Source organism: Bos mutus, chromosome 2 (assembly GCF_027580195.1).
Source record: "Bos mutus isolate GX-2022 chromosome 2, NWIPB_WYAK_1.1, whole genome shotgun sequence".
Taxonomy (NCBI): Eukaryota; Metazoa; Chordata; class Mammalia; order Artiodactyla; family Bovidae; genus Bos; species Bos mutus.
In genome coordinates, this window is record NC_091618.1 from 131712734 (window position 1) to 131856912 (window position 144179).

Here is a 144179-nt window from a genome sequence, read left to right on the forward strand (position 1 = left end):
GTCACTCAGCTATGCATATATATGTATATATTCTTTTTAATATTGTCTTCCTTTATGCTTTATCTCAGAATATTGAATATAGTTCCCTGTGTCTTTGTACTTTTTTAATGTGGCTACTAGAAAATTTAAAATTACATATGTGGTTCACATTTTATTTCTATCAGACACCATTGATCTAGAGATCTGGGCTCTGTCAACAGCTTCTCTTAGGCAGGGTGTCTGAACTTCTGGTTTCTACTCTATGAGTAGTGTTTGGAAGTCATCTTTCCTATCCTCACAACAAGAAAAAACTGAGTGAACTGAAAGTCAACAGAGAATTGAGTCGGAAGACAAACTGCCAACCCCAAAACTGGAGAGATGGGTAAACACAGAGAATAAAGATCATCCTACCTGAAGTAGAAGCTGCTGGAACTACTAAGTGATAGGAACTCTGAACAGGTAATTTGGACAATTTTCTAGAGGCTGAGTCTACACTAGTTTGAGAGATACCCCTGAGGGCCCAGAGTAAGGTGAGATGGGTCTTACAGTTTTGTGGGGTCTGTCTCCAGGAGCCTTCCCAGATACACAGTGAGTACCTTAGAAAAATCCGTTCATGTTTGGCCTGGTGGAAGGGAAATGCAATGATTTTGAAACAAGCCCGGAGAATTCCCAGAACAAAGGCTTACCCAGTGAGGAGAAAGCCATTACAGCAGCTTTCTGACTTGGAGGGAAGGAAATCCCTGAAGTCCAGCCCCCTCTGAATATCCTGTCTCATACAATGTAAAAAGCACTTGTGGAGGTCACAGCCCTGGGAGACAGGCCTACAGAAACTAAGACCTAGTCGTAGAATTGCTCAGTTTTCCCTCCCATCAACCTTACCACCACATCAACAGGACTCTTGTGATAAGGTGGGGTATACAGCTGAAAGGACTAACAGTGCCCAGGCTCTACTTAAGAAGTCGTTTCTAGGGAAACCCAAATATAAGAAAGGAAAGAAAAACAAGAGGACAACAGAGTAAATGTAGGTCTCTGATATATACAGCTTCAGCAACAATAAACACAGCCCAACTCCTAGACGGAAAAATATAAAGGCTCACACCAAGGTCTATTTATCTCAGTTCCTCTTACCTAGTACATCATGTCTGGGCTTCAAGCAAAAATTACAGGCATCCTTAAAGTCAACAAAAAATATAGCCTGACAAGATAAAGCATCAGATCAGGCTCTGATACGGAGAGATTTTGGAATTATCAGACTAGAATCTGAGTAACTTTGTGTAACACGCTAAAAGCTTAAGTGAAAAATGTGGGCAACATGCAAGAATTTCTCTTTGTATCTTCAGATGACAAAAAGGCAAGGGAGCCTTTTTTTTTTTAAGGGAACTAACCCCATACATGAGGGTTCCACCCTCATGATCTAGCCCCTTCCAAAGACCCTGTCTACAAATATTACCACGTAAGGTTTCAACATATGAATTTAGGTGGTGGTGGTGGTTTGGTCGCGAAGTCTTGTCTGGCTCTTGCGCCCCATAAACTGTAGCTTGCCAGGTTCCATAGGATTTTCCAGGCAAGGATACTGGATTGGGTTGCCAGTTCCTTTTCCAGGGGATCTTCCCAACCCAGGAATCGAATCTGAGTCTCCTGCATTGCAGGCAGATTCTTTACCAACTAAGCTATGAGAATTTAGGGGTGTGACACAGACATTCAGTTATAGTTCTCAGTCACTCAGTCGTGTCTGACTCTTTGTGACACCATGGACTGCAGCATGCCAAGACTCCCTGTCCATCACCAACTCCCAGAGTTTACTCAAACTCATGTCCATTGAGTTGGTGATGCTATTCAACTATCTCATTCTCTGTCACCCCTTCTGCTCCTGCCTTCAGTCTTTTGCTGCATCAGTCTTTTCAAATAAGTCAGTTCCTCCCATCAGGTGGCAAAAGTATTGGAGTTTCAGCTTCAGCATCAGTCCTCCAATGAATATTCAGGACTGAGTTCCTTTAGGATAGACTGGTTGGATCTCCTTGGTGTCCAAGGGACTCTCAAGAGTCTTCTCCAACATCACAGTTCAAAGGCATCAATTCTTTAGCACTCAGCTTTCTTTACAATCCAACTCTCACATCCATACATGACCACTGGAAAAACCATAGCCTTAACTAGACAGACTTTTGTTGGCAAATTAAAGTCTCTGCTTTTTAATAAGCTATCTAGGTTGGTCATAACTTTTCTTCCAAGGAGCAAGCGTCTTTTAATTTCATGGCTGCAGTCACCATCTGCAGTGATTTTGGAGCCCTCCAAAATAAAGTCTGTCATTGTTTCCAATGTTTCCCCATCTATTTGCCATGAAGTGATGGGACCGGATGCCATGATCTTATTTTTCTGAATGTTGAGCTTGAAGCCAACTTTTTCACTCTCTTCTTTTACTTTCATCAAGTGGCTCTTTAGTTCTTTGCTTTCTGCCATAAGGGTGGTGTCATCTGCATATCTGAGGTTATTGTTATTTCTCCTGGCAATCTTGTGCTTCACCCAGTCCATCATTCCTCATTATATACTCTGCATGTAAGTTAAATCAGTAGGGTGACAATATACAGCCTTGACACACTCCATCCTGGTTTAGAACCAGTCTGTTGTTCCATGTCCAGTTACAACTGTTGCTTCTTGACCAGCATACAGATTTCTCAGGAGGCAGGTCAGGTGGTCTGGTATTCCCATCTCTTGAAGAATTTTCCACAGTTTCTTGTGATCCACACAGTCAAAGGCTTTGGTGTAGTCAGTAAAGCAGAAGTAGATGTTTTTCTGGAACTCTCTTGCTTTTTCCATGATCCAATGGATGTTGGCAATTTGATCTCTGGTTCTTTTGCCTTTTCTAAATCCAGCTTGAACATCTGGAAGTTCGCAATTCACGTATTGCTGAAGCCTGGCTTGGAGAATCTTGAGTAATGCTTTACTAGCGTGTGAGATGAATGCAATTGTGCGGTGGTTTGAACGTTCTTCATTGCCTTTCTTTGAGATTGGAATGAAAACTGACCTTTTCCAGTCCTGTGGCCACTGCTGAGTTTCCCAAATTTGCTGGCATACTGAGTCCAGCACTTTCACGGCATCATCTTTCAGGATTTGAAAGAGCTCAACTGGAATTTCATCACCTCCACTAGCTTTGTTTGTAGTGATGCTTCCTAAGGCCCACTTGACTTTGCATTCCAGGATGTCTGGCTCTAGGTGAGTTATCACACCATCGTGATTATCTGGGTCATGAAGATCTTTTTTGTATAGTTCTTCTGTGTATTCCCACTACCTCTTCTTAATCTCGTCTGCTTCTGCTAGGTCCATACTATTTCTGTCCTTTATTGTGCCCATCTTTGCATGAAATATTCCCTTGGTATCTCTAATTTTCTTGAAGAGATCTCTAGTCTTTCCCATTCTATTGTTTTCCTTTATTTCTTTGCACTGGTCACTGAGGAAGGCTTTGTTTTCTCATCTTGCTATTCTTTGGAACTCTGCATTCAAATAGGTATCTCTTTTCTTTTCTCCTTTGCCTTTCACTTCTCTTCTTTTCTCAGCTATTTGTTAGGACTTCTCAGACAATTATTTTGTCTTTTTGCATTTCTTTTTCTTAGGGATGGTCTTGATCACTGACTCCTGTACAATGTCACAAACCTCCATTCGTAGTTCTTCAGGCACTCTGTTTTTCAGATCTAATCCCTTGGATCTATTTGTCACTTCCACTGTATAGTCTTAAGGGATTTGAGTTAGGTCGTACCTGAATGGTCTAGTGATTGTCCCTACTTTCTTCAATGTAAGTCTGAATTTGGCAATAGAAGTTCATGATCTGAGCCACAGTCAGCTCCCGGTCTTGTTTTTGCTGACTGTATAGAGCTTCTCCATCTTTGGTTACAAAGAATATAATTAATCTGATTTTGATATTGACTATCTGGTGATCTCCATGTGTAGAGTTGTCTCTTGTGTTGTTGGAAGAGGGTGTTTGCTATGACCAGTGCGTTCTCTTAGCAAAACTCTATTAGCCTTTGCCCTGCTTCATTCTGTATTCCAAGGCCAAATTTGCCTGTTACCCCAGGTATTTCTTGACTTCCTACTTTTGTATTCCAGTCCCCTATAATGAAAAGGACATCTTTTTTTGGTTTAAGTTCTAGAAGGTATTGTAGGTGCTCATAGAACCGTTTTACTTCAGCTTCTTCAGTATTATTGATCGGGGCATAGATTTGGATTACTGTGATATTGAATGGTTTGCATTGGAAACAAACAGAGATCATTCTGTCATTTTTGAGATTGCATCCATGTACTGCATTTTGGACTCTTTTGTTGACTATGATGGCTCCTCCATTTCTTCTAAGGGATTCTTGCCCACAGTAGTAGATATAACGGTCATCTGAGTTAAATTCACCCATTCTAGTTCATTTTAGTTGCTGATTCCTAAAATGTCGATGTTCACTCTTGCCATCTCCTGTTTGACCACTTCCACTTTGGCTTGATTCATGGACCTAACATTTCAGGTTCCTATGCAATATTCCTCTTTACAGCATCAGACTTTACCTCCATCAGCAGTCACATCCACAACTGGGTGTTGTTTTTGCTTTGGCTCCATCTCTTCATTCCTTCTGGAGTTAGTTCTCCACTGATCTCTAGTAGCATATAGGGCACCTACCGACTTGGGGAGTTCATCTTTCAGTGTCCTATCTTTTTGCCTTTTCATACTGTTCAGTTATAGTAGATGCTGATAAGATCAGTGTTTGCCAGGATTTCAGGGGAGAGGTGAATAGGTGAAGCACAGGGGATTATTAGAGGGATGAAACTATTCTGCGTGAAACTGTAATGATGATTATGTGCACATTTGTGAAAACACATAAGATAGTACAACAAGAGTGAACTGTGATGTAAACTATGTACTTTAGTAATAATGTATTTGTATTATTTCCACAAATAATACTAACAATCAGTTAGTTGTATGCTATAACTAAGCAAGTATTGGTGTTATTCATGCATCAATAGCAGACAACCAAGTTAAAACAGAGTGAAAAACTAACTCTGTATTGTGGTTAAACAATTCATTTTTAATGAAATTATCACTTGAAATGACTTTAAAAGGCATACAAAATACACAATGGAAAACTTCTAACACAAAATCTCTCTGAAGAAATATATTTTGAAACAATCATTTTCATTCCTTAAATTTTTTTGAAATTTAGTCTAGCAAGGAACAGAAAACCCAACAGTCAGCTACAGTTCTTAAGCACAGTACAAACATATAGGTATCAGACTAAGACAAGTGTTTTTTACTACTTGTTCTGCCACTCTCAAGGGACGGACTGTTTGCACCATATAACCATAAGTCAGTTAATATTTTACACTTTTTATTTAGGTACGTACAAAAATATGTTTGGCTTTTTAGCTCACTTTATTAGTTACAATATATCGCCCAAAGACTTATTCATTTCTGGGTGGCTAAAATGACCTGCCCAGTGTCATAATTCTAAAAGTATTTTACATAGTAATTTATATTTGCCAAAAAGTAATTCAAAGGACAAAGTAACCCTTGCAGATTAAGCTGTCACTTCCTATACAAAATAAGCAAAAACATCTCATGAAATTAAAAAAAAAAATTCTTTTCTCTGCTGCCTGGAACGGAAGCTATCCAAGAGTTTGAGATAAAGTCTAAGAAACTCAGAAACATTAAGTCGTTTGGTCCTTTACGATTCAACAGTGCTTTTAACGGACGAGTTTAAGGAAGTGGATTCTATCCAGTCTCTTCATGTGGTAAAGCTTTTGTGTCTCAGTTGTCCCCTTGCTGCTGCTGCCGCTAAGTCGCTTCAGTCGTGTCCGACTCGGTGCGACCCCATGGACGGCAGCCCACCAGGCTCCCCCGTCCCTGGGATTCTCCAGGCAAGAACACTGGAGTGGGCTGCCATTTCCATCTCCAATGCATGAAAGTGAAAACTGCAAGTGAAGTCGCTCAGTCGTGTACGACTCTTAGTGACCCCATGGACCGCAGCCTACCAGGCTCCTCCGTCCATGGGATTTTCCAGGCAAGAGCACTGGAGTGGCTTGCCATTGCCTTCTCCCAGTTCCCTTACACGTTCACACAACCTCAAAGAACAGCGCCTCCCAAACCAAACGGAACCTCCGGAAGCAAGGAGAGAGGCGGAACCTCTTCGGAAGTAAGATGGCAGTAGCGTGGCGCTCTGGGCGGCCCTGGCCACGACTCTGTAGCCGGAAGTCCTCCGGCGCTAGCCAGTAGGAAGCGGAAGTAAAGGGCGGTCGGCAGCTGGTCTCTCCTTTGCGAGGCCGGCTTGTGAGCAGAGCCGCGGGAAAGGCGCGTGTCGGCCGCTCACTGGCGCAGCTGCTGCCGCCTGCGCCGCTGTCCTGCCCCGCCCCGGCGTTGTCGCAGGTGCCGTCGCGGACAGAGCGCGGCCCCTGGCATGGGCTGGCAAGGGGATGAGAGCGGCGCGTGTGCTGCAGCTGCAAGACCAGTGACAGGTACCCCTGGGGTTGGAGTGGGGAGGTCTCGCCGGCGGAGAGAGGGTCTGGGGAGCGAGGCCACCGTGTGTCTCGGTCACCTTGATCTTCCAATTCTTTCCTGACTCAGTTTCCCCTCCTGTGTCTCAGCCCTTCCTCTCTGTTCGAGTCCCTTTAGAAGTCCTTCAGTGTTTTCTGGGGAAATCCGGTTTCTGCGAGGTTGGCCGCGGACTCTTTTCATCGGTTTTGCGCCTTCATTGGAGAGCTTTGAAACCCGTGTGCCCAAGTGCAGACGGAGGTGGGGGACGTGTCCTAACACGAATTCAGACCAAGCTTGACCCCAAGGAGGTTGAGAGCCAGCGGTTTGCAGGACTCCGGTGGGAAAAAGATGGATCTTTTTATAGATTTCTGTTTTCCCTAAAATGAATTCGGGTGGTGAATTTTGTTTACCGTTTTCGTTTGTTTCAAGGATCTGTTGACTGGAAATTGGATGATCCGGTTTCACTTTTAGCCTGGGACCTGCCAGAAGAATAAGATCCGCGTACATCGCCAATGAGTTATGGGCGTGAGCTCTTCAGTGTTCCTTGGCCAGAATCTAGATTGTTTTGCATTTTTTGCCAGATTTGAAAACTAGCATAGTTTGTTCATTTGAAGTCTTGGGGTCTTATGCCTTACTGTGTGCTAACTATTTTGAAAACATTCATCATACACTTGGCCAGACAATTTTAGTGTGATATTTGAAGACGTTTTAAATAGCTATATGATAGCAACATAAAGGAAAAGGCAATGGCACCCTACTCCAGTACTCTTACCTGGAAAATCCCGTGGATGGAGGAGCCTGGTAGGCTGTAGTCCATGGGGTCGCTGAGAGTGGGGCACGACTGAGCGACCTCTCTTTCACTTTTCACTTTCATGCATTGGAGAAGGAAATGGCAACCCACTCCAGTGTTCTTGCCTGGAGAATCCCAGGGACGGGGGAGTCTGGTGGGCTGCCCTCTATGGGATCGCAGAGTCGGACACGACTGAAGTTACTTAGCAGCAGCAGCAGCATAAAAGTTGGGTTGATTGTAGCCTTTCCGTTTGACTTGCTTTTGATATACTTAGCTGGAACTTATTTTTAATAAGGGAAATAAGCATTGCTTTCTACAGTACTATAACTCCCTTCACAGTGTGTGTTCAACTTGAGGGGACTAGATTGAACTATGGAGAAAATTCTAGGTATAAATGTATATTAATTTAATTATTTCAGAAGTAAATTTATTTCTCAAGAAAGGTAACTTCCTAATATTTTTCCTTGCTGTTGTCATATATGTTGAAACTCATCTATTAACCTGAACCTTTAAGTGTTTTTTTGAGTTCATTAGCTATTTTCTTCAGTTTAAAAATGGAAAAAGTTGGTGATGACTTAGAACTTTATGCCTTTTCTATTTTTCAAAAGTGATAAACACTTGCCAGAATATAACTGATGAATACTTTAAATAAACGAGCAAGAGATAGTGTCTTTAATTTAAAGAAGCCAGGCCACACGTTAGATCTTATAGATGAATCATTTGGGCCTGGAACTTACTAAAGACTTTTTAATTTATGCATCATGCCATAAGCGTGATGCCTGTAATCATGCAGTGCCACACTGAAGATTCTGCCAACCGTTAGTTTGCAGACTACTCCTCTTAATAAGCAACCCTGAAGGACTACTAGGGTCAGAGTGATATGGGATCTCGGCAAATGAAGGTATCCTCAAATAAATGACCACTCAGAAAGGTTCTTATTTTGACTTCTGTGAACAGTCTTTTCCTCTGGTGTTACCTGTGGTATCAAGGATGTGGGGTTTGGGTATGGGAAAGCTGTTCATTAATGTATGGCTTTCCTCCCTTTTCCATCTCTAATGATGCTCTGCGGCACCCCAAGAACTCTCTCTGTGTCTTTAAAACAGGTCTAGGGGATCTCGGGGTGAGTCATGATGCGTAGTTTTCATTTTCACCCTTGTTAAGTCCTAGGCTTTCTGAGCGCCTTTGCGTTTGGTGCCACATCCCTTTTTCTCCCAGATCTTTTCATTCATCTGTTAATGAACAGAGTCTGTTTGTTTATGTTGAGGGCCTCCTGTGTTCCAGGCATTATGCTAGGCATGTGATTGTGACAAACAAAACTCCCTGCTCTTGAGGAGCTCACATTCTGTCCCCAAAGTCAGTCCCAGTATGGACCTGTCAGGCTGGTTGCTTGATTGCTCCCTTGGTTCCTTGGTTTTAAGGTGAAACTGTACCTCTCTTGGCCATTTGGGACCCAAAGACTCTGCCCTAGAAATCCTTGAACTTGTCTTGGGTCTCGTAATAAAGTTGTATGCTCAGTCTAGGTCTGGATGTTAAGAACCCCTTCTTAAAGCCAGGGCAGAGAGCATGGTATTGTAGAACTTTTAAAAACAGGCATGTGTAGGTTCTAAGTATTGCTATTTATTAGGCAAGTTACTTAGCCTCTCTGAATTCCCATTTTCCTATTTTTAAAGTGGGGGTGATAGTGTTTCACCCATCATGCAGCGTATTTATGGACTCTCTGCCATTTGCCAGCCACTGCTGTTTACTGAGGTGAGCTGGGGAACGTGCTGTTTGCAGAGCTCTTGGCAGTGGCGCAGTCAGAGTGATCCCGCCTCTAGTAATTGCTCAGTAAATGTGGGTGTCTGCTCGGGTGAGTGGGGAGGAGCCTCCTCCTCACTCTCTGCATGCGGTCCATCTGGGAGTACTGTTAAGTGGCATCCAGTTTCTCATCTGGAATCATCACTGCTGGGGGTAACATGTCTAGGTCCCTGCAGGAAAAATTGTGAACACAGCTGGAGCATTATTGCTGCTTGAACATAGTTCATATGCGCTGCCTCTGGTTTAGAAACTTACTGATTTGGGGTAGGATTTTAAAAAATTTTTGTTGGCGCAGTGGTAAAGAACCTGCTTGCACATGCAGGAGACACGGGTTCAGTCCCTGGGTTGCGAAGATCCCCTTGAGGAGGAAATGGCAACCTGCTCCAGTATTCTTGCCTGGAAAATTCCATGGACAGAGGAGCCTGGTGGGCTACAGTCCATGGGGTCACCGAGATGGACACAACTGAGCAGGCAGGCACTATGGCTGATCTACAATGTTGTGTTAGTCGTTGCTGTACAGCAAAGTGTTTTTTCCCCCCCAGCCACAGAGGATACGTTTCCAAGGAATGTTTTTGGGGCCTTGTGATAGTGATGAGCTGTTATTCTATAGTTTAGAACATAGTTTCTAGCTTCTCTTCCTTATGACATATTTTGCTAGAGCAGTTTAGTTTTTGTGTAGTACTTGGCACATGCTTGGCACAGTACAAAAAGTAACTTTCAGCTGCAAAGTGACTTTTGTTACAAAGTGATTTCATGTTGCCTTCTCATTCTCCCCCATGGCAGTTACTGTTATTCTTATTTTAGAGAGTGGGAGACTAAAGGTAAGGGCGGAGGAGTTATTAGGTAACATGCTTGGGGTTAAACTGTTGGTAACTAGCAAACTCAGGAATTGATCATAGGTCTCTATTACTAACTGATGTTCTATCATGAGGAGCATGTTTCTGAGGCTGCAGTCCATGAACCTCCAGGGGAGGGTGTCTGAGAGAGTTCTTGAGTGGTCTTAAATTGTATGTAACAGTTTGGGTCCTTGCTTGCCCCTCTGCAGGAAATGTCAATAACTTTTGCTACTTCGGGAGAGGAGCCTACATCATTTCCAGTTTCCTGTCCGTGCCCCCCACCCCCCCACCCCCAACCCCCCACACACCCTCCCAAGCTAGGACTTACCTGCTAGCAGGTTTCATTGTCAGAGGTCTGGTTTGGTTAGTCCTAGTCTTTATTAATGTTGATTTTTAAAAAAATATCTGTTTATAAATGAGGCTTCCCTAGTGGCTGAGGGTAAAGAATCCACCTATAATGCAGAAGACGGGGGTTTGATCTGTGGGTCAGGAAGATTCTCTGGAGAAGGACATAGCAACCCACTTCAATATTCTTGCCTGGGAAATACTATGGATAGAGAGCCTGGCGGACTCCACGGGGTCGCAAGAGACAGACACAACTTAGCGACTGAACAACTACACATTTATAAATGGAACGTTCATATTAATTTTTTTGTTTCCCAAGAAGCCAACAGTACCTGAACTTCACACTCTTTTAAAAGCAACTTTTTGGGCTTCCCTGGTTGCTCAGTGGTGAAGAATTCACCTGCCAATGTAGAAGACATGGGTTTGATCCCTGGTCTGGAGGATCCCACATGCCATGGAGCAACTTAGCTGGCGCACCACAGCTGTTGAGTCTGTGCTTTAGAGCCTGGGAACCACAGCCACAGAGCCCCCATGCTGCAACTGCTGAGGCCCACACACCCTCGAGCCCTTGTTCCACAGCAAGAGAAGCCTATGAAATGAGAGGCTAACATCTCTGTATGGTATAGGCACCCAGGAGATGAAGTGCAGCCTTTGTAGAAAAGAGTGTAATGAACGACACACCTTTAGTTGTGTGTCAGTAATCAACTAACACCTATCGACTATCTATAGATAGTATGTGCTGTTATATTTTGGAAACATTTTTATTTCTGTCACAATCATGTTCTTTTGTGTCTCTAAGTATTAAGATTCAGGTTTAAACATCGCCTTGTAGAAAAATCTTTTTTTTTTCCTTTCTAGGACTTTGCTGTAAAATGGGCCTTCTGACTATGCTTACTGGACTATGGCTGTTTTCCTCAGTTAAGGCAGATTCAAAAGCCATTACGACCTCTCTTACAACAAAATGGTTTTCCACTCCGTTGTTATTAGAAGCCAGGTAAGAAGACATGTTTTTTCCTTTCACGTGTTTAATTGAAAATGTGGGCTCTGCCAGTGAATATTTGGGAGCTTTTAGGGAGTGGGATTCTCATTATGCATTTAGTAGGAGCCCCACTCACGTGCACCGTGCTGAGTCCCTTCACAGATTATGCTGCAGGCTAGGACTGCACTGATGGCAGATCCTGAGGGACTTCTTTAGACAGGTATACTGAATTGGTTAAGTTATTATGGTGTCTTCCAGGAAGAGTGTAAATATGCTAATAAGGGAAGAGAGTGTTGTACTTAAAGGAAAATTTCTGTTTATTTGAACAGGGTGCTAAGGGGTGTTTAATACAAGAAAGAGAAGAGATCTTGTTGAGATGCAGGTGGAGGACATACCCCTCCTGAGAACTCGGAAGGAGACAGACCCCAGATAAAAGAGTGCAGGGGGAAGCTGAGAAAGTGTCCACATCTTATCTGATGTTAGCTTCTCCAAAATCCGAATGCAGCCAAGTTGTTATCTCACAATTAAAATTGGTAGCATCTTTCACTCTTAGCATTTTCTAAAACAATGATATGTCTTAAAATCGACAGTTGTCTTTGGGCAGCATTTCCTGAAACATACTGGACCCTAGTCTCCTACCCCATCTACCTCAGTACCATCTGGGGCTTCAAGAAACTGCAAGACTGGTTCTTGCCTGTTTGCCTTCTGCCCCATGCAGCCATTTCTACTTCTGCTGTGTTCCGGGGTCTTGGTGCAGAAAATGAGTTTCAAAGGCCTAGGCTTCGAAGGGATTTAGAGTGTAGTGAATATGCAGTAAGTCACACCAAGTTTCCCACTGTTACCTCTCAAACGAGAAGAGATTCTCTGGTCTGGGGAGTATGGAAGAAAATGAAAGTTGAAGGAAACTTGACAATCCTTCAATGAACCGCAAGAAGGAGTTAGTAGACAGATTGTAGAAACCAGACGTGTGTTTTTAGGGGAAAAAAGAAAACATGCATCTCAATTTCTCAGTAAAGAAGATTGCCCAAACTTGGGGGAAAAAAAAATGTCTTAAAATTGATAAAGTAAAATATAGTCAATGATTTCTTGGAAGATTTTATAAACCAAATATACTTTTTAGTAAATGGTTGTTATATAAGTATAATCAGATACCTGTCTTTTAGTCAGTTTTTTTGTTTATAGAGGGAAGCTTATTTTTATTGTATCTCAAATAACATATAGCTAGGACCTATAGCGAATCTTTCTAAAGCATACACTTAGGTAGATGAACGATAAACATTTAGTAATTTCAGAATTTGATAGAGCTGGAAATTTGAACTGTTCATCAGTTAACTTTGTGGTCTATCTTTGTGACCTTCAACTTAGAATTTCATCTTCTCACATCTTTCCTTAATCTCTAGAAAGATGGGAGCAAAGTGTTTGTTGTGTTGATGGTGTACCTCCTAAGGAAGAGCCTCCTTTGTATTGAGGAGAGGCCGGTAGGAACATGGGACATGCGGGAGCTGGTCTTGACTTGCTGAGGAGCCTTCCAACTTTCTGCCAACAGGCTTTCTGCCGTCACTTCTCCGTGCCTCCCTCTCCTCAGCAATTAAAGGGCAGCAGAAACAAACCCCAGGCCCTGACAAACCCCTGCCTGCCCCACCAGACCCCACTCTTATATGTCATGGTGATGTTACAATAACTAGTTAGATAAATAGGCCAAGCCCCTTGTTAGATCTTGGGTGTTTATAGCAGTGAAGTGTGCAGGCATGTGAGGTCCGCGACTGCCTGGGCTAGCACTCTTATAACTAACTGAATGTTTTTTTCTTCCTTTCTGCTCATCTTATTTTGGATGATTTGCCTGGTGTCAGTCTAAGTCACTGAAATTTACTACTACTTTACAAATAAGTTTGTGCAGCTGTCTGTAATAGATGTTTTAAGATATTCTGCTTAATATTCATAACTAGGTTACATCCCATTACTCTCACTTATACTAACAAACTTACTGGCGTTTGGATATTTTCTTAGAAGAGTCTTATGGCATATACTTATGGACTTTTGAGAAAGTATGCTCAAGTTGTCAGCCTTAATTGATCAATTTTTTTCAGTTCTTTGATCTCAGTGAAGTGAGTATTATAAACTATTTCTTTCACCCCAGTTTACCCATAACAAACATAGCCCCTTTTCATGATATCCTGGCCATTTGCCATTTGGGTTCACTATTTTAGTTTTCCTTTGTAGCTATTTACAGATAGTTTGCTAGGGTAAAGGGTTGGGTAGACAACTCAAAAACATGCTGTGCTTGTTTGAAACCACTCCATATTCACCTCAGAGCTGGCTGAGGCCACCATCCTTCCCTCCCGCATCCACGGCAGACACTGATGGTGGGTCACAGCACGTCTGTGGTGGGAGGCTGAAGGGTCAGATACTTCTCCACACATCGAGGCATGCAGTTAACACAGACATTTTGCTTTCTTTGCTTCTGGCCCTTAGGGACTGAAAATATTCCCATGTGTATTCTTAGATTGGAACTGATGCTAATGAAGGGTTTGTAGCTTCTGTTTGTCCATCAATACTTAATTGAAGTAGAGCCCTGAATATGTTTTGTGCAGCTATAGTTACTAACAAAAACGTTGTATAAATAAAGTTCTGTTATTAAAATTGAAGCAATCATTTATTGAATGCATAAATATTACAATGGCCTGAGAATGCAGCTTGAAAGATTTGAGTGATAGAGACTGGAATGTAAATTCCAGATTTTTCTTTTACTACCTCTATGCCCTTAAGAAAGTTAATATATTTATAAATGGAGAAAATGTTCTATATGATATGCTCTCTCTCTGCCTGTCGCCCAGTTTTAGCAATTGTCAGCTCAAGTCCAATAACCGTCACTGTCACCACCCTCCTGCCTTCTCCCACTAAGACATTGTAAAGCAAGTCGCAGACACCGTAGAATTTCATCTGTAAAACTTGATTTTTTACTCAGTGGAATAGATATCAGAAGCTAAAAAACAATTTAGAGCAAAAAGCAAACAAATTGAAGCACACTGTAAGCAAATGGCAGCATTCCTTTTAATAGTGTCTTGTACTGTTCTTATCTTCCATGGCTTAGTTCAGTGGATCTGGTAATTAATTTTCTTGAGACTGTTTGACACTTAGACATTGTAAGACTTATTTATACATTGGGGTGAGAAAGAATGGATGTTTATGTTTTCCTGTAATTATATGAAAATTATATATTTATGTGCATATGGCCTTTGAAGGAGGGTCTTAGCTTAAGTGAACCCTTGTCTCAGAACTAATGTGTATTACTTTTCCCCCTTCTGCTCACTTATCTTGTGAATGCTGCTTTAATTCATGAATTTAGCATTTATTTACACATCATAATCTGTCTTAATACCTGTAAGACATTAATAGACTGTAAGCTATTATAAGATGTGTGTGATGTCTGTGTCAGTTGCTCGAAAGCCTAGAAAAATGCCACACTCAAGGAGGCACTAAATAATTTAATACATTATTATAATGGGTATTTTCAGAAACCTATTTTTAGAGAAGCTGTGTATTACCAGGAAATGTTTCTTATTTTTCCCATATTTCTGTGTCTAGCTGTGGAGTAGAGTGAGAGTTGTACACCCCAGTGTTGACAAGTAATGGGAAAATCTTCCTTTGGCTAGGTAAGCTGAGATCCAGATCTGTAGTTTGCTCTAAGACAGGGAAAGACCACCACTACATTGGTATGGCTTGGAGGAGAAGATAACCGATTTACATGAATCATTCAATGAGTACCTGCTTCTTCTTCTCGGGATTTTAAAGGCCCTGAATGAGGGGAAGTGTAGAATAGCCTTTATTTTATTTTAGGTCGGTACAGTAAAGTCAAGGAAAAAATTAAGATGGCATTAAGTTCTGAGACCTGATTTTATTAAATCAGTGCTAACTTTAAAATTTGATGGCCTTTAAAGTTTGGATTTATGGATGTAAAAAGATTGCAGCATGCTGCCTTCAGTCTCCTAGAGATGTTTCTAGGATTCATGTTTTCCTCAGGAGAACCTTAGGCGAAACATGTTTTGTTCTTTGTAAGTCTTTCAGAAAATGAGTGAGCAGAACTAGTACTAGAATTAGAAATTCCTAATTCTGCTTCCACTACTGACAGCATTTTCACAAATGAGATTTCATAACCTTTCTTTGTATTGGGACTTCTCTGTTGTTACAACATTTCTATTATTCTAGGCTGCTTAAGGAATACCTAAGAAGTTATTAAGTGAATAAATTATGAAGCTAATTATTAATAGCTAATTAGTAAGATGTGCCCAAATTAGAAAATATTTTATTGAAATATATTACATGTATTCATATATAATATATATTATCACAACTAAGCTTTGGACATTTGGAAACTTAAAGCTTATTTTTACTCTCCTTAGTAATATAACTTATATTGGAAGATTTTTATTAAGTTGTTTTATTTCTGATATTTCCCCCTTTTCTCTCAGTGAGTTTTTAGCAGAAGACAGTCAAGAGAAATTTTGGGATTTTGTAGAAGCCAGTCAAAATATCGGATCATCAGATCATCACGGTAAAATAGAAGCAGATGCTTCTTTGACTTTGGTGTCTGGGAATGTATTAGAAATTTGGTCTCTTTCAGAGTATGGTGGCATGGCAATTAATGAAAAACATTTTTATCTTTAGTGAGTAGAATTGTCATGGCAGCCAGCAGAGCCAACACAAACTAGTAATTATTTTTGAAAAAGTTTACAACTTTGGCAATAAGAATTGCCTTTGATTCCCACCCCCGCCCCCGCTTTGTGTTTTGTTCTTTTATGTTCTTTTATTGAAAGTGCTATGTGAATATTTTGCAGAAGTCAGATTCATTTAGAATCATTTAGCATCGACATAATAACCATCAGATTTGATTCGCTTTCTTTTGTTATGAACTTATTACTCAACTGATCTGTTATCTGTTGAGTTTCTTCTCACTGAGTGCCATCCAAAATGTTTTCCATTACGCATGCCAACCACTCACAACTAGAGTGTCAGGTGTCAAATTAATGTAAACTGTATACTGGTTTAGTTTTTGATGAGCTTTCACAAACGTTTTCTAATTCAATGTAAACTATATAGAATATGGACATTAATAGTCAAAGATGCTGATACATGAGTAGTTAAAACCTTGAATATTGCATTGACAGGCATAAGTCCTTGTGGAAGTGGAAGTGTGTAAAAATTATAAATATGTGACTGCTGTTAATGTTTGAATTGATTTTTAACTTTATGATTTAAAAAATTAGAGCATATTTAAAAAGTGAAGTCTAAATCTTTTTTGCAGTTTAAATATGTAAAAGTTTTGAACAAGCATCTGTAAGTTTTAGTTAAGTAATTTAGAGTCAACTAGAATTGTTCAGGTAACCAAAAAAATCATTTTAGTTTACAGTTTCATAAAACAAACTTATCAAAGTGGTTTTTATAGTGAAATTTGAACTCTGATATTTAAAATGAAATTTCTTCAGTATAAATGCTAGTGTGTTTTTGGTTGAAGTTAGGAGAGTATGAATTCTTGAAAGTGACCATAAAAGTATATTAAACACTTTATTTGAAATATTCATACTCCTACTACCCAAAGATAGTCACTTTTAACACTCTGGCAACATTCCCTTGTGGCTGAGACGATAAAGCATCTGCCTGCAATGCAGAAGACCTGGGTTCAATCCCTGGGTTGGGAAGGTCTCCTGGAGAAGGAAATGGCAATCCACTCCAGTATTCTTGCTTGGAAAATCCCATGGACGGAGGAGCCTGGTAGGCTACAGTCCATGGGGTCACAAAGAGTCAGACACGACTGAGTGACTTCACAAAACATTTTAAGCCATTTCTTTCTGATCTCTTTTTCTACTTTGAAGGTGCTAATGTCATACAGAACCTTTTACATTTTGCTTTTTAAAATGTTAAATATTTTTCTTGAATTTTTCAAAAATATATAATAGTTTAAAAGTCAAAGCTTCACATACCTGAAACTATCGTAATATTGTTAATCAACTATACTTCATTATAAAGTAAAATTTTAGAAGAAAAACCAAAGCCATATAAAAGGCTGTACACAGAAAAATCTTGTTCCTTCTGTTTCTCTTGGCTTTTTAATAACTATTTAAAATTAATTTGTTTAGCCTTCAGTATTTTTTTCATTCTTCTTCTTTTTTTTTTTTTTTACAACTATTGAGTTGACCAAAAATTTGTTCAGGTTTTTCCATTCTATTTTACAGAAAAACCTGAATAAACTTTTTGGCCAATCCAATACATAAGTATGTATTCTTATTTCTTATTCTTTCTAACAGTACGAAAAAATAGTGTACTAAATATATTGTTTTGTACCTTGTGATTTTCATTTAATATATCCTTGGGATTTTTTTATACTGCTACATGTATTTTTCCCCCAGATAATTTGTTTCAATGCCTCTCCCCAAACCATAGTTTCATTAGCATCTTTTAATATCTTGTACTTCCTCATTACATTGCTCAGTCTTGTTGGGTTATTTGAATAGATAACATGTGCCAGGGGACACAAAGACACATCATAGTTTCTGTGTGCAGGGGCTCAAAGACTATTGCGGGGGGGTAGTTAGTGATTAAGTAAACGAGTGAACAATATGCTAAGTGAGAGAGGTGAGCAAAGAAGAGAGGAACATGATTGATTGAGGTGTGGGAGTAGGGGCTGGGAATGCCTCCGTGGGATAGGTGCTCTCATAAACTGAGTTCTTCCTGAGGAAGAAGGTGGGAGTTAGTCATCCAGGTAAGTGGGAAAATCTCAGTCCAGGGAGAGGGAATAGTGAAGAAAGGATTGAAGATTGAAGAGAGGAAGAGTCCAATTGCACAGCATACTCTAAATAATTCTAAGCATTTGACAACAGCTCAAGACAGTATGCTTTGCTTCCCTGGTGGCTCAGGAGGTTAAAGAGTTCCCCTGCAGTGTAGTAGACCCGAGTTTGATCCCTGGGTCGGAAAGATTCCCTGGAGAAGGGGATGGTTACCCACTCCAGTATTCTTGCCTGGAGAATTCCATGGATAGAGGAACCTCAAGGACTGCAGTCCATGGGGTTGCAAAAGAGTCAGACAGGACTGAGCAACTAACACTTTCACTTTGCAAGACAGTATAGTGGTAACATTTTGCAATTATTTGCTTTTGTAAACATTTTGCAAACATTTGCTTTTGTAACACATAGCTTTATACTTTATGAGCTACCTTATTTGGATACCTGTAGTTATATAGAACTATTTTGGTTGATATTCTTCCTGACAGGTACTGATTACTCCTATTATCATGCAATATTGAAAGCTGCATTTCAGTTTCTGTCACCACTACAGCAGAATCTGTTGAAATTTTGTCTGTCTCTTCGCTCCTACTCAGCTACAATACAAGCCTTCCAGCAGGTGAGTTCAGTGCTTCCCTGTGACAGTACTTTTTTTAGGGGTTGTATAACATGATTGGATATATTGCAGCTGTCCTGTCATTGTGTTACAGCACTGTACCTTTTCTACCTGAAATTTTCTAGAATTTATGATTTGTTTGTAAATAATGAGCAAAACTGATTATGTTCAACCTTCAAATAACATATAAAAAAGGTCCATCTAGTCAAGGCTATGGTTTTCCCAGTGGTCATGTATGGATGTGAGAGTTGGACTATAAAGAAAGCTGAGCGCCGAGGAATTGATGCTTTTGAACTGTGGGGTTGGAGAAGACTCTTGAGAGTTCCTTGGACAGCACGGAGATCCAACCAGTCTATCCTAAAGGAGATCAGTCCTGGTTGTTCATTGGAAGGACTGATGTTGAAGCTGAAACTCCAATACTTTGGCCACCTGATGTAAAGAGCTGACTCATTTGAAACGACCCTGATGCTGGGAAAGATTGAGGGCAGGAGGAGAAGGGGACGACAGAGGATGAGATGGTTGGATGGCATCACCGACTCGATGGATATGAGTTTGGGTGGATTCCAGGAGTTGGTGATGGACAGGGAGGCCTGGCGTGCTGCGGTTCATGGGGTCGCAAAGAGTCGGACACGACTGAGTGACTGAACTGAACTGAACTGAATGTGCACTTATTGTCATTTAAGGAAAAAAAAATGCCTGTGCAAAAACCCTGAAACTACAGACTTCATTTATATAGCACAGCTGAAGAGAGAGATACAGTTTTGCTAAACCAGTTAACCCCGAAGGTGATCACAGTCTGTAGATCACAGGAGAACAGCAGATAGGAAATTTGAAGAAATATTACAGGGCTATAGTCAGGAAAAGCTAGAATGTGAAAGACTTTATGGCAAAATGATCTGATTTTATCAACAAATACATTGAAAAGAAAAGAGGGAAGGAGGAATTTCAAGAGAAACTTAAAAATGTGTCACCTTAATGTAATGTGTGGATCTTACTGGATTTTGAGTTGAACAAACTTGTAAAAAAAATAGAGAGCAAGAGAATCAAAGCTGTTTGTACACTGGTTGTATGTTTGATATAAAAGAAATGCTAATTTTAAAACCATTTTTTAATTCTGAAGTGAAACTGGTATAGACAGCAACTCACAAGAAATGTATAGTGTGATGCATTATGATGAAGGGAACACTTTGGTGATTTTCACCCAGGTCAAGAAATTGAACTTGGCTTGGCACCATGGAAGCCCTGCATGTGCTGTGTGCCCACCACAGCTGACTTTTGCCCTTCAAAAGGAGTCTCTTTCTTCTTTTGGAATCATTTGCTGTTTTCTTTTAAAAAAAACCATTTCATTGCCCAAGAGTGCCTCTCCATACAATAGTTTAGTTTTCTCGTTTTTTTTACAAATTTATTAATTTTTGGCGGGAGTGTGTTCTCTTAGTTTATAGGTCTCCCTCCGTCCCTTTCTTTTCTGTTGAGTAACTTACGCAGTTTGCCCTGTACATTTCTTTTTGGCCACACCAGGTGGCTTACAGGGGATCTTTGTTCCCCAACCAGGGATTGTACCTGGGCCCTAGCAGTGAAACTGTTGAGTCCTAACCACTGGATTCCCATGGAATTCCCAGTATATTGTTATCACTGCAGAATTTTTCTTGTAAGGCTAAGAGTGTTATTCTGTTCTTTCCCCTCCTCTTTTCTTAAAGCAGCTCTGTATGGCATTTGACACTGAGACTTTCTCTGCTCAATTTCATGTGAAATTTGTTTTCTTTAACTTCCCTGGTTCCCTATCCTGTTGATTTTATGTTTTGTTAAAATATGGTGACTTTAAGAAAAAGGTAGCTTGCTTTTTGAAATTTCCTGACTCTGTTCCCTTCTTCAGATTTTATTTGGACTTTTTCTTTTATTGTCTATTTCTGTCCTACTCAAGTATTATTCTGCCCTCAAAAGTTTCTCCTTTGCGTGGAGCCCTTCCCTGGAAGGGAGTCCTAGCTTGTGAGTTCCACATTCTCAGAGGTCAGACTGCCGTGTGCTTACCTAATATTAGGCTGAACAAAACCAGTTGGTCCATCATACTTGGCCATACATCATCTCAGATTCTGGGGTTTTCTTATTCTCAGAATCATTAGAATCTCTGCAGTTTCCCTCTGCTTCCATGACCTCTGATAACTGCAGGTCTTTTTGCATTTTATGTCATGGAGATTTCCTTCCCCCTGGTTTTGTCATAGTTGTGGTCCATTGGTTTCTGTTTTTATTTTTGCTCTAATGAGGGCATTTGAGAAGACAGAAAAACTATGCTGCCAATGGCCATCAACATGGAACTGTGTGACTTTTTTTTTTTAGTTGTTTATTTTAAAGCTTGAGATTTTATTTGTTTATTTATTTTTAGTTTTGGCTGTGGTGGGTCTTCCTTGCTGCATGACAGCTTTCTCTAGTTGTGGCAAGCAGGGGCTACTGTTAGCTGCGGAGCCTGGGCTTCTCACTACAGTGGCCTCTTTTGTGGAGCACGGCCTCTAGGGTGCGTGGGCTAAAGTAGTTGCGGCTCACGGGCTCTAGAGCACTGGATGAGTAGTTGTGGTGCCTGGGCTTAGTTGCTCCGTGGCATGTGGGATTGTCCTGGACCAGGGATTGAACTGGTGTCCCTTGCATTGCAAGGCAGATTCTTAACCACTGGACCACCAGAGAAACCCTGGATTACTTGTTAAAAGTGATAATGGTGGTATGTTTTTAAAAGAAGTCTCTGTGTTTTGGGAGTTCCTTGATGGTCTAGAGGTTAGGTCTTTGGGCTTTCACTGCCATGGCCCAGGTTTAATCTCTGTTACGTGAACTGAGATTCTGCAAGCCACGTGGTGTGGCCAAAAAAACTAAATGAATAATTTTTATGTTTTATTGAAAGATACTGAAACATGCATGAAATGTTATTTGGAGTGCATATCAAAATGATCCAATAAAGTGTGGTAGGAAAATGGAGGAAATAAGATTTGGCCATAAATTGATAATTACCGAAATACTCATCATGGGTACATGGGATTTTATTGTACTATTCTTTCTTTTTATAAATAGAAGTTTGGAAGTTTTGTAGTAACTTAAAAAAGAGACAAAGAATGTAATGAAAAGTTTTAATGTTAATTTTTCATAGCAAGCTTTCCATTTTCTTCCCCTCTTTTCTTAATTATTTGTATTCCAGCCATAGAAAAGAACATTTAGTATGAATATATTACATAAATGACATCAGTGCGTATAGCAGTGCTTGTCATCATGTCTTTTCTTTTTCCTTTCTTTACACTCGTGCATGTCGGTGAGCCTCTCATTAAGGTTGCGGGTGGACTTGCGTTGTCATGCCTGGGCGTTAGTACATTTTCCTCTGAACATACCCCGTAACTCATTCAGCCTTTCTTTTAAATATCTTACTGCGCTCCTTGCGTGATTTTGCCTTTCCATATATACTCTTCTTTTCGGTCCTGTTGGTTTTTTAGATGCAGTGTCATTCTTCCTGTTTCAGGGAGGGGCTTTGCATTAATCTGCATATTACACTCAAGACTGCATTGTTGCACTTTGACACCTACGGCTGCCATTTGTAAGCTTAGTTTTCTGCAAGGTACATATTCTATTCCCTGGATAGCTTTTGATGTCTTCTAAGATAGATTTTTAAAGTTCTGTTTTCGGAATAATAATAACATCTACTTCATGGAGTGATACTGGGAGGAGCTAGGTGAACTGGTGAAATAAGGAAGGTAGTGAAGCAGAGAGCTCTTACTCCTGTCACGTAATGAATGTTCAGTAGGTGTTGCCTTTGTTTTCACTGATGTCTTATTATCATTTTATTACCTATTTAGAATATTTATTTTTTCTCTTGTCTTTGGTTAGAAATTATTTTTAAAAATGTCTTGTATCTTAAATGACAGATAGCAGCTGATGAACCGCCACCAGAAGGATGTAATTCATTTTTTTCAGTGCATGGAAAGAAGACTTGTGATTTTGATACCCTTGAGACTCTTCTGCTAACAGCCTCTGAAAGGTACATCTGTGTTTATTTAAGTGTCATGCATTCATTGTGCTTTCTTCTGATTTTTCTTCTGGGTTTTGTAGTTCGTAAATATAGTGGTTTAGAATATGGATTCTGGAACCAGACTGACTAGATTTAAATCCCAACTCCATCACTTAAGATAGTTTTGCCTACTTAAGCAAATTATATAACCTTTCTTTCCTCATCTTGTTTTGAAATAGAGATAATAAGAGAACTTTACTATTATTTAGTAATGACTATATCAAAGAGCTTACATAGGCTTTTTCATCAGCTTAGTAAAGAATATTCTGTGTATTTAAACCAGTACCTGGAGTAATGATATTAATGGTAATGATCTCTAGGGATAATATTACTTTCAGACAAAGGAGATTATTTAAGATAATTGCAAGCTTAGTTTGAATATTAAGTTGGTAATGGCTGACTTTTTTACTTAAAGGTAGGTTTCCTGTGATGGACAAATAATAGGTCCTTCTTGCTATCTGGCTAGGGCAGTAACCCCTCTGTATATCCTCTCATACTTTTGTAAATAGGATAATAGCGATCTGTCTCTTTGATGTTGCTCTGTGCCAGAAGTGCCAAGGGTGTTTTAGGTGAGGAAATTCTTCTTTAGTGAAATTACCTACTCAGCATCTGTCCTGTGCCCACCAGATGACATGAGTGCTTTTCCTCAGGGTGATAACCAGAAACAGTGAGCAGCATTCAGCCATCTCAGTGGGGAGGTGTGCACTTTTGAAATTGGCTGCATGGCACAGTGCTGTTCACTGGGGAAAGCAAGTTGACTGACTTGAAAAATTCTGTGTTTCATTTGTTAGAATAATGCACACCTTTATAAAGAAAAGAGTGATAATGTTTCCTCTTCTGAGATGTGGTAACTTTTTAATGGATTGGCATATATCCTCTTATACTTTTTTCCTGTGGTTATACATTTATGCAGGTAGGTGGGTTTATTTTTATAAGAGGCATCTTCCACTTAGTACATGTAAGTGTACCTCCTTGAGAGGGGTTGGTCGGTCATAACGTCTGTGCATTATGATCTGTTAATACCTTGATGCCATTCTTAAAGGAGTTTTCTTGAGGGCAGAGTTTCAAAATTTATGACGAAAACCTAAATAAATGTTAGATCCAGTAGTAGGATGATCATAATGGTAAAAATGATAGAGAAGGGAGATGCTGTGATGGGGCAGTTATATGCTTAAAATAATCCCCGCTCTTTTGCATTACTCACACTTAGGTTTTCAGATAAAAAGATAATTATATGCTATTTATATAGTAGAATAATTTACTAAAGTTTTAGTACTATGAGGTCTGGATATGTATTTGTTTCCTGGCTCCCCCCTCCTGTAGGAATTGATAACAATTTCTAGTCAAAGTCTACATTTTATAATTTATATAATTTACATTTGTTATTTTTAATTATGGACCAATAAGACTTACACCTGACAGTATTCTTACTAACTAAAAGCTATTTAAGATTGTGATACTCAATTTTCTATTAAGATGCGTATAATCTTTACTTAAATTATCCTTGCTGTAGCTTCATTTTGTACTGTTTTTAACGTTTAAAAACTTTTTTAAAGTTAACAGTCTTAAGCTTTTAATATTTATTTTCAGACCAAAACCTTTATTGTTCAAAGGAGATCACAGATACCCCTCATCTAATCCTGAAAGCTCAGTGGTTATTTTCTACTCTGAGATTGGCTCTGAGGAGTTTTATGCTTTCCACCGACAACTTATTTCAAAAAGCAATGCAGGCAAAATAAATTACATATTCAGACATTATGTATCAGTAAGTATTGACTTGTTTTATAACTGTTTTAAATGTTAATTTGCCCATGAAAACCTTAGCCCTTAAGCTAATAATTTTCCCCTTTATAAAATGACTTGAACTACTTCTTTGGAAACTGTGGTACTTTCATCAGATCTGTTATTTATACTTTGCTTGCCTTACTGAAGAAGTATAAATAATTATGCTTTAAAAATGACTATATAAAGTTATGCTTTAAAATTTTAAAATAAAATTATGCTTTAAAAATAGCTTCCCAGGTGGTTCAGTGCTAAAGAATCCGTTTGCCAAGCAGGAGATGCAGGTTTGATCCCTGGATCAGGAAGATCCCCCGGAGAAGCAAATGGCAACCCACTCCAGTATTCTTGCCTGGAAAATCCTATGGGCAGAGAAGCCTGGTGGGCTACAGTCCACGGGGTCACAAAGAGTCAGACACAACTTAGCAATTAAACAACACCAGTATAAAATTTACATTCTATTTCAAAATGAACCATGCAAATTATATTTAATTTCATCCAGATTTAATATGGGCATCATACCATGAAACTGATTCTTGAATTCAGCTCCTTTCTAAACCCTTTTTTTTCCTCCTTTTGGAATTTTTCATTTGATAGAAGGAGGAGAATGTCTAAAGAGATAAAATCTAGCTGAATGGGTTTGAAATTAAGGTTTTCAAACTTTGTGTAGCTTTTAGCATTTAAAATATTTATATGTAAAGATCATTAGCCTTTAAAGTCTCTTTGTCATATTGAGCTCAGTAAATACTGTTAAGTACATGTGGAATAAAAATTTTAAAGGAAAACTTACATGAGCAGAAGCAGATTTGTCAGTATCCAGTTTTTGACCCTGTCCCACTATGCTCTATTGCTGGTATTAAAAGGCCATCCTCATTTAGGATGATGGTAAGCCTGTGACATTTGGTCAGCCCAAACCCTACCTGAAGACATTTAAATTCATTAAAAAATGTACACACACATTTACACACATGGTCTCAACAAAGCACTTCAAGGTTTGAAACCTTACCAGTTTTCAACCCTATGTAGGTACAGAACTTCTTTGTTATTTTCTCCATTTCTTCGTATGGTTTGGTGACCATTATCGCTTTCCACTATGCCTTCATCCAGTTTTGTTTCTCCCTTGGAATTTCGGTTCTCACACTTGTGGCGGGATCCACAATCTAAGGATTCCCATAGAAGTTAAAGCGTATCATGAGTGCCTAATCCTAGGTGATGACTGCATGACATTAATGTGGTTGCACTCTGTATGCCATGGTGCATTAACAGCTAGGTGGTCATGATGGTGTGGGAGCTCGGTGGTGATGGAATGCTTGCTCTGTCTGCAGAACCCCAGGAAGGAGCCTGTTTACCTCTCTGGCTACGGTGTGGAGTTGGCCATTAAGAGCACCGAGTACAAGGCCAAGGATGATACTCAGGTGAAAGGTGAATTTGTAAATTAAGACCAACGCGTTTTCTTTAGATACAACAAGTTAAAGGGGAATTTTTTTCTTTAATGAAAAAGAATACATTTAGGAGAATGATGAAGCTGTGTTTAAATCTTGGTTCTGTTATATTCGAGTTGGGTGACAAATTCTGTAGGTCCTAATTTTTTACTCTGTAGAGCGTGGTTAATGATATATGCCTTTTTAAGTATTTGTAAGGAGAAAATAAGATGTATAGGTAAAAAAATTTTACAAAGTTTTTGATAAAATAAAGTTCAGTAAGTAGTAGCTACTGTTATTGATAATAAGTAGCTCACAAATAGTAATTAACTTGTGATCCAATATGAAATCTTAAACTATTATGTAATTAACAGTTTAATTTTTTGTTGTTGTTATTTTCTGACTTGAAACAGTTTGTTATGGCTACTTCTTGTTGTAATATGCTAGGGTTTTGAATTTCAGCAAGGTTTATGTGTACTCTTTTTATGTCTTTTGCTTTATTTTAAAGGTAAAAATGATTGATTTTGGTACATGGAAGGTAGCCTAGTACTTCATCATTTTGTTCTCAATAATTATATCTAGGATTAAGTTGCCTAGTTACAAATTCCTCAGAATTTTGATATTGAAATACCTGTTATTCTTAATTTTGAGGTATTTAAATGTAAAAATTTCAAAGTTCAAGGAAAAATACATTCTTACTTTATCCAGGAACACAGGATATATCAAAAACACATTTATAAATGCTATTTTAGTTTCAGGTATTTTAAAATGTTTTCTTATATTTTTCAAATTTTATGAAGTTATTATTTTTATATTCTGAATGATTAGACATGTAATTGCTGTGCTTTTGTAGGAACTGAAGTTAACACCACAGTGATTGGTGAAAGTGATCCTATTGATGAAGTTCAAGGGTTTCTCTTTGGAAAGTTAAGGTATGTATATTCTTTTAACTCTTTAGGCTTAACATTGTAAGTATCATCTTTCTCATTACTATATCTCCTGTTTCTCAAGAGTACTTTACATATGTATTCTGATATGAGAAGATGACCATTTAGTTTCTAGTATGTTTATGATTTTTAGTAATTCTGAAGCACATTATTCTTACATGATACTATGACTGCCTCCTATGGCTTAAGTTGATTTCCCTTTTTGGACCTTGTAGTTGACGGTATTAAAGTTACATTCCACTTTTTGATTCACATAGTAGGAGAAATCTAATAATTTTATGTAATCTTTTCCTGAGAAAATCAAGTGTATTTTAACTTAAAGAGGTTATAGCTATTTTTTTTTTGCTTGTTTTTTGTCTCTTTAAAAAAAATTATTGAAGTATAGTTGATTTACAATGTTGTGTTTATAGCTATTTACTTATGCTCAGCATAGCTTGAAAAATTGCAAAAGAGTTATAATAGGTATGGAGGATTTTATATGTTCAGTTGAAATACATTTTATTGCAATTTGATTTATATGAAAGAAGATAGAAAATGGCTTTTTGAAGAAAATTTCATTAACTTTTTTTTTTCATTAACCGTTTTATGAAAGCATCTTAGAATTTTTTACCTGAAAAATCTTCTTAGCTCTTATTTTAAATGTTGTAGCTATTTCTGATATGACTTCTCATTGTTCTGAGCCCTGAATTCTGCTCAGGGCTCAGGGAAATCTTAATTAGGACATCTATGGTGTGCTTTTTAAAAAAATAGAAATAGTATATGTAGATGTAGTTTCATACACTTTAGCTTTAACATTTGGTTGAGTAAAATGGTGTAACTAAAGTTTAGCAGAGATGATTTCGTGTTGAGTGACTGCACAGACTGAGTTCATCCTGTGCGTATGTACGTTTCTTTGTGCTGAACGCCAATTATGGCCTCATTAGTATGCAGTCAGGGTCCATTTTTATTGCATCCAGATTTCCATAATTCCTTTTCATAGTCACGTTTTATGTTTGTTTTTTGGATAGCATTATGATTTCATGTATTTACAGCACAGTATTGTGTAGAATATTGAAGACATTTTCCTTTATGGACATTCAGAATAGTTATTTAGCTATTTAAAGTAATTGACCCATTTTAAGACACTTCTATCATGAAGAAAAGTTTGTAATAACTCGAATGTATTGGTTGGATGGTGAGTGATCTGAGTAAATGTTTTACTTTTGGCATGTTGTATTTAATGAATTTTGAGTTATAATATTTAAAAACAATTAGTCTATTCCATCTGTGTTTCTAATCTAAATGATGTATGTCTGACTTTGAAAATTTGTTTTACTAACTTTAAATAGAATGCACTATATTTTGAGATAGAACTAAGAAAAATCCAATTATTTTGGAAAGCTTGAATTATATTCACGTGAGTAAAGGATTTACAGGCAGGTATTGAAAGAAATTCATTTTGGGACCGGCAGCAAGGTATTTCCAGTTTTATTTTGAGAAATTAAAAAGATTCAGGAAAGGAGAATAATATACCCACGTACTCACCACTCAAAATTGATTGTTGCTATCATACTTGCTTTTCTGTATGAAAAAACTGTGAATTGAGTTTTTTTCCCTTCAACATAATGCCTTCTTTTCCTTAAAGAAAGAAAAGAAGAAACAAGTTGAGTAAAACACAGTGAATAGCGTTGAGGTCCTCTCTCTTCCATACTCTCAGTCCCACTCCTCTCCATCCCCTCAGAGAGAAGCACTATTGTAGGGATGCATTTTTAAAACTGTTAGTTTTTAAATGAACTTACTGATTTTTTTTAAGAAAAGTAGTTATACTTTAATATTTTTCCTATATTGTAGGATTTTTTCTATTACGTAGAGGGAAAAGTCGTGAAGATAAATTTGAGGTCAACTTCTAAATGCTTTGGGAAAGAAAAGACACATGAAAGGAATTGATTTTGTGTTTCTTTCAGAGACCTGCACCCTGACCTGAAGGGACAGTTGAAAGAACTCAGAAAGCATCTCGTTGAGAGCACCAATGAAATGGCACCTTTAAAAGTCTGGCAGTTGCAAGGTAATAAAAATGTAGAAGAATCGTTCTAAATTTTACGGTGTTAAAAAAGTTAGAATTTGTATTTGTTCATATTTATTCACAGATTTTAAGGGTTGTGTGATTTATTATGATTTATCAGAAATGGAAGGAAGTCCTTTTGTAGACAGATAACACTTAGCAGAATAATATATATGTATGGAAGAGTACCAGATCTTTCTGTCTTTGCCCAGATGTGTTAGTTTGTAAAACTAGAAACAAGCTTGTCAGAATCTTTGTGTTTCTATATGTACACATTTATTAAACAGTTGGATGCTTGAAGGCATCTCAGTATGGCAGGATGTGCTCTTGGTCCAAAGAACTGTATGTCAAAGTTTTTTCCCCAAGATAATTTACTAAAATCTTTTGCTATACTTTGTGATATGTTGTAAATTCAGAAGAAGGAAAAGGATTTGGGATGGATTAATCCTGTGCTGAATGTGTTTGTATGTACCCTAGTGTTTATGCCGGCAGATTGAGGAACAGCTACAGTAAACACTCTAGGGGCCTGTGAATTGAGTAAAACCTGGACATGCTCTGAAATGGTGGCATTCTAAGGCATTCTTAATTACCAAGAAAATAATGGGAAATCAATGTTTTTTCCTATTTCTCATTGTGTTAGATTAATACACTTCAACTTCTGTTTGACGTTGTTGCAGATCTAAGTTTTCAGACTGCTGCACGGATCTTGGCTGCACCTGTTGAGTTAGCTCTCGTGATGATGAAGGATCTCAGTCAAAACTTTCCCACCAAAGCCAGGTAACACAGAGTAATACAGTTTTGAGGCAGTCTTCTTTTTAACACACGTCTAATTATGTCCATGCTTACGCCATGTTGAAGCCACTAAATTATGAAAATGCTTAGAAAATTAAAGTTCTGTTGCTACTAGTGCTGTACTACTAATGGTACCATCTTTTCAGGAAGGCACCCTTGCATTGTGTGGTTGAGGAGAGTAACTGCAAATAATCACGTTCCTCAGCAATAAAACAGAAGTAACAGTACCTGCCTTTGAGGATTAGATGAGTTAACAAAATTTAACGTATGTAGACGTAACTAATCTAGGGTCTGGTGTGGACTCTAGTGCTTTTCTTCCTAAACGGTTTCATATATATCGTTTTAATCAGTCTTGATGAAGGAAATGAATTATAGAGGCTGACTGATAAAGGTTTGCCAGTCACTGATATAGTGACTGATTAAGGTTTTGAATGCAGCTTTTCTGCATTGCTTTCAGTTGTATAAAGGTCCTCTACTTCTCATAAATATGAGGCAAACTTGTTTTAAAAGCCACATTTTCAGAAACTTAAATGATTGTCAGTCCTTTACTTGAGTAATTGAATGAGGTATTTTAACTGAAATGCTTTTGTAAATAAATTTGTTTACTTGTTTAGTCTTGGAAAACACTTAGGACTTAAAAATCATGTAGTACATCCTTATTTAGTCGTGTGTGCTGTTGACATGTGTGTGCGAAGTCGCTTCAGTTGTGTCCGATTCTTTGTGACCTTGTGGACTGTAGCCCACCAGGCTTCTCTGTCCATGGGGATTTTCCAGGCAAGAATACTGGAGTGGGTTGCCACGCCCTCCTCCAAGGGATCGAACCTGATCTCTTATGTATCCTGTATTAGGGTGGGTTCTTTACTACTAGCGGCACCTGGGAAGCCCTGTTGAAGACATACATATGCTTAAAAAGGTTGAGGAGTCTGTAGCCTTAACTTATTTAACATTATCCTTTTATTCTATGAGCTGTAGAGATGATGTATAGGAATAGAGTTGCATATATTTAACTAAGTTCCTGGAAATAACTGCACTTCCATTAAAATCAGCTATTACTATTACTTTCCTTTGGTTTTCTATCTTATGATAATGAACAAATATACACGTCTGAGAGGAGAAATTTATTTTATCAGTTGTAAAGGTTTAGAGTTTTTTCCATTTAGTTTTTTTTTTGTAATTTATTGAACAGTGTGTTGTTTCATATAGGGAAATTGAAGTCATGTATATCAAATACTAAACCAATCACTGATAATGTTTTTCTTTCCTTAGAGCAATAACAAAAACAGCTGTGACTTCAGAACTTAGAGCTGAAGTGGAAGAGAATCAGAAGGTACTAACCAATGGAAAATAGTAGCCTTTCTATTTTGTATTATATCTTTAAAGATGCACAAATGTGAGTTAAATCAGTGACGTTTAATGGTTTTACTGTTTTATTAAAGATGATATTTTGATTCATTTGTAGAATCTTTTTTATACTTTCCGTTTTTAATCACAGTTAAATATGAATATAACTCAAAGCATCAAATAATGTTATCAGTTTCTTTAGAAAAATAACATCCCCCCTAACATGTCCCACTCCCTGTGTATCCCCCTTCCCAGAAGCATCTGCTTTCAAATCCTGATTTGTTTTGATATTTATCTCCAGATTCTAGCAAGCTTAAATTGGTACTTTCTCATTTTCCAGTCTCATGTATTGGCTTCTGTTACAACGGTGAGGTTTAACTTTCTTTCACAGCGCTGCCTCTCCTCCCACTGTCTACCAGTACTTCATACTGGCACTGTCCCCATCTCTCTACTGTCCCTTTAGTTTTGTCTTGATTATATCGGTTTTGATCCGCTTCACTGTGGACTGGTGGTTCTTTGTGTCTAGTGTTGTGCTGTGCTTAGTCGCTCAGTAATGCTCGACTCTTTGCCACCCCATTGATTGTAGCCCACCAGGCTCCTCTCTCCATGGGGCTTCTTCAAGCAAGAATACTGGAGTGGGTTGCCATGCCCTCCTCTCTTTATGTCTAGTACATATCAATTATCCTGGGACCTTCCTTTAACCTCTTTTGTTGGATCTCCTATCTCTTGGATATCTATCCATGTCTTCTTTGATTTTGGTTTACTCCCTTATTTTGGTGCAGCAAATCATTCTTCATGAGAAGGGTTGTGTGTGAGGTAAATTCTAAGAAATCGGTTTTCCTTTTTTTTTTTTTTTTCTTGACCGTGCTGTGTTGCATGGATCTCAGTACCCTGACAAGGGATCGAACCCGCACCTCCTGCAATGAAAGGGCAGAGTCTTAACCACTGGACCGTCAGGGAAGTCCCTTCTGTTTCTGTTTTTATCAGGAGCTTGGCTGGGCATAGAATTCTAGGTTGGAAATTATTTAGAAGTTTGAAGGAATTTTGGTTTCCATTATGGCTTTTGAGAAGTCTGAAGCCTTTATATGCTGTTGTGTTTTTGTTTTTTTTGAATCATAGGATCTTTTCTTTGACCCTAGTAATCTGAAATTTCACAGTGATAATGCCAAGAAGGGCAATGCCAAAGAATGTTTAAACTATTGTAAAACTGCACTCATTTCACATGCTAGCAAGGTTATGATCAAAATCCTTCAAGCTAGGCTTCAGCAGTACATGAATTGATAACTTTCAGATGTACATGCTGGGTTTAGAAAAGGCAGAGGAACAAGAGATCAATTTGCTAACATTGTTTGATCATGGAGAAAGCAAGGGAATTCCAGAAAAACATCTGCTTTATTGGCTGCATTAAAGCCTTTGACTGTGTAGGTCACAAAAAACTGCAAAGTTCTTAGATGAGAATACCAGGTCACCTGACCTGTCTCCTGAGAAACCTGTATGCAGGTCAATAAGCAGCAGAACCAGATGTGCCACAACTGACTGGTTAAAAATTGGGAAAGGAGTACATATTGTCACCCGGCTTATTTAAGTTGTATGCAGAGTACACCATGGGAAACGCTGGGCTGGATGAATCCCAAGCTGGGAGTTAAGATTTCTGGGAGAAATATCAGGGTCCTTAGATAGGCAGATGGTACCAGTCTGATGGAAGAAAGTGAAGAGAAACTAAAGAGCCCCATGCAAAGGGTGAAAGAGGAGAGGGAAAAAGCTGGCTTGAAACTCAACATTCAAAAATCTAAGGTCATGGCATCAAGTCCCATCACTTCATGGCAAATAGAAGGGGGAAAACTGGAACAGTGACAGATTTTATTTTCTTGGACTCCAAAGTCACTGTGGATGGTGATTGCAGGCATGAAATTAAAAGATGCTTATTCCTTGGAAGGAAAGCTATAACAAACGTAGACAGCATATTCAAAAGCAGAAACATCACTTTGCCAACAAGGGTCCGTATAGTCAAAGCTATGGTTTTTCCAGTAGTCATGTACAGATGTGAGAGTTGGACCATAAAGAAGGCTGAGTGCTGAAGAATTGATGCTTTGGAACTGTGGTGCTAGAGAAGCCTCTTGAGAGTCCCTTGGACAGAAAGGAGATCAAACCAGTCCATCCTAAAGGAAATTAACCTTGAATAGTCATTGGAAGGACTGATGGTAAAGCTGAAGCTCCAGTACTTTGGCCCCCTAATGCAAAGGACATTGGAAAAGACCCTGATGCTGGGAAAGATTGAAGGCAAAAGGAGAAGAGGGTGGCAGAGGATGAGATGGTTAGATGACATCATTGACTCAATGAACATTATTCTGAGCAAACTCTGAAATAGTAGAGGATGGAGGAGCCTAATGTGCCGCAGTCCATGGAGGTGTAAAGAGTTGGACATGAATTAGCAACTGAACGACAACAACAATGCCTTTTAAAAAAGTCTGTACTTTTTAGTGGTTGGTGAACCCTTTAAATCTGGAAAATCATTTCCTTTAGTTTTGGGAAATTTTCTGGACTTATTTCTTTGCATTTGGTCTTTTTGGTTTCTCTTTTCTGTTTTTCTAGAACTCCTGTTTACTCTTAATATGTTATACCTTCTTGACTTGTTTGACCTAATTAAAAATCTTTTATTTCTTGTTTTCTAGTTCATTTGCTTTTATTTTTAAACTTTCTGGGATGGATTTTCAGACCATTTGTTGAGATTCTTTTCTTTAGTTGACAAATTTTTAATTTACAAGGGTTATTGGATTCTTCTTTTTATGGTGTTACTGTTCTGAAGATATCCGTGGTTCATGTGTGTGTTTTCTTTTCATAGTCTGTTTCCTTTTAAGTTGCCTTTCTGTTTGTCTTAGCCTCTTGTCTTAAATGTTGGAGGCTTTCCTGAGATACCTGGTGATCTCTCACTAACTGCTTGTATCGGAGAGCAAGGCAATAAAAAACCGATTGAAAGCCCTGAGAATGCAGCTCTGTGACTGTAGGCTAAGCTGATATGGCCATTTCTTAGGGCACTCCCGTGACAGATCTTTAAACTTTTTGTCTTAAGCTGGGTAGTCTCCAGAAAAGGATCTTCTCATCTTCTGCCTGGCAGGGTTGTTGAAGCCCAGTAGAGCAGAGCATTTGATAGCTTCCACTCGGTCACCTTTTTTCAGCATGGGATCCCCGCCCTCAGTTGTGTTTCATTTCTCATAGATCCCAGTCAGTCTTTCCCACAGTCACAGGGTGCTGTGTTCACAGCCTTGGAATGAGCAGATGTGGAGTTTTCCTTTCCCATGTAAAAATTTCTGATTCTCATTGATGGAGTTTTCTATTATCTACCCTTCTCTTGCTTATTATTTATCTTCTGAGGGCAAAGAAGCAAAAGCTGTGGCTTCTGCATTGTTTTGTCTTATGTTTTTCCCACACAGTGCTAGATCTTAGAGTTCATTTCTCTTGGTCCACTGACTGCGGGGTCATGAAGGGAGCTCAGTGGTCCCTGCTGCTCACTCCCAGCCCTGGGAGAGCTTAGGGATCCAAGTTCTGTCCCTAGCATCTGATTTGTTTCTTTCCTTCTCTATTGTGTGGTGTCTAATATACGATTAACAGTGCTGGTTTCCTTGGAGAGAAAGAATTGAATGGAAAAGATAGAAGTCAATAGAAGCTATGATACGGCATCAAAGCAGTGTTTCCGGTGGGTTAGGCAGTTCTGAAGGCTTCAGGGGCTGTGGGGTCGTGTGTGTTCCACCATGACTGTGAGCATCAGTTGGAGGGTCCCTTAAAGGCCAGGCCTTAGAGAGCGTGGGTGCATATAGGTGCCACCCTTAGCTCAGCGACTCAGTTTCTTGATATGCCTTAGTTTGGAGGTTTAAGGGAGGTATAGGGATTTGAAACCCTTTTGAATCAGATCCCTGGACTTCATCCAGAAGGCCAGCTGTTAGTGACTGCTGGCTCAACCTTGACTAGCATCACAGACAGGCAAGGGTATCAGAAAAGTAAATCTCAGCACTTGGCTTATTGAATACCCTCCCTACCCCAACATTGTAGGAAACACTGTAATAATCATTGTCAATATTTGTACATAAAGCCAGAAACGTGGAAATTTTTGTTAAACATTCTCTTCCTACTCCTTAATCAATTTTTCATATTTCAGTATTTCAAGGGAACTTTAGGGTTACAGCCTGGAGATTCAGCACTATTCATCAATGGACTTCATATTGATTTAGAGACACAAGATATATTCAGGTATGGATAAGTATTTTTCACTCTGATAAGTTTTCATAATGTGTGGCTCCTTGTGATATGTCCAGACTGTTGTTCCTCCTTGATGTGACATGCTGCAAAACCTGATGACTCATCAGCCCAGTGAGTGCGTTTAGGTAGTCCATATTCTGGCTGGGATGGGCAGAATGATACTTGGCCATTTTTTATCATAATGTACATCTGATACCTTGGACATTTAAGGTCCAAGTGTCTATTATTTGAATAGCTATCTTTTTGTTAAAATGTGGTTTAGGATTAAATTTCTCTAAATTGTCCCCATGAATTTTGGGGTGGATGGATGTGGAAGACAAGTGGAATTCTGATTTTTTCTTTGAAATTAAAAGTGACATAGTTGACACTGAGGCTTTATAATAGTGAAAACAAAAGCTATGGTTGGTTAATGCTTCAGAAGAAACAGCTTCCACAGTAAGATACTTTTCACATTAATTTAATTTAGCTTTTATGTCCACACACTGCTTTCAGACCTAGTAAAAAATTGGTAAAGAACACATTAAAAGCTGCCCTCATTTTTACTTCATATTAAAAAAACCTTTAATTTTCCATACTATTACAAACTGTGTACTAGCTTTTTGTAAACCGTTTTCAATAATGCAGAGATAAAGGAACTAAACAGTGAAGTCTTCATTTTGTTTCATCTTATTTAATCTTCCTTACCCTGCAAACCTTTTAAGTTGGATGTGAATTCCTCCAGACCTTTTTCTATGATCATATGTGTGTGGGCCTTTTGGGAATTGATACTGATATTGAAACACATATTATTTAGTGTATTTTTTGGTGTTACTAAATTATTTTCAGATAGTTATAGATTCATGTGCAATTATAAGAAATATCACAGGAAGATTACTTTAGTGTTTTTAAAAACATACAGTGTAAAATCCAGATTTAGGATTATTTCATCCTCAAATTGTGTGTGTGTGTAGTTAATCTCTACACAATGTATACATTGGTAAGTATAAATAAATATCAACCAAGAAGCAAGTCTTACCCACTCTGTTCTGCATATTTGGACAAAATGAACCAAGGGAAGAACCTCCTCTTTTGACTTCTCAACTACTGTGAAGGGGCATAGAGTTTGAACCGATGAATTTTTTCATGGTGAGAAATTTTTTTTAGGGCCCTTTTTCCTAAATACTGTTTTTTTCCCCCAGTCTGTTTGATATATTGAGGAATGAAGCTCGGGTGATGGAGGGTCTACATAGACTGGGAATAGAAGGCCTTTCTCTGCATAATGTCTTGAAACTGAATATACAGCCCTCTGAGGCCGACTATGGAGTAGACATCAGGAGCCCTGCTATTTCGGTAGGTATTCCGTGAGTGTCCAGGGGGTGATCTGGCCAATTATTTTATTATGGAATTTGCATTTGTCTTCTATGAAAGATAAGTTATTCCTGTCATCTCTTTCATTGGCATCAAAGATTTGCAACAACTGCTTATATGGCATATGTGTATATAATAAAGTAGGCTCTTAAATGCTCCAGAAAGTTGAGTCATTTGGTTTAATGTGGTTAAGACAGTGATTTTTCGAATTTTATATCTCCTTGGGAATCAGCTGAGCACCTCTTTGGAAAGTGTTTAGTTTTTTTAGTTGTGTGATACTCTTGTGTGATTTTGTTTAAAAATATTATTTTAGCTACCAAGCCTCTTTAAGAAAAGACTGATATTTTATACTGAATGACTTATAGAGATTAATACCTGCTATATGATGTCTCTGGGCCTTTGTCTCCTCAGATATGAGAGACTAGAGGGGTCGGAGCTGCCTGGGTAGTTGTGGTGACAGTGACACAGGTGGTGAGATGCACCCGCACCTTTCGCTCTCCAGGCCCTTTCTCTCGGTGTCTGTCCTGCATTTATTTTAGGGAAATTTTTTGGAAAGGGGAGTAATACAGAATGTAGATGTTTGCTACTTGAATTCTCACTTGGTGTTACAACTGTTATGTGGATGAATACTGTTATGTGATTTGTTTTTCTGTAGAATTTTTTTCATTACAGAGTAAAGCTTTGACATAATTAACAATCATAGGACCCATTGCCATACTTGGTAAATGTTAGTTTAATCATTTCATGTTTTCTTGGAAGAAAAAAATGTTTCGGTGAAAGCCCTCTTTATATCTCTTTCTAGTTCCACCCCTCTCCTCCCTGCAGGTAATTCATCTTTTGAAGTGGGCATGTATCCCTCCTGTCACTTATTTGATCATTTTCTTCCCTGTCATATGTTTTTAAAATTTTAAAAAATGCCATATCTCAGTATCCTTCATCAAATTTTTAAAAAATGAGTTACTCAACAATTTTTTCAAGACTTACCTACTTGATACATAAAGGTCTAGTTTATCATATCATGTTTTATATTCTTCTAATTTTTAAAAAATACCTTTTATAAATTCACAATGTGGAATTTAAGACATACAAAAGATTGTGTATTGAAAAAACTCTTAACCGAGCTGTCCAGTTTTTCTTCCTAGAAGCAACTGCTGCTGCTGCTGCTGCTAAGTTGCTTCAGTCGTGTCCGACTCTATGTGACCCCATAGACGGCAGCCCACCAGGCTTCCCCGTCCCTGGGATTCTCCAGGCAAGAACACTGGAGTGGGTTGCCATTTCCTTCTCCAATGCATCAAAGTGAAAAGTGAAAGTGAAGTCACTCAGTCGTATCCGACTCTTAGCGACCCCATGGACTGCAGCCTACCAGGCTCCTCTGTCCATGGGATTTTCCAGGCAAGAGTACTGGAGTGGGCCTAGAAGCAACAGGCTTTATCAATTCATTGTATATCCTTCCAGAAATACTCTTTATGTACATGAACAAAGTATTATTCACATACTTTCCCACCCTGCTATTTGTTCAGATATTATGTACCATTTAATTCATTTTTATGAATATTTAGTTGTTTCTAATTCTTTGCTGTTTTGAGCAGTATTGTTATGGCCCTTTTGTACCTCTCTTTGTACATTTGAGAATTTAATATTCGGGATCGATACCTAGAGCTGCAGTACTTAGTGGTAGGATAGTAGCAAAAGTTTCATCTTTGAAGTGGAGTGAGGTGAAAGTTGCTCAGTCATGTCCAACTTCTTGTGACCCCATGGACTCTCTCCAAGCCAGAATACCGGAGTGGGTAGCCTTGTGGGGTAAATACCTGGAGCTGCAGTACTTCGTGGTAGAATAGTAACAAAAGTTTCATCTTTAGTAGGTCATTTTCTCCAAAGTGACTGTTCCAGACTTCAGAATTGGATGAAAATGCCCACTGTTCTATATTTTTGCCTATTCTTGGATATTGACAATATGAGTGAAATTACATTGTGCTTAGTTTATATTTCTTGGATTACTAGTGAAGGTGTGTATCTTTGCTTGTGTTAATTGCCCATTTAAAATTCCTCTATAAATTCCTTATTCATATTTTTGACTCATTTCTATTTCTCATATGTTCCTTGCCTTTTTAAATTGATATGTTAGATTTCTGTAGATATTCTTGACACTAGTCCTTTATTCATTTTGTAAGTTGCAAATACTTTCTTATATTTTGTGGCTTGTGTTTTAGTCACTTTTTAAAAAAAAAAATATTCATTGATTTATTTTTGGCTGTGCTGAGTCTTCATTGCTGCATGTGGTCTTTCTGCCGAGAGCAGGGCTGCCTCCTAGTTGCCGTGTGTGGGCGTCTCCTTGCAGCGGCTTCTCTTGTTGCGGGGCACAGGCTGTACGCTTGTGGGCTTCAGCAGTTGTGGCACATAGGCTTAGTTGGCTCACAGCATGTGGGATCTTCCTGGACCAGAGATTGAACCTGTGCTCTCTGCACTGGGGACATTACCGCTGGACCACAGGGAAGTCCTAGTTACTCATTTGTCTACTTTGAAAATGGTCTTTTCACGACGTGATTATTCTTGAAATAAAGTCTTACTGTTATTTTTGCAAATTTCACTGGTGGTAACTAAAGTATATACACCATGTTGTGTTCTTTTTTTTGTAGTGGATCAACAACCTGGAAGTTGATAGCAGATACAATTCGTGGCCTTCTAGCCTACAAGAATTGCTTCGCCCCACCTTTCCTGGTGTAATCCGACAGATCAGGAAGAACTTGCACAACATGGTAAGTGAAGCTCCTTGTTGCTGGACCATGATCTCTATTTCTTCCTTGCATTCTTCCTTTTCTCTCGTATCTATAGTGTTCGAGTCTCTCCTTTACTAGTTGCTTCTCTGCCTCGCTTCCGCCCTGCACTAATACCACTAAATATGTTTTTTTTCTAGCTCTGTGTTCAAATTGAAAGGGTTTGGAAATGTATTCATTGTAGGGCTGTGAAATGTCTGTGTATAAGGGATGCTCCTCATCTTTAACCTGAAGGTTTAGATTGTCTTGAGTTTTAAGATAGTTTTCCTTTTTCACTCAGAACATAAATATATCTTCTGTTTTTCTTGAATAGCTTAATCCCTAAAATTTGATAGTTCAGTTTATTCTCTTAAATAAATCTTTGCCAGCTCCTACTTTTTATCCTTATTCCACTGCTTTAGAAAGACAGAGGTTCTTAGTTGGCCCTCTTTCCCCATCTCATGTCTTTCTCTTCCCTCATGTAGCTCCTGCAGAGATGGGGCAGGTGAGGGCTGAAGTTGGCTTCCTGAGAACTTTTCTGGGAAACGATCTTTTATACTTCTGTCACTCTTTTGAAACCCCCCTTTTTCCCTTCCTAGTCAAAATTTCAGTCTTTTTTTTTTTTCTTGGCATATGAAATAATTTATTAAATGAGAACTTTATTTGATTCAATGAGATGGCTATTATTTTTTTTTATTCAATTTTATTTTATTTTATTATTTTTTTTAATTTTTATTTTATTTTTAAACTTTACAATATTGTATTCGTTTTGCCAAATATCGAAATGAATCCACCACAGGTATACCTGTGTTCCCCATCCTGAACCCTCCTCCCTCCTCCCTCCCCATAAAGCACACCATGAGAGCTTAATACATGATACCTATTATTGTGGTCTAAAAATTGGGTTCTGTCCTTTGAAATGAATACCCAAGAAGCTAATCTCTGTTTTCTAAAGTGGAAGAATTAATAAAATATGTATTGTTAAGTAGTGAAGGATAGGAATAAGGTATCTGGATGTAGTTTTCATGTTAGCATAAGATCATGACAAAATCATTTAGTCTCTGAGTACCATGTTCTTTGAATACAGAGGGAGGGTAACTGCTATTTGTATAATTTCTTTTTTATAAGGTTCAAAAGTAGCTGGAGGAAAATGGCCAACCCAATAAAAAGACGTAAGGCATTTTTACTGACCCAGTGGCATTTGAATGAATGTCATCTCATGTTTTCCTTTCCCTCTTCCTATAGGTTTTCATAGTTGATCCTGCTCACGAAAGCACTGCAGAGTTGATTAACACAGCTGAGATGTTCCTCAGTAATCATATACCACTAAGGTAACATCATTGTTGATTTGATAATATAACATTTAGTTGAGGTTTTGTTTGTCATTCTTAAATGCAAATCTGGTACTACTGAACTTTAGGATAATTAATTGTGGGAATCATTAATTACAGTTTTATCTTTAGCTCAGTATGAAGCCAGTGTATTTTGGGGTAGAGAACTTGATTCTTAATGAATAGAATCTTACTGTCATTGAGTTATTAGTAAATAGCCCATGTAAAATTAGCATGTGATCTCAGTTTATTTTCCAATTGAAGGGAATTTTCCTACACAAGGGTCCACATCACAAAGCCTACTTCCACTTTTGGCAGAGATAAGAAGCTTTGCCAAGAACTTTTGTTAGACTCAGAACTAAATGTATACATAGCTTTTTGTAGATGCAAACAGACACATTTATTTCACTAAATAGATTTTACCAAATCTACCAACAGAGTATTTAAATGGCTGAGTTTCCACTATGCCTTTTAAGAACAATGTTTTAAGACTTTACATATAAAGGTTAAGGTATTTTCACTCACATTCTAGATAATATCTGATAGTTTTATGAGTTGATAAAATTTGAATTCTTAGAAAACAAAATTAAGAAGAAAAGAGCTCTTCAGTTAACAAATGTTATTGTGTATTCCATACTTAGCACTGAGCTAAGTGCTGTGAGTGGTATATAAGGCACATTTCTACCCTCTTGGAAAAAGTACAGCACCTACTTCCTGTAAGATACTTGGTTAAGTGCTGAGTGATATCCTTACTAGTTATAAGTTCTTTGGAATTTCAGGGAAACAAAAGACTATAGATGGATATTTGGGAAGGACAAAGGTTTCATGGCAAAGTTGGATTTAAGTAGACTTTGAAGAAAAAGGTGGGTTTTCATTGATGGAAAAGCAGAGGTTTTGAGTTTAATGCAATTTTTAATGTAAACATGAATACTATCTGCCTCAGGGGCGGATTACAGCCAGAGCTATGTTTGATTAAAAGGGAAATATAAGAGTAGTCATGTATGGATGTGAGAGTTGGAGTATAAAGAAAGCTGAGCACCAAAGAATTGATGCTTTTGAACTGTGGTGTTGGAGAAGACTCTTGAGAGTCCCTTGGATAGCAGGGAGATCCAACCAGTCCATCCTAAAAGAAATCAATCCTGAATATTCATTGGAAGGACTGATGCTAAAGCTGAAACTCCAATACTTTGGCCACCTGATGTGAAGAACTGACTCATTAAAGACCCTGATGCTAGGAAAGATTGAGGGTGGGAGGAGAAGGGAACATCAGAGGATGAGATGGTTGGATGGCATCACTGACTCAATGGACATGAGTTTGAGTAAACTCTGGGAGTTGGTGATGGACAGGGAGGCCTGGTGTGCTGCAGTCATGGGGTTGCAGAGTTGGACACAGCTGAGTGACTGAACTGACTGATAAGAGCAAAAAGAAGTTGGCTCATGGCACACAGTTCAGTTCAGTTGAGTCGCTCAGTTGTATCCAACTCTTTGCGACCCCATGAATTGCAGCATGCCAGACCTCCCTGTCCATCACCAACTCTTGGAGTTCACTCAGACTCACGTCCATCGAGTCGGTGATGCCATCCAGCCATCTCATCCTCTGTCGTCCCCTTCTCCTCCTGCCCCCAATACCTCCCAGCATCAGAGTCTTTTCCAATGAGTAGGCACTAGTTAAACATTTACTGAATTGGATTGAGAGACAGGAGCAAGAAATGTGGCCTTCGGATTGCAAGGGTAGATAAGAAGAAGGCACTGGCCTCATAGGCATGTTGTGAACAACTGGGGGAAAGGCAGACCAGCAGTTGTTTTCCTTTGTTGCTTTGATGTGGTGGCTGGGTTGTTGGCAGTTCAATGAGGAGAGGAGAGAACGAATCTGAGAGCCTTCTTGCTGGTCCTTGATGAGGGACCGGGCCTGGAAGAACCTGAAGTCTGAATTTTGGAAGTTAGTTAACAGAACGACTCTGATGCCCTTTTTAGAAATTGAATACCTGGGAAAGGGAAGTATTGATACTTTGTGAGGAGATAATTAGGTTCTCTCCCTTATTTTTATTTTCATAAAAATAATATTTAGGTCATTTCTGCCTGGAGCTCACTCATGTGATTTCTGTCATAAAAGAGATTTAAAAAAAAAAACAAAGACAATTTTTAATCTGAAAACAAACCCTCTCAACCACCTTATCTTTGGATACACAAATTTTCCATGTATATTCTGAGAGTTTGATGTTTGAAATATGTTCATATTTTCTTCTGTTTAAGCTATACTTAAAAAAAATGAATAGACTTTGTATTTTTTAGAGCAGTGTTGATTATTGAACTGATGCTGCTGCATTCTTATTAACAGAAGTCCATAGTTTACATCCGGGTTCACTGTTTGTGAATGTTGTGCATGTTGGGAATTTTGACAAATGTATAATGACATTTTCCGCCATTATTTTGCAGCAGTATCATAGATTAGTTTCACTGCCCTAAAAATCTCTTGTGTGTCACCTGTTCGTTCCTCCCTACCTCTCTCCCAGCCCCTGCCCACACACGGTCTTGTTACTGTCTCTGTAGTTTTTGTCTTTTCCCGAATCATAATGTGTGTAACATTTTCAGATTGGCTTCTTTCACTTAGCAGTGCGGTTTGCTTTTAGGTTTTATCCACGCCTTTTTGTGACTTGATACCTCATTTCTTTTTATCACTGAGTAATATTCCATTATATGGATGTCTTATAGTTTTTCGGTCCATTTGCATGTTAACAAACATCTTTGTTGTTTCCAGGTTAGGGCAGTTATGAATAAAACTGCTACAAGTATTTGTGTGCAGGTTTTTGTATGGATATAAGTTTTCATTGCATTTGAGTAAATACTAAGTGTGATTGCTTTATCTTACGATAAAAGTGTGTTTAGTGTTTTGAGAAACTGCCACATTATGTTTGAAGTGGTCATATCATTTCACATTCTCACCAGCAACAAATGAGGGTTCCTATTGCTCCACATCCTTTCCAAAATTTTGTGTTTTGGGTTGTACCCTTTCTCATAGGTGTGTGGTGGTATTTCCTTATGGTTTCAATGTGAAATTCCCTAATGACGGTGATTTTGAGCATCTTTTTTTTTAAAAAAACAATTCTTAAATAAATTATTTATTGTTGCCCGCACTGGGTCTTTGTTGATGCACCCTGTCTCTCTTTCTTTCTTTATTTTTTTTTCCTGTCTTTCTTTAGCTGTGGCAAGCGGGGGCCACTTTGTAGCTGTGGTGCGTGGGTTTCTCCGTGCGGTGGGCTGTCTTGCTGTGGAACACTGGCTCTAGTGCATGGGCTCAGTAGCTGTGGTGCAAGGGCTTAGTTGTCCTGTGGCACGTGGGATCTTCCCTCCCTAGGGATCAAACCTCTGTCCCCTGCATTGACAGGTGAATTCTTAACTGCTGGGCCACCACGGAAATCCTTGAATGTCTTGTAATATGCTTTTTTGCTGACTGTATGTCTTGTTTGGTGAGGTGCTTGTTCAGATCTTTTGCCCAGTTTAACTTTTTAAAAATTATTAGTTTTAAGAGCTCTTAGCATATTCTGCATATCAGTCCTTCATCAGATATGTGTTCCGCACAGATTTTCAGCTAGTCTGTGGCTTGTCTTCAGTCTCCTAGCAGTTTCTTTTGCAGAACAGAAATTTTTAATTTAAATGAAGTCCAGCATACCCAGTTCTTTTTGTTGTGGGTCATGCTTTTGGGGTTAGACCCAAGAAGTTATTGCTAAACCCAGGATCACCTCATTTTATCCTGTGTTATTTTCCACGAGTTTTACAATTTTTTGTGTTTTACATTTATGTCTGTAATCCATTTTAGTTAAAGACTGGCTGTTCTTCATTGCTTTTGCTCTGAGATGGAGTCTAGCGGCCTATCGCCAGTGCACATTTTTTTGGCCAGTCTGTAAATGTGTGATGGTGTTTCTTTGTGGTTTGTTCCTTTAAGTTTTAAAATGTAATTAACTTTGGGTATAGCTTTTTACTTAAGGACAGTAGTAAAAATTTTAATGCTTTCCATTTGCCTATGATACTCATATCGCTGGGGTGAAATCTCAAAATCCACCACACCTGTGTATATTTTCACATTCTGAGAATTTTCACTTCTCCTAATTTTGATTTAAAAACAGAACGAAATCTCTATCTAAAACTATAGCAATACCTTATATGTCAGTGATGGTCTCATTTCATGATCTTGAAATGAGATCTTGAAATGAAACTTGCTTCAATAGTTATAGTCTAAGCCACCTTTGGGAACTTGCTTTTTTTATTCTTAAGTGATGAATACCTTTGCCAACCATGTTAGAGAATGACGTGAACTGTGTTTTGTAAGACAAAGCCTTTCCTTTTTTGACTGGTTGCATTCTTTGAGATGTTTCATTTGCTTCTTTTTGCTCACCCCTTTCTCCCCCCAGACTTGGTTTAATCTTTGTGGTTAACGACTCTGAAGATGTTGATGGGATGCAAGATGCTGGAGTGGCTATTCTGAGAGCGTATAACTATGTTGCACAAGAAGTGGATGATTATCATGCCTTCCAAATTCTGACACATGTATGTTTTTGTTCAAAATGGTGAATAATTTCTAAAAATCTAAGTTACTGTCAGAAACAGTATGTGGTAAGGGGATTCTATATTTCTGGAAAGAGAACCAGGTAAAGTATTCACAAACTTTATGCATTTTATATGTTAGGAATTGCCTTTATTGATACACTAATGTTAATAATAGATTGTTGAGATTTCAGCTAAGATTCCTTAGATACTAATTCCTTAGATACTAAATACATTAATATATCTTAGTCTTCTGCCTTTTGACAATTTGAAATCACTGATTAATGCCTTTTGGTAACTGTGATGTTCTCTACTTGTTTAAAAAACTTTACTCTTTTTTAAGACCATCATGATATTTTCATTAGGGATACATTTAATATTCAAGTCATAAAATTCTTATTATCTGTTTTCTCTATTTTTAACTGGAAATTCTCAAATGTTCTGAATTATATATATGTATTTTGAGATACTTGCTCAAGTTCAAACAGAGAATTCTCCTTGTTTTTTTTTTTCTATTTTTGAGTATTAAAAGCTTATAAGTAGTAGTTGTTTTGTTTACAAATTAGTGTTAATTATTTAAAAAACTTCTGTTTTACCTGTAATCATGGTGGCAGCCTGCTGTTTATTATCCTTGTCTTGTTTATTGTTTAGAGATTCAGTCAGAGGCTTTTTTTTTTATTAATTGAGTGTTCCTTTATTTATTTGGCCAGCCTTTATTAAAGATGCACTCTTTACAAAGACGTGTAAGCTTTCCCCCATCCTCCGACTCCTTACCATCTACTGGGGGACACCTCCACAGAGATGATGTGGTTCTGTGTAGCACCACTGGCTACAGCAGCATGAGGACCTCACTGTACACGGAGTGAGGGTGTTCTTGTGGAGTGTCGAGTTGTCTCAGCTCTGCATAGGTGAACAAACAAGGAGTCAGTGAACAGTGACTGCAGATCAGAGGTAGTGACTCCAAGTTGTTAGTGTGACTTGAACAGAGTATTGTGAGCACAGAGTGGAGCAGGGAACCTGGTCAATGAGCCTGGGCTGCGTAACGGGTATCTGCTAAGTCGCTTCAGTGGTGTCCGACTCTGTGTGACCCCATGGACGGCAGCCCACCAGGCTCTGCTGTCCCTGGGATTCTCCAGGCAAGAACACTGGAGTGGGTTGCTATGGCCCTCTCCAATGCATGAAAGTGAAAAGTGAAAATGAAGTCACTCAGTCGTGTCCAGCTCTTCGCGACCCCATGGACTGCAGCCTACTAGGCTCCTCCACCCATGGGATTTTCCAGGCAAGAGTACTGGAGTGGGGTGCCACTGCCTTCTAGAGTTAAACTCCAGTCCACCTGAAAAACCGCATTGTGATGCGTATATGGAGGTGGATCTGATGAAGGCTGAGAAAGTGGCACAGGTACTAGTTGATGAGCTGTTGCTGTGACCTCTGTAAGAAATAAGGGTGGACTCAGGATTAGCAGCAGGCTGTGGAGAATGAAACAGGTTCATGTGAAGTTACTGAGGATGAGGGTTTTAAAGTCTGCTTTTTAAAGTTTTTTCCTCTCATAGCTATGTGTATGAGGGAAAGGATAGTGAGTTTTTTTTTTCTTTTTAGTCACAAAAGGAAAAAAATTATGTTTGTTATTAAAATTTTTTAAAAACAGTATTGATGTGTCAGTTAAAAATCTCTTCTCCTCTCTCCTTAATTCTGCTCCCTAAAGGCAGCCACTGTTAAAAGCTTGCTTAGTATATCCTTCCTGTGCTTAACTGTGTACACACAGACACAGTTTTGTTGTTTGTTTTGTGTCTGCCTTTTACAAACAGGGATTATGCCGTACATATTTTGAAACTCTTTTCCCCTTAAACATCATGGACATGAATTCTTATTTCAAGGATTACTTATAAGTATTCAGATTTAAAAAAAATTAACAGATTTTTGTGTTTTGGACTTTTAATGTGTGAGTATGAACTGACTATTTTACGAATATATAGTTTCTAACATAAGAAGGCATAAGGAAGTAATACAGAAAAGGGAGAATTGCTAATATGTCCCATTTGCCCTTTAAGAGAAATAGCTACTTTAAAGCAGTTGGTTTTCACCACTTCTGTTTTACCTGTAATCATGGTGGCAGCCTGCTGTTTATTATGCTTGTTTTGTTTATAGTTTAGAGATTCAGTCAGAGGCTTTTTTTTTAATTAATTGAGTGTTCCTTTATTTATTTGGCCAGCCTTTATTAAAGATGCACCCTTTACAAAGACGAGTAAGCTTTCCCCTGTCCTCTGACACCTTACGATCTATTGGGGGATGCCTCCATAGAGAGGCCTTTTTTTCCTCTGCATTCTGAAATCTTTTTTAATAAGTACTCTGAAATTTGGATTTGAAAGTGTAGTTGGTTACTTGGTTTTTCTTTCTTTAGATGTATAACAAAGTAAGGACTGGAGAAAGAGTGAAAGTTGAACACGTGGTCACTGTCCTGGAGAAGAAATACCCATATGTGGAAGTGAATAGCATTTTGGGAATTGACTCTGCATATGATCAGAATCGAAAGGTAAACATTCTCTGGTGTTTCTCATCTGACTGCAACACTATGCTTTCCTTACCTCCCCTTATTATTGAAAGTGAAAGTCACTCAATCTCTCTGACTCTTTGCGACCCCATGGAGTATACAGTCCATGGAATTCTCTAGGCCAGAATACTGGAGTGGGTAGCCTTTCCCTTCTCCAGGGTATCTTCCCAACCCAGGGATCGAACCCAGGTCTCCTGCATTGCAGGTGGATTCTTTACCAGCTGAGCCACCAGGGAAGCCCAAGAATACTGGAGTGGGTAGCCTATCCCTTCTCCAGTGGATCTTCCCGACCCAGGCATTGAACCAGGATCTCCTGCATTGCAGGCAGATTGTTTACCAATTGAGCTATCAGGATTTCTATTAATATAGGTGGTGGTGGTGAAATATTTAGATACTTAGCATTTAAAAAATTTAGAAACTAGATCACTCTTTTATCTTAGCAAGTATAGTTTATTTGTCAATTTTGTGAAGGTATCACTGATCTTTAACTGGTCTATTAGCTATTAAATTGAAAAATAATTTATCTTTATTATGCAGTGGTAGTACTTATGTGATGTGTGTTCCAGATAAAAGCTGTTGGAAGTATATGATGTATGCTTGTGAGGGTATGATGTATAGCCTAATGCGTCATGTATTAATTGTTTAGGCTAAAGGTGAAAATGCAGTAAGAAATGTAATCAACAGAATGGCAAAGTCTGATAATAAAGATGTAGGGAAATATTTTAAAATCTTTATTTAAAGATAATGAGACAAGTAAATACAGTGAAGGACCTTTATTGCAAACAGTAACATGGTGGTTAGTTTATTGAAAATAAGTGTTGAGGCAAGGAATCGAAATACATTTCTGAAACAATTTAAAACAGTAAGAGTATATTTATTTACCAACTTTTTTCATTTCTTTGAATGAAAGACAAGACATTTGATTCATCTGCTTGAGATCTGAGCTATCATTTCATTAGAAACCACACTGATACTGAATGCATTGTTTATAATTGGTCTTTTGTCTGAGTACAGAATCCTAGATTCTATAATTTCCCTCTCAAGTCTTATGCACACCAAATTCAGCACCAGTTGTTTTTAGCCTTTCGCTTTTTTATTTTTCTCATCATTCGGTTTATTTTCATTTCCTCCCTTCCTCTCATTTAACTTAACATTGATTTATAACATTATATAAGTTTCTTGTGTACAACATTTTATTTCTACTTTTGTATCCCCTACAACTTGCTCACCAAAAATTTAGGTTCTATCCATCACTATACAGTTAGTTGATCCTATTTAGTCATTTCTTCCTCTCCAGTATCCACTACTTTGTTACATGTTTGTTTTGTTTGGTTTGTTCATTTATTTTGTTTTGCTTGTTTATTAGCTTTTTATATTTCACATATAAGTGAAATCCTGTGGTATTTGTCCTTTTCCATCTGATTTATTTCACTTAGCTTATTAACTTCAGGGTCCATCCATGTTGTCACAGATGGCAAGATTTCATCTTTGTATGGTTGAGTAGCAGACTGAGCGACTTCACTTTCACTTTCATGCATTGGAGAAGGAAATGGCAACCTGCTCCAGTGTTCTTGCCTGGAGAATCCCAGGGACGGGGGAGCCTGGTGGGCTGCCGTCTATGGGGTCGTACAGAGTCGGACACGACTGAAGCGACTTAGCAGCAGCAGCAGCAGTCTATAGTATGTGTGTATATATTTCATATCTTTATCCATTCATCTGTTGGTGGACACTTGGGTTGTTTCTGTATCTTGGCCGTTGTAAACAGTGTCATGATGAACATAGAAGTGCATATATTGTTTTACATTAGTATTTTCATTTTCTTTGGATAAATTACCAGGAGTAGAATTATTGAATCATATGGTAGTTCTATTCTTAACTTTTCTGAGGAATCTCCATACTGTTTTTCATAGTGGCTGCCCCAATTTACATTCCGACAGTGCAGGAGGATTCCCTTTCCTCCACATCAGTTCAGTTCAGTTCAGTTGCTCAGTCGTGTCTGACTCTTTGCCACCCCATGGACTGTAGCACACCAGGCATCCCTGTCCATCACCAACTCCTGGAGTTCACCCAAACTCATCTCCATTGAGTCAGTGATGCCATCCAACCATCTCACATACTTACCAGCATTTTTTGTTGTCTTTTTTACAGTAGTCATTTTGGCAAGTGTGAAGTGATAGCTCACTGTGCTTTTGATTTGTATTCCATAATGATTAGTGATATTGAACATCTTTTCATGCGCCTGTTGGCCATCTGTATGTCTTTGGAAAATGTCTATTCAGGTCTCTGCTTATTTTTTAATCAGGTTGTTTTTGTTGGTGGTGGTGGTGTTTTGAGTTGTTTGAGATCTTTATATGTATTTTGCATATTAATCTCTTATTGGATATTATTTGCAAATATCTCTCATTTTGTAGTTTTTTTTTTCATTTTAGTGATTTTTCTTTTGCTATGCAGAAGCTTTTTTCATTTGATATAATTCCATTTGTTTATTTTTACTTCTGTTTTCCTTGCCTGAGAAGGCATATCTAGAAAAATATTGCTAAGACCAATGTTAATGAGCATATTGCCTTTCTTTTTTATTGGAGCTTTGTGGTTTCAGGTTTTACATTAAAGTTTTGATTCATTTTGAATTAATTTTTGTATATGGTATGAGACAGTGGTCTAGTTTCTTTCTTTCTTTTTTGTTTTTTTGCATGTGGCTGTCCATTTTTCCCAACACCATTTGTTGAATAAACTATCATTGCTCCGTTGTACGTTCTTTGCCCCTTTGCCATAAATTGTCCCTATATATTTGGTTTTGGTTTTGGGCTGTTATTTCTTGTTCCATTGATCTATGTATCTATTTTCCTGCCAGTGCCATGTTGTTTGGGTTACCATGGCTTTGTAATATAAGGAAGTCAGGAAGTATGAAACCTCCAGCTTTGTTGTTTTTCTCAGGATTGTTTTGGCTATTTAGGTCTTTTATATTTTTGTATAAATTCAGAATTTTTGTTCTATTTCTATGAAAAATGTTCTTGAGATTTCAATAGGGACTGCATTGCATCTGTAATATAAATTGCCTTAGGTAATACAAATGTTTTAACAGTGTTAATTTTTCCAATCTGTGAGCATGAAATATTTTTCCATTTATTTGTGTGTTCAGTTTTTTCAGCAGTCTTACAGTTTTCAGTGTGTTTCAGGTCTTTCACCCACCTGGTTAAATTTGTTCCTAGGTGTTCTGTTGTTTTTGTTGTGATTATAAACATTAATTTCTCTTTGTGCTTAGTATATAGAAATGCAACATATTTTATATGTTGATTTTGTATCTTATAGTTTTACTGCATTTGTTTATTATTTTTAATAATTTTTAGTGCAATCTTTATAGTTTTTTACACATAAAATCATGTCATTTGCAAATTGTAATTGTTATTGGGCTGGCCAGGGTGTTCCTTTGGTTTTTAAGTAAAAATAAAAGGCATGTTTTCATTTTCCCGTAGAACTTTATTGAACAGCATATTCACCATTTTGTTCCACTACCTTCTGCCATTTTCGAGGCAACTTCATAATTCCATCTTCCCAAAACTCTTTATCGTTTTGAGCAAAGAACTGTTCCAGGTGCCTTTTATAGCCTTTCAGGAAATGGAAACTTTTTTCATTAAGAGAATCTTGTAAAGACTGAAATAAATGGAAATCCGAAGGTGCAATGTCTGGAGAATACAGCAGATGAACCAGAACTTCCCAGTCAAACTATAATAGTTTTTGCCTGGTCATTAAAGAAACTTGTGGCCTTGCATTATCCTAGTGGAAGATTATGCATTTTCTCTTGACTCATTTTGGGTGCTTTTTGTTGAGTGCTGCTTTCAGTTGGTCTAATTGGGAATAGTACTTGTTGGAATTAATCTTTTGGTTTGGTGGAAGGAGCTCATAGTAGAGGACTCCCTTCTAATCCCACCATATATACAATATCACCTTTTTTGGATGGAGACTGGCCTTTGGTGTAGTTGGTGGTGGTTCCATGATCTGTTCCATTCCACATTATTGTATAGTATCCACTTTTCATCACCTGTCACAATTTGTTTTAAGAGCGGAATGTTTTCATTACAAGTAGAGAATCACATGCAGAAATATAGTCAAGAAGGTTTTATTCACTTGTGTGGAACCCAAACATCAAAGCGATTAATGTAACCAAGCTGGTGCAAAATAATTTTCAATGCTTGATTTGGATATTTTTAGTATGTCAGCTATTTCCCTTTCTCAATTCATGTCCTGATTTGATTGCTGTCAGCTTCAACTGGTCTACCCAACTATGGAGAATTGTCTGGTGAGAAATCTCCAGCACAAAATTTTGCAAACCACTTTTGACAGAGTCATAGCACATTCCACATTCTCCTTACGCTGCGCAAATCCTCTTTTGAATTTCAGTTGTGTTTTTACCTTTCTGAATAAAGCATAATTATGTCAGAAAGGTTGCTTTTTTCCTCCCATCTTCAGTATTAAAGTGGCTATGCAAAAATTCACCAATATTAATAAGTTTTTAAAAAAAATCCTTGCTGATGGGACAGCTGTCACAATATGGTCTATTAAAATTGTTTCAAAGAAAGTTAAGACAACTGAACACTACTATAGCTACCTCTGCTCTCTTCTGGTTTCCACTTGAATAGTGTATCTTTTTTATCCTTTCTTTCACTTTTGAGTCTTTTTGTGTTCTTAAAGCAGCAATGAATTGTAGGCTTATGTAGTTGGGTCTTATTTTTTAATCTATCCAGCCATTCTATACCTTTTGATTGGAGAATTTAATACAGTAACAGTGATTATTGATAGGTAAGGGACATATAATACCATTTCATTAGTTATTTGAGGCTGATTTGTATTTCTTGTTTTTTTCTTCCTCTCTTGCTGCCTCCCTTTGTGAACTGATGATTTTCCATAATGGTATGCTTTGGTTACTTTCTCTTTATCATTTGTGAACCTACTGTAGATTTTTGTTTTGTGGTTACTATGAGTCTTACATAAAATATTTTGTAGATATTAATGGTCTCTTTTATGTTGATGCTCTAACTTTGATCACTTATAAAAACTACTCTTTTATTCCCTCCTCCTTTTTATTTTGGACATCACAATTTAATTCTGTATTGTATGTGCTGTGCTGTGCTGTGCTTAGGCGTTCAGTTGTATTTGACTCTTTGCGACTCCATGGACCCGCCAGGCTCCTCTGTCCATGGGGGTTCTCCAGGCAAGAATACTGGAGTGGGTTGCCCTGCCCTCCTCCAGGGATCTTCCCAACCCAGAGATCAAACCCGGTCTGCTGCATTGCATGCAGATTCTTTACCATGTATATTTAATAGCAAATTATTATAGCCTTAGTTACTTTTAAAACTCTTTTTTTTTTTTTTTTTTTGCTTTTCATTAGCATATTCTTTATATTGAAAAACAGATGGAGTTTCATGTGTGAACTGCATCATCTTTAGAGGGGAATTCAAGTGACTCTATGTTCTCTTTGAGCGTGGAGGTCATTGCTACAAAGTTTGTGGTTGAGGGCTCTCTCATGCTTCATCTGAATACTCTTGTCATTTGTAGAGTTAAGTTTCTTTAATTTCTTTTTTCTTTGATGCCTTCTGACTGGATAATTGCAAAGTTTCTGTCTTTTAACTTGTAGATTTTTTTCTTTTACTTGATTTCACTCTGATGGTAATGTTATATTGTTTTTCATTTCATTCATTATATTCTTCAGCTCCAGAATTTCTGTTTGGTTCTTTTTTATGCTCTCTCTCTCTGTCAGAATTCCAATTTTGTTTGTGTATTGTTTTCTTGATCTTACTGAATGTCTTTCTGTGTCTTGTAGCTCACTGAGTTTCCCTATGACAGCTATTTTGAATTCCTTATTGTGTAAATTGCAGATTTCCATGTCTTCAAGATTGATTACTGGAAGATTACTGTGATCCTTAGGTAATGTTATAGTTTCTTGAATTTTTTGCATATTTGTTGCATTTTTATGTTGTTACCAGAAGTGACTGGTAGCAGTCACTTCTCCCAGTCTTTGCTCTCTGCTTTCGGAGAAAAATACCTTTCATTCCAGCCTTGTTAGGAATTCTGAGGCTTTCTCAGAACATCTGTGGGTACATGTACTCCATGCTGTTGTTCCCTCTTGTGCAGATTTCTGAAGCTTGTTTAACTCCTCTTGATTCTACAGTGCCCCAGGCTGGGTGCTGACAGGCCCGTTTTTTGTTTTTCCCAAAGTGGCACTACAGTTCAAATTTTGTCTGTTTCTGGCCCACGGGTTTGGACTGGCTTTCTGTATGTCCTCATTAGCCATTGGCAAAGTTCACTCTTGCTGCCGTTATCAGGATTGTACACTGGGAGCCAGCCTCTGTGTGCAGGTTTATGTGGGTTAAGGTGTATAGAGCACTGTAGGGTGCCCATCAGCCATCTGGGGGAGATCTGTGAATGAGATGTCCTGGGTGGCTCTTAGGTGGGCTTCTTGATGCAGTAAGTAGGATCTGCCTTCCTTAAATGCCTGAAGAGCACTGTCTGCTGCTCTCTAGCCTTCCCACTTGGTGAAGCTGCTCACAGTTCTGTATTCTGGATGGGGCAGAACAGAAATGAGCCTCTTTGCCAGCCTCTCACATAGCTGGGGAAGCTGAGTGCTCATTCCCTTGCTCTTACTTCCCCTGTGGAAGAAATCATAGGCTCAGAATGTCTCTTGTGTCCCTGAGCTGTGCTGACTTGGGAGGAGAGTGATATGAATAAAGTCAGACTGTTTCTCTTAGTCTCGCCAATGTGTCCAGCGGACAAAGTCCTGGAACTTCTCTGCTGGAAACCTAGACCTTCTTTGGCATCATATCCATGGGTGATTGCTTAAGATAGTTGTTCCCAGGAGTTCCCTGGAGCCAGCTCAAAGGCCAGTGCAGAGGTCACAGCCATTGTCAAAGTCTGTCTGCCTGTTCCCTGCTGCATGGGTGGGCAACACTTCTCCTGGGCCACTTGGCGTTTGGTGCTGGATTCCAGAGCTCCCACAGAGACACTTTTGCCTGTGGATGGATGCCGAATCATTGCTTTTGTGTGAGGGAGGCACTAATGAGGGATGTCTTATTTAGCCATGAAACTGATATCACTCCTTTGCGTGCATGCTCAGTCACTTGCTTGTGTCCAGCTCTTTGCCACCCCATGGACTGTAGCCCGCCAGGCTCCTCTGTCCATGGGGTTATCCTGGCAAGAATACTGGAGTTTCCATTTCCTCTTCCATGGGATCTTCCTGACCTAGGGATTGAGCCCACATCTCCTGCATCTCCTGTATTGGCAGGTGGATTCTTTACAGCTGAGCCACCTGGGAAACCCCCAAATCACTCCTGCCTCAGTGTTAAATCTCCTTGTTTTCAGAAATATCCAGTTGGGTTTGAAGTTGAAGCTGGTCATGAGGTCTACGCAGTTTACAGTGAACATGTTTCCGTTATTGTATTGCAACCTTTTGTTCAGTCACTTTCCTTTTATTTTTTTAATAAAATAATATTGATATGGGCACGTGCTGGTGATTTTTTTCACAACCAACATGAGGTGTACTGTGTAGAAAAAGGAAAAGTGAAATAAAAGGAAAGGAGGGCCACTTGAGAATATTTGAGGAAATTAATGGAATTTTCTCGTATTTCACATTTGGAAAATGTTTAATTTTGATTTTCTATCATTCTGCTGAAGAAAAAGTATGTGTTGCCTTTTTAATTGTGGGTGATTGCTATATCAAAAGGAATTGCTTGAAAACATTGAATACAATGGACAAATTGGAGGAAAGGGTGTGTTTTAATATTTATAATATATTTTATTAATAACATATTCTTTAATGATACATATGCAGAGTTGGATGTATTAGAGATGAAGGACATATTCTATAATAGTAATGGTTTTAAAGCATAATAATGTGAGAAGGAGTATTAAGCTTCTAGGGCATGGATTACCTTAATACCTTAATACTTGTCCTGTATGGTAAAGCCTCCCAACTTGCCTTTTTAAACTTGAAAAGGCTTATGTTAATAGACTGCTAAAACAATGCTGGAAACATAATTGTTACGTTAAAAGAAATGATAACATTCTAAAATTTACCTCTTATGATCAATTTATCTTGTGCAACAGAGAATCAGTTATTACATCTTCTTGAATTTTCATTTATATCCAAATGAATAATTCACTCTTGAAATACAGGCTTTCAGTGATAGCTTATATAAATACATAGATACAAAAGTGATAAGAAAATAGCATACTATTTTGCTGTCATGTTTCTTTCATATAGTGCATAATTAGCAAGCACTGTTAAAGAAATACCTACTTCTGAAGAAAAATATATTAAATCTAAAGTTCTGATTTCATTTAGCAGATTATACATTTGATTGAAAAATGAAGAAACTCTCTCACAACCAATATTGGGTTTGTGTATATGTGTGAAAAATGTTTCAAGAAGCAGTCTCCACTGCAATAAATTTGAGGTGATCATTCTTTTACGTCTATTGATATAGAAATTGATCAACGAAAGAGATAGATATTGTTAAGAATTTAACATTTAGCTCTTTACATTTATAAAACAGTTTCATCTAAATAAGTTGTATAATCTGTATCTGCATGTGTGGGTGCTAAGTTGCTTCAGTTGTGTCCAGCTCTTTTTGGACTATAGCCTGCCAGGCTCCTCTGTCCATAGGATTCTCCAGACAAGAATACTGGAGTGGATAGCCATTCCCTTCTCCAGGGATTCTTCCTGACCCAGGGATCAAACCTAGGTTTCCTGCATTACAGCAGATTCTTTACTGTCTGAGCCACCAGGGAAGCCCAATCTGTATCTAACTTTCCCTAAATAAGGTTCACAGAAAGTGGTATTTTCACGTGTTGTCTTTTATGCACTGAAATCTTGATTTTGCTGAAGAATCAAGTGAGTATCACAAACCCAGCTCCTCAGTCGTTTCTCCCATTTGGCCATTTGCCTCATCTGTACTAGTTAGTGGGCCTTCTCATATAAACAGGTCATAATTTCCAGCTAAGTAATCGCATACTTTCAAGAGAAGATTATTGTGAGATTCTCAGAAGTTCTAAGAATCTAATGATCAATAAGATTCTTTAATTTTTTAAGGTTTTTGCAGGACATGTACCCTTCATATGAAAAAGCCCAAGGAAAATAGATTTTTTTGAAAAGAAAGAATAAGTGCATGTTTTTTTAAAGGAGAAATGAGTACAATTGGCAAATGTGATTATATTTACAGATATCTGAGTCTTTTGTTATAAATCTGAAACGTTGTTATCTTCTGTGTTTGATATCTGAAAGAAGTAATTGTTTCTATAACTAAGGAGTACAATTAAAGTAGATCTTTTGAACTGAAGAGCATATAGTCTGATAGGTGCATATTTGTATCTTTTAAAGCCAAAGTAAGAAAAGTTCTAAATTATTCATGCCAACATTTTACCACTGGCATATTATCTCTGAGTCTTTGTTAATCTCAGTTATCTTTTTATGAATGACTCATTTGTGACTTTGTAATCAGTGTTTCAAAATTGTGTATAATTAGCATTTTTAGTGATCGGTTTCTAGAAATTCTCACATAAAAGTTTTAAGTGTGACTCGGATTATTGGCCTGCATTCTATTGTTTAGTCTGATAATCTTTTTGCAGGTTGTGAAAATGGAAAGTCAAAACATCTCCCTCCCACTCTTGACTTTTACTCAATTACCACTTTCAGAGAAAGCCAATGTTACTTACTTCCTATTGTTACTGAGAGTTATAGTGTGGGTTTTGTTTTGTTTTCTTGGGGAATCCATCAGTAAATTTTCAGAGCTCAAAGTATATTAAAATTGGGTGTCTAGGAACTTCTTTGAAATAGGTGAGATGTCAAAGAACAGAATTAATATAAGTTTTGGGGGTGTACCTTTGAAAGGTTCTAACACTGGCATAGAGACATGGCAGAGATCAACCTAGAATGGTATAGAGAAATGGTGCGCTCACAGTCTTTCTCGCCGTGCCCTGTTATAGTCCATCATCGAAGTCTGTAGTATCATTTACCACTGTGGCTAGATCTGAAACTAAGCTTATGACTAGTATCAGTTACCACATTTTTCTATTCGTGCTATCTCAAAAAGTTATATACTTTAAATTTCTGCTATTTTCAGAAAATATCAGTTATAAGGTGTTTAACAAGGATGTCTTATAAACTTTTTATGTCTTGGGTAATGACATAGTTTTTACTCTAAAAACTTAGTCTTGAGTCTGTGGTTGGTATCTGGAGGAATGTACCTATATAGATTTTTGGAAAAGTCTCAGATGTATTTTTTCACCTGGTATTTCCCTGCCAAGGAACTTCTTCTGTCCTTGAGAAGAAAAGAAAGATTGAGCTTAGTACATTATAGAGTGATTTTTTGAGCACTGTCTTTTCACCAGCCTTGTTTTGGTTTCTGCAGGTGTAATTTCTTTTTTGGTGATATGGACCCTTTTAAATTGAGAATTGGATGTAAATATTTCATCTCAGGTTATCTGCCCAGGAGCACTAATAATTTATGACAGTCTATAGTAGTGCCACCCATTATGGTAGTCTCTGGTCACGTGGGCTTTTAAAATGGAAATTAATTAGTTTCCTGTGCTCAATAGCTACATGTGGCTAGTGGCTACTGCATTGAACAGTGAAGATAGAATATCTCCATCATTGCAGAAAGGTCTGTTGTGTAGTTTGGGCTGTAATATATATAATTCAGATCTGTTAGCCTGGGCTGCTTAAAATTACCCTCATCCCCACCTTCAACTACTTCTTGATTTATAAGGTTTTGTGGTTTTATTAAACCTCAGTAGTTTAAACTCAAATTTACCTAGTAGGATATTAACTATGATGTTCTTTATATATATATTTAAATTAATTTTTATTGGAGTATAGGTGATTTATAATGTTGTTAGTTTTTTATATATTTTGAAAATAAGTTTTCTACCGTTATCTCTTGGATTCTATATTTCTGTTGATGTTTTTTTCTTGTTAGAACATGTATATGTCAAAAATATGCTTTGTTCCATTTTTCTCAGGAATGACAAAAATATCCTGTTTGTGGTCCCATGTGTTTCAGGAAGCAAGAAGTTACTATGAGCAGACTGGAGTTGGCCCACTGCCAGTTGTCCTGTTCAATGGAGTGCCCTTGGAAAGGGAGCAGCTAGACCCTGATGAGTTGGAAACCATTACAATGCACAAAATCCTAGAGACCACAACTTTCTTTCAAAGAGCAGTGTACTTGGTAAGTAGTGCTTCAGGTAGATTTTGAAAGAGAATGGTTTGCTTACATTTTTGTAGTCTCTGTATTAGGCATTAAAGTTCTTGAAGTATCACTGTTTTCTGTACCACTCTCAACTGATTGGAGACTCCCAGCAAATTCTGGGAGTGGAAATATTCATGAGACTTCTGTACATTGTTTTTGAAATAACTAATTTTATTGGCTTTAAGATTAAATTTTATACTAAAAATTCCTAAGAACTTAGCCGTTCTTAGAAACATTTATTCTACTTCTAAGGGATTTTGACATAGAGAAATTCAAATATGCCATATGTGTGTGTGTGTGTAGTTATTGTTGACATCTAACTTACATGCCATAAAAGTCAACCTTTTAAGGTGGACATGCGGTAGGTTTTAGTATATACACAGAATTATGCAGCTGTCACCTTTGTCTAATTTCAGAGCATTATTACCCCTAGAATAAACCTGACACCCAGTAGCAATTGCTTCCCATTATCCCCTACCCTACCCCCTGACAACCATCAGTCTGTTTTCAGTCTGTGTGGATTTCCTGTTTGGATAGTTTATATAAAGGGATTCAGGTAATATCTGGTCTTTTGTGATTGATTTCTTTTACTTAGCATAATGTTTTCAAGATTTATCCTTGTTGGAGCATATGTCAATACTTCATTCCTTTTATCACCAAATAATAGTTCCTCCAATGGACAGGCTGCGTTTTGTGCATTTATCAGTTGATGCATATTTGGGTTATTGCCACTTTGAGGCTACTGTGAATAATGCTGCTGCTTGCTATAAGCGATCGTGTAAAACTTTTACTGTAGACATGTTCTCAGTTGTCTTGGATATATACCTCGGAGTGGAATTGTGTGTCAGTTTAGTTCTATTTTTAACAGTAATTCTGTTTTTAAGAGAGCTGCCAGACTGTTTTCCAAAGCAGCTGCACACTTAAACATGTATACAGGTTCCATTTTTTATACTTGGTATTATCTGTCTCTTTGGTTATAGGCTGGTGGGTGTGAAGTGGTATCTCATGGTGGTTTTGATCTGCATTATTCAAACATGAATGATGTTGAGTGTTGTTTCCTGTGCTTATTCACCATTTATTTCCTCTTTGGAGAAATGTCTATTCAGATTATTTGCCTGTTTTTAATTGGGTTATTTGTTTTATTACTGTTGAGTTATAAGAGTTATTTATGTATTCTGGATATGAATTACTTATTATATGTATATAATTGTCAAATATTTTCTCTCATTTTCTGGTTTGTCTTTTTACTTTCTTGGTCGTGTCCGTTTACTTTTTTTGTTGTTGCTTGTACTATTTGTATCATATGTAAGAAATCTTTACTTAATCCTAGGTAATGAAGATTTCTGTTTTCTTCTGAGTATTTTATAGTTATTTCTCTTAATGTTTAGTTCTTTGATCCATCCTCAGTTAATTTTTGTATGTGGAGTGAGGTAGGAGTCTATCTCTTTTTCCATGTCCAATTTGAGACATGCAGCTTTGAACTATTCAGTTAGCTGCCCCAGTACCATTTTTGAAAAGAATAGCCTTTCACTGTTAAATTGTCATGGTACCCTTGTCAAAAGTAAATTGCCCACTAATGTATAGGTCTATTTTTAGACTGTCTGTTGTTTCAGTTAACCTACTTTTCCTATGTAAGTACCTCACAGTCTTGATTATAATCATAATCAAGTTTGAGTTTTCCAACTTAGTGTTTTTCTGTTTTTAAGAATGTTTGGCTCTTTTGTGAGTATTAAATGTATAAATATATGAATGTGAAATATATAAATGTATACTGAAGCAGTCTCTATAATAGCAAAGAATGAGAAATGATTTAAATATCCAACAATATGGTGGAACACAATGCAGCCATTAGAAAGACGTTAACTAAGACCATCTAAAGACATGTCTACAACATGTTGCCACGGACCAGCAAATGGATTATATAAGGTAGTGTGGCTAGGCTGATCTTATTACTGTGTATATGTGAATGTGTCTGAGTAGGTGACATAAGTATATGTGTGTGTGTGTGTTAGGCTGGAAATGTGCTTAGTCACCCAGTCATGTCCAACTCTTTGTGACCCTGTGGACTGTAGCCTGCCAGGCTCCTCTGTCCATGGGGATTCTCCAGGCAAGCATACTGGAGTGGGTTGTAGTACTGTCCTCCAGGGGATCTTCCCAACCCAGGGACTGAACCCAGGTCTCCCACACTGCAGGCAGATTCTTTACCATCTGAGCCACCAGGGAAGCCCAGGCTGGAAATAAATAACTCAGATGAGCAGCTTTTTCATGGACAGCATGGTGAGATCACAGATGATTGTTTTTCTTTGAACTCTTCTGTATTTATCATATTTTCATCAATGAATATGTACTATGGTGCTAATTTGAAGTAAAGAAGTTTTTTAAAAAGCCTTAGCCTGTTTACCGCCTGACAGGAAAACTACTCAAGCACAGAGAAAACCAACTGCTTTATAGTTTTAAGATTGAAATTACATTAAAAAAAATCAGATTTGAGTTCAAAGTGAGCTTCAGACAAGATAATTATGTGCCCACTTCCCTGGTGGCTCAGACGGTAAAAGCGTCTAGGTACAATGCAGGAGACCTGATTCGATCCCTGTGTCAGGAAGATCCCCTGGAGAAAGAAATGACAACCCACTTCTGTACTCTTGCCTGGAAAATCCCATGGACAGAGGAGCCTGGTAGGCTACAGTTCATGGGGTGGCAAAGAGTTGGACACGACTGAGCGGCTTTGCTACACTTGTAGTTTTAAAACTCATTGTGTGGTTTTGAGTAAACATTACAAATTTCAGCTCACTATTTGCTAAAATGAATATTTTTAGAAAGGAACTTTTCCTAATCACATTGATTTACATGAACACCTTTGGTTTTCAATCTACTCTTTTCACTGGGCTCCTGTCTATGGTCAGACATGCCCCATCTGCCATTTTGCATCAGGCCAGCTTACAAGACAGTTGTCTATAAAATTTGTAAAATCCCTAGTGAAATTTGATTAACTAAAACCTTAATTAATCAGTCATGTAGGTCTTTGTTTTTTAGGAGAAAGATCAAAGAAAGAGGAAATAAAATATTAGAGACTTAAAGCCGACAAAAAGCCCCTGAAACTCAGCTTTACACGTATGCTTTGTGCTTGTTCCATGTTCAGATGAATCTTAAAATTCCAAACACAAAGAAACTCGAAAAAGCAGCTGAAAGAAAATTAACATAGCCCCAAATCTCTGATTTAGCCACCATGTTACCAGTCGTTAATGCATACACAAAATAGATGCATGCACATGTGTATATATACTCATGTATCTGGGAGGAAGATGATGGCTGGGGGTGGTCGCTTCCTCCTGAAAGTTTGTACCTGGAGTATTAATATTTGAAACGTACTGACAATTTTAAGTTTCTGGAGATGGAGGCATCATTTCTCCTTTGGAGTAGACTTCTAATGTTTCTAGAAAAAGTCCCAGTCTGGGCTGTTTAGTTCCCAAATATAAAGGACTTGGCTCATATACCAAGAGAAAACGTCAAGGTCACCATAAATATAACTGTTGTTGTATACTGTGATGTGGCTACTAATGGGAACAAGGCTATTCTTTAGCCTGACTGTGCCCTTAATCTGTCAGGGAAATGATTTTTATGTAAATAAAACTTTGGATTGGACTGTTAGTATTCCTTAAAAAAAAAGAAGGTTTGGCTTTTCTGTGTCCCTTTAATTCCCTATGAATCTTAAAATAAGCTTGTCAGTTTCTACCAAAGAGAGGCCATTGGGATTTTAATAGTAATTGTGTTGAATCTGTAGTTCAATTTGGGGACTATTGATGTCTTAACTGTAGTGAATCTTCCAACCCATGAATGTAGGACGCATTTCCATTTACTGTCTTTTAATGATGTTTCATAGTTTTCGGTGAAGAAGTCTTAGACTTTTGTTAAACTTATTCCTTAGTATTTTATATTTTACTCTTTTTGGTGCTGTTGTAAATGCATTGTTTCTTTAATTTTGGGGTAGTTTATTTGTGAACTTGAACTTGTTTATTAGCTCTGTTAGTCTTTTGTGTGGGTGCGTGTAGATTTCTTAACATTTTCTGTACAGAAATCATTGTCATCTTTCAAATGACAACAGCATGCTTAGAGTGAAACTCTTGAGTTTTTCCTACTTATAATATGTTACATTTTTTTTTTTTTGCAACAAATTACAGTATTTCTACTCTCTTAGTTTTCTGCTTTTCAAGACATCAAAGTATGACTTACTGTACAGATATTTCAGGACCCCAAAGCAATGTATAGACAGAAAAAAAATCTCAGTATACTTAGGGATTCTCAGTAGCTTGAGAGGGAAATCAAGGTCTGGCATTCTTATAAATGATGATTATTAAGACTGATCAAATGGAAAGACTCAAATGATTTGTCAGTTTTGAACTGTGTATTAAATTATTTACCACAAATTCTCCTGGTTATTGTCATAAGAGTAAAAAAAAAAAAATCTCCCTCTGTATTTAGTCATCCATCTACCCACCTTCCAATAATAGGTAATTACTGTTTTAAGTTTCTTCTGAGTTGTTCCAAAACATTTCTGTATCTATATGCTAACAGTGAAAATTTACTCCTTCCTAACCTTTATTCAAAGTGGTAACAAATTATTAATGCATAACTATACTACACCTTGGTTTTTTTCACTTAACAAAATACATAAGTCTTTCTAATTTGGTGTATAGAGTATTCTCAGTTTTTTTTAAGATAGCCATGTAGTGTTTCATTAGTAAGCAACTTTGCCCCACTTGGCAGCACATTTGGCAATATATAGAGATATTTTTTGTTGTCATAGTTTGGGGAGGAAAGAGGTGCTGCTGGCTTCTAGTGGGAGTGAATCAGGCATGCTGCTAAACCTCGTGCAGTGCTCAGGACGTCCCTTCCCTTCCAAAACAGCAGGACATCACCTCCCTTTCCAAAGAGTTATCTAGTCCAAAATGTCAATAGTGCTGAGATTGAAAAACCATTTTGTGGATATACCCTCACTGCATTTCTCAGATATATAAATTAACATTTTCCATCAAAACTGGGAACTTTTTACCCTTTATTTCTTCTATTAGTCTTTTGGTTTGTGATGACACGGCCCAGAGTTAGGACATAGTCCTAACAAATTAAGGACATAGTTCTTCACAAGATTGTCTTTATTTTAGACACTAGACACAAGTTCAGAGATCCTCAGGCCACCCTTACTTATGATCAAATAGCTACAAATGCAGGTATCCCCTCAGTTATGATAATTTGCTAGAATGGCTTACAGAACTCAGGATAGTGTGGTTTTTACAGTTAGCATTATTAAAGTAATAGAATATGTATCAGAAGCAGCCGAAGACTGAGGAGCACACAGCAAAGCTTCGGAAGGTTCCAAATGTAAACATTCTATGTCTTTTCCCTGTGATGCCAGGTTATATTATCCTTCCAGCTCTTTGATGTGGGATACAATTGTTCTGCAGTGTGTGGGTCGTCTGCTTGGTGGCTCTACGGTGGGGTTACTGGGGACCTCCTCCAAGAGGGCTTATGCCACAGGCTGTGTGACTCAGATCTGCCACACACAGAGCCCCTGCCTCTGCGACAGGCCCCTGCTGACCTGCACCTTCACAGGAGACTCTCAAACACAGGTCTGGCTCAGTCTCTGTGGGGTCTCTGGGTCCTGGTATGCACAAGGTTTTGTTTGAGCCCTCCAAGCATCTCTGGTGGGTATGGGGTTTGATTCTAAACGTGATTTCACCTGTCCTGCTGCCTTGCTGGGGCTTCTCATTTGCCCCTGGACACGGGCTATCTGTTTTTGCTGGGATCCAACATTTCTCCTGTCAATGGTGGTTTAGCAGTGAGCTGTAAAAAAAAAAAAAAAAAAAAAAAAATGCAAAAGGCAAAATAGTTATTTGAGGAGGACTTACAAATAGCTGAGAAAAGAAGAGAAGCTAAAGGCAAAGGAGAAAAGGAAAGATACACCCATTTGAATACAGAGCTCCAAAGAATAGCAAGGAGAGATAAGAAAGTCTTCCTTAGTAATTAATGCAAAGAAATAGAGGAAAACAATAGAAAGGGAAAGACTAGAGATCTCTTCAAGAAAATTAGAGATATCAAGGGAACTTTTCATGCAAAGATGGGCACAATAAAGGACAGAAATGGTATGGACCTAACAGAAGCAGAAGATATTAAGAAGAGGTGGCAAGAATACACAGAAGAACTGTATAAAAATGATCTTCGTAACCCAGATAATCACGATGGTGTGATCACTCACCTAGAGTCAGACATCCTGGAATGTGAAGTCAAGTGGGCCTTAGGAAGCATCACTACGAACAAAGCTAGTGGAGGTGATGGAATTCCAGTTGAACTCTTTCATATCCTAAAAGATGATGCTGTGAAAGTGCTACACTCAATATGCCAGCAAATTTGGAAAAGTCAGCAGTGGCCACAGGACTGGAAAAGGTCAGTTTTTCATTCCAATCCCAAAGAAAGGCAATGCCAAAGAATGCTCAAACTACTGCACAATTGCACTCATTTCACATGCTAGCAAAGTAATGCTTAACATTCTTCAAGCCAGGCTTCAGCAGTACATGAACTTCCAGATGTTCAAGCTGGGATTTAGAAAAGGCAGAGGAACCAGAGATCAAATTGCCAACATCCATTGGATCATCAAAAAAGCAAGAGAGTTCCAGAAAAACATCTATTTCTGCTTTATTGACTATGCCAAAGCCTTTGATTGTGTAGATCACAACAAACTATGGAAAATTCTTAAAGAGATGGGAATACTAGACCACCTGACCTGCCTCCTGAGAATTCTGTATGCAGGTCAAGAAGCAACAGTTAGAACCGGACATGGAAAAACAGACTGGTTCCAGAATGGGAAAGGAGTACATCAAGACTGTATATTGTCACCCTGCTTATTTAACTTATATGCAGAATACATCATGTGAAATGCTGGGCTGGAAGAAGCACAAGCTGGAATCAAGATTGCTGGGAGAAATATCAATAATCTCAGAAACACAGATGACACCACCCTTATGGCAGAAAGTGAAGAAGAACTAAAGTGCCTCTTGATGAAAGTGAAAGAGGAGTGTTAAAAAGCTGGCTTAAAACTGAAAATTCAAAAAATGAAGGTCATGGCTTCCAGTCCCATCACTTCATCACAAGTAGATGGGGAAACAAGGAAACAGTGACAGACTATTTTTTTGGGCTCCAAAATCATTGCAGATGGTGACTGCCGCCATAAAATTAAAAGATGCTTGCTCTTTGGAAGAAAAGTTATGACCAACCTAGACAGCGTATTAAAAAGCAGAGAGATTACTTTGCCGACAAAGGTTCATCTAGTCAAAGTTATGGTTTTTCCAGCAGTCATGTATGGATGTGAGATTTGGACTATAAAGAAAGCTGAGTGCTGAAGAATTGATGCTTTTGAACTGTGGTGTTGGAGAAGACTCTTGAGAGTCCCTTGGACTGCAAGGAGATCCAACCAGTCAACCCTAAAGGAAATCAGAAGGACTGATACTGAAGCTGAAGCTCCAATACTTTGACTACCTGATACGAAGAACTGACTCCTTGGAAAAGACCCTGATACTGGGAAAGACTGAAGGCAGGAAGGTAAGGGGATGACAGGATGAGATGATTGGATGGCATCACTGACTCAATGAACATGAGTTTGGGTAAACTCTGGGAGTTGGTGATGGACAAGTAAGCCTGGCGTTACAGTCCAAACGGTTGCAAAGAGTAGGACACGACTGAGCAACTGAATGACTGAACATGTGGGGTATTTCCATCCAGGGAAGTTCAGTTAAGTTTTGGCGTCCAGATTTTTTACTGGGGCTTCCTTATGTAGCTGCTGATCAAAAGCTTTTAGGTTTAATTAGGTCCCCAGTTGTTTTTTGTTTTTATTTTCATTATTTTAGGGTCAAAAAAGATCTTGCTGTCATTTATGTCAAAGAGTCTTTTTCATGTGTTTTCCTATAGTGTCTGGTCTATACATTTAGGTCTTTAATCCATTTTGAGTTTATTTTTGTGTATGGTGTTAGGTAGCATTCTAATTTCATTCTTTTACATATTGCTGTCCAGATTTCCCAGCACCACTGATCGAAGAGGCTGTCTTTTCTGCACTGTTCCTGCCTCTTTTGTCACAGACTAGGTAACATAGGCTTGTGGGTTTATCTTTGCACTTTCTATTCTGTACCGTTGGTCTATGGTTCTGTTTTTGTGCCAGTACCATATTGTTTTGATTACTGTAACTTTGTAGTATCATTTGGAGTCAAGGAATCTGATTCTTCCTCCTCCATTTTTCTTTCTCAAGATTACTTTGGCTGTCCAGAATCTTTTGTGTTTCCACGCAATTTGTAGAGTTCTTTGTTGTAACTCTGTGATAAATACCATTGGTAATTTGATAGGAATTGCATTGAATCTGTAGATTGCTTTGGGTAGTATATTCATTTGCACTACATTGAGTCTTCCAATCCAAGAACATCATATATTTTTCCTTCTGTTTGTGTCCTCTTTTGATTTATTTCATCAGTGTTTTATAGTTCTCTGAGTTCAGGTCTTCTGCTTCTTTAGGTAGATTTATTTCTTAGTATTTTATTCTTTTTATTGCGATGGTAAATGGGATTGTTTCCTTAATCTCTATTCTTTTGTTGTTCGGAATCTAATTTCTGTGCATTGCATTTTCTATGCACGTAATTTCTGTGCACTAATTTTGTACCTTGCAACTTTACTTCTGTTTCATTGACTATGCTAAAGCCTTTGACTGTGTGGATCACAACAAACTGGAAAATTCTTAAAGAGATGGGAATGCCAGACCACCTTACCTGCCTCCTAAGAAACCCATATGCAGGTCAAGAAGCAACAGTTGGAACTGGATATGGAACAGACTGATTCCAGATTGGAAGAGGAGTACATCAAGGCTGTATATTGTCACTCTGCTTATTTAACTTATATACAGAATACATCATGTGAAATACTGGGCTGGATGAATCACAAGCTGGAATCAAGATTGCCAGGCGAAATATCAACAACCTTAGATATGCCACACTAATGACAGAAAGTGAAGAGGAACTTAAGAGCCTCTTGATGAGAGTGAAAGAGGAGAGTGAAAAAGCTGGCTTAAAACTCAGCATTCTAAAAATGAAGATCATGGCATTCAGTCCCATCGCTTCATGGGAAATAGGGAAACAATGGAAATAGTGACAGACTTTATTTTCTTGAGCTGCAAAATCACTGCAGATGGTGACTGAAGCCATGAAATTAAAAGATACCTGCTTATACGAAGAAAAACTATGACAAACCTAGACAGCATATTAGAAAGCAGAGGCATCACTTTGCTGACACAAGATCCATCTAGTCAAAGCTATGGTTTTTGTAGTAGCATGTATGGGTGTGAGAATTGGACCATAAAGAATGCTGAGTGCTGAAGAATTGATGCTTTTGAACTGTGGTGCTGGGGATGACTTCCTGAGAATCCCTTGGACACAAGGAGATCAAACCAGTCAATCCTCAAGAAAACCAGTCCTGAATATTTGTTGGAAGGACTGATGCTAAAGCTAAAGCTCCAGTACTTTGGCCTCTTGATGCGAAGAGCTGTCTCATTGGAAAATACCCTCATGATGGGAAAGATTGAGGGCAAAAGGAGAAAGGGGCGACAGAGGATGAGATGGTTGGATAGCATCACTGACTCAATGGACATGAGTTTGAGCAAACTCTGGGAGATAGTGAAGGACAGGGAAGCCTGGTGTGCTGCAGTCCATGGAGCTGCAGTCCAGAGTCGGATATCACTCAGTGACTGAACAACAACAGCAGCCTCACCATATTCACCGATTAGTTCCAGTGGTTTTCTGGTGGAATCTTAAAGGATTTTCTGTGTATAGTACTGCAAACAGTGACAGTTTTACTTCTTTTCCAGTTTGTCGTCCTTTTATTTTTCTTCTTTGGTTGCCATGACGAGGACTTCCAAAACTATGTTGAGTAAGAGTGGTGAGAGTGGCCATTGTTGTCTTGTTCCTGATCTTAGGGGAAATGCTTTCAGCTTTTCACCATTGAGAATGGTGTTTGCTGTGGGTTTGTCATATCTGGTCTTCATTATATTGAGGTAGGCTCTCTCTATGCTCATTTTCTGGAGAGTTTTTTTTTTTTTTTAAATAAATGGGTGTTGAACTTTGTCAAAAGCTTTTTCTACACCTTTGAGATGATCATATGATTTTTACTCTGTTAATATGATGTATCACATTGCTTGATTTGCATATATTGAGGAATCTTTGCATTCTGGGATGTGCAGATGTGTGAGATTCAAAGTGTGTATAGAGATATAAATGAAGCAAAATTGTCACTTAAACATTCCTGTTCCTCACTGTTCATTTTTCTTTCTGCAAACAATCCCTGTGTGTGTGTTTGTAGGTGAACTCCATTTAAAGGTATGTATAATTTTCATAGATGTTGCCAAATTTCCTTCCTTCAGTTAGGCTTTTATCATAGAGACCAAAGTTATATACATGGGCTTGCATCTATACTGAGTCATTGAGTACCTTTGTAAGTCTTTTGAATTGTGTAGTTGGTTTGCTGCTGCTGCTGCTAAGCCACTTCAGTCGTGTCCAACTCTGTGTGACCCTATAGATGGAAGCCAACCAGGCTCCCCTATCCCTGGGATTCTCCAGGCAAGAACGCTGGAGTGGGTTGCCATTTCCTTTTCCAATGCATGGAAGTGAAAAGGGAAAGTGAAGTCGCTCAGTCGTGTCCGACCCCCAGCGACCCCATGGACTGCAGCCCACCAGGCTCCTCCATCCATGGGATTTTCCAGGCAAGAGCACTGGAGTGGGGTGCCATTGCCTTCTCTGGTAGTTGGTTTGTATGCTCATTATTGGCTTATAGTTTGAGATTTTGTATGTGAGTTATTGCTCTTGAGATAAGTAGCCACAGAAGATGCCTGAATGGATTTTTTAAAGACTTGACTGTGTATATTTCATTCACATCTGTTTCCCCTGAAAATCATGTTGAAGTATGGTTTTGTGTGAAATATTTTCAGTGTGAAAGTTTATAAGTTTACACAGCCACATATACTAGATCACCTTCATGAAGTACAAGTATTTCTATAATATGAGAAGCATGAAAGGGAAGAGTTAATGATAAATGATTTCTTTTTCCCCAATGTAATTGTGACCCTAGAAATACAGGATTATTTGGATGCCTGAGATTGAAAAAGGCTTGGGGTAATTTTTTTTTTTCAGAGAATATTAACTGCTTTAGTGAAGTCATTTGGCTTTGTTCTTTAGAGAGAAGCTTACTGTGAGTAGATCTCAAGGTGGGTTTTTGCTTGTGTTAACTCCAGTTTCTCAAGCTTGCTTGTTTCTGTGGCAAGATCGAATAAACATGGGTTTGCATTTCATATGCACTTCTCATTAGCTTTGTGGCTTTGAGTAAGTTATTTAACCTTACTGTACCACATCTTGCTCACATTGTCGAACAGATTAGAAATACTGTACATAAAGAGCCTGCTTGGCAACGACAAGAACCTATAACTTGGTTATATATATATATATATATCTCCCTATAACTTGGGATAACTTCTATTTTTAGCTGTTACTAGTTTGTCAGAAGATAATATAAAAATGATTTTTTAGCTCCTAATAAATCTATTGATCAGTGGCTCAGTGGGTAAAGAATCCACCTGCAATGCAGGAGATGCAGGAGACACAGGTTTGATCACTAGGTGGGGAAGATCCTCTGGAGAAGGAAATGGCAACCCACTCCAGTATTCTTGCCTGGAAAATTCCTTGGACAGAGGAGCCTGGTGGGCTGCAGTCCATGGGACCACAAAGAGTCTGACATGACCGAGTGGCTGAGCACTACTCAGATTTGTTTAATGTGCTTCTTGCCTGCATCCTGTCTCTTTTTTTCCTGTAGGGTGAACTGTCCCATGATCAAGATGTGGTAGAGTATATCATGAATCAGCCAAATGTTGTTCCACGAATCAACTCTAGGATTTTGACAGCTGAGCGAGAATACCTGGACCTAACAGCAACCAGTAAGTAACATTTCAGGAACACTTTAGGCTTTTTTGATTTGTCTTTCAAAATCCTGTATTTATTGGATTGTAATGTTCAGAAGATAATCCAAGATTGTGACACGATTTTGTTTAAACTCTTTGTACCTTGATTTCATTATATGAGCCTCTAAATTTACAAGAGTTTCCTCCAGAGGAGAGAAATTCTTCCTGGATAAATCTTTGTAAACTCTGAAAGTTATTCAATGTCTTTTAAATGCCAGCTAAACATAGGCAGTAGATGGTAGGAATGGTCCTGGATTACTGGCTTTCTTACAGTCCTAAAGCTCTTAAGCAGCTGTTTTCTTTCCTAGTTCTGGTGTCAGTTTCAGCAATAATGTTGACAAATATCTCAGAGAGCTTTACTGTGTGGACTTAAGAATGCCTTTTTAACAAATAAAGCTTCATTGAGAAATACCGTACTTGCCATAAAAGTCAACCTTTCAAATTGTACAGTTATAATGTGTACTGTTTTTAGTATATTCTCAAAGTTGTGTGATCATCACACTGTCTAATTTTAGACTAATTTAGTCTAATTTTAGACTCCTCCAAAGGAAATGATGTACCCCGTTAGTAGTCCCTCTGCTAGTAGTAGTCCATTTCCCACTTCTCCTGTCCTTCAGCAACTACCTAATTTAGTTTCTCTTTCTATGGATTTTTCTGTTCTGGATATTTTATATAATTGGAAGTTTTTTGTGACTGGCTTCTTTCACTAAGCATAAAGGTTTTTAAGGTTCATCCACTTTGTAGCCTGTCTCAGAACTTCCTTTTTACGACTGATTCCTTTTCCATTGTATAGACAGGCCATACTTTGCTTACCTGTTCCTCAGTTGATTAATGTTTAGGTTGTTTCCACAAGAATACCTTTTTGTAGCTCATGAAACTGAATACAGGAAAAACAAACAACCTAGTCAAAAATCGGGCAAAATACATAAACAGATATTTCTTCAAAGAAGACATACAGATGGCTAATAAACACATGAAAAGATGCTTAACATCACTCATTATTAGAGAAATGCAAATCAAAACTACAATGAGATATTACCTCATACAAGTCAGAATGGTCATCTTCAAAGATCCACAAACAATAAATGCTGGAAAGGGTGTGGAGAAAAGGCATCCCTTTTGCACTGTTGATGGGACTGTAAATTGATACAGCCACTGTGGAAGACCGTATGGAGATTCCTCAAAAAACTGGGAGTAGAACTACCATATGACCCCACCATTTCACTACTTGGTATATACCCTGAGGAAACCAAAATTGAAAAAGGCACATGTACCCCAATGTTCACTGCAGCACTGCTTACAATAGCTACAGCATGGAAGCAACCTAGATGTCCATCGACAGATGAATGGATAAAGAAACTGTAGTACATATATATATATATATGTATATATATATATAAAAAATGGAATGTTACTCAGCCATATAAAGGGTCACGTTTGAGTCAGTTCTAATGAAGTGGATGAACCTAGAGCCTATTATACAGAGTGAAGTAAGTCAGAAAGAGAAACACAAATATTACATATTAATGCATATATCTGGAGTCTAGAAAAATGGTGCTGATGAACCTGTCTGAGGGCACCAGTGTCTGAGGGCACAGATGCAGAGAGCAGACGTGGGGACATGGATGGGGGAAGGAGAAGGTGAGATGCATGGTGAGAGGCATGGGGGCGCACACACGCTACCACGTGTGAAATCGACAACCAGTGGGGATTTGCCCTGTGACTCAGGGGCTCAGACTGGGGCTCTGGAACAACCTGGAAGGGCGGGAAGAGGGGGGTGGTTAGAGATGGAGGGGACACGTGCACACCCATGGCTGACTCGTGTTGATGTATGGCAGAGGCCAGCTCAGTATTGTGAAGCAGTTTTCCTTCAGTTAAAAATAAGTAAGTTTGGAAAATGAACAAACTGAAACAATGCCTTGTTTAGAAGTTAACCCCAGCTGCAGCTTGTTCTTTGCCTTTGCTGGAGACTGTGGAGGCCACTGTGACGAACTGCAGGAAATGACATGGAGCTATCATTATTTGCTCAGGAAATCTCACGGGGAAGAAAGGATATGTTAACGGTGAAGTCAGAACCAAGTGTATTCGTTGTGGTAGTTGAGTACGATAAATATATAAATCTATTTGTGATTGGTACTTGATTGCGGCTATCTCTGTTCTACTTGAAACTAAATTCCTTTTCTTTCAGGCAGAATAAAATGGTTAAATATAGGCAGAGGAAAAATTCATATGTATGCTTATATTTGAAAAAAAAAGGTAGTTAAGAAAATGCTTTTTTACCAGAAGAATTAGTAGTGCAAGGCAGGCAGTGTTATGAATCTTCATCCTGTTTGTTGTTTCCATCATTTTAAATTAAGCTGTAAAGAGTTATCTTTGGAGTACTGATGAATAAGGAACGTAAAAACAGCTCTGTGTTTTGGGATATCTTTCTCCACTGAGTGTTAACACCCTCACCTGTGACATGATGCCAGTCCCCAGTGGCAAGGACGTAGTCACTTGGTGAGCGTTGTGAAGCTGTTGGTGAAGGAGTAACTGGCATCCTCCTAACCCAGTGGTTATAGCTCCATGCTCTTGGCCTTTGCTGTCCTGCAACCAAGTTTTAAGGCCATGGTACTTCCTCCCCTCCCCTGCATATAGCCAACAGTATGAATGGATTATGTCTGTCATAAATTGCTTACCATTACTAGAACATTGATTGAGCAGATTGTAGGCCTTTGATGTACTTTCTTTAATGAAAAGATAGATGGGTAAGGGTGGGCAAGCAAGCTGTGCTTGGAGGGTAGGGCAGAAAGCAGGGCGTTTGTATTGGGATGTGAGTAATGCAAAGACCTGGGATGATTGCTAGAGATAGAGGGTTTATGATACCAGGCTGGAGACCACTTTGTAGGTAGGAAGAAATTATGAAGTATTTAGAGCAAGAGAGTGACTTGATGAAGCTGGAATTTTGGTAAGAGTAATCTGAGGGGAAATGATTAATAAGAGCAATTGCACATAGGTATTAATAGGAAAAATATATATCTAAAAATGACCTCTTATTTCTTTTAAGGTTAGAAATGTTATTATGATAGAGATGAAATAACTAAAATATGTGTTTTCTTATATTTTCTCTCCCATTTATCTCCTCTTATCCCCAAATAGAATAGGGAAGTGTTTACTGTAGGGATGGACTATGGAAAGGAGAGATGAAGTTAAAGTCTCTTTAAAAGATCATCCTCTAGGTATAAAGTGAAAAAATAGGAATAAAATTAATTTAAATAATCAAATTAACACATATATGAGAGTTATATGTCAGATGGGTACATTTTCCCTTTGTGTCTTAAAATATGATTAATGAGGTAGGGGTCATGTTGTTAACTTGTTCAATGAACTTGGAACAATATATTTTGCTCATGCATTTTGTTAAAACATATGTTATGGTCAAATCAGATTATCAGTTGAATGTTAACATTAGCTTGAATTTAGGCATATTAATTATAAATCTAATTTTTTTTTTCAGATAACTTTTTTGTGGATGATTATGCTAGATTTACCGTCTTGGATTCCCAAGGCAAGACTGCTGCTATAGCCAACAGTATGAATTATCTGACTAAGAAAGGTAATTCATTTTACGCTTAACCTTGGATTCAACTTTTTTTTTTTCTTAGTATCTACAAAAATTTAGTGTCTGTTGAGAAAGAGATACCATAATTTCTTTTATTTTTTTGTATAATTATTTGAGTCTAGAAATTACCTATTTAAATTTAATTTTTATATATATTTGAAAATTCAGATGTTGTCTATAAATTTTATGTGCTGTGTGTGCTGTGCTTAGTCGCTCAGTCATGTCCAACTCTTTGTGACCACATGGACTGTAGCCCATCAGGCTCCTCTGTTCATGGGATTCTCCAGGCAAGAATACTGCAGTGGGTTTCCATGCCCTCCTCCAGAGGATCTTCCCAACCCAGGTCTCTTGCATTGCAGGTGGATTCATTACTGTCTGAGCTACCAGGAAAGCCCAAGAATACTGGAGTGGGTAGCCTAACCCTTCTCCAGGGGATCTTCCTGACCTAGGAATTGAACCAGGGTCTCCTGCATTGCAGGAAGATTCTTTACCGGTTGAGCTACCATAATAGACATAAAAGGCAAAAAGAAAAATTTTTTCATGGTTCAGAATGGAAAAAGAATTATGTAAAAATGGTTTAATGCATTGCAGATTGGTTTGACTCACCTCTTCAATGACAACATTGGATTAAATTTTTGGGATTTATAGATAAGTGAAGTCAAAGTCGCTCAGTTGTGTCCAACTCTTTGTGACCCCATGGACTATACAGTCCATGGAATTCTCTAGGCCAGAATACTGGAGTGGGAGGTCTTTCCCTTTTCCAGGGGATCTTCCCAACCAGGGATTGTCTCCCACATTGCAGGTGGATTCTTTACTAGCTGAGCCGCAAGGGAAACTTGGTTCAAGAAATCCTTGTGACTGTTTTTAAGCTGATTTTGATACAGAGTTCTTTATGCAGATCAAAATTATGTAAAATGATACCCTTTTAATGAAAGACAGATGTTTTCCCTCTCTGGTTACATTTATTACCCTTTTAAAGCACCAACTGTCATTTAAGGTAGCTATTTTTATTACCATTGTAGTTTTCTCCCAGAGAGAAGTTCTGGCTTTTCAAATGTATATTTAAATACAGTCCATTGCTCCATTTGGTTCCTCTAAGAAATTGATTCCGAGGAGTCCTTGTATAGTTCTGTAACACAAATGGGACTAAGAACCAGAAAAAAAGCATAGAGGATGTTGGGCATTATTTAAAATTTGTCTCTTAAGTTGACATTAATTAGAGAAATGACATTTTCTTTTTTTCTACTCTTTTTCCTTTACTTTTGTCCAGGAATGTCCTCCAAGGAAATCTATGGTAACTTTAAACTTCAGAGTGTTCTATTCCTTTTATTTATTTTTTATTAATTATCTTATGTGGTTCAGGCACTGTTATAATTCAGAATTTATCGCTACTTTATTGGAATGTTTCTGGAACCTGTGGGTAACAGATAAATTATCAATGCAGATAAGTTCTGTGTGTTTGTAAAGAGTTATATTATAGAAAGTTACAAATGAATATGATTAGAGACTATCATATGTTACCCACACTCTCAAAGACTTTTTCATTTTACATGCTAACAGATGCCCAAACCAAAACAGAATTAATAAATGCATGTTTCTAATTTCTAATTAAGCCACATGGAAGGTTATCATGCTTTCATTCTAGTATCAAAGTTTCGCTGCTTTTGCTTTGTATCTTTATTTTTTGCATGGTTTGCAGAAATTACTTGACTTAATAGCAATACTGAAACATAGGATGTGCTTTCTCCCCTCCTCCCACTCAGTATGTTGTGTTTGTTTTTCTACAGATGATTCTTTTATTAGACCAGTAACTTTTTGGATTGTTGGGGATTTTGATAGCCCTTCTGGAAGGCAGTTGTTGTATGATGCTATTAAACATCAGGCAAGTATCTCCTACTTCAGTCTGTGTCTTTGTTTGAGGCTGCAGTATCTTCATGAGCATCTGTGTGCTGATAATATTCTGGTGGGGAGGCTGAATCCTGCATTTTTAGTGCTTGGGGAGAAGAAGCATTGTTTTCTCAGAGGTCTGGCAACTATTGAGAAAGCCGAGAAGACTGCAACATTCTTTTTTTTCTTTAAAAAATTTATTTGTTTATTTATGGCTCTGTTGGGTCTTTCGGGCCTCCTCTTCCTTGCAGTGCACAGGCTTCTCATTGCAGTGGCTTCTCTTGTTGCAGATCATGGGCTCTAGGCTGCAGCTCAGTAGTTTTGGCAAACTGGCTTAGTTGCTCCACAGCAATGTGGGATCTTCCTGGAGCAGGAATCGAACCCACGTCCACTGCACTGGCAGGCAGAATCTTAACCACTGGACCATCAGGGAAGTCTGGGAATAGATTCTTTTAGAGGGAAAAATAACGAGATCTTCATCATGGACAGGTTTTTAATTGTACTCCTGTTCATGCCCTTGCTGAAGAGATGCTGCAAAGTTCATTTTGTATATTGTGTGGAAGAGACAGAGTCCTTACCTTGACAGAGGTCCAGATATGGGAAAAATATTAACCAGGCACATCAGCGCCTATGTAATACAAGTTGGTGTAGGCACGCAGAGGGATGCACATACAGGTGGCCTGAAAGCTAGACAGGGTATCACCTGTAGAAGTGGACTGAATAGCAGTGGTGAACAGTTGAAAAAATATCACCTCTTCTAGAGATCCTCATTGTCAGAGAGAGAGTTGTTACATTTCCTGAGTAGTTTCAGATTGGATCTTCATCCAGGTTTCACACCCCTCCGACCTGTGTCCCTTTACCACCCTGTGTCCTAAGGAGGCTCACTGAAATACTGATGTACTGAGTGCCTTTATTGTCCAAAGGAACAGACTAGATGGTGTGGTCAGTTCAGAGTTGTATTTGTGAGCAGTCCTGGAAGGATGATATATGTATAATGCGTTCTTAAATTGATAAAGCTTGTGTGGTGGTAAAGTGGGAGAACGGGGAGGGAGTAACTGAGGTGACACATAGGTTCAGAAGACAAGCACACATTAACAGGATGTACATTGTCACCGTGTGACCACCCCCCAGGTACAGAAGTAGTCACCTCAAAGTATGGCCCTGCCTGCGGCCTCATCACTATCCCTCTCCGGTCCCTCTCCTCACAGCCTAGGCTTGCCTGTTACTTACTTTGTTTAAATAGACTCTTACAATATTAACATGTGTTTGTTTGCACTTGATTTCTTTGCTCAACATTTTTGAAATTTATCCATGGCTTTACAAGTAGTGGTAATTAGTTCTTTTTCATTGTGCAGTCGCTGTACCACAGAGTTTTGTTTGTTTAGTCTGTTTGATGGACAGTTGGTTTGTTTCTAGTTTGGGGCTAGAAGAATGCTGCAGTGAATACTCAGGTACATGTTTTTAGATACACATCAGTATGAATGATACACATAAGTATGAATTTCTGTTGCTATGGCCCTTTTTTGTTTTTTTTGGTCCTAGATATCTTCTTCCACATGAATTCTTGACTTTTTACCCAAGGAGAGATTAATTTTTGCTAGAAATCTGTAAATCTGTAAAGGGTTTGCGCAGAGCCCTTCAAGAGGGTTGTGACTTGTGGTAGTAAAGATGGGTGTAGTTGGGATTCACATGCCCAAGTGAGGCATAACATGCATAAGAAGAATGCAAAGTGTGTTGGGAAAATACAGGACTCTGACAATCTGTAATGTATTCCATATTTACAGAGATGGCAAGAAATGAATTGGAAAGGTAGGTTGGGGGCCAATTCATGTAAGGGTTTGAATGCCTAGTTACAGCATTTTAATTTTATTTGGTATGCAGAGGAGAACGACTGAAGACTTAAGTGTTATTTGCTACTTATGGAATATGACTGATGTTAATGCTGCTTTTTAAGTTCAAGACATCTACCATATAACTCTTAATTTCCCATTTTGTAAATAGAAATCCAGTAACAATGTTAGAGTAAGCATGATCAATAATCCTAGTGAAGATATAAGTTATGAGAAAACTCAGATCTCCAGAGCAATCTGGGCTGCTCTCCAAACCCAGACCTCCAACTCTGCTAAGAACTTCATCACAAAAATGGCCAAGGAGGAGACTGCAGAGGCCCTGGCTGCAGGAACTGACATTAGGGAGTTCTCTGTTGGGGTAAGTCTGTGTATTGCACGAAGCTGCCTTGTTCTGTTATTTAGAAGTTCATTCCTGTGGGCTGATTTGTCCTGTTCCTGTTGATGTCAGGATTTGTGATTGTAGTTCTGAGCTCAGAGAATATTTTTTAAGTTGGAAGAGCCTTTCCAATAAATAACAATTCTGTGATTTTCCCTTTACTTCACTTGAAACTTACTAGGTTTCATGTGTATACATGAGTTTATGTATGCTTTTAAGCACAAAGCCATTGGTTTTGTAAGTTTTTAAAAGGCAGAGTTAATTTAAAAAGTCCAAGTTAATTTATATACTACGTACTTTTGATTGTTGTGTAATTTTAAAACTTTTTATAAAATGATGAGTGTATTTGATGTTTCAGTTAGAAAAAAGGTTCTCTCTTGAAATTAACAAGATTTAAAAATGCATAATAAAGATACCATGAATTATAGTTTGCCAATTAAACTATCACATAAAGGACCAGGAAAAGGAAATAAGCAATTACTTGTTAAGTGAGAGGTTGGGAAAAAACGGGAGGAAATGTGGAAAATGGAGACATCATAATGTTAATTATTAAAATTAGTCATAACTTTCCTCTAGAGCATTTTATGATTTATTCATGTGATTATTAATTTTTGTGGTTTTCATAATAACAATTACTTTCCTAGGGCATGGATTTCAGTCTTTTTAAAGAGGTCTTTGAGTCTTCCAAAATGGATTTCATTTTGTCTCATGCCATGTACTGCAGGGATGTTCTAAAGCTGAAGAAAGGACAGAGGGCAGTGATCAGCAATGGAAGGGTAAGGATTTTGTCCTGAGACAAGGTTGGCTTCAAATTAGATTAGTGAACAGTCTTGGCAGCATTCTTCTCTGAAGCTAGTAAACTCTTCAACAGAGCCACTTTTTCCGAAGGTGATTAGGGCTTATGCAGTGCTGGTGATCATTACTGCCCCCTTGTTTCAAAGGAAGTTTGCTCATTTGGACACAAAGGTCCTTACATGAAACCTTCCTCCTGTTTAGTTTTGCCCTGTGAGTGTGTAAGATGGTGAGAGTGTGGTTGCTCTCAGAACATAAATTCCTAAGACCTTTGATACATAAAGTATTTGTATCATGTGAGGATTAAGTTTATGGTTTGTGCAGTTTATATGAACTTAATTGGTTTATGCTTAGAATACTTCATAAATATCTGCACATGTGAAAATGAGACTAGGCAGACATACTAAACTTGAAACTCTTAGCACTTAGGGTGAAATCTCTGGTATCTACCACTGCATTTCTATTTTGGCTTTTTTATTATATTCAGTGAGAATTAATGAAAATGATATTGCTGTTTTATATCAGAGTTTGTTTACTGTAAAAATAGTGTAAAATATTCGAGTCTACACTCTGTTGAGTGTGGAGGAATTGATAAGTGGATAGCCATATGAGTTGATTTGGCTTTTATTTTCACTTTTTCATTGATTTAACTTAGACATAAACATGTTTTGGGTCTGTAAAGTGATTTGGTTTGTAAGGTGGCCTGAGGACAACCCAGGGCTTCTTTGCAGCCTGCTGATTCCAACACTGACTGCCCTGCTCTCTTTCACAGATCATTGGGCCACTTGAGGACAGTGAATTTTTTAATCAAGACGATTTCCACCTCCTGGAAAATATCATCTTAAAAACTTCAGGACAGAAAATCAAATCTCATATTCAGCAGCTTCGGGTAGAAGAAGATGTGTAAGTTTTGCCATAGAAGAAATTAATCAGTTCAAGTCATAGGGGCTGTCTTAATTGGACCTTCCTCATTCTTTAAATGGCACCCCACTCCAGTACTCTTGCCTGGAAAATCCCATGGACGGAGGATCCTGGTAGGCTGCAGTCCATGGGGTCGCTAAGAGTCAGACACAACTGAGTGACTTCACTTTCACGCATTGGAGAAGGAAATGGCAACCCACTCCAATGTTCTTGCCTGGAGAATCCCAGGGACGGCGGAGCCTGGTGGGCTGCCGTCTACGAGATCACACAGAGTCGGACACAACTGAAGTGACTTAGCAGCAGTAGCAGCAGCATTCTTTAAAAAAAAAAATGTTAAACATCTATTCCAAGATGTTTTATCTCTAGCTTTAAAATATAATAATTGTCTTCATTTCAGGTTTACTTATTTTTGCTTCCACTAAATGAGTTAATTTTGCAGCAAGCTGTTTAAAGAACTGAATTCTCTCCATTTTGATTTTTTAAAAGGTTTTGATTGTAAAAATTTCAAACATATGCAAAAGTAGAGGGGTGATTTTATTTCTTTGGAATACTTATGGAAAGACATACTTATTCCTAATTATTTCTTTAATTACCCTTCAGTTTTATTTTCAGGAAAAAAAGGCAAATTAAGTGTTTCTTTTTCTTTATTTACTAATTATTGAATAATGAGTTTTTTGTTATGTAGTCCAAAGGTGATGATGATGAGTTGATTATTATTGGTTCTTTACTGTTATTTTAATCCTTTTCAGTGTTATTACTAGCTTATGTATTTTAATAAGTTATTTCTCAAAGGAAGAAAAGTAATTATTTGATTGGTCTATGTACCTGCAGTGTAACTGAAGCTCATATTCATATTCACATGGTTTTTGGCATTAAATATCAAATGCATGTATAATTGGAGGATGTATGTTTATGTTTAATGTTGATGAACCATGATACCTTTTTCCACAGAGGCTATAGCATTTTACTTTCCCATCAGTAATGCATAAGGGTTCTAATTTCTCCACGTCCTCATCAACGTTTGTTATTTTTTATTTTTTTTATAATACCCATTCTAAATGAGTGTGGTATCTCCTTGTGGTTTGTCATACTCCCCTAATAATTAGTGATCTTGAACATCTTTTCATGTGCTTAATAGACCATTTGTCTATCTGGGAAAACATCTGTCCAAGTCCTTTGCTCATTTTTAATTATTTATTTTGTTGTTGAGTTGTAGGAATTCGTTTATATTCTGGATATCAATCCCGTATAGCTGTGTGATATGCGGATGTTTTTTCCCCATTCCATGGATTGACTTTTCACACTCTTGATAGTGTTCTTTGATGCATAGTTTGAGGATATAGAATTTTAAAGTTTTTCTGTTTTCTTCTTTTCTTCATCTGTTTCATCATAGCATGATGTTGCAGAGTTCGAGATGCATGTCTTAGTGTTGACTTTGATAGCTACCAGAGTAGCCTCTTTGCCAAGTTTTATGTGATATGAGAAGGAATCTTTTTTTATCTCAGCCAAACTGGGGTCACAGATAAAGAGGTTTTGTTCTACCTCATTTAGTGCTCCTTGTTTTAGCCTATGAAACACCTCCTGGATACAGGCCAGGAGCTGACCTATGACTTGAAGCCTTGTGTCACAGGCATAGGCTTGCTGTGTTCCTTGGACCACTCCCTCTCTGTCTCTGGAGCCTGTGGAGGGGTCCCTTGGAGTCCTTGTGGACTGTATAATTGCCAGACTATGCACAAAAGACTTGTCTTTAACCAACTAGAGATGTATTAGGTGGGTCCTGGGTGGATATAGACATGTAAGGTAGCTTTGGGCTTCCTTGGTAGCTCAGTTGGTAAAGAATCCACCTGCGATGCAGGAGACCCTGATTTGATTCCTGGGTCGGAAGATCCACTGGAGAAGGGATAGGCTACCTGTTCCAATATTCTTGGACTTGCCTTGTGGCTCAGCTGGTAAAGAATCCACCTGCGATGTGGGAGACCTGGGTTTGATCCCTGGGTTGGGAAGATCACCTGGAGAAGGGAAAGGGTACCCACTCCAATATTCTTGTCTAGAGAATTCCATGGACTATATAAGTCCATGGGTTGGCAAATAGTTGGACACAACTGAGCAACTTTCTCTTTCTTTTTCACTTTCAAGGTAGTTATGGGGCTACCAAAAGATTGATGCTAAAACTTTTAGGGTTCTCAGAGTGCCCTTGCTTGCCTAGGGTTTTCCTTAGTGACAGGACTGCTCCACCTTGGAGTGGCCCCTTATGACAGCCACAGCTTTCATGCCTGACCCAGACCTGCAGCTAAGAGGCCGTCCTCAGCTCCCTAAACCCCAGTTGTGACCTCTTTAGTCGAGGTGCTCATCCCATGCCCCGTTAGTGTCCCTTGACATATTTTGTGACAGTGTTGACACATCACAGGAAACAGATGACCTATTTTATTTTGTTTTCAGAGTTATATTGAGAAGTACCAGGGGATATAATTTAATATAGTTGTTTGGTTCAGTGAGAGAATGGATGGGCTTGATTCTAGTTCAAATATATTCACAAATATACTCAAATATATTTTAGCATTCTTAGAATTCAATCCTTGGTTCAGCAGACTAGAGCATTTTTTTTGAGTCTCATGATTTAGTGTAAAATCTTCCTTGGTTAGAAATCAAGTTAGGAGGGGTGGGGAATGTGGAAGTGCTTTTCAAAGTTGTTTACTGTAATGTTGATTGTAATAGTGTAATAGATAATGATATATCCATAAATATAATACTATGCAGTTATTGAAAATATTGATGTACCCCAACAAAATAATGTTTGTAATATATTATTAAATGAAAAATCAGGTTACCAAATAATGTAGTACCACTTTTGTGTGTATAGATATATATATATTTTACAATATAGAAGAATTATGAACTGAAGTGTTTTCAACACTTATTTCTTAAATATGCTATTGTTGTGTGTATCTCCATTTTCTCCTTATGTATTTTTTTCCTGAATGTTTTTTTTTGTAAATTGTTACTCTAATGATCATAAAAAATAATAAAGTTATTTAGAAGAGGGTGAGGGAGACATAAATGACACTGGCTGCCTACTCTGGGCCAGGCTCTGAGCTAGGTGCTTTATTTTGTATGTTAGGCCAGTGCTGGTTTTATAAGAGCTGCTCCAAGTAGTTGCTACCTCCATTTCACATATGGAAAAATCAACACTAACTGCAGGGCTATAAAACTAATCAGTGACACAGATTGTTGTTTTTTTTCTCATGCCTGTTGGTACAAAGTTTATTTCTTCAAACCATGTCGTTGGCATTCAGTACTTAGGTTGATTGCTAAATTTTCACCAACCACATCTTTCAGGGCCAGTGACTTGGTAATGAAGGTGGATGCTCTCCTGTCAGCTCAACCAAAGGGAGATGCAAGAATCGAATACCAGTTTTTCGAAGACAGACACAGGTATAGAATCAGTGTTGAATTTATGCATATTTTTGTTTTCCTCAGCTCTTTTATTCTTCCATTTAAAGTGTATTTGTAAGTGTGATGTGGTTTTTATATATGTTTATATTCATATGTAGAACTCATAACAGAGCTCAGTTGCATAAAAGTTGACATTTATTTCTAAATCAATTTAAAGTAGTTCTGAGTACACCCTTTAAGAAAACAGAGCTTTTAATAAAGCAGATCAGCTTAATTTTATGATATTAAAGAATAAACAGTTGTTAAACCACTCGTCTCTTCATCTTTTTTTGAAACCTGTCTTGTTTTCAATAAAATAAAAATAAGTGTAGCATTATAAGGAACTCTTTTGTCTTTTGTCTTTTTGTCTCTTGTTTTCTAGTTTTTTATTTTGAAAAGTTTCAAACTTGGAGAATAGTTGAAAGACTATTACAGTGAACACCCAAATATCTTTAACCTAGATTCACCAACTGTTGACACTGTGCCACATTTATCCATATGTGTGTGTATGTATAGTATACATACAATATAGATACATACATATAGTATACATACAAAATTTGTATTGCATACAAATGTAACGTGCATTCACATTTTTGGCAACCATTTGAAAGTATGTTGTTCAGTTCAGTCACTCAGTCATGTCCCAACTCTTGTGACCCCATGGACAGCAGCACGCCAGGCCTCTCTGTCCATCATCAACTCCCAGAGTTTACCCAAACTTATGTCCATTAAGTCAGTGATGCCATCCAACGATATCATCCTCTGTCGAACCCTTTTCCTCCCGCCTTCAATCTTCCCCAGCATCAAGGTCTTTTCAAATGAGTCAGCTCTTCGCATCAGGTGGCCAAAGTGTTGGAGTTTCAGCTTCAACATCAGTCTTTCCAATGAATACTCAGGACTGATCTCCTTTAGGATAGACTGGTTGGATCTCCTTGCAGTCCAAGGGGCTCTCAAGAGTCTTCTCCAACACCATAGTTCAAAAGCATTAGTTCTTCGGCACTCAGCTTTCTTTATAGTCCAACTCTCACATCCATGAGAGTCTCACATACATGACTACTGGAAAAACCATAGCTTTGACCAGAAGGACCTTTGCTGGCAAAGTAATGTCTCTGCTTTTTAATAGGCTGTCTAGGTTGGTCATAACTTTTCTTCCAAAGAGTAAGCGTCTTTTAATTTCATGGCTGCAGTCACCATCTGCAGTGATTTTGGAGCCCCCCAAAATAAAGTCTGCCACTGTTGCCACTGTTTCCCCATCTATTTGCCGTAAAGTGATGGGACCGGATACCATGATTTTAGTTTTCTGAATGTTGAGCTTTAAGCCAACTTTTTCACTCTCCTCTTTCACTTTCATCAAGAGGCTCTTTAGTTTTTCTTCACTTTCTGTGATAAGGGTGGTGTCATCTGCATATCTGAGGTTATTGATATTTCTCCCAGCAATCTTGATTCCAGCTTGTGCTTGTAGACATTGTTATATATCATGGATATATTCTTTGGCATCTGTCTCCTGAGTACTGACAGTATCTCCAGCAATTTAAATCGCTGGCATACCTCAGCAATTTAACCTTGATAAAGCAATATTATGTAATATCAGTCCATTTTCCGATTTCTTCGAAGCCCAGTAATGACCTTTTACAACTGTTTGTCGTTTTGGTCTAGCTCACACATTGAAGTTAGTTATTGTGTCTCTAGTCTCTTCTGAGGTAGAACAGTTTGAGGGTTTTTTTGTTTATTTGTTTTTTCAGTCTTTTATAACATTGACTCTTAGGAGTCCAGGCCAGTTGTCTTGTGGAATGTCCCACAGTCTGGGTTGTTTTCTCATGATTCGATTTAAGATTAACTTGTCTTTAGGAAGAGCTCCTATAGTTGATGTATGCAGCCCTTACTTTACCAGTCAAGTGTATATCTTTTTGCACCTCAGAATCACCACAGAGACTTTAGATGTAGAAGCCTGCATGCTACTCTTCTATGATTTTGATTTAATTAGTTTAGAGTAGATTGGACTTTGGTTTAATTGATCTGTGCTTTCTCACAGTCAGTCCTGGTGGGGATAAAATTTGAACAGACAATTTGCCATAAAAATATTTGTTTAATTATGACTCTCATGTCTAGGAGTGCGTTAATTCTCAAGAAATTTCCAACAGTGATACAAAGTGGTTGTGAGAAGTTCTTTACAGCTTGAAAGCCATCTAAAAGTCTAGCAATAAGGAATAGCTTAAGTAAACTACAGCATGTTCACTTGGCAAATTGAAGATTATTTCTTTTTCAGGATATTAATGTATAACAACGTGGAAAAATCTTTATAATATTTACAATTTCTGGGGGAAGGAATGAAGTCATTATAAGGTTGCTGATATCTTATAGGTGTATCTGATCTTTATATAGGCATATAAGGAGGACTGTATAGAAATGTCATATAGTGGTTGAGTTGGGATGGTGAGATTTTATGATTATTTCCTGTTTCTCTCTTTTGCAAATTTCTTGTAATATTCTTATATTTCTTTTACTATTTGAAAACATCAATTTCTTCTCTCCTTACAACCTTCTTGCCAAGAAATAAAAATTGGCATAATGTTCCTTAACTGTTAAAAACAAGTATTAGAAACTTTGAGAGGGTTTTGCAAACTTTGAGGTGGACATAATCACGTAGTTGACCACCATGTAACTTATTGTTTTTTGGAAAATGCTAAGAGAGTTGATTAGCTGTATTGGATGTGTTGTCTTCCTGCCCCCACCCCGCCAAGAAATCAACTGTTTCCTATTTTCCCCCAGAGTAATGTTTTATCTTTTTGATCTCTGTAGTGCAATTAAACTGAAACCCAAGGAAGGGGAGACATACTTTGATGTCGTGGCTGTCATTGACCCTGTCACCAGAGAAGCACAGAGACTTGCCCCATTGCTTTTGGTAGGTAAAACTGCAGAGGCAATGCCCATGATTTGTCCCCATGATAGGTAAGTGTGATTTTGATTGTGCACTAGAGCTGTGATTTCTAGGGATTTACCCAGTGCAGAATTTATAGGATTTATTATCTTTGTTTTTTTTCTTGAGATACACATTTCTGAAGAGAAAATATAAACATTTTGTCTCGAGTATCAGTCACTTTGTAGGAAAAATTTTTGTTTTGTCATCTGATTTCCTCTTTTAGGTTTTAACTCAGCTGATCAACATGAATCTAAGAGTATTCATGAACTGCCAATCTAAACTTTCCGACATGCCGTTAAAAAGGTAAAACCAACTGGCTAAGAAATCAACCCTTGGAAAAAATTGCACTCAGTCTGAAAGCTAAAAAGTGAATGTAAAAGATCAAAGGGATTTATATACGGACATCATGTTTAGAAAAAAAATCACTTACTGAAGTTTTGCTAAATTTCTAAGAACTGATCAAGAGTTTGAAGAACTTAGTATGAGTGTGGGAGCTGGGGGCACAAGCATTTCCCCTCCCCACAAAATGCAGGAAGGAATGACGTCCCCCCCAACCCCACCTCCCCTGCTCTCCTTGCATCTTCAACAACCACAGGGCATACAGTTAGGGCAAAAGATGGTTTTGGAAACACTTTCTTACTGTGGAAGGAAGGTCTTCCAAATCTAGTTTGTCTTAAGTCAGTTGTTTATCTGTGTAGATATGTATAAGCTCAAAGGTTGTGGTTGCATTAAAAAAAAAGTTTAACATCTTTCCTTTTCCATTTCAGCTTTTACCGTTATGTCTTGGAACCAGAGATTTCTTTTACTTCAGACAATAGTTTTACTAAGGGGCCAATAGCAAAATTTTTGGATATGCCACAGTCTCCTCTGTTCACTCTGAACTTGAACACACCTGAGAGTTGGATGGTAGAGTCTGTCAGAACACCATATGACCTTGATAATATTTATTTAGAAGAGGTAAGAGTATCATTGCTTCCCAGTATCTAATCCCACATAACTCTGTTGAAGATGTTGTTATGGTAGTCTCTGATAATCTCCCTACAGTCTAGGAGTGCTTCTGAAACAGTAGTGTTCAAGTAACAGCCTCATTGAGATCTATATCACACACCATAAAATTCACCCTTTTAAAGTATACAGCTCAGTAATTTGAGTATGTTCACAGAGTTGTGCAGCCATCACCACTATCTAACTTCAGAAAATTTTCAACACCCCTAAAACTAACTCCATTCAGTTCAGTTCAGTTCAGTCACTCAGTTGCGTCCAACTCAGCGACCCCATGAACCACAGCACACCAGGCCTCCCTGTCCATCACCAACTCCCGGAGTTTACTCAAACTCATGTGCATCGAGTCGATGATGCCATCCAACCATCTCATCCTCTGTTGCCCGCTTCTCCTCTTGCTTTCAATCTTTCCCAGCATCAGGGTCTTTTCCAGTGAGTCAGTTCTTTGCATCAGGTGGCCGAAGTATTGGAGCTTCAGCTTCAGCATCAGTCCTTCCATTGAATATTCAGGACTGATTTCCTTCAGAATGGACTGGTTGGATCTCCTTGCAGTCCAAGGAACTCTCAAGAGTCTTCTCCAGCACCACGGTTCAAAAGCATCAATTCTTTGGTGCTCAGCTTTCTTCACAGTCCAACTCTCACATCCATCCAAGACTACTGGAAAAACCATAGCCTTGACTGGACTAACTCCATACCCATGAGTAATCACCCCCAATTCCCCTTGCCCTCTGACAACCACTAACCTATTTTCTGTCACTTTTTTGTGACTGGCTTCCTTCACTTAAATTATTTTCAAGGTTCATTCATATTTTGGCATTTATTAGTACTTTATTCATTTTTATTGCCAGATAGTATTCCATTGTATAGATATACTACGTTTTATTTATTATTTATTATATCCACCGTGTGGCTGTATCACTTATAGACATTTGGGTTGTTTCTGCTTTTAGACCATTATGAATAATGCTGCTTAGGAGCATTTGTACATAAGTTTTTGTAGATATGCTTTTCTTTCTCTTGGGTATATACATAGGAGTGGGATTGCTGGATCAGATGGTAATTTTATGTTTAACTTTTTAAGGGATTGCCAAACTGCTTACCAGAGTGATTTGCCCTAATAACAAATGACATTGAGCATTTTTTCATGTGTTTATTGGCCATTTGTGTATCTCCTTTGGAGAAATGTTTATTCAAATCCTTTGCTTTATTCAAATCCTTTAAAAATTGACTCATCTTATAATTGTTGAATTGTAGGAGTTCTTTTTATATTCTGGATACAAGTCCCTTATCACATATATGCCTCACATACATTTTCTCCCATTTTATATGTTGTCTTTTCACTTTTTTGATGGTGTCCTTTGAAGCATATAAGTTTCTAATCTTCATAAAGTCTAATTTTCCTATTTTTTCATTTGTCACTTATGCTTCTGGAGTTATATCTAAGAAACCATTGTTTAGTCCCAAATCACAAGGGTTTACGCCAGTGTTTTATTTTAGAACTTTCACAATTTAAAACTCTTACATTTTTGAAAACTCTTACTTCCTTGATACATTTGGAGTTAATTCTTTGTATATGGTGCCAGGTAGAGTTCCAGCTTTAGTCTTCATATGTGGCTATACAGTTGTCCAAGCACCATTTGTTTTAAAAACCTATTCTTTCCGCATTAGATGGTCTTTGTGCCTTTGTCAGGAATCAGTTAAACCCTAATGTGAAGGCTTAATTTTGGGCTGTCAGTTCTAGTCCATTGATCTGCGTGTCTGTCCTTAGGCTAGTACCACATTGTCTTTTTTACTGAAGCTTTGTAGTAAGTTTTCAAATTAGGAAGTGTGAATTTTCCAGTTGTGTGTTTTTTTTTCCCAAGGTAATTATGGCTATTCTGGGTTCTTTGCATTTTGAAATCAGCTTATTAATATCTTTAGAAAAAGCTGCTGTGATTTTAATAAGAATTTCATTAAATCACTAAATCAGTTTAGAGAGTATTGCCTTCTTAACAGTATTAAGTGTTCTGAACCATGAATATGGGATATCTTTCCAATTATATAGGTCTTTAATTTCTTTCAACAGTGTTTTGTAGTTCTTAGTATACAAGCCTATACAAGACCATGCCATCTGCAAATAAAGTTTTAATTCTTTCTTTCCAATGTGATGCCTTTTATATAATTTTCTTAATGTATTGGAAAAATTTTAAATTACTGATTCAGTCTCTTGCTGTAGGTCTGTTTAGATTTTCTGTTTTGTCTTGAGTCAGTTTTCAAAGTTTGTGTATCTTAGGAGTGTATCCATTCTATCTAGGTTGTCTAATTTGTTGGCATACAGTTTTTCATAGAATTTTCTAAAATTTAAATTTAACAGCTGTGTTTCCTTTATCCTTGCTTATTTCAGTAAGTTGGCTCTTCTCTTTTTCTCTTGGTCAGTCTAGCTAAAAGTTTGACATTTGTTGATATTTGCGAAAAACAAGCCTTTGGTTTCATTGCCTTTTTTTTTTCTTTTCTTTCCGTATAACTGTGTTTGGAGTCCCTAAGGTAATTGGTCCTTTTCCCCTAACCCATTTTCAAAGATAGTTCAATTTCATTTCACTTATGTCTCTTACCAGCCCTCACTCTATACCTAGCTTAGAGTGTATTAACAAAGGAACTGAAAGACATGGTCTTTACCTCCAGGGAACTTATAGTGCCTCAGAGCCTCCTTCCTTTTTAAAACATCTGTCATTGTGTCTGCCCTTAATATCTCCTATCACGGTTGAACCCTATTTTCTGGTTCTGTCTTCTTGGGAATTGGGAGACTGGAAACTTGAGCATAGTTACCAAAGGACTTTGCAGACTTCTTTTTGTGAGGCTGAATAACTAGTTTCTTAAAGAGGAATCCCTGTGCTCACTTCAGCGGCACATACACTAAAACTGGAAGAAAAATCCTTTAGGTACTAAGCTGATTGAAGCAGAAAGAGAATGTGTGTGTGTGTGTGTGTGTGTGTACACGTAGGTACACACTTGCCCTTTCCCAATCCTATCCACCATATTTTTAAAAAATAAAGAATACAGTTCTTGCCCTTGAGGAACTAACTTTTGTTGAAGAAATTATAGAATGGCCACAAAAAAGCACTAAGGAACATTGCACAGAAGTATAGAATCAAATGCAAAGCAAGTTTCTTCCATATTTCCCAGGGTTTTTGCTGCTCTTTTTTAGGCTTCCTCCAGTTTCTCTACATTCCACTGAAAATATAGAGCCTGACACTTGTGAGCATGTGGGGGTTTCCCTCTTAGCTCTTAATATTATACTTTTGGAATTTAGTATTGCAGTAACATGTTAAGCTCCAAATAGTTCCATTATCAGCATTAGATAAGGCTATAAAACCAAGCCTGAACTAGCCTGGGATAGAAACTCTTTAATTGTTAGTTTGGTGCAAGCGTAATTATGATTTGGGGCCATGAATTTTAAATCATTATAACGAGGCTCAAACACATCTTTATTAATCAGAGTAAGAACCATTACAATTAACATGCTTTTGCCAATGAGAAATAAGTTTGTTTAATCTTGTAGCATACAAATTCATGATTTGAGATTTGATGAACTCGTGGAAAGCGTTTTCTGCCTCCTGCTGGTGTGGAAGCTTTTTCCAGGCATGAAGTTGTCAGTATGTTTGCAGAAGTGGTAGTTGGTTGGCAAGAGATCTAGTGAATTTGATAGATGAGGCAAAACCTTATAACCCAATTCGTTCAACTCTTGAAACATTGTTGGGTGTTGTTGTAAAGAAGAATTAGGCCCTTTCTGTTGACCGGTGCTGGCTGCAGACATTGTAGTTTTCAGTGTTCAGTTCAGTTCAGTCGCTCAGTTGTGTCCAACTCTTTGCGACCCCATGAACTGCAGCATGCCTCCCTGTCCATCACCAACTGCCGGAGTATACCCAAACTCATGTCCATCGAGTCTGTGATGCCATCCAACGATATCATCCTCTGTCGTCCTTCTCCTCCCGCCCTCAATCTTTCCCAGCATCAGGCAGGGTCTTTTCAAATGAGGCAGCTCTTTGCATCAGGTGGACAAAGTATTGGAGTTTCAGCTTCAACATCAGTCCTTCCAATGAACACCCAGGACTGATCTCCTTTCGGATAGAATGGTTGGATCTCCTTGCAGTCCAAGGGACTCTCAAGAGTCTTCTCCAACACCACAGTTCAAAAGCATCAATTCTTTGGCGTTCAGGCTTCTTCACAGTCCAACTCTCACATCCATACATGACTATTGGAGAAACCATAGCTTTGACTAGATGAACCTTTGTTGACAAAGTAATGTCTCTGCGTTTTAATATGCTGTCTAGGTTGGTCATAAGTTTCCTTCCAAGGAGTAAGCATCTTTTAATTTCATGGCTGTAGTCACCATCTGCAGTGATTTTGGAGCCCAAAAAAATAAAGTCAGCCACTGTTTCCACTGTTTCCCCATCTGTTTACCATGAAGTGATGGGACTGGATGCCATGATCTTCGTTTTCTGAATGTTGAGCTTTAAGCCAACTTTTTCTCTCTTTCTCTTTCAACTCTCCTCTTTCACTTTCATCAAGAGGCTCTTTAGTTTTTCTTCACTTTCTGCGATAAGGGTGGTGTCATCTGCATGTCTGAGGTTATTAATATTTCTCCCGGCAATCTTGATTCCAGCCTGAGCTTCATCCAGCCCAGCGTTTCTCATGATGTACTCTGCATATATGTTAAATAAGCAGGGTGACAATATACAACCTTGATGTACTCCTTTTCCTATTTGGAACCAGTCTGTTGCTGCATGTCCAGTTCTAACTGTTGCTTCCTGACCTGCATACAGGTTTTTCAAGAGGCAGGTCAGGTGGTCTGGTATTCCCATCTCTTTCAGAATTTTCCATGGTTTATTGTGATCCACAGAGTCAAAGGCTTTGGCATAGTCAATAAAGTAGAAATAGATGTTTTTTCTGGAATTCTCTTGCTTTTCAATGATCCAGCGGATGTTGGCAATTTGATCTCTGGTTCCTCTGCCTTTCCTAAAACCAGCTTGAACATCTGGAAGTTCACGGTTCACATACTGCTGAAGCCTGGCTTGGAGAATTTTGAGCATTACTTTTACTAGCGTGTGAGATGAGTGCAATTGTGCAGTAGTTTGAGCATGCTTTGGCATTGCCTTTCTTTGGGATTGGAATGAAAACTGACCTTTTCCAGTCCTGTGGCCACTGATGAGTTTCCCAAATTTGCTGACATATTTAGTGTAGCACTTTCACAGCATCATCTTTCAGGATTTGAAATAGCTCAACTCGAATTCCATCACCTCCACTAGCTTTGTTTGTAGTGATGCTTCCTAAGGCCCACTTGAGTTCACATTCCAGGATGTCTGGCTCTAGGTCAGTGATCACACCATCGTGATTATCTGGGTCATGAAGATCTTTTTTGTACAGTTCTTCTGTGTATTCTTGCCACCTCTTCTTAATCTCTTCTGCTTCTGTTAGGTCCCTACCATTTCTATCCTTTATTGTGCCCATCTTTGCATGAAGTGTTCCTTTGGTATCTCTGATTTTCTTGAAGAGATCTCTAGTCTTTCCCATTCTGTTGTTTTCCTCTATTTCTTTGCATTGATCACTGAGGAAGGCTATTATAGCAAGATCTCTACTTGCTATTCTTTGGAACTCTGCATTCAATTGGGTATATCTTTACTTTTCTCCTTTGCTTTTTGCTTCTCTTCTTTTCTCAGCTATTTGTAAGTCCTCCTCAGACAGCCATTTTGCTTTTCTGCATTTCTTTTTCTTGAGGATGGTCTTGATCCCTGTCTCCTGTACAATGTCATGAACCTCTGTCCATAGTTCATCAGGCACTCTCTCAAATCTAGTCCCTTAAATCTATTTCTCACTTCCACTGTATAACGGAATTTGATTTAGGTCATACCTGAATGGTCTAGTGGTTTTCCCCACTTTCTTCAATTTAAGTCTGAATTTGGCAATAGGAGTTCATGATCTGAGCCACAGTCAGCTCCTAGTCTTGTTTTTGCTGACTGTATAGAGCTTCTCCATCTTTGGCTGCAAAGAATATGATCAATCTGATTTTGGTGTAGACCATCTGGTGATGTCCATGTGTAGAGTCTTCTCTTGTGTTGTTGAAAGAGGATATTTGCTATGACCAGTGCGTTCTCTTGACAAAACTCTATTAGCCTTTTTCCTGCTTCATTCTTTACTCCAAGGCCAAATTTGCCTATTACTCCAGGTGTTTCTTGACTTCCTACTTTTGCATTCCAGTCCCCTATAATGAAAAGGACATCTTTTTTGGGCGTTAGTTGTAAAAGGTGTTGTAGGTCTTCATAGAACCGTTCAGCCTCTTCAGTGTTACTGGTCAGGGCATAGACTTGGATTACCGTGATATCGAATGATTTGCCTTGGAAATGAACAGAGATCATTCTGTCATTTTTGAGATTGCATCCATTTCGGACTCTTTTGTTGACCATGATGGCTACTCCATTTCTTATGAGGGATTCTTGCCCACAGTAGTAGATATAATGGTCATGTGAGTTAAATTCACCCGTTCCAGTCCATCTTAGTTCGCTGATTCCTAGAATGTCAACGTTCACTCTTGTCATCTCTTGTTTGACTGCTTCCAATTTGCCTTGATTCATAGACCTAACATTCCAGGTTCCTGTGCAGTATTGCTCTTTACAGCATCAGACCTTGCTTCTATCAGCAGTCACATCCACACCAGTTTTCAGTCTATCTCATTGATTTGCTGTGCATACTTCTCAGATATATTGTTTTTGCCATGATTCAGGAAGCTGTAGTGGATCAGCCCAGTAGCAGACCACCAAACAGTAATCATGACCTTTTCTGGTGCAAGTTTGGCTTTGGGAAGTACTTTGGAGCTTCTTCTTGGTCCAGTCACTGAGCTAGTCATTGCCAGTTGTCATATACAGCCCACTTTTTGTTGCATGCCACAATCTGATTGATAAATGGTTTGTTGTTGTTGTGTAGAGTGAGAGAAGAGGACACTTCAAAACGATGTTTTTTGATTTGCAGTCATGAGGTACCCACTTACTAAGCTTTTTCACCTTTCCAATTTTCTTCAAACGCTGAATGACTGTAGAAGAGTTGACACTGAGTTCTTTGACAACTTCTCATTGTTTGTAAGAGGATCAGCTTCTATGGTGGCTCTCAGTTGGTCGTTGTCAACTTCCAACGGTTGGCCACTAGGCCTCTCATCTTCAAGTCTCTTGTCTCCTTTGTAAAACTTCTTGAACCACCACTGAACTGTACATTCTTTAGCAGTTCTGGGCCAAATGCGTTGTTGATGTTGTGAGTTGTCTCCACTGCTTTACAACCCAGTTTGAACTCAAGTAAGAAAATCGCTTGAATTTGCTTTTTGTCTAACATCATTTCCCTGATCTAAAATAAATATAAAATAAACAGGAAGTAATAAGTCATTACCAAAAAAATAAGGTGAGAAATATGCATTAAAACAATGTATAATATAACTACATTTATTTAGAATATATTCTAATATCAAGCAACAGATTTCAACAGTGCAAAATTACAATTACTTTTGTGCCAACCTAATAGCTAAAGCCAAGCTGCCCTAAGATTTTGTAATTATACCATATTTTCTGCAAGGAATTAGCAATAATTTAGGCAGTTAGTTTTATGCCACTATGGAACCATTAAATATATCTGCGATATTTGCATTTAGAACAGCAGTATTTTCAGCTGTCTTCTAAAGGCCAAGATGAATTTTCATTTTTGTCGGATGTTTTTCTGAAATTTTATTTTATGTGATTTTTTTCCCAATACTACCTTCCTAGATTAACATCTTATCCTCTCCTCTGTACTTTTGGAATAACCTCCTTACTGTTTTTCTGTGTCCTTTTTCCTGCCTCTCCTTCCAACCCACCTGAGTTTCTAAAATTGTGTATGCTTGTTAACTACCAGCACAATCAAGATACCAGAGCATTTCCATCTCTCCAAAAAGTTTTCTCATGCCCCTTTGCGGGTAATCCCCTCCTTCCCCCCCAGGCCACAGGCAGCAGCTGATCTTTTCGTCACTATAGTTTTACCTTTTCTTGAATTTTTTATGAATATGATTATATGACATATAGCTTTATGTCTGATTTCGTTCACTTTGCATAGTGCATTTGAGATTCATCTGTGTTGTTGCATGTATCACTAGACCGTTTCTTTTTACTGCTGAGTAGTCTCCAGGTTGTGATTTAATTTTGATATTGCAGGTGGATAGCGTCGTGGCTGCTGAGTATGAGCTGGAGTACCTGTTACTAGAAGGTCACTGCTATGACATCACCACCGGCCAGCCCCCCCGGGGACTGCAGTTTACATTAGGAACTTCAACCAAGCCAGTCATTGTGGATACCATTGTTATGGCTAACCTGGTAAATAACAGTACATCAGGTGGCGATACTGCGTCATGTTAATTTGGGCCCTACACTTTATGACGGAGCGATTAGCATTCTGAACATGAGTGAGATTAAAGTTCATGATGGACTGAATTTGGTCAATTTAAAAATCATCAGTTTAGTTAAACTTGTAGATTGGAATCACATGGCATCTTAAAAGAAAGCATGCTAGAATATTTTGCTCTAACCAGACTGGCTCCTGAAAATGTGTTGCTTATGAGCCAATAGCCTTTTTCTTTTTTTAATTTTGTTGGAAATTTGAAGTATATTCACATATTACATACTGCTTCTTCACTGAAGTACAGCTAAAGGACAGGCTTCTTGGCTTGACAGGCCTGTATTTCGCTAGTGTTTCTAATATGTGGGTTTTAAGAATTGCATTGGTTTAAGTATCTTATTTAAAATAAAGTTGACTGACATTTCAAAAAAGAAATAGCTGTCCCTCAGAAACAGCATTTTGATGTTTCCAAGAGAACTAAAATTTGTCTTGTCTTCTGGTCCTAGGGCTATTTTCAGTTAAAAGCCAACCCAGGAGCTTGGATTCTCAGACTAAGAAAGGGACGTTCTGAAGATATTTACAGAATCTACAGGTAGGATTAAATGATACAGGTGCATTTTTTCAGAATATTCTGCAGTATGAATCAGCTTGAATTGAATAGTACACTGGCAGTTAGGCAGTTAGAATTTACTTTGTAATTGTATGTGCTTTTCCAGAAAATGAAATCTGGAAGAGTGGTTGGGGTATAATTGAACAGTAAGCAGTATAAGTATTAGCAATATATGTAATCAGGTCTGGCTTCAGTCCCTCTTTTGTGCTAACTGTCCCAGCACCAAATCATTCTGTCAGCTGTGATGAAAACCATAGGCAGATGAGAAAGTGAGTCATTTTTAGGAAGGAGAAAAGAAATGAAGAACAGTTCAGACTTTTCAACCCAGGGTAGTATATTTGTGTACCCTGAGTGGGTTGCAGATTGACCAGACATAGGTAGGCTTTGGTCTTAGAACCTTGGTGGGAGCACTTGTCTTTTTAGGTCTGAGAAAGCATGGAAGTACTCCCAGCATGTCTGTCAGTAGCCTGCTGTTTTGCTTTAAGGTTTGCTACAAGTGACTGTTGGTTTAAAAAAATTATACTGCCTTCTAAAGAGGTGTGGTCTAAATTCTGTTTAACACAATTTAAATTAGTCTTAAGCTATGTGAGAAGACGTCATGCCAGTTCATTTTGGGAATGATTTCCATTAGTTATTTGAAAACAACATCATGTTGTGTCCTCATCTTAGCTTCATAGAATCTGATCTGACACACATGAAAGCAATGTGAATTTCGGCATATTTCTTACCAAGAAAATAGAAGATTTTTGTATTATAATTATATCTTCATTGTACATGGTAGGGTTTTCTCCAATAAATGTTTTCCCTAAATATGGTTTTAAAGAATTTTAGTACTGTCATTAAGAGCTTATCTGTTGTCTTTCTAAACCCCGTGCCATCTGTATGCCCTTTTCTTAGCCACTCTTCCCTCTAGGGTGTGTGGGCCTCTTTCCACCTAGCAGTTGAGGGCTCTCTTCCTTCTGTGCTTCCTGGGCTCTGGAATGTTCCATGCTCCCTATCAGAATCTCACCTTTGCCCATGAACTCTGCTCTCTGTTGGATGGAAGTGAATTCAGTGAATTCATATTTTATCATGGCTTTATATAATTAGCATCTTAAAAATTGGTGACTGGAAATTTTAGACATTATCGTTGATTAGGGAGGAAACACTCTCTTTAAATTTTCTCCTCTGCTCTGTCTGCTTGCAAACAGAGCTTGTTTTAGTTCTTCCTGCAGAGTATGGACGCTAGATTGAGTACATGGCCCGGACTTGGCTGTGTGCCTCCAGGAAGGACAGAGTTGAAGCCTTTACCAAACTCTGAAGTAGAGCTGTGTCTTGCTATGCGTAAAGTAATGCGTGCATGTGCACTCAGTCATGTCCGACTCTTTGCGACCCAGTGGACTGTAGCCTGCCAGGCCCCTGTGTCCATGGAGTTCCTAGGCAAGAATATTGGAGTGGGTTGCCATCATACTCTTGCCAGCACTGGGAGCCTCTCAGTGTATGGAAGGTCATTCAGTGAGGGGCTCCAGAAGGAAATTTGGGCTGTGACCAGTTCACATGTTCAACATGTAAGGGTAGAGATTTTGACAAGTGCCTCTGTGTTGCTTGAAGGGGTTTTCTGCAGGTTGTGAGAAAATAATTTGTTCAGAAAAAACTCCTTTATGATGAAAGATGGTGGAAAAATACATCAGATTGATGTAAGTCCATTTACTGCAACTTGAGAATTATGATTTGTGATACCTGCCTTCCTTTCTTCTTTTCTAAGTCACGACGGTACAGATTCTCCACCCGATGCTGATGAAGTTGTTGTTGTTCTCAACAACTTCAAGAGCAAAATTATTAAAGTGAAGGTAAGTTTGGTATATTAAGGCAGCCACTCTATTTTAGTTGATAAAAGCAGCAGTAACTTGGTCTTTAGTAGCTGTTATATAAAAATATGTATCTTTAAACCAGCTCCAAACTATATGAGGTGATGGGATGTGTTAACTCCAGAAAAAGTGCTGTTATTATGGTGAAAAAGTTGCACAGCTGTGTCCTACTCTTTGTGATTCCATGGACTGCAGCCTGTCCCACTCCTCTGTCCATGGAATTCTCCAGGCAAGAGTACTGTAGTGGGTTGCCATTTCCTCCAAGGGATCTTCCTGACCCAGGGATCGAACCCAAGTGTCTAGCATTGCAGGCAGATTTTTTACCGACTGAGCCACTAGGAAAGCCCGATCATTTCACAGTATAGAGCTGTACCAGGCCATCATGTCCTGCACTTTGAATTTACTCAGTGTTACTTGTCAGTTATATCTCAGTAAAGCTGAGGAGAAAGGAAAGAAACCCACCTAAGACTAATTCACCTTTGGGATTTTACTGTAGCCTTATAGCAATTCGGCTTGAAATGCAAAGCATATTTTGTAAATACAAGTTTGTGGCTTTCTTCAGCTGAGAGGTTGCGCCTTTTGGGTTATCTCATTGAGCAGTGCAGGTCTCATTTTACATGAAATGTTTTCATAGATACCGCTTTGTTTGTACAATCACAGTTCACATTATTTTTTGAGAACTGGGAAGAATGCCAATGAGAATTTCAGCAACAATAATAAATGGTGGTAGCCTTATTTAATTTCTTCTCACTTTTGCTTTCTGTTCTTAGAACTTTGAAATTCCTAGTGCATTATATTCAAATAAAAGATATTATGAGACAGTCATTATACTTTAAAATCTAAAGCAGGCCACACATGGTTGAGCAGAAAAATGATCCCTATGCTCTCAAGAAGTTTTAACCCCTCTTTGCACTAGTCAGTCCTAAAACAAGGCTGTCACGTGAGATGACTCCTTCCTGGCAGCTGGAGCATGTGCGCACTGTACTCTTTGCCTAGAACTAGAGTTAGCTTGGTGAATGCATTTCTGTTTTTACTTAAACTGTAAGGTTCTTTGCCCGTTTTTCAAACTAGAGACAGTTATTATCTAGTTACAAGAGGTTGCTATCTCCTCATTAAGATTTTAATGTGGTATGATGAGCATAGTTCTGTTGAATGTGTCTGGACTCATTCAACAGAATTCAGCATTCATGTTCTGTTGAATGTGTCTGGACTCAGAGTATGTTATATCTGCTCGCAGGAGAATTCACTCTCTAGTGTGGTCAGTATTCAGTGAGCATCCCGTGAAGATCAGTTCAGTGCCTCCTCAACCCAGTAGGGAGAGTGAGATTCATCACATGTGACTGATTGCAGGTTCAGAAGAAGGCAGACATGGTGAATGAGGACTTGCTGAGCGATGGGACTAATGAGAATGAATCTGGATTTTGGGACTCCTTCAAATGGTAAATTGGCATCAGAAAGAAGTGATGTTTTTAAGGAAAAACTGAGATGTAAATGCCATCCCTCCCTTCTTTTGAATATAGTAATCCTGTCTGGGCTTTTCAGATTCTGCTCTTTGCATCCACTTGTGTGTAGAGTAGATGAGTGTTCCCTACTGAGTTACTGAAAGAGGTTAGTGTCCCCTCATAGTGGAGTTCCTTCTGTGCCTGACTTCCTAACTCCTGTTGGACTTTTCCTGCTCTTTGGAGAGTTGAGTGGTAACTGCTCAGTTAAATTTGCATTGTTTGTTTTGCATTCTAGTGGACTAGTCCAGTCTTCTCCTGAAGCTCCACAAGGCCCTCTGGGCAGCCTCCCTCTCTTTGTCCTGGTGGGAAGCACCGTCTCCTTCCCCTCCCCTTAAAGGGCAACATGTCTGTACCAGCATTTCAAGTATTCTTGTTTTTACCTTCTTTATTGTAGGGGCTTTACAGGAGGACAGAAGACCGAGGAAGTGAAACAAGACAAAGATGACATAATTAATATTTTCTCCGTTGCATCTGGTCATCTCTATGAAAGATTTCTTCGGTTAGTCATGTTTGGTTATTTCAGTGTATATGCATGAATTTGTCATATTGTTCATTAGGGAATACACGTTTTATGGGATTCTGCCCATTATACTTCTTTGGATTTGAGGCACTCTGAGGATTGTGTATAGATGATTATATATTGTTTCGATTTGGCCAACCTCATGAAATGGACTATATAATATATAGTAAATGAATCTGTAGAGCTATTATAAGGTTATAAACCTTTAAAACTACTGTATGCACATGATAAAGAGTGGCTTTTCATTGTCCACCAAACATTGCCAAGGATAGAGAATAGAGGTGGAACAGGGCCATGGACCTGCCTTCTGATGACTTGTAGGAATTTAGAGCCAGGAGGGATTTTAGTTGTGTTTTATAGACAGGCTGAGACTTGGAGGGTAGCGGGACTCGACTGAGGTCACATAGCCAGAGTGGAGGGGAGGCACAGGCTTGGCTGGTGAATGCAGCCGCCACCAGGGGGAAAGCCCTCAGGGGCGCCTTGTGGTCAGTGGTCAGGGGGGCTTGGCTGTGAATATGCACCTTTGCCTGGCAGTGACTCTCCTAATGCCAAGGCTCTTTTTTACTTGTAATTTTCCACTACAAATCTAATATAGCAGATAATCAAGATGTCATTTTACTCATGTTTAGCTGTCATATTCCCAAGAAATATATCTGACCTAGAATTGTAATGTCAGATGTTAACAACCACTGAATTTAATTAAATTCCTTGACTCAAAATTTGTTTCTGTTTTCCAAGTAGGGAATCCTGAAGCTATGATCATTTGCCATCCCCTTCCCTCTGCCTACTGTCCTCCCTGGCTGGGCTCCCCGATGTAGGCTGGGAGAGGCAGTGCTATTACACAGCTGCTAAGGCTTCACCGACTTCTTTTTAGAGTGATGTAGTCGTTAAACACAACCTCCGTGATTCATTTGTACCATAATTAATGTGTCAGTTCATAAAGGAGTTTATTTTAAGGTGTAACGTAATTAGAACACATGCCTTTATTAGTCTGGTGTATTTTTATAGGTGATAAGTACTTCTTTCTCATCCAGTGATGACTCTATAAAATGAATAAGTGCAAGTTTCCAATTTCCACTATTCAGGGTCTCTCTTTGCCTAACTGAGCCATTAGTTAGCTCTGCCATAAAGAACATTGAGTCTAGTGATTGATTTTGTTGAGATTAAAAAGATTTGAATGATTGTTATTATTGTTTGCTTTTGTTTGACAGCATAATGATGCTATCAGTACTGAAGAATACCAAGACTCCAGTGAAATTCTGGTTCTTGAAGAATTATTTGTCCCCCACGTTTAAGGTTTGTTCCTTAGGCTTTGAAAAGGAAAACATTCTTATTAAGGAGATATATACAGTGCAATATACTGTTTACTACTTCTACTTTATCTGTGTATTTAAAAATTTTTTCCTTTTATTAGGTTACTGTAATTCACCTGCATAATTATATGTTGATTATTCTTTCCCCTGTCTGTTCGGGGGGAATAGTTGTTATAAAACTGAGCATAGAATTACGACTTGGTTGAAGCTTAGATAACATAAGAGGAGAGTCTGTTTCTTCCGTTTTGATGAAGTAACATTTCTCAAGCATGAATGTCCTCATTTAATGAGAAAGCGCAGTACTGGTTCCAGTGAGAAGGATGGTTTGTTCTGTTTTGAACAACTGTACCCAGTGATCTGTGGAAGTAATATATCATCTGTGCAAAGCAAAAACACACATGGAAAGTTTAGAAAGTTTTCTGCTTTGTTTTTATCAGTATTTGTCATGCAAATTGATTTATTTGCATCTTTTTCTTTGTTGTTCTGTAGAATTTATTAAGCAACTTTTAATATATTCAGTAATATCTCTCCTAGATAAATAATTCACTTCTGGTCCCCTAGGGTACTTATATTTAGAATCTGAAAGACTTGATGGCAGCAAACTTGTTCAGAGTATTTGAGTTTGCCATGTCATTCCCTGGATTAGACTTAGTGGTGAGAAAGGCTTAAAATCAAGCTCAAAAAAATGTTTTACTGAAATCAAGTTTAGACAAAGTCCATTTCCCTTAAACACACACACACATAAATTAGTTATATAAAAGCCTTCACTTAAAGATTTCTGGTCATCTCATGTGTGATTAGAAATCATAAAAAATGGAGATTTGACAGAAAGTTTATATGTATTCTTTACGTAGTCACAAGTTAGTCAGGGTCACATTCCTTCATTAGACTGCTGATACAGTAAATGTGTTTTACTTGTGCCATAATTGTGGTTTGTTGCCTGACTTGTTTTTCTTAATCAAAGTAAATGCTTGTTGTTCTCTGTGTCTGCAAATAGGAGTTTATACCTTATATGGCGGACAAATACAATTTTCAGTATGAGCTTGTCCAGTACAAGTGGCCCCGGTGGCTTCACCAGCAGACTGAGAAGCAGCGCATCATCTGGGGTTACAAGATCCTCTTCCTGGATGTGCTCTTCCCACTGGTTGTGGACAAGTTCCTGTTTGTGGATGCGGATCAGGTGAGCTCTCAAAGGCTGGGTTTCAGCAGTGCAAATTAAGGGCATTAAAGTTCCTTTTCCTTTTTAAATGATTTTATCTTTCCAGTTGTGGGAAAATACACACTTATTTTACATTATTCAGAATATGTGAGTCTATTTGCAGAATAGCAGTGGTGACACAGACATTGAGAACAGACTTATGGCCATGGCTGGGCAGCGGGGAGGAGAGGGTGGGGGGTATTGGATAGATTAACAGGGAAACATACATTACCATATGCAAAACAGACAGCCTGTGGGAATTTGCTGTCTGACTCAGGGAACTCATACTGGGGCTGATAATAACCTAGAGGGCTGGGATGGGGAGGGAGGTGGGAGGGATGTTCAGGTAGGAGGAGACATGGGTAAACCAATGGCTGATTAATGTCGATGTTTGGTAGAAACCAATGCAGTATTGTGAAGCAATTATCCTTCAATTAAAAAGAAAAAAAAAAAGAATATATGGAAAGGTATCACCAGATGTGGTCACTTTTAAAGTTTGCGTTCAGTGTATCTCCTTTCATCTTTCCTCCTGTGCCTCTTTTATGTAGTTGTGATCACATCATTTATGTAGTTTTGTATCTTAAATTTAACTCATTTAATATACAAACTAAAATTGAAAAATTTGCCGGTTTAACAAAACACTGCTTGCTGTCATCTCCAGTCATTTGCCCCAAAGCTAGGAGTTATTGACGTGGGTAAGAGAGGGGGTTGGTGCCTGGCCTTGACCATATGGAACTCTTCAGATGGTCTTCCTGCTATCAGGAAGACAGCTGACTTAATTAAAAGGAACATACAAATTTTAGAGCATACACACTCAAAAAGTGTAAATATACTTCTGCCCTACAGCCTTTGCCTTTATCCTGAACTATCTAAAACCCGAGTTCCTCATCTGAGTGGAAGTGATGTAATGTGTGCAGAAGTCATTTGGACAAAAATCATCCACTTCTTGGGAATTCTGCCCCACCTGGCTCATTTGTATCACAGGTGGCTCAACATGAAGCCTGCTTTCCTAGTTCTGCGATCACATTTCATCCTTGCTGAGCACTTACTGTGTGCCAGGCATCGTTCTCCATCTGTCATACACGAGTTCACGTGACCCTCCCACCAAGCCTGTGAGATGTCCAGTTTAGACCCAGAAACTGAGTCACAGAGAGGCAACACGATGTGAATCTGTTTTACTCCTGCCTTTTTTTGAACACTTAGAGTACTGTGTCCCAAGCGCTAGGCTAATCATCTTACGTGCCAGAGAGGACAGTCAGCCTAATCAAGAAGCAGCCAGGCTTGAACTGGGATTGCTGCCTGTGCCACTGACCAGTCCCTGAGCTGCCCTCAGTATTTTTAGGAAACTGCTCTCTGCATGGGTGTTAAACAAGTGACTGTGATCCTTTCTTCAGATTGTACGAACAGATTTGAAAGAGCTAAGAGATTTCAATTTGGATGGTGCTCCTTATGGTTACACTCCTTTCTGTGACAGCCGCAGAGAGATGGATGGCTACAGGTTCTGGAAGTCAGGGTACTGGGCCAGTCACTTAGCTGGGCGAAAGTACCATATCAGGTAATGAGAATGTTATGGTTTGATTTTCATTTCCTTAAAATTAATTTTGTGTATTTAAAATTGTGAGTAGGTAACATGTTAATGTGGTTCAAAAATAAGAACTATAAAAAATAAATAGTGAAAAGCTGCCCTGTTCTGTCTACTTACTGTGTCTCCTAGAGTTTTTTAATTTTTAGGTAAAAAACTATGACTTCTTTTTTTACACAAAATATATCCTACCTTATTTACAGTTTTGTGCTTTGCTTTTTTAACTTGATGTTTCTAGTAGACCTTACATCAACATGTAGAGAGAGACCTTTTTCCTTTTTGTATCAACATATTATTCCAGTACATGTATCACTGTGGTCTTGCTATGACATACAACGTTATTTGTTGTTGTTTAGTCACTAAGTTGTGTCTGACTCTTAAGACCCCATGGACTGTAGCCTACTCCTCTATCCATGGGATTTCCCAGGCAAGAATACTGGGGTGGGTTGCCATTTCCTTCTCTGGCAGATCTTCCCAGTCCAGGGATCGAACGCTCATCTCCTGCGTTGGCAGGCGGGTTCTTTACCACTGAGCCACCAGTTAAACACACAATTTCCTATATTTCAAATATACCTATAGAATAGATTCCTGAAACTCCTAGGTTAAACAGTGTGTGTATTTGTTGTACATCTGTTGTTTCTGTATATTATCTTCTCTGAGAAAAGTGTGATTTGGACAGTAGGGAAACCTGTGGGAAGCAACATATATAGAGAGAAATATTGGGATGTTGGTGATTAAGTATTGTACTGTATGCCCTTGATCCGAAGGAACTATAACACTTGGTTTTTTCCTGTGTAACATTTAAGATATCATCAGGATATCTTTGACTAATGATTATTAATTACTATAGTTTTTATTATCAAACCTGCTGACATTTGCTAGAAACTTCTTTTGCCAGAGATTATTTCCTTTGGAACAGTGACAGAATGAGCTTGTGGTACCAGAATATGGGTTTTGTAATCACTTCCTGAGCATCTTTGAAGTGGTACATACTGACTGTGAGCTCTACTGAAGAGCCTCAGCTTACCTTTTCCACGAGAAACCAGAATGTTAGCCTAGTGATCTGTTCCATTCATCAGTGGGGTTACTTTTTCTGCCATAATCCATGGTTATAACAAGTGGATTTTCTCTATCCAGTGCACTGTATGTTGTGGATCTGAAGAAGTTTAGGAAAATAGCAGCTGGTGACAGACTCAGGGGCCAGTACCAAGGTCTGAGTCAGGATCCTAACAGCCTTTCAAATCTTGATCAAGTAAGTGGCCACTTTTTTTGGTTAACAGTTTTGGTGATGGGTGTACAATGTTGTGTCAGAAAATGAAATAGTATTTGCTTCTCATTTCTCTCTGTTGAGATAGTGTTTTGTTTTTTTGTGGAAAGGAATTTGTGTTTATTGGGGGGGTGTGTGATTTTTATTTGCCCTTAAGAGAGGACATAGTGGTAAAAAATATGATAGGCCTGATGTCGGTTTGGGGAGGGAGATGGAAGGAGGGCACTGCCATATCTTCTCATTTTGTGCCCAGCTAAGCTGATAAATTTGTTTCTCTGCCTGCTAGGGTCAGTTTGTTTCTCTTCTTTAGGAACCAACTATCACAGCACAGGATATAGTATTATTATTTCTCTTTTTTCTATATCAAAAACCATGGTGTTTTTTTAAGAAGTTTAGCTGAATCACTATTTATTAATGCTAAACATTTTTTAGAGATGAGATTGTAGTTTGTGCTTTTGGTACATAGTTTCACATACTTTGTTTTGCTTAAGTCTGCTTTAAACATTTTTCAACCTTTATTATGATATTTAGCACCTATAAATAAGAGTGTACAAAACAAAATATGTAAATACATATTCATATGCATCAATGAAGTACCACACAGCACACACCCATGTACTGCCATCCAGTTTAGGAAATTCAACATTCTTCCAACTCAAAAGCCACCCTCTTCTGCAACAGCATCCTAGCTTTTGTGGTAATCATTCCATGGCTTTTCTGTGTTGAGTAACTACTTACACATGTGTCCTTAAACACTATAGTTTTGCCTGTTTTTTTCCCCTGCCTGTCTCAGTGGGATTATACAAGGTGTACTCTTTTGAGTCTAACTTCTTTTGCTTAACATTATGTTAATGAAATTCATCCATGCTGCTGTATGAAATGGTACTGTGTTTTGTTTATTATAAATTTGGATTGTTTTCCATTGTTGTCTTCCATGGATAATGCTGCTGTGATCAGTTATACATAATCTTGGTTGATGCAAGACATTTGATGTACATGCAAATACATGTACACATATTGCAGTTGTGTATACAACTACAAGTTGAATTGCTGAACCATCAGATGGGTGGATCTTTATCTTTATTAGATAATTCCAAACAGTTTCCAAAGTAGTTCTGATTTATACTCCCATCAGCAGTGCAAGGATTCCTGATGCTCTGTGTTTTGAGTAATACTTATTGTTAATCGAATTGATAAGATGTGAGCTAGCATCCCATGTGGCTTTCAACTGGAGAGTTTCATCTGTTTATATTTAATGTAATTATTAGTGAGGTGGGATTTACATCTGCCAGTTTCTTGTTTTCTATATATCTTTTGTGTTTCTCAGTTCCTACATTACTGCCTTCGCTCATAGATGTTTGAATTCCCCTCTTGTTTCTTTCACTGTATACGTGGAGATTTTCTGGGTTTTTGTTTGTTTGTTCTAGCCCTGTTGCTCTAGTCTGAGAAAGTATTCTGTATGATTTTAGGCATTTAAAATTTGTTGAGCTTTGCTTTTTGATCCAGATATGGTCAGTTTTGGTAGACATTTCATCTGGTTTTATACCCTGCAGATGTTAGATGTGATGCTTTTCTTTGTATGTCCAGTAGGTGAGGTTTAGTGATAATGTTGTTACTGAGTCCAAGTGCAGTCTGCTTGCTGCATGACAAGGCAATAAATTGAGAGATGAGGTGTTGAATCAAGGAATAGCAACTTTATTTGGAGACCTGGGTGTCCAAGAAGATGGTGGACAGGAGTCCTAGAGTACTATCTTATTGGGGATGCTAGTTTCTTTTATAAAACAGAGAGAGGCTGGAGGTGAGGAAGTAAAGTGAAGAGGCTGGAAGTCTTGCAAAATATCTCCTGGTTTGGCCAGCCTCTGGGAGGGGATGTGTTGATTTCTTCTTTCCTGCAGCCATTCACAGGTGGACAAGATCAACATGTTTCTCTAAGCTGAACAAAACCCCTTGAGTTTACCTTTCAGGCCGAGGGACAGGGTTCCCCAAGGCAGGCCATTATGTATGCTTGTTACTATAGAAAGCATCCTTTTAGTGATTTAGAAAGCATCCTCTAGTGATGACAAAAGCAACAGAAAGCATAAGGTAGAGAAACAGATCCAACAGAGTCAGCTTTTGTTCTTTCCTGTTACATTCTGTGTGTTTTGTCTGTTTTTCTATTAGAGGCAATTATGTTAAAATCTCTTTCCATAATGTGAAATCTTGTCTTTAGTTTTGTCAAATTTTGCTTGATGTACTTAGAGACTATATCGTTCATTGCCTAGAAACTTAGAAGTCATATATATTTCTGACAAGTTAACTTTTTATTATTTCTGTTGACGCTTTTTGGGCAGGGGCTTGAAGCGTGCTTCATCTAATATTAGTATAGCTACACTGGTTTTCCTTTTAGTTAGTGTTTCATGGTGTATTTTTTTATCCTTCTGTTTTCAATAGTTCTTAATCCTATGTTTTAGTTCTGTTTCCTATAAAGAGCTTATATTGGTTTGTTTTTTCATTTGGTGTGACCGTCATTTAATTTGAACATTAATCCGCTGATAGTAAATGTAATCACCAACAAGTTTGGCTTTTCCACAGTCCCCTTGCTTATGCCATATGTCCTGTGTTTCTTTTTTTTCCTTAGTTTCTTTCCAAATGATCGAGAGTTTTTAATAATTCTATTTCCCTCTATACAGTTTTAAATAATTTTTTAATGATTAGCCTAGAGGTAACAGCATGCATTTCTGACTTTGCAAAGGCTAATATTAAATAGTGTTTTACCCAGCTGCTGGACAGTGCAAAGACATTAGAACAGTTCTTCTCAAATTTTAGCATAATAAAAAAAAAAAATCACCTGAAGAACTTACTAAAGCACTAATCTTTGGGCCTCAATCCTCCACAGGCTGATTTAGTAGGTATTGGGTTGGACCTAAGAATCTACATTCTGAGCAAACTCTGTGCTCCAAGTCCACATACTACATTTTGAGTAGCATTGTCTTAGACCTCATTAACTCCGTTTATCCATTGTTCAGATCAAGTAATATTTCATTGTATGTGTATACTACATTTTGTTTGGCTATTCACCTGCTGGTGGACATTTGGCTTATTTCCATCTTTTGACTGTTGTAAATAATGCCTCTATGAACATTGGTGTGCAAGTATCTCTTTGAGTCCCTGCTTTCAGTTCTTATGTGTGTATACCCATAAGTGAAATTATTGGATCATATTGGTTGTTTGTGTCTTTGGACAATAGAACATTTTATTATTAATGTGTCAAACTCAAAAGTTTTACTAAGAAAAAAGCTTCAAAGCATAGAGTACAGTTGGCTTCAGAAAACATGTGGGCTTCATCTCCCTGGGATCAAGCCTCAGTTGACAAGGTGAATGTAGAGCTTCCTTTAAGCAAAACTTTGACATTACAAGAGCCACATTCAGTGCTTAATTGGCTTTTAGAAGGCAGTGCTGTTTTTCTTAGAAATGCCCTCAGGAAGGGAAGTCTGTTGTTGCTGTTCAGTTGCTAGGTCATGTCCAACTCTCCTGACCCTGTCAACTGCAGCAGGCCAGGTTCCCCCGTCCTTCACTATCTCCTGGAGTTTGCTCTAATTCATGTCCATTGGTTCTAATCATCTCATCTGCCACCAGCCACTTCTCCTTTTGCCTTTAAATCTTTCCCAGAATCAGGGTCTTTTCTAATGAGTTGGCTCTTTGAATCAGGTGGCCAAAGTATTGGAGCTTCAGCTTCAGCATTAGTCTTTCTAATGAATAATCCAGGTTGACTTACTTTAGGATTGACTGGTTTGATCTCCTTGCAGTCCAGGGGATTCTCAGGAGTCTTTTACAGTACCACAATTTGAAAGGATCAATTCTTCAACGCTCAGCCTTATGGTCCAACTCTCACATCCATACATGACTACTGGAAAAACCATGGCTTTAACTATGTATATGGTTCTTTGTCAGCAAAGCAGTGTCTCTGCTTTTTAATTTGCTGTCTAGGTTTTTCATAGCTTTCCTTCCAAGGAGAAAGCAGACTATTTGTGAGTATTAGCCTAAAGTTTTTCAGGCGCTTCTTATGGGTAGGTGTTTTATGGATCATCTAAACTTTGGTTTTTAAAAACACCATCAATAAATACTGTAGGTACTTTACAGTTTTTGCTAAGGACTCTCTCTGTTTTAAAATTTTGTGATTGGCATGTGATATGTAATGAGCAGCTAATTTGCTGTTCATTTAAATTTCCCCTAGCACTTTATTTCTAAATATTCTGTTTTGTATTTTATTGAAGCATAGTTGATTTACAATGTTGTGTTAATTTCTGCTATACAGCAAAGTGATTCAGATATAATATATGTTCTTATTCATGTTTTTCCATTATGTTTTATAATAAGATATTGAATATGCTTCCCTGTGCTCTATAGTAGGACCTTGTTGTTTATTCTCCTAGAACTTCAGATTGTTGTGTTCTGTCTTCTCTACTGAATAGGATTTGCCCAATAACATGATCCATCAGGTGCCAATTAAATCACTCCCTCAAGAATGGCTTTGGTGTGAAACGTGGTGTGATGATGCCTCTAAGAAAAGGGCAAAAACAATTGATTTGGTAAGTTGTCTGTGGCTCTTTTCTGCATTCAGTCCAGTCTGATGTATAGCTAGATAATTTGGTCTTTCTCTGTAATTGTGTAGTTCAGGGGTTGGAGGACTTCTTACAGTAACCTCAGCAGGAAGGCAACTCCTCTATTGTCTAATGGGGCTGTGTTCACTGTTTAGAATCCATGAAGGTACCATTTGTCTTCCAGATCACTCTGTGCCTTGTTTTTCCAAATGGACTTTCTCTTTCTGCCTTCCAGTACTGCTCCACGACTTCTTTGCAGAAGCTTTGTATGGCCTCTACCACATTGCTTCTCATATCATTGTTCTTTTTGTCCAGTTAGGACCGACAACCCAAGAATAGAAACACCTCTGAATGCTATATAGTATACCCTTCCTTTAACTCGGTTGAAGTACGTTATTTTGATTTTCACAGTGTAATAATCCAATGACCAAAGAGCCCAAGCTGGAGGCCGCTGTTCGAATTGTCCCAGAGTGGCAGGACTATGATCAGGAGATCAAACAGCTACAGCACCGCTTTCAGGAGGAGAAGGAAATGGGAGCACTGTATAGAGACAAGACAGCAAAGGAGGCAAGCCGAGAAGGTATGTACAGATCTTTGGCTTTAGGTAGGTGCTTCTTGGCCTGTCTGATTTCTGTTGCAGAAACAGAATCTTGTAAGAACAGGAAGAATCAGTTATTCAGTCTTCCATCGTGACATCTGATAGTCTATATTTTTCACTTTGCTTATTCAATTGGACTTCTAGACAGTATTTATTAATGTAATTGCTGCCTTTCTTTCTTCCTTTTTTTCTTTTTCTTTCTCCCATCCTTCTTCCTCTCTTCCTCCCTCCCTTCCATCCTTCCTTCTTTTGTTTTCTTTCTTTTTTTGAAGAAAGAGTGCTTTGTGATTATTATTGTTTAGGTTTATGAGTTTTGTGATACATGACATACACTGGTTTCTCTACTTTGTGTACATTTTGAGTGGTAGCCAGTCTAAAAAATTGTTAGAATACAAAAAGTGACTTTATATAAACCTTTAATAAGATTTACTCTGGATTTTAATTTATTCAGCTCAAAACTAATTCTAAAAAAGCAATTATAGAAATGGATCTTGAGTGTTTCACCTAAATATCCTGAAGACTATGCCATGATATTAAAATCACAGCTGAAATGTTGGACATTCACCATAAAAATAATTAAATTCATCAGTAAAACATAAAGATTTTCATAAATAAATGTGTAAAGAATGTAGACATGCTGTTTAAATAAGATAAAAACCACAAATAATAAATGAATTTGAAGAAACAGTAATCAAATTAAAGGACTCTAGCATTACTATTGGAGAAGGCAGTGGCGCCCCACTCCAGTGCTCCTGCCTGGAGAATCCCAGGGACGGGGGAGCCTGGTGGGCTGCTGTCTATGGGGTCGCACAGAGTCGGTCACGACTGAAGTGACGCAGCAGCAGCATTACTAAAAGAGTGTACATGCTGGTAATGCCAGGTTTCTCTGGTGGCTCAGATGGTAAAAAATCTACCTGCAATGTAGGAGACCCAGGTTTGATCCCTAGGTCAGGAAGATAACTTGGAGAAGGGAATGGCTGCCCACTCCACCGTTCTTGCCTGGAGAATGCCAGGGACCAGGGCAGGCTGCAGACTGTAGGGTCATAAAGAGTTGGACATGATGGATCAACTAACACTTTAACTTTTGGTGATTATTCCATTTGCTGGGGAAGATGGTGGTGAAACTCTACTGGGTGAATCTTGTTGAAGCTGTGTGCATTAGAAAAATCCTTGTTAAAAGGCAGTAAATCAATCATCAGGATTCATTTAAATTTTATATCCTCAATAATTCCTCTCTTGAGAATTTACCTTGGAAGAAATACTTCAATACAATAAAGAAGATATATACATGGAGAAATTTATTTAATATCATTTATTTTTTTAAAGGCATTGGAAAACAGTTTAAACACCCAAGACTAGAAAATGGTAAATTACACTGCTATAGAGGAAAATGTATACGTTATTAAGTGAAAAAAGAAGAATCCTGACTAAATATATGTGCATTTTTACTAGAAGTAAATATTGTACTTGTGAAAACAATTTAGAGGGAGTAGGGGTATACAGTTAGTTTCAGTGTTCTTGAAAATGAAAATGTATTATTTGTTTTTGCTTTCAAAATATGACACAAACACGTTAAACCAAAGCTCCTAAAAATTTAAAAAGAGAGATACAGTGGAGGTGGGGCACAAATAATAGGTTTCAGTAGCAGAATATGCCCAGTCTGTACTTTATAACTTGATAGTGATCCGTTTTTTCTCCACTTGCTCTCCTTTTCCATAGGACCTCAGACACATGAGGAATTATGATCTCCACGGAGGATAGGAAATTATACCATTTGAAAAACACTTTTTATATTAAATGCTAGTTTTTTCCAATTTGTCTATACAACTGCTGATGAACCGACTGGGCGTGCCGCCCTGTTCATCCTGACTCCCGCACGCTGGCAGCTCTGGATCTCTGGAGTTAAGGCTTTCTACTAGATTCGAACCTCAAAGGAAGACAAGAAACTGATCTTTGGGGGACTCTATGAAGAGCAGGCCTCTCACCAGAAGAGAAGATGGCAAAAGCAACTGGAAGAGAAACAAGCCCACACGTGCTGCAGTGTCTTAAGAGGCCACTAGCCGGAGCCGCCGGGTCCTCCTGACCTCAGTCCACGGGGAGGGGCGGCGGAGCTCCTTGCAGCGGGGGCCACCCTTCCGGGCGGGTAGTGGGTGGGGCGGCGCCCATGCGAGCCTCTCCGGGTTTGCGCCAGTGGGCCCCTGTGCCCTTACCCGGCATCAGGTTCATTGTTAAATTGAAACCCAATGAACAATCATGTGTCTTCAGGCTAAGCTCTGGGCAAATTAATTTGGGGAGAGGACGAGGGGAGGACGGGGTGGGTTGGGGTGAGGGTAGGGAAAATAGCAGCAGTAGGAGGGCTCTGGAATGTTGGGGGAGGGGTCATGAGGAAAACCAGAAATTGGCCTTTCTCTTTTATAAACTGTCAGAACCATTGTGACTAATATGAAATGAAGACATTATTCTTATTCTGCACCCAGCCCCAGTGAACTTTTTAAGTAATTGTTTTGTAAGCAATTTTTGTATTTGCAAAAATCTTTGCTTTCTCTTCCCACTTTCTTACAGGAAGTCTGTTATTTCCTTATTGGATACAGCCATAGTAAGCCTCTCTAGTGATCCACCTTGAGGGGTTCAGAACTCCCTCAGGAAGGTCACCACATCATTTACCCGCTGCTTCTCTGCAGAATTTTTGTCTCTCAGACCCAGGGGAAGTTGGCTTTGTCTTTTCTCTACAAAAGACTCCCAGATCTGAGACCAGGAGAGATTTTGATTGTGTAACTCATGTTTTTATAAATACACCGTTCTGTAGTTCTTTCAGTTTAAGCCAGCAGACGTTGCCAGCCTTCCCCTCGTTCTGACTCTACAGAGTTGCTTCTTGAAGTAAGAAGGACTCATGAGTCATGGCTTTTTGTGTCGTTAGCAACCCGGAACAGCCCTTGCGCAGCAGCCTTTCCTGCTGGGTGGGCAGTGCTGGGAGGCACCCAGAGGAGTCTTCGGGTTGTGTGAAAAACTGCAGGTCCTGCTCCCCGTCTGCCCAGGCTGCAGGCTACAGCTGCAGAGCACTCCATAGACTCCTTCCAGGGTCTTAGGACAAATATCAAATAATTAATTTTTTTCCATATTCATATGCAAGCACTAGTTCAGGAGTCTGTAAGTCTGAAGGAGCTTTTGAGTTTGCTTTTGTAAAAACTGGGGAGGAGGGACTTGTAGATAAATTGATCCAAGACTAAAAAGGTCCCTTAGAGTTATTGCTGTTGACAAAGGCGGTAGTGTGATCTATCCCCCCACCCCCACCCCCCAACACTGCTCCTCTACTGGTCAGAGCAGCTAAAGGGATAGATTCAATGAGGATGAAAGACATTTGCTCAGCTTCATCTGAGGTTTAATTAAGTCTTCCGAGAAGCTGCTGTCGCCACCACTTGTGTCTATAAACCATGGGCACAGTGGTGCTTTTTTCCAGTTTATTTTCTGGGATATTGAGCAGGAAATAACATAAAGTCACTGGGATATGCTTTCTAAATGCTGGTTCCCTGGGTCATGGAATAGGGCACCTTTCCACCTCTTTATGCCTGGTCTCTCATGCATATTCTGTATGAGGAAGGTGCAGTGTGAAATCTATTCTCTGTTCAGTGTGTATTCTCATTGCCCCTTACCACCCTGGATTTAAGTCTCTAAATATGCAAGACCCAGCCTGCTTCTGAGATGGCCTCAGACCCTCCTCCTCATGCCAGGAATTCTTGGTTCATGTGGCATAAGATCTTCCAAAACGAATCTCTAGCACCCTAGGAAATGATGCTGCCACAAAAATTTGGTCTTGGTCAGCTTTGTCTGCTGTTTCTACTGTGTGAAAGCAAATTGTGACTGAAAAGATTGGTAGATTTTTTTTCTGAGAAACATGAATTGATTTCATTGAAAAGTTGAAGCTTCTGGAAACTGTTCACAGTGTGTTGTTTTTAACCATCATGTATATGTAATGAATCTTTTTCTTTCATCATGCCATAATAGAAAACTTGTCTTAATCAGTGCCAGAGTGATATGAAATAACGTGACATGTCAGAATGAAATGCAACAGTGTGACTTTTTGTGTTCTGTGAACAGTGATATTTGATTGAGGTCAAAATGCATGTAACACAATCTGCTGTTGGGGCTGTGGGGACATGCCTGTGTTTTGTTTTAAAATTGTCCTCTGTACGTAGCACATTGAGGATGATGGTGTGTTAGTTTTCCATACAATTGATAAAGTGTTGAATCTCTCACAATGCATTTCAGATTGCACACGCATCTGGTAAGCCCATGTATTTTGTGAACTCGGCTCTCTGGAGAGAGCAAAGGTTTTATAAACATTAAGAAGCAGTTCCAAGAATGGAGCTTAATTTCCTCTGCTGTCCTCACGACTTCCTATTACGAACCTTCTTAAGATTCTGATGGAGTAAACAACGGTTATATGGTTGCAGAGTCCCTGATGGCCAGGGACAGCAGTGCAGCTTCCAGAAGAGACTGGGAGGAAGGAAAACCCATTCCCTTTGGCTGGGAGTTACACCATACTGCCACTGTGACCTGGAGCTGGCCAGATACCACCCTCAAAACGAGTACGATTCCCCTTCCCCCACACCTGCTTCATGAGTAAATTTAGGTACTTGAAAGCAGTTTTTTACCCCCTACAATTGTCATGAATGGTTAAAAGAAATGATTCAATGCAGGAGTTCCAAGGGAACATCTAGTGTGTTTTTCTGAATAAAATGATGTTAGTACTGTAGTATCAAATTTCATGGAACTATTAAAGTTTTTGTAAAGCTATGTAATGGAAGATTTCTCTTGGTAACAACAAATGGAGGGTGCATTGTGTGCAAAGTTATTTACATTTATATTCCATTGTGTAATTTTAATAGTTTTTTAAATATTTTATTTTATGGGGACATTTTTGTGGGTTAATCAACTTGAATATTGCTGTTAAGTGTCTAGTCTGGTGGGATAAACTTTTTAATTTAAATTTCTGTTTTCTCAGTCTTGACATAGTGAGGAAAGATCTTTAACCTGACAGAGTTCACCAAATGTAGACATCGTTAACTCAGGTTGTCACTGCCATTTCAGAGTATCTGGAGGATACCAGGTCCTCTTTTATTATTTGCTCTTTGAGCTCTCAGCCTAATGCAGAAATGACTTTTCTGGGTGGCGATGAGTCCGTGCACTGACTGGAGGATCTCTCCCTGTCAGGGTGTCATGAGTGCTGACAGTTTTTAAAAAACAAATCAGGAAATCAGCTTCCGAGGTAGTCCAAAGTGAGGCCATCTCCTGAGCCCTTTCCAGTTACCTCACAGCACAGAGGCCAAATGTGGCAGATTTAAGTAGGACATGAGTTAGGGTATGAACCAGGGCCTTCATCCCACCTGTAATTTATGCATCGCCTTACTTGTCACCTTTTAGATTTCCTCAGAGAAATGGGTATAATTCCTCTTTAAAATGAAAATAGCAAAATACAGTAACCTAAGGTCAACAATTTGAGACAAGAATATGAAGTACCATGTTTTCCAGTCACTTGTTTTTGGTAATAATAAGGTAAACATGGAAAAACAAAGTAAAATATTAGAATTTTTAAAGAAACTATGTACTTTAAAAAAACCCTTTGCAACTCTTATGTTTTACTGTAATCATGTTCTATGAAATGCACCATAGGTTCGGGTGCTGCCCCTTGCTTTGGAGCAAGCACTGGGGTGCTAAGTGTCTGCAGAGCCCTCTGCGCCGGAAATGAACTGAGAATGAATTTCTGGTACTGTAATGAAAATAAGGTCAACACAATAAACTTTTCCTTCTCTTCTTTAAAGCCCCCTGGTCTGTCATTCAGTTCTTCGGTCTAGGAAGAGTAGATGGTTAGAGCTCAGAGTTCCACGCCTTCATCTGACACACGCAGCAGGCCTGGACAGGAGGAAGAACTTTACCTGAACATCCTGTCTAGTGAGGAGCTGGGTCCAGGTGCAGCCGATTCTTTCGGTTCTCAGGAGAACGTTTAGGCCTTTTCTAGGTCCCAGACTTCGGGGAACTGCTTCAGCAGGATCTGGTAGGCAAGCTACTCCAGAAGCACTAACCATAACAGGAAGGATGTCAGGGCCTTTGTTCATTTTGGAAATTCTCCGAACTACTCTGGGGCTGGATTTAAGGTTGAAGATACAGTTCTCGCTTTTCAGGTGCTCACTGGGCACTGCAGGCTGGTGTAACGAGAGCTGTTGCAGAAGTGGAGGCTGGGGAGGGGCCCTTGTGACTGTGAGAACAGCGAAGAGCACCTGAGGTGGAGGAGGGGTTCGGTGGCCAGGAAAAGCCTATACAAGGAGATGGCGCTTAAACTGAAGCTTGAGGAACAGTAGCGTTACCCACAGAGAATGAGGGAGATGGGGATACAGGGAGGAGTGAGAGCTGGTGTCGTCTCATTTAGGGAGTCACGTGTGAACCTCTGTGGCTGGTGTCATGGACAGAAGAGAGGTGCTGGAGAGGGGATCTGAGTTGGTCTGGGGCCATCAGAAATCTGGGTGCCGACACGAAATCACATTTTTCTTGTAAAAAAATTACCACTGATGTATATAGCATGTGAAGGTACAAGTACACAAACATATACCTTGGTAGATTTTCAAAGGGGGAAAATCCCAGAAAGGAGGAAGCCACAGAGATTTGAATTTGCCTTACAGGTGTCTGGTACTGGGGGGAAAACATTTGCATTTGTGTCCCACCAGGTGAAAGAGCCTGACGTTGGGAAAGATTGAAGGCAGGAGGAAAAGGCAATGACAGAGGATGTGATGGTTGGATGGCATCACCGACTCAATGGACGTGAATTTCAGCAAACTCTGGGAAATAGGAAAGGACATGGAAGCCTGGCGTGCTGCAGTCCATGGAATCACAAATTGTAAAAGATGATGCTGTGAAAGTCCTGCATTCAATATGCCAGCAAATTTGGAAAACTCAGCAGTGGCCACAGGACTGGAAGAGGTCAGTTTTCATTCCAATTCCAAAGAAGGGCAATGCCAAAGAATGTTTAAACTACCCCACAATTGCACTCATTTCACATTACTAGCAAGGTAATGCTCAAAATTCTTCAAGCTAGGCTTCAACAGTATGTGAACTGAGACCTTCCAGATGGACAAGCTGAATTTAGAAAAGGCAGTAACCAGAGATCAGATTGCGAACATCTGTTGGATCATAGAAAAAGCAAGAGAATTCCAGAAAGACATCTACACTAAAGCTTTGTGTGGATCACAACAAACTGTGGAAAATAGAGATGGGAACACCAGACCACCTTACCTGCCTCCTGAGAAACCTGTATGCAGGTCAAGAAGCAACAGTTAAAACCAGGCATGGAACAATGGACTGGTTCCAAATTGAGAAAGGAGTCACCTTGCTTATGTAACTTCTATGCAGAGTACATCATGGGAAATGCCAGGCTGGATGAAGCAGAAGCTGGAATCAAGATTGCCAGGAGAAATATTAATAACCTCAGATATGCAGATGACACCACCCTAATAGCAGAAAGTGAAGAGAAAAAGCCTCTTGATGAAAGTGAAAGAGGAGAGTGAAAAGTCTGGCTTAAAATTTAACATTCAAAAAACGAAGGTCATGGTGTCCAGTTCCATCACTTCATGGCAAATAGATAGGGAAACAATGGAAACAGTGACAGACTTTATTTTCTTGGGCTCCAAAATCATTGTGGCCTGTGACTGCAGCCATGAAATTAAAAAACGTTTGCTCCTTGGAAGAAAAGTTATGACAAACCTAGATAGCATATTAAAAAGCAGAGACATTACTTTGCCTACAAAGGTCCATATGGTCAAAGCTATGGTTTTTCCAGTAGTCATGTATGGATTTGAGATCAGATCAGATCAGATCAGTCGCTCAGTCATGTCCGACTCTTTGCGACCCCATGAATCGCAGCACGCCAGGCCTCCCTGTCCATCACCAACTCCCGGAGTTCACTGAGATTCACGTCCATCGAGTCAGTGATGCCATCCAGCCATCTCATCCTCTGTCGTCCTCTTCTCCTCCTGCCCCCAATCCCTGCCAGGATGTGAGGCCTGGAACATAAAAAAGGCTGAGAGCCGAAGAACTGATGCCTTTGAACTGTGGTGTGGGAGAAGACTCTTGAGAGTCCCTTGGACTGCAAGGAGATCAAACCAGACAATCCTAAAGGAAATAAGTCCTGAATATTCATTGAAAGGACTAATGCTAGAGCTGAAACTCCAATACTTTGGCCGCCTGATGCAAAGAGCTGATTCGTTGGAAAAGACCTGTATGCTGGGGAAGATTGAAGGCAAGAGAAGAGGACGACAGGGGATGAGATGGTTGGATGGCATCACCGACTCAATGGATATGAATTTGAATTAACTTTGGGAGATAGTGAAGAGCAGGTAAGCCTGGTGTGCTGCAGTCGATGGGGTTGTAAAGAGACACAACTGAATGACTGAATGATAGCAACGGTGTTAGAGGTCAGTAAATATTCAGGGCTTTCCACTGAATCCAGGTCCTGGCCCTAGGATGAAAGGCTAATCTAAAATAGATTCACTCTGTTGTTTTAGTTGCTAAGCTGTGTCTGACTCTTTGCAATCTCATGGACTATAGCCTGCCAGGCTCCTCTGTCCATGAAATTTCCCAGGCAAGAATACTGGAGTGGGTTGCCATTTCCTTCTCCAAGGGATCTTCCTGACTCAGGGATTAAACCTGCATGTACTGCATTGCAGGTGGATTCCTTACCACTGAGCCACCAGGGAAGCTCACTACTCTAATAAAGTCTAAAATCAAAATGATCCGCTAGTAACTTAACTCCCTACTAAAACAAAATGAATAGTTTTCATGTGAAAATTAATGAATCCAGAGTCTGTACATCATTCAGAATGTCCAGTATACAATATGTATCTAATGTCTGATTTATATGTCATAAATCAGACATAAGAAATAGAAATGCATGACATATAAATGAAGCAAAAAAAAAAAAATCAAGAGACAAATAGGCAACCAGAATATTGAAAGTATTGAATGAGAATTTAAAATAACTATTCAAAAATGGGAAAGGAGTATGTCAAGGCCGTATATTGTCACCCTGCTTATTTAACTTATATGCAGAGTACATCATGCAAAATGCCAGGCTGGAAGAAACACAAGCTGGAATCTAGATTGCCAGGAGAAATATCAGCAATCTCAGATATGCAGATAACATCCCTCTTATGGCAGAAAGCAAAGAGGAACTAAAGAGCCTCTTGATGAAGGTAAAAGAGGAGAGTGACAAACCTGGTTTAAAACAACATTAAAAAAATGAAGATCATGGCATCCAGTCCCATCACTTCATAGATCAGGAAACAATGGAAACAGTGACAAACTTTATTTTCTTGGGCTCCAAAATCAATGAAGGTGGTGAGTGCAGCCATGAAATTAAAAGACACTTGCTCCTTGGAAGAAAAGCTATGACTAAACTAGAGAGCATATTAAAAAACAGAGACATTACTTTGCTGACAAAGGTCCATCTAGTCAAAGCTATGGTTTTTCCATTAGTCATGTATGGATGTGAGAGTTGGACCATAAGGAAGGCTGAGTGCTGAAGAATTGATGGTTTTGAACCGTGGTCTTGGAGAAGACTCTTGAGAACACCTTGTACTGCAAGGAGATCCAACCAGTCCATCCTAAAAAAAATCAGTCCTGAATAGTCATCGGAAGGACTGATGCTGAAACTGAAGCTCCAATACTTTAGCCATGTGATGTAAAGAACCAATTCATTGGAAAAGACGCTGATGCTGGAAAAAACTGAAGGCAGGAGAAGGGGAGGACAGAGGATGAGGTGGTTGAATGGCATCAATGACTCAATGGACTTGAATTTGAGTAAGCCTTGGGAGATGGTGAAGGACAGGGAGGCGTGATGTGCTGCTGTCCGTGGGATCACAAAGAGTTGGACACGACTGAGTGACTGAACGATACAATAACTATGTTACAGAAATAGGAATAGGTATATACAAAGGATGAAGACATGGGGAATTTTAGGAGAGAGATAAAATTTAAAAAATCAATTTCATGAGTGGGCTTAAATGAAGATTAAACACAGCAGAAAGAAAGGATCAGAGAACTTGAAGACAAGTTAATAGGAATTGTCCAGCTTGAAGATCAAAGAGAGAAAAACGGCTGAGAAAAAAAGAATATATGAATAAACTGTGAGGCAGCATCAAGCAGCTTAACAACTATGTTAAGTGGAGTTTAGGAGAAGAAAAAATATTTGGAGAAATATTGGCTAAATTTTTTCAAAGTGTGAATAAAAATATCAACTTATGAATCCAAGAGCGTTAGTAATTCATGAAATGTAGTTTCTCAAAAATATTGTCCTGACCCAATTTTAGCCCTGGCTAAAGATCAGTCACTTATCTTGAGCAGTCAGTCTAGTCCATACCTCCAAGAACTTCACCAAAGATAAAGAAAATTTTTAAAAGGTAGTCAGGAAGAGAAAAAGATGGTGCACGTGGAGTACATCTCTCTCCATGGATACATCAGGAATACACCTTCAGACACAGAAGTGCATGCAGAACACCAGCTGAGAGCAGACAGGAGTACCCAGCCAGTGGAAAAGAATATATAGAACCACACAAAACTCTGGAGGATGAAGGAACTAGGGGAGAAACAGGAGTGTTGGTAGGACTGGACCTGCCCTCAGCGGGTCGGGGAACTGAGGCAGGGGTCCGATCCCCACATCGGGGCAACTGTCTGAGTCAGAGGAGAAACATTTAAGGCTGAGAGTGAAACAGCTGCTCTGTGGCAGGCTAAGTGGAATGAGAATCAGACAGTCCTTGCCCCAGCCATATATAACCCGGGCAGGAACTCTGGTCCCCTGGAAGGTGCAGCGGCTGGGAGCTGGTGTTTAGGGATTATGGAGCAATCCCAGGGCGAGGGCTGCTGTTGACTGCAGTGAGACGGATTGACGGGATGTGAGGAAGGAGATTGTGGTGGGAAGTGCCTGTGGAGGAAAGCCAGAGAGCCATGGAAGCAACGTGATACTGCTGAGCTGGAGCCATATGGGTTGGAGCCATCACCAGAGCCTCTCTCCCTCTACGCCAGCATTGGCAGCTGAACAATAGAGGGGCTGGCCCATCAAACACCTGAGGCACTTAACTACAGAGTAGGACCCCAGGCAAGGGAGCCCTCCAAGTGCCTGAATGGGTGGAGCTACAGAGAAACACTGGCCAAGGAGGCCTTCTGATCACCAGCTACAAGAGACTCCAAAAAAGACTGATAGGGCCATAACTCCTGAAGCAGAGGCAGTCCGTGTCCCTGCACACTTGATGCCGCCAGGGTCCCCGCAAGCCAAGCAGCTGAGCCACCTTCACACTCAACTCTCACTGGGGCAAAGCTGCCATGGGGAAAAATGTCTTGCATTTATGCACGGAGAGTTGCTTCGGTTGTGTCCAACTCTGCAACCCTGTAAACTGTGGCCTGCTAGGCTTCTCTGTCAGGGAGGGGGGTTTTCCAGGCAAGAACACTGGAGCATATTGGCCAATACTGGTTGCCATACCCTTCTAGAGCACTATATTTCCTTCTGCCCTAGCCACCCACCCCTGAGTACCTGGTGCTGCCAGAACCCCTGCAACCCAAGCAGCCGCACCACCTCCACACCTGGCCCTCACAGGGGCAAACCGAAGTCCTCCAGGGCAGCCTCAGGAGCAAACCCCAGTGGATGACCCACATGCAGAGGTGGAAATAAAACCACAGTTGAAACCCAGGGGCAGTGTGGCTAAGGAAGAAGACCAAAACCTTTCCACCAGCTGTACAAGCTGCAGATTAAATCCACACGTTCAACTAGGCAGACTCTGTGTCTATGGAATATATAAAAGGCCATTGAGAGTGCTCACAAAAGAAAACACACTAGTTCTGATAGCCATGGACATTGGAGGCAAGAACACACAGGAGTAGGACCAGATTAGAGTCCGAGCTGCCCCCACAGGAGGTCCAGAGATCAGCACAGTGTTGAGGGCATCCTAGGGAGGTGAGGTGGACTGTGACTCCCAGCGAGGGAAAGGACTCTGGCAGCAGTGACTCAAGAAAAACATTTATTATTCTTATGTTTTGACTTGTTCTGTAGATTTTTTGGATTTTTTTTCTCCTTTTTTTCCCCTCTGTTGTTGTCAATTTTACTGGCACTAGAAATCCAATTAAGCTTTTTAAGATTTTTTTTTCTTTCTAAGTCATATTTTTTATTGCTGTTGTAAATCTCTGCCTCTGTGTTGGGCTTTTGCAGTTCTGTGGAATTTTCCTTTTTTTTTTACTTTTCAATTTTTTTTAATTTTAACTTTTAATATTTTAAACCTATTGTAATTTTTTCTACATTTATTCTTTTGTTTGCTTTCCTTACTCTTCTTTTCCCCTTACAGTTAATCTTTAATATATGTGAATCTTTTTCATCTACCTCTATTTAAGTTTGCATATCTATTCTTTCTTTACTTTCTCTCCTTTCCTCTCAGCGTATTTCTTAGTTTTATTTTCCTTGCTTTATTCCCCAATTGGCACCTTGCTTTAGTGTTGTTTTCCAGTTTGTGCTTTAGTTAGTTTTGTTCTGGGAGATATAATTTTTGGTTTCCTTTGTTTGCCAGGTCAATCTATTTTACTTTATTTTTGTTGGATTGTTTTGATTTTGCTTATGGGTGTGTATGTATGTGTGTATATTCAGTCACATTTTTATTGTTGTTATAAACCTCTGCCTCTATGTTGGGCTTTTGCAGTTCTGTAGAGTTTTCCTTTTTTTTTCTTTTCTTTTTTATAATTTTAATTTTTTAAAACCTATTGTATTTTTTTCTACATGTATTCCTTTGTTTGTCTTTCCTACTGTTCTTTTCTCTTTGCAGTTAATCTTTAATGTATATAAATCTTCTTCATCTACCTCTTTAACTTTGCATATCTATTATTTCTTTCTTTTCTTTCCTCTCAACATATTTGCTAGTTTTGTTTTCTTCACTTTATTTCCCACTTGCCACCTTGCTTTAGTTTTGTTTTCCAGTTTGTGCTTGTTAGTTTTATTCTTAACTGGTAAATATAATTTTTCATTTTCTTTGTTCTCTGAGTCAATCTACTTTATTTTTGTTGGACTGTTTTGACTTTGCTCATGGGTGTATATGTATATGTGTATATTCCATTATTTTAATTATTATTTGCCTGACTGTGTAACTGCTATTTGTCTGGATTTCATCTTTGGTTTCTCATTTTTGGATATTTGTTTTAATCTTACTTAATGCCATGACAAATTACTTGTGGAATCATTGTTCCTGACCAGAGATCAAGCCCTGAGCCTTTGGCATGGAAGCACTGACTCCAAGACCGTAGAATTAAACCTTTGTTGTTGCTAAGTCGCTTCAGTCATGTCCGACTCTGTGCAACCCCATAGCCCACCAGGCTCTCCAGTCCCTGGGATTCTCCAGGCAAGAGCACTGGAGTGGGAGAATTAACCCTAGGGAGTATCAAACAGTGAGAACTCACACAAAGGAAACCACCTGAATATAAGACCAGGCATCACCCAACCACCAGTAGCACCCTGTGCAGGACGTCTCACCTAAACAACAAACAAAACAGAAATACAGACCCAGTCATCAGCAGACAGGAGTACCACCTCACTCAGCCTTGCCCATGAGAGGAAAAACAAACAAACAAAAACTCAACACAAATCTCACCCTATACTGAAGCTTACACAAACCAATGGACCAACCTTAGGAGGGCAGAAACCAAAAGGAAGACAGAACTCAACCTTCTTCAAGGAAAGAATCCAACTTTCCTTGAAGCCTGGGAAAAGGAGACCTCAAACACAGTAAGTTAAAAAAAATGAAAAGGCAGAGACATACTACACAAATGAAGGAACAAACTAGAAACACAGAAGTCCAAATAAATGAAGAGGAAATAGGCAGAATAATGATAGTAAAGATGATCAAAAACCTTGAAAACAAAATGGAGAAAATGCAAGAATCAATTAACAAAGACCTAGAAGAATTAAAGACTAAGCATATAGAGACAAACAACACAATTACTGAAGTTAAAAATACTCTAGAAGGAATCAATAGCAGAATATCTGAAGCAGAAGAACAAATCATTGAGCTGGAAGATAAAATGGTGGAAATAACTTCTGAAGAGCAGAATAAAATAAAAAGAATGAAAAGAACTGAAGACAATCTCAGACCTCTGGGACAATATCAAATGCACCAATATTTAAATTATAGGCGTCCCAGATGAAGAGAAAAAGAGAGGGTATGAGAAAAATTTTAAAGAGATTATAGTTGAAAATTTCCCCAACATGGAAAAGGTAATAGCCAGTCAAGTCCTAGAGGCACAAATAGTGCTATACAGGATAAACCCAAGGAGAAACACACCAAGACACATACTAATCAAACTAACAAAGACTAAACACAAAGAAAGAATATTAAAAGGAGCAGGGGAGAAGCAACAAGTAATGTACAAGGGAAATCCCATGTGCTTAACAGCTGATGTTTCAGCAGAAACTCTGAGGCCAGAAGGGAATGGCAGGATATATTTAAAGTACTGAAAGGGAAAAATCTACAACCAAGATTACTGTACCCAGCAAAGATCTCATTCAAAATTGATGGGGAAATAAATAGCTTTTCAGACAAGCAAAAGTTAAGAGAATTCAGAACCACCAAACCATCTTTACAACAAATGTTTAAAGGACTTACATAGTCAAGAAACACAAGAGAAGAAAAAGATATACAAAATCAACCCCAAACAATAAAGAAAATGGCAATAGGAACATACATATCAATAATTACTTTAAATGTAAATGGATTAAATGCTCCAACCAAAAGATGCAGACTGGCTGAATGGATACAAAAAGAAGACCCATATGTATGCTGTCTACAAGAAACCCACTTCAGACCTAAAGACACATATAGACTGAATGTGAAAGGCTGGAAAAATATATTCCATGCAAATTGGAAACAAAAGAAAGCTGGAGTACCAATCCTCATATCAGACAAAATTGACCTTAAAATAAACAATATTACAAGAGATAAGAAAGGACACTATATAATGATCAAGGGATCAATCCAAGAGGAAGACATAACAATTGTAAATATCTCTGCACCCAACATAGAAGCACCTCAATACATAAGACAAACACTAACAGACATAAAAGGAGAAATTAAATTAGTAGGAGACTTTAACACCCCACTCACACCAATGGATACATCATCAAAACAGAAATTAATAAGGAACTACAAGTCTTAAATAATACATTAGATGAGAAGGATCTCATTGATATCTTCAGGACATTCCATACAAATGCAGAAGAATACATCTTCTCAAGCACATATGGAACATTTTCCAGGATAGACCACATCTTGGGTCACAAATCAAACCTCAGTAAATTTAAGTGTCTTCTCTGACTACTATCTATGAGACTAGATATCAATTACAAGAAAAAAACCATAAGAAACACAAACATATGATGATTAAACAACACATTCCTAAGTAACCAACAGGTTACTCAAGAAATCAAAATGGAAATAAAAAAATTTCTAGAAACAAATGGCAATGAAAACACAACAACTCAAAACCTATGTGATGCAGCAAAAGCAGCTCTAAGATGGAAGTTTATAGCAATACAATCCTACCTCAAGAAACAAGAAAAACATTGAATAGACAACCTAACTTTACACCTAAAACAACTGTAAAAACAAGAACAAAAAAATTCCAAAATTAGTAGAAGGGAAGAAATCATAAAGATCCCAGCAGAAATAACTGAAAAAGAAATGAAAGAAACAATACTAAAGATTAAAAAAACGAAAAGCTGGTTCTTTGAGAAGATAAACAAAATTGACAAACCTTTGGCCAGACTCATCAAGAAAAAAAGAAGAATCAAATCAACAAAATTAGAAATGAAAAGGGAGAGGTTACAACAGACAATGCAGAAATACAAAGGATTATAAGAGACTATTAAGAACAACTATATGGAAATAAAACAGATAACCTGGAAGAAATGGAGAGATTCTTAGAAAAGTTCAATCTTCCAAGACTGAACCAGGAAGAAATAGAAATTAACAACCCAATTACAAATACTGAAATTGAAGCTGTGATCAAAAATCTCCCAAAAAACAAAAGGCTGGGACCAGATGGCTTCACAGGAGAATTCTATTAAACATTTAGAGAAGAGCTAATGCCTATCCTTCTAAAACTCTTTCAAAAAATTACAGAGGAAGGAACACTTCCAAGCTCATTCTACAAAGCCACCATCACTGTGATACCAAAACCAGACAAAGACAACACACAAAAAGAAAACTGCAGGCCAATATCACTGATGAACATAATGCAAAAATCCTCAACAAAATTTTAGCAAACAATTCAGCAACACATTGGCAATCTCATACATCATGATCAAGTTGGGTTTATTCCATGGATGCAAGGATTCTTCAATATATGCAAATTAATCAATGTGATACACCGTATTAACAAATTGAAAGGTAAAAATCAGATGATAATCTCAGTAGATGCAGAAAAAGCCTTGTCAAAATTCAGTACCTATTTATGATTAAGACTCTTCAAAAAATGGGGATAAAAGGAACCTACCTCAACACAGTAAAGGCCATATATGATGAGCCTACAGCAAACATTATTCTCAGTGGTGAAAAACTGAAAGCATTCCCCCTAAGCTCAGGAATAAGACAAGGGTGTCCACTTTCACCACTAGTATTCAACATAGTTCTGGAAGTCCTAGCTACAGCAATCAGAGAATAAAAAGAAATAAAAGGAATCCAGATTGGAAAAGAAGTAAAGCTCTCACTGTTTGCAGATGACGTGATACTGTACATAGAAAACCCTAAAGATAGTATAAGAAACCCAGGGACGGGGGAGCCTGCTGGGCTGCCATCTCTGGGGTTGCACAGAGTTGGACATAACTGAAGAGACTTAGCAGCAGCAGCAGCAGCAGCAAAGCTAATCAGTGAATTTAGCAAAGTTGTGGGATACAAAATCAATACATAGAAATCACTTGCAGTTCCATATACTAACAATGAAAACTCAGAAAGAGAAATAAAGGAATCAATCCCATTCACCATTGCAACAAAAAGAATTAAATATATAGGAATAAACTTATCTAAGGAGACAAAATAACTGTACACAGAAAATTATAACACACTAATGAAACAAAGGTCCGTCTAGTCAAGGCTACGGTTTTTCCTGTGGTCATGTATCAATGTGAGAGTTGGACTGTGAAGAAGGCTGAGCACCGAAGAATTGATGCTTTTGAACTGTGGTGTTGGAGAAGACTCTTGAGAGTCCCTTGGACTGCAAGGAGATCCAACCAGTCCATTCTGAAGGAGATCAGCCCTGGGTGTTCTTTGGAAGGAATGATGCTAAAGCTGAAACTCCAGTATTTTGGCCACCTCATGACTCATTGGAAAAGACTCTGATGCTGGGAGGGATTGGGGGCAGGAGGAGAAGGGGCCGACAGAGGATGAGATGGCTGGATGGCATCACTGACTCGATGGACGTGAGTCTGAATGAACTCCGGGAGTTGGTGATGGACAGGGAGGCCTGGCATGCTGTGATTCATGAGGTTGCAAAGAGTCAGACACATGACTGAGCGACTGAACTGAACTGAATGAAAGAAATCAGTTCAAAAGATGACATAAACAGATGGACAGATATTCCATGTTCCTTAGGAAGAATCAATATTGTGAAAATGACTATAGTACCAAATGCAATCTACAGATTCAATGTGATCCCTATCAAATTACCAATGGCATTTTTCACAGAACTAGAACAAAAAATTTCCCAATTCATATGGAAACAGAAAAGACCCTGACTAACCAAAGCAATCTTGAGAAAGAAGAATGGGGCTGGAGGAATCAACCTTCCTGACTTCAGATTATACTATAAAGCTACAGTCATCAAGATAGTATGGTACTGGCACAAACACAGAAATATAGACCAATGGAACAAGATAAAACATAAACCCATGCACCTATGGGTACCTTATTTTTGACGAAGGAGGCAAGACTGTATAATGGGGCAAAGACAGCCTCTTCAATAAGTGGTGCTGGGAAAACTGGACAGCTACATGTAAACGAATTAAATTAGAACACTTCCTAACACCATACACAAAGATAAAGTCAAAATGGATTAAAGACCCAAGTATAAGGCCAGAAACTATAAAACTCTTAGAGGAAAACATAAGCAGAACATTCGATGGAATAAATCAAAGCAAGATCCTCTATGACCCACCTTCTAGAGTAATGGAAATAAAAACAAAAGTAAACAAGTGGGACCTGATTAAACTTAAAAGCTTTTACACAGCAAAGGAAACTATAAGCAAGGTGAAAAGACAACCCTCAGAATGGGAGAAAATAATAGCAAATGAAACAACTGACAAAGGATTAATTTCCAAAATATACAAGCGGCTCATACAACTCAATACCAGAAAAACAAACAACCCAATCAAAAAGTGGGAAAAAGATCTAAACAGACTTTTCTTCAAAGAAGACATACAGATGGCTAGCAAACACATGAAAAGATGCTCAACATTGCTCATTATTAGAGAAATGCAAATCAAAACTACAATGAGATATCTCCTCATACCAGTCAGAATGGCCATCATCAAAAAGTCTACAAACAATAAATGCTGGAGAGAGAGTGGGGAAAAGGGAACTGTCTTGCATTCTTGGTGGGAATATAAATTGATACAGCCACTATGGAAGATGGTATGGAGATTCCTTAAAAAACTAGAAATATGACCTGGCAATGCCACTTCTAGGCATATACCCTGAGGAAACCAAAATTGAAAGAGACTCATGTATTTTTCACTGAAAGACTATTTACAATAGCTAGAACATGGAAGCAACCTAGATGTCCACTGACAGATGAATGGATAAAGAAGTTGTGGTTCATATACACAATGGAACAATACTCAGCCATAAAAAGGAACACATTTGAGTGAGTTCTAATGAGGTAGATGAACCTAGAACCTATTATACAGAGTGAAGTAAGTCAGAAAGAAAGATAAATATTGTATTCTAATGCTTATATACAGAATCTAGAAAAATGGTACCGAAGAATTTATTTATAGGGCAACCAACAATGGAGAAACAGACATAGAGAATAGACTTATGGACATGGGAAGAGGGGAGGAGAGGGTGAGATGTATGGCAAGGGTAACATGGAAACTTACATTACCATATGTAAAATAGATAGCCAATGGGAATGTGCTGTATGACTCAGGAACTCAAACAGGGGCTCTGTGTCAACCTAAAGGGGTGGCATGGGGAGGGAGATGGGAGGAAGGTTCACAAGGGAGGGGATGTATGTATACCTATGGTTGATTCATGTTGAGGTTTGACAGAAAACAACAAAATTCTGTAAAGCAATTATCCTTCAATAAAAAATAAAGAAAGAAAAAAAGTAGTCAGGAAAAGAAACAAGACATAGCATACACAGAAACAACAGTAAGAATGATAGCTGACTTTTTACCAGGAAAAAAGAACATAACAGTGGGACATTTTTAAAAAAATGTATCATTTATTTATTTATCTGCATCCAGGCTTAGTTGTGGCATGTGGGATCTTAGTTCCCTGACCAGGGATGGAACCAGGGCCCCCTGTATTGCGAGTGTGGAGTCTAAGCCTCTTTACTACCGGGTAAGTCCTGGGACAGCATTTTTGAAGCATTGAGGGGAAAGTTATCTTAACATTACATGGGGCGAATATTTTTCAAAAATGAAAATGAAATAAAATCATTTCAGAATAACTAAATGTTGGGAGAATACACTGCTTGTAGAACTGGACTGCAAGGCCTGGACTAACATGGTGAAAACTGTTCAATCTAAAAGGAGAATGATGCCAGATAGAAATTCTACAGGAAGGAATGAAGAGCACTGGAAATAGTAAATATGTGGGTAAATAAATTATTTTTTTCAAGAGACGATTGACTGCTTAAAGCAAAAATGTTACCTATATTTTGGTATATAACACACACAACTAAAACGACAATTGTGTAAAGAATGGGTGTTATAATGTTCTTACATTATTACTGTCACCTACAAGTTGGCCTTTGCCAAGAGCATTGCCAATGGCTGCCAATGACAAGGGCATTTGTCTTCTGCCTCTGTGGAGACTCTGTGCTGCTCAGCTGTTCACCTTTAATACCCCTGAGGGAGTTCAGGGTGGAGTGAGGCTCTCTGTGCTCCAGGGAATCTGGTGGGACAGGTCTTTAGTTAGTTTGGATATTTTCAGGAACAGATTTTATGATCCCAATCCTTGCATCTCCTCATACCTATAATAGCACTAAATCCACTCATGATGACATCAGCTCCTTGTGACTGGCAGAAAACCTCTTGTAATGCAAGCACTTGATTGCACTGAACTTCTGCTTCAACAAAATATTATATATTAACCTTCCCTGACTGCCTCTTTGGAGCAGTCTCTCAGAACTATTTGAGGTGCTGCCTCCCGGGCTGCAGTCTTCATTTTGTCCCAGATAAAGTTGTGCATCTTTTTTAGTCAACATTATGAATTGGTATGATATCAGTAGTAATACAAGATAAACTGATAAGCCTAGAAAGCATATTGTTTTCCCCAAAGCAACCATATGAAAAAATAGCTATACCAAAAATCAAAACATGCAAACAAAAAAGAGGAGAAAGGAAAATTTTAATTTTCACTTTAAAAAAAGCAAACATGTTAAATTCAGTCAATCCAAAAGAGGCAGGAAAGGAGGAAAAAAGGAAAAATTAGAGGAGATAAATAGTAAATGAATGGCTAAATAGTAGTCTCAAAGCTGAATAAAATCAATATTGTACTTATAGTTAATGGTCTTAAACACTCTAAATAGAAGGCTGAGATTTTATTTTTAAAAGCAATGTATAGAGATGCACATTAAATAGAAATAGGTAAAGAACTATCTCACACAAACACTAATGATAAGAAAACTAGTGTGGCTATATTCATATCAGACAGAATGAACTTCAAGACAATGAAATTACAGAGGGGGAAAAAAAAGGACATTCTATGATGACAAAAGTCAATTAACTGGGACTTCCCTGCTGGGCTTCCCTTGTGGCTCAGCTGGTAAAGAATCCGTCTGCAATGTGGGATACCTGGGTTCAATCCCTGGGTTGGGAAGGTCCCCTGGAGAAGGGAAAGGCTACCCACTCCAGTATTCTGGCCTAGAGAATTCCACTGACTGTATAGTCCATGGGGTCACAAGAGCTGGACAGGGCTGAGCAACTTTCACTTTCACTTTACTTTTCCCTGCTAGTCCAGTGGCTGAAATACCACGCTCCCAATGCAGGGGGCCCGGGTTTGATCCCTGGTCAGGGAACTAGATCCCACATGCTACAACTAAGAGTTCTCATGCAGCAACTAAAAAGATCCCATGCGCCACAACTAAGACTTGGTACAACCTCCCCTTCAAAAAGTTAATTAATTAAGGAGACATTACCAATCCTGAATATGTATGCACATAAGGACATTACTTAAAAACACAGAGTGGGAGTGACTACATGAAAGCGACAGCCTAAGAAACCTGGGGCAGTGTGTTGAGTCAAACGTTAAGCCGGAGAGAGCAATTGGGATGGACTATTTTGCAATTCTGGAACATGTTTGGACACTTATAACAACCAGGGGAGCACTTCCTGAAGGGTGAGACTTCTGATCTTTTGCAAATAGGCGGTATGCACAAGCCAACTACCACTCTGAATTCCTCAGCATCATCTTGGCAGTGGGCAAGTTGGAGCAACTGGCTGGTGCCAGGGTGGGCAGTAGTGACTTTGTCCTCAAATATTTGGATTTACACATTTGGGCTGGTCTAGTGATGCCTGAGGAACCAGCACAGGTACCTGAGACTTTTCGAAAAGTCACAAAAAGATGGTGCCACTGTCAACAAACAAAACATCATCCCTGAGCAGTGGGAGAATCAGATTTCCAAAGCTAATGTAACACCTTCTGGTTATTACATGTCCATTTCTTAAAAAGAAGTTATAAAACTTACAAGAACACAGGAAAGTGTGACCCAGTTTCAAGAAAAAGAGAACTTGATAGAAATATCCCTGAGAAATCCCAGACATTATAATTATTAGACAAAGACATTGAATGGACTGATTTAACATGCTCAGAGAGCTAAAGGAAGTCACGGGTAAGAACTAATAGGAATCAGAAAATGATATAAACAAAATGAAAATATTTTAAAAACAATTTATAAAAAGGAACCAAACAAAATCTGGAGTTGAAAAGTATACTAACTGACATGAAATATTCACTAGCTTAACAAAAATATTAACAAAACTGACAAACTGTTAGGTTGATGAGGGGGAGTAGAAGGGAGAGAGACTCAATCAAAATCAGAAATGAAAGTAGGGCCATTATTTCTGATTGTACAGAAATAAAGTGGATTATAAGAGAATACTATGAACAACTGTATGCCAACAAATTAGATAACCTAGACTGAAAGGGAAAATTCCTAAATCACACAAATTATCAAAGCTGACTGACTCAAGAAGGAATAGAAAATCGGACTAGACCAGTAATCAAAAACCTCCCAGAGAAGGAAAGTCCAAGACCAGATGGTTTGACAGGAGAACTCTACCAAACATGGAAGATGAATTAAAACCAATCCTTTTCAAATTCTTCCAAAAAATGAAGAGGAGGGAACACTTCCTGACACATTCCATAGGCTAGCTATCTGACATCAAAGCCAGACAAAGATACTACAAGAAAGCTAGGGGCCAATATCCTTGATGAATGCAGATGCAAAACCCTCAACAAAATACTACCAAATGGAATTCCAGTATTTTAAAAGGCGTATACACCACAAGCAAGTGGAATTTAGCAACAGAGCAATCTGGGTCAATATATGAAAATTTTTCTTTGTAATATATTGTATTAATAGAATGAAGGAAAAATACATGATCATCTCAATCAATGCAAAAATGTTTAAATAAAATCTAGCACACTTCATGAAAAAAAAAAAAACCACTCAATAAGATAGAAATAGAAGGGAATGTTCTCTACATGATAAAGGCCATATATGAAAAATCCAATTGAGCTAATATCATGCTTGGTAGTGGAAAATTGAAAGCATTCTCCCTAAGATCAGGAGCAAGATAAGGTTGCCTATTTTTGTCTCTGTTCAATATGGTACTGCAGTTCTAGCCAGAGCAATTAGGCCAAGAAAAGGAATAACAGTTTTCCAAATAGGAAAAGAAGATAGTTATCTCTGTTCATAGAAGACATGATATGTAGAAAACCCTAATGAACCTACAAAAATGTTGAATTTAGCAATGTTGTAGGATAGAAAATTGACACATTAAAAAACTCAATTGTACCACCTGACCTGCCTCTTGAGAAACCTATATGCAAGTCAGGAAGCAACAGTTAGAACTGGACATGGAACAACAGACTGGTTCCAAATAGGAAAAGGAGTATGTCAAGGCTGTATATTGTCACCCTGCTTATTTAACTTATATGCAGAGTACATCATGAGAAACGCTGGGCTGGAAGAAGCACAAGCTGGAATCAAGATTGCCGAGAGAAATATCAACAACTTCAGATATGCAGATGACACCACCCTTATGGCAAAAAGTGAAGAGGAACTAAAAAGCATCTTGATGAAAGTGAAAGAGGAGAGTGAAAAAATTGACTTAAAACTCAACATCCAGAAAACTAAGATCATGGCATCTGGTCCCATCACTTCATGGGAAATAGATGGGAAACAGTGGAAACAGTGTCCGACTTTATTTTTGGGGGCTCCCAAATCACTGCAGATGGTGACTGCAGCCATGAAATTAAAAGACGCTTATCTTTGGAAGTAAAGTTATGACCAACATAGATAGCATATTAAAAAGCAGAGATATTACTTTGCCAACAAAGGTCCGTCTAGTCAAGGCTATGGTTTTTCCTGTGGTCATGTATGGATGTGAGAGTTGGACTGTGAAGAAAGCTGAGCGCCAAAGAATTGATGCTTTTGAACTGTGATGCTGGAGAAGACTCTTGAGAGTCCTTTGGACTGCAAGGAGATCCAACCAGTCCATCCTAAAGGAGACCAGTCCTGAGTGTTCATTGGAAGGACTGATACTGAGGCTGAAACTCCAGTACTTTGGCCACCTCATGCGAAGAGCTGACTCATTGGAAAAGACCCTGATGCTGGGAGGGATTGGGGGCAGGAGGAGAAGGGGACAACAGAGGATGAGATGGCTGGATGGCATCACCGACTCGATGGATGTGAGTCTGAGTGAACTCCGGGAGTTGGTGATGGACAGGGAGGCCTGCTGTGCTGCGATTCATGGGGTTGCAAAGAGTCGGACACGACTGAGCGACTGAACTCAAGTGAACTGAACACTAGAAATAAGCAATCCAAAAAGGAAATTAAGAAACAATTTCATTTACACAGCTTCAGGAATAGTAAGTTTCTTAGGAATAAACAAAGGAGGAGAAAGAGTGTACACTGAAAACTATTAATTATAAAACATTGCTGAAAGAAATTAAAGAATACCTAAATAAATGGAAAGACCTACTGCATTCATGGGTTGGAAGACTTATTATGGTTAAAATTATAGTACTTCTTAAATGCATCTATAAATTCAACACAATTCTTATCAAAATCCCACTGGCAATTTCTGCAGAATTAGAAAAACACATCATAAAATTCGAATTTCAAAGGAATTTGAAGACCCTAAGCAATCCTGATGTAGAAGAATATAGTTAGATTCTTCCCAATTTTAAATTTTACCTCAGAGATTCAGTAATCAAGAATGTAGCACTAGCATAAAGATAGAGATATAGACTGATAGAATAGACTAAAAATAAACCCTCATGTATATGGTTAATTGGTTTTCAATAAGAGTCACAAGACAATTTGTTGGAGGTAAAGGCATTGCTTTGAAAAAATGGTGCTGAGACAACTATATGCTGCTAAGTCGTGTCAGTTGTGTCTGACTCTGTGCGACCCCATAGACGTCAGCCCACCAGGCTCTCCTGCCCCTGGGATTCTCCAGGCAAGAACACTAGAGTGGGTTGCCATTTCCCTCTCCAATGCATGAAAGTGAAGTCGCTCAGTCGTGTCTGACTCCTAGCGACCCCATGGACTGCAGCCCACCAGGCTCCTCCATCCATGGGATTTCCCAGGCAAGAGCGCTGGAGTGGGGTGCCATTGCCCTCTCCAAGACAACTATATAGCCACATGCAAAATAAGGAGGTCGCATCCTACCAAGTAAACAATGGTTGCTTAGTTGTGCACACTAAAAACACAGATAGCAAAAGAAAAAGTAAATTTGACTTCAAAAAATTTTAAAGTTTCTGTATCAAAGGACACTATCAACAGAGTAAAACAAGACACAGAACAAGAATAATATATCTGATGAGATTAATATCCAGAATGTATAGACTCCTACAACAAAAACATCAAAAACAAAAACCACACTTAATTAAAAGTGAAGAAATGACTTGAATAGACATTTCTCCAAAGAAGATATACAAATAACCAGTAAGCATGTGAAAATAGCCGAGAGTGAAGTCGTTCAGTCGTGTCCGACTCTTTGTGACCCCATGGACTGTAGCCTACCAGGCTCCTCTGTCCATGGGATTTTCCAGGCAATAGTACTGGAGTGGGTTGCCATTTCCTTCTCCAGGGGATCTTCCCGACCCAGGAATTGAACCCAGGTCTCCCTCATTGTAGACAGGCGCTTTACAGTCTGAGCCACCAGGGAAGTCCGAAAATGGCCTAATATCCTAATAAATCTTGAGAAAATGCAAATCAAAACCTCAATTAAAAACTCTCCAACAAAAATGATACAGGTGCACTTATATACAAAACAGAACTAGATCCACGGACATAGGAAACAAATTTATGGTTACCAAAGGGGAAAGAGGGTGGGGAGGGATAAATTAGGATTTTGGATTAACATATACATACATATAAAACAGATAACCAATCTACTATATAGCTCAGGGAACTCAATATTCTGTAATAACCTATATGAGAAAAGAATCTGCAAAAAGATTAGATTTTTGTATACATCTGACAGTCACTTTGCTGTACACAACATTGTAAATCAGGGATAATACATTCATAGTGTTGTGCAGATAGCACCACTATCCATCTCCAGAACTTCTTTTATCAGCTCATACCGGAACTATAGCCGTTAAACAACCTCCCCGCCCCCCAGCTCCCAGCGCCTGGTAGCCTCTGTTCTACTTTCTATCTCCACGAACTTCACTCTTTTAGGTAGCTCATACAAGCAGAATCACACAACCCTCAACTTTTTTTGTGCCACTTATTTCACTTAACATACTGGCCTCAATGTTCTTCCATGCTATGGCATGACTTAGTTGTCTCAAGGTGCTATAACCAAATACCACAGACTGGTGGCTTAAGCAACAGAAGTTTATTTTTCACAAATCTTGGGGCTGAAAGTCTGCAATCAGAGTGCTTGAATGGTCAGGTTCGCTCCCTGGCTGGGCAGACAGCCGCCTTCTTGTTGTGTCCCCATACGACAGAGAGAGAGCTCCTGTGTCTTTCTCTTCTTATAAGGGCCCTAATCTCATCACGAGGTTCTCACCCTTATGACCTCATCTAAACCTAATTATCTTTCAAAAGCCCTATCTCCAACTACCATCATGCTAGGGGTTAGGCCTTTAACATATAAGTTTGGGGGTGGGGACACACTTAGTCCACAGCAGAGCACATATCAGAATTTAACTCCTTTTCAAAGCTGATAATATTTCATTTCATATATACATACAACCTTTTATTTATCCATGCGTCAATGGACTTTTGCATTTTTTCTGTCTTTTGGCTGTTATGAATAATGCTATGAACATTGGAGTACAAGTAGCTGGTTGAGTCCCTGCCTTCAGTTCTTTTTATTGAATATCTAGAAGCAGAATTGCTGGATTATATTGTCATTCTGTAGTTAATTTTAAAGAAACTTTCACACGATTTTTCACAGCAGTTGCATCATTTTACATTCCCACTAGCAAGGTACAAGTTTTGCACATCTCCGCCAACACTTGTCCTCCTTTTAAGAAAGAACCACCCTATTAGATGTGAAGTGGTATCTCATTGTGATTTTGGTTTGTATTTCCCTAATGACAATAATGTTGAGTATCTTTTCATATACTTATTGGCAATTTGAATGTCTTTCTTGGAAAAGATACCTTTGCCTACTTCTAAAATTGTGACTTTTAAAAATTATATTGAGTTGAAAGAGATATTTATATATTTTAGACACAAGGCTCTCATCAGATATATGATTTGTAACTGTTTTCTCCCATTCTGTGGGCTGTCCTTTCACGTGTGATGGTGCCTTTTGGAGCAAAAAGTTTTAATTTTGATGATACTGAATTTATCTATTTTTTCTTTTGTTGCTTACACATCTTGTCATATCCAAGAATCCACTGCCAAATTCAAGAACCTGAAGATTTGCTTCTATGCTTTCTTCTAGGAGTTTTATAGCTTTTAGCTCGTATATTTAGGTCTTTTATCCATTTTGAGCTAATTTTTGTCTACTGTGTGGGGCTAGGAATCATTAATTTGCTTGTGGCTTTCTAATTGTCCCAGCACCACAGGAGGGTTTATTTCTAGACTCTCCACGCTATCCAATTGGTCTTCATGTCTGTCTTTATGGCAGTACCACACTATTTTGATTACTATGGCTTCATGAATTTTGAAAATAAGCATGTGAGTCTTTCTATTTTGTTCTACTTTTTCAAATTGTTTTGACTATTCTGAGTCCTATGAAATTCTATACAGATTTTAGGATAAGCTTCTTAATTTTTACAAATAACCCCAGTTGGAATTCTGATAAGGATAGTGTTGAGTCTTTAGACCCATTTGTGGGATATTGCTATCTTAATAATATTAGTTTTTCAAATCCATGAACAATGAGTGTCTTTCCATTTGTTTAGATCTTTAATTACTTTTGACTATGTTTTATAGTTTAAAGAGTGTATTTTTCACTTCTTTTGTTAAATTTACTCCTGAGAGTATTCTACTCTATTGGATACTTTTATAAACGAAATGATTTTCTTTCATTTTTGGATTGTTCATTACAAATGTCTAGAAATACAATTGATTTTATATACTGAGCTTGTATCCTGCAACTTTGCTGAAGTTGTTTAGTAGTTTAATTGCTTTTAGTGGATTTTCTATATACAAGAGCATGTCATCTGTGAATAGGTATAGTTTTACTTCTTCCAGTTTGGATATCTTTATTCATTTTTCTTGCCTAATTTCACAGACCAGAACTTCCAGTACAACTCTGAATAGAACTGGTGGCAGTTGGTATCCTTGTCATGTTCCTGGTGTTGGTAGGGAAAACATTCTTTATGATATTACGTACTGTTTTTTCAGAGATACACTTTATCAAGTTGAGGAAATTCCCTTCCCAATTGTTAAAAGTTTTTATCATGAAGTTTGTTGAATTTTGTCAGATTTTTTTCTATGTTTATTGAGATGATCACATGATTTTTGTTTTTTATTCTATTGATATGAGGTATTGTATTCAGTTCAGTTCAGTCAGAGTCAGTCGTGTCTGACTCTCTTTGACCCCATGGACTGCAGCACACCAGGCTTCCCTGTCCATCACCAACTCCCAGAGCTTGCTCTAACTCATGTCCATCGAGTTGGTGATGCCATTCAACCATCTCATCCTCTATTGTCCCTTTTTCCTCCTGCCTTCAATCTTTCCCAGCATCAGGGCCTTTTCCAAGGAGTCACTTCTTCACATTAGGTGGCCAAAGTATTGGAGTTTCAGCTTCAGCCTGTCTTCCAATGAATGTTCAGGATTGATTCCCTTTAGGATTGACTGGTTTGATCACTTCGCAGTCCAAGGGACTCTAAAGAGTTTTCTCCAACACCACAGTTCAAAAGCATCAATTCTTTGGCGCTCAGCTTTCTTCACATCCATACATGACCACTGGAAAAACCATAGCTTTTACTAGACGGATCTTTGTTGGCAAGTAATGTCTCTGCTCTTTAATATACTGCTAGGTTTGTCCTAGCTTTCGTTCCAAGGAGCAAGTGTCTTTAATTTCTGGCTGCAGTCACAATCTGCAGTGATGTTGGAGCCCCAAAAAATAGGCTGTCACTGTTTCCATTGTTTCCCCATCAATTTGCCATGAAATGATGTGACCGGATGTCATGATCTTCATTCTTTGAATGTTGCATTTTAAGCCAGCTTTTTCACTCTCCTCTTTCACCTTCATCAAGAGGCTCTTCAGTTCCTCTTCACCTTCTGCCATAAAGGTGCTGTCATCTGCGTATCTGAGGTTACTGACATTTCTCCCAGCAATCTTAATTCCAGCTTGTGCTTCATCCAGCTTGACATTTTGCATGATATACTCTGTATATAAATTAAATAAGCAGGGTGACAATATACAGCCGTGACATACTCCTTTCCCAATTTTAAACCAGTCTGTTGTTCCATGTCCAGTTCTAACTGTTGATTCTTGACCTGAATACAGATTTCTCAGGAGGCAGGTAACACAGTCTGGTATTCTGCTCTCTTGAAGGATTTTCCACAGTTTGTTGTGATCCACATGGTCAAAGTCTTTGGCATAGTCAATAAAGCAGAAGTAGATGTTTTTCTGGAACTCTCTTGCTTTTTCTATGATCCAACTGATGGTGGCTGTTTGATCTCTGGTTCCTCTTCCTTTTCTAAATCCAGCTTGAACATCTAGAAGTTCATGGCTCACATACTGTTGAAGCCTGGCTTGGAGAATTTTGAGCATTACTTTGCTAGCATGTGAGATGAGTGCAATTGTTCAGTAGTTTGAACATTCTTTATTGCCTTTCTTTGGGATTGGAATGAAAACTGACCTTTTCCAGTCCTGTGGCCACTGCTGAGTTTTCCAAATTTGCTGGCATATTGAGTGCAGCACTTTCACAGCATCATCTTTCAGGATTTGAAATAGCTCAACTGGAATTCCATCACCTCCACTAGCTTTGTTCATAGTGATGCTTTCTAACGCCCACTTGACTTCACATTCCAGGATGTCTGGCTCTAGGTGAGTGATCACACCATTGTGGTTATCTGGGTCATGAAGATCTTTTTTTGTGTAGTTCTTTTGTGTATTCTTGCCACCTCTTCTTAATCTCTTCTGCTTCTGTTAGGTCCATACCAATTCTGTCCTTTATTGTGCCCATCTTTGCATGAAAATTTCCCTTGGTATCTCTGATTTTCTTGAAGAGATCTCTAGTCTTTCTCATTCTTTAGTTTTCCTCTATTTCTTTGCATTGATCACTGAGGAAGCCTTTCTTATCTCTCCTTGCTATTCTTTGGAACTCTGTATTCAGATGGGTATATCTTTCCTTTTCTCCTTTGCCTTTAGCTTTTCTTCTTTTCTCAGTTATTTGTAAGGCCTTCTCAGACAACCATTATATCTTTTTGCATTTCTTTTTCTTGGGGATGGTCTTGATCCCTGTCTCCTGTACAATGTCACGAACCTCTGTCCATAGAGTTCTTCAAGTACTCTATCAGATCTAATCCCTTGAATCTATTTGTCACTTCCAGTGTATAATCGCAAGGGATTTGATTTAGGTCCTACCCGAATGGTCTAGTGGTTTTCCCTGTTTTCTTCAATTTAAGTTTGAATTTTGCAATAAGGAGTTCAAATCTGAGCTACAGTCAGTTCCCAGTCTTGTTTTTGCTGACTGTATAGAGCTTCTCCATCTTTGGCTGCAAAAAATATAATCAATCTGACTTCAGTGTTGACCATCTGGTGATGTCCATGTGTAGAGTCTTCTCTTGTGTTGTTGCAAGAGGGTATTTGCTATAACCAGTGCGTTCTCTTGGCAAAACACTGTTAACCTTTGCCCTGCTTCATTTTATACTCCAAGGCCAAATTTGCCTGTTATTCCAGGTATCTCTTGACTTCCTACTTTTGCATTCCAGTCCTCTATAATGAAAAGGGCATCTTTTTGGGGTGTTAGTTCTAAAAGGTCTTGTAGGTCTTCATATACCCGTTCAACTTCAGCTTCTTCAGCATTACTGGTTGGAGTATAAACTTGGATTACTGTGATATTGAATGGTTTGCCTTGGAAACGAACAGAGATCATTCTGTCGTTTTTGAGATTGCATCCAAGTACTGTTGCCCACAGTAGTAGATATAATGGTCTTCTGAAATAAATTCGTCCATTCCAGTCCATTTTAGTTCACTGATTCCTAAAAAGTTGAAATAAATTTCTTGTTTGACTACTTCCAATTTACCTTGATTCATGGGCCTAACATTACAGGTTCCTATAGAGTATTGTTCTTTATAGCATCGGACTTTACTTCCATCCCCAGTCACATCCACAACTAGGTGTTGTTTTTTCTTTGACTCCAGCTCTTCATTCTTTCTGGAGTTATTTCTCCACTCTTCTCCAGTAGCATATTTTGTACCTACTGACCTAGAGAGTTCATCTTTCAGTATCATATCTTTTTGCTTTTCATACCATTCATGGGGTTCTCAAGGCAAGAATACTGCAGTGATTTGCCATTACCTTCTCCAGTGGACCACGTTTTGTCAGAAATCTCCACCCTGACCTGTCTGTCTTGGGTGGCCCTACAGGGCATGGCTAATATTTTCATTGAATCAGACAAGGCTGTGTTCCATGTGATCAGTTTGGTCAGTTTTCTGTGTTTGTGGTTTTCATTCTGTCTGCCTTCTAAGGGTTAAGGATAAGAGGCTTATGGAAGCTTCATGATGGGAGAGACTGACTGAGGGGGAAACTGGGTCTTGTTCTGATGGGCAGGGCCATGCTCAGTAAATCTTTAATCCAATTTTCTGTTGATGGGCAGGGCTGTGTTCCCTCTCTGTTGTTCAACCTGAGACCAAACTATGGTAGGGGTAATGAAGATAACGGCGACCTCCTTCAAAAGGTCTTGTGCATGCACTTCTCTATTCAGTGCCCCTGACCCTGCAGCAGGCCACTGTTGGCCCATACCTCTGCTGGAGACTTCTGGACATTCATAGACAAGTCTGGGTCAGTCAATTGTGGGGTTGATCCTTTCTCCTGGGTCCTGGAGCACCAAGGTTTTGTTTGTGCCCTCCAAGAGTCTGTTTCCCCATCCTGTGTAAGTTCTGTAATCAAATCCTACTGGCCTCCAAAGTCAAACTCCCTGGGGATTCTCAGTCCCTTTACCAGATCCTTAGGTTGGGAAATCTGTTGTGGGTCCTAGAAATTTCTTAACAGTGCAAGAATTTATTTGGTATAATTGTTCTGCAGTTTGTGGATCATCTGCTTGGTGGCTCTATGGTGGGATGAATGTATTACATTAATTGATTTTTGAAACCATATTTGCATTCCTGAGATAAATCCCATATAATCATGGAATATGAATCTTTTTATATTTTTATGAATTCAGTTTGCAGGTATTTTGTTGGGGATTTTTCCATTTATATTCATAAGAGATATTGACTTGTAGTTTTTTCTCTTGCAGTGTCTTTGCTTGGTTTTGCTGTAAGGGTAATATTGGCTTCATACTGAATGACAGCAGTATTTATTATGAGTAAATAGAGCCACATTTACAGTGTCTTCATCAAATAATATGAAATACATTTTTTGTTGGTTAAGGAAACAGTTATTTAATGTATTAATTAGGATTGCAAGTCATAGATTCAATAGTCATGAAACACATTTTTAATAAAACTTAAAGGAAGGTTGACAATCAGCAAAGCAAAGGAAGAATGTAAAATTATCCAATTGCAGAAGTAATACTTGTTACTGAATAAAACCTGATGGCTACAGAAAGAAGAGAATTCTATTACCAGAGATTACTACTATTAACATTTTCACATATTTGCATATATATTCAAATATACATACATAGAAAATATGAACATATTCTATGTACTACAGTTTAAAATACAGTTTTACTTTCAGCAATTTTATATATGAATGGCGTTGTATCTGTTAGGATACTTTAGGGAACATGAAAGAGGAAATCCTCCTTGGGCTGGCGTACATAGAAAATGTATTAGTTTACATGTTGAAAGAGTG

General features: G+C 38.6%; 1 protein-coding gene across 2 annotated transcripts; it reads left to right on the top strand.

The window, feature by feature from the left end:
* Window positions 1–6232: 6232 nt before the first annotated feature.
* Window positions 6233–117027, top strand: UGGT1 (UDP-glucose glycoprotein glucosyltransferase 1). Of its 2 annotated transcripts, XM_005909980.2 has the most exons (41): window positions 6233–6462; window positions 11108–11243; window positions 15698–15780; window positions 18493–18623; window positions 22517–22629; window positions 24250–24424; window positions 25764–25860; window positions 26713–26791; window positions 28750–28850; window positions 29525–29624; window positions 30906–30966; window positions 35134–35225; window positions 36413–36563; window positions 39218–39337; window positions 40580–40665; window positions 45075–45210; window positions 47606–47737; window positions 58807–58971; window positions 70879–70999; window positions 74520–74618; window positions 75895–75918; window positions 76412–76506; window positions 78513–78719; window positions 79382–79513; window positions 80302–80432; window positions 83787–83882; window positions 86685–86787; window positions 87029–87108; window positions 87573–87762; window positions 96012–96170; window positions 96699–96784; window positions 98547–98631; window positions 100000–100088; window positions 100546–100650; window positions 101883–101967; window positions 102982–103164; window positions 104577–104737; window positions 105902–106016; window positions 110483–110599; window positions 111023–111191; window positions 112929–117027. In XM_005909980.2, exons 1-41 carry the CDS (start codon window positions 6405–6407, stop codon window positions 112952–112954), a joined length of 4674 nt encoding a protein of 1557 aa, XP_005910042.1. In that variant the 5' UTR covers window positions 6233–6404; the 3' UTR covers window positions 112955–117027. The 2 variants fall into 2 exon arrangements, with proteins under 2 accessions (XP_005910042.1, XP_070216049.1); XM_070359948.1 differs by lacking the exon at window positions 75895–75918.
* Window positions 117028–144179: the final 27152 nt, after the last annotated feature.

What these genes read in the sequence shown, in the direction of transcription:
- UGGT1 (XM_005909980.2), top strand. Translation starts at nt 6,405, where the DNA reads ATGGGCTGGCAAGGGGATGAGAGCGGCGCGTGTGCTGCAGCTGCAAGA. An exon ending in CGGATCATCAGATCATCACG is followed by an intron (nt 15,781 to 18,492) that starts GTAAAATAGAAG and finishes TCTTCCTGACAG; the next exon opens with GTACTGATTACTCCTATTAT. An exon ending in CCTGGACCTAACAGCAACCA is followed by an intron (nt 71,000 to 74,519) that starts GTAAGTAACATT and finishes TTTTTTTTTCAG; the next exon opens with ATAACTTTTTTGTGGATGAT.